The 140,922-nt window shown below is 52.7% G+C and overlaps 1 protein-coding gene across 1 annotated transcript; it reads right to left on the minus strand.

Moving 5' to 3' along the window:
- Positions 1 to 9,620: 9,620 nt before the first annotated feature.
- RAPGEF3 (Rap guanine nucleotide exchange factor 3) lies at positions 9,621 to 104,412 on the minus strand. Its single transcript, XM_074935175.1, has 28 exons — positions 104,042 to 104,412; positions 103,681 to 103,887; positions 34,709 to 34,762; positions 34,244 to 34,350; positions 33,321 to 33,442; positions 32,127 to 32,295; positions 30,852 to 30,936; positions 29,999 to 30,059; positions 29,229 to 29,305; positions 28,696 to 28,842; positions 26,271 to 26,386; positions 25,702 to 25,790; positions 24,653 to 24,731; positions 23,671 to 23,821; positions 23,075 to 23,157; positions 22,392 to 22,431; positions 22,043 to 22,124; positions 19,393 to 19,539; positions 18,664 to 18,761; positions 18,042 to 18,167; positions 17,732 to 17,913; positions 17,476 to 17,566; positions 16,600 to 16,650; positions 14,974 to 15,061; positions 14,136 to 14,200; positions 13,467 to 13,521; positions 11,678 to 11,749; positions 9,621 to 10,129 (listed from the first exon to the last, which is right to left on the minus strand). The coding sequence occupies exons 1-28, from the start codon at positions 104,045 to 104,047 to the stop codon at positions 10,011 to 10,013; spliced, it is 2,769 nt and encodes a 922-aa protein (XP_074791276.1). The 5' UTR covers positions 104,048 to 104,412; the 3' UTR covers positions 9,621 to 10,010.
- Positions 104,413 to 140,922: the final 36,510 nt, after the last annotated feature.

The raw sequence follows: 140,922 nt of genomic DNA on the forward strand, positions 1-140,922 counted from the left end.
AGACTTGAAATTAGATGAAGGGGTTTCTAACCATCAGAGGAGTGAAGTTCTGGAATAGCCTTCCAAGGGAAGCAGTGGGGGCAAAAGCCCTATCTGGCTTTAAGATTAAACTCGATAAGTTTATGGAGGAGATGGTATGATGGGATAACATGATTTTTGGTAATTAATTGATCTTTAAATATTCATGGTAAATAGGCCCAATGGCCTATGATGGGATGTTAGATGGGGTGGGCTCTGAGTTACTATAGAAAATTCTTTCCTGGGTATCTGGCTGGTGAATCTTGCCCATATGCTCAGGGTTTAGCTGATCGCCATATTCGGGGTCGGGAAGGAATTTTCCTCCAGGGCAGATTGGAAGAGGCCCTGGCGTTTTTTTACCTTCCTCTGTAGCATGGGGCATGGGTCACTTGCTGGAGGATTCTCTGCTCCTTGAAGTCTTTAAACCACGATTTGAGGACTTCAATAGCTCAGACATAGGTGAGGGGTTTATCGCAGGAGTGGGTGGGTGAGATTCTGTGGCCTGCGTTGTGCAGGAGGTCGGACTAGACGATCATAATGGTCCCTTCTGGAGGCACTGCCAGAGATGATCCCTGGGGTGCACGTGGCTGTTCTCTGGAGGAGTGGGGTCTGTAACTGGGCCCGAGTCTCCTGGAGTCTGTTGGTAGAGCTGCCTCTTTACTGGACATCTTGCCGCTGGATGGTCACTGCCCTTGAGAGAATGCTGCCCTGTTGGGGAGGGGTGGTGTCTGACTTCTTTGCACCTCAGCAGGTGCTTGGGCAGCCATTAGGAATGTAGGAATGGCCTAATGGGCTCAGAACCAAGGTCCCTCTAATTGTTTTCTGACAGACGCATGGAAGAGGAAGGAGCGAGGACCCTGAGGTAGCAGAAAGGGGAGACTCTACCCTCCCCACCACATTAGATCTCATTCTGGTCTCTAATAGTGAGGCCTGATCTACACTGAAAAGTTAGGTCGAGCCAGCTACCTCGCTCAGGGGTGTGAAAAATGCAGCCCCCTGTGTGACATAGTTAAGCCGACCTAACTCCTGGTGTAGACAGAATTCTTCTGTAAACTGAGGTACCATCTCTGTGGCAGCGCGTTACCGGCAATAGGTAGCATCTACGCTGATGCGCTGCAGCTGTGCTGCTGTAGCCTTTCAAGTGTAGACAAGCCTTTAGACTGGCTTAAGCCCTGCAGAAGGAAGGGCAATACCCTGTCTAAAACTTGTCACTAATGATGCTGTTTCTGGATAATCTTCTCCATACAACTGTCCAGTCCCTCCCTGACTTTTGCAAAGCTTTTGGCCTCAGCGATGTCTGGGGCAGGGATTTCCACAGTCCCATTATTGCACATTGCATGGAATAGCATTTCCTCTTACGGTTTTGAATTCCCCATCTTTTATTGTAATCAAAGAGCCCCTGGTTGTGCTGAGGGACAGAGAGGACAGAAACCCCAGTTCTGTGAGGCAGCAGGAACAGAAGCTCCATTTTCCCAGCTGTAGACCAGTCATGATCTTCTAGACATTTATCCTGTCCCCTCTTGCTGGTCTCCTTTCTCAGGTAACGACCTCAATTCCAGCTCGCTGCAGGGGAGAGCTGGTGTTCACAGGCCTTTTCACAGGGCATGTCGCACTCCCTCACTGCTCTCGCCACGTGCTGCCTGGGGCTCTTCATCCAGAGATCTCAGAGAGCGGCACTGAGCTTGGTGAGGATCACAACCCCCTTCCTAGTTAGATGAAAACTGAGGCATGGGGGTAGTGACAGGTCCAAGGTGACAGTGTCAGCAGCAGAGGGGCCGTTGTCCCTGGCAAGGGCTGCAGGGGGCTGGCCCCAGCACCATCCACCATGCTGGTTGGGGGCTGCAGAACAGTGCAGCTGGTCCCAGGGTTTAAGGTAGATCCTTCTCCCTAGTGGCCCAGCTGCCAGCTCTGAGGCTGCACCTGGGAGCTCTCTCACTCTGCTGTGGTCTAAAACCTCTGTCTCCCCCTTGGCAGGCTGTGCCATAAACACCACCTACCAGTCCTCTCTCCTCCCTGGGATCCTGCTGACTGGCTGTTCATAGAATCTCAGGGTTGGAAGGGACTTCAGGAGATCATCTAGTCCAACCCCCTGCTCAAATCCCTAATTTTTGCTCCAGATCCCTAAATGGCCTCCTTAAGGATTGAACTCACAACCCTGGGTTTAGCAGGCCAATGCTCAAACCACTGACCTATCCTTCTCCTCGTTCTGCTCTGCTCTGCTGCTCTGGTACTGCAGGTATGGGACAAACCTGGCCAAGAGAGCCCCTCATGCCCACAGTGCCTGGCAACCAGGAGTCCAGTATTTATAGGGCTGGAAGCTATGCCCCTAGCAGTGCTCAGTGGTGCCTGATGCTTGCTCTGAAGCCTCTGTAAGGTGACACTTGCTGCCAGGGCTGGCCTTAGGGAAAATGGTGCCTTGGGCAAACTTGTATTTTGGTGCCCCGACCCCCTTGGGCTCCCCAGGCTCCCCACCCCCGAACTCCTGCACTGTGCCCTCTTCACCCCTAACCCCTGCACTCCACTCCTGTGCCCACATGGGGAAATTGACCTGGATGCATGGAGCAGCGGTCATTGCTGCTCACTCCTCCCTCGAACACTGCTTCTCTATGCCCACCCTAGGGGCTGTGAGAGGGGGAGCAAGGATTGACATCAGGGCTCCCCACATCCAGGTCACTTTCCCCACCTGGGCTGTGTAAGGGGTGGGCAGGGCCGGAGAGCAGCAGCTGCTGATGCTCGCCTCACAGCATAGCCCAGGTGGGAAAAGTGACCTGACTGCATGGAGCACTTGGTGCTGCTCCTTGCTCCCACCCTCACAGCTACCTGGGGGGGCATGGAGGAACATGGTGGGGGGCAAGCAGTGTCTGTGCATCACCACTTCCCCCCACCCCCATGTTCTTCCACCAGGAGGAAGCAGGGAGAGACCGGGGCACCCCCCCCCCCCACAGTGCTCCCCTGCCAGCTTGGAGCAGCTTCTGACTCTACACTGGCAACGTGCTCCTCTGCACTGCCACACAGCACCCCCTTGACCATGGCGACCCTGGGCGGTTGTCCGGGTAGCCCACCCCTAAGGTCGGCCCTGCTTGCTGCTATTGTATGTGGATGGGACTGAGCCAAAGCCCTGCTCCAGGACTCCCTGAACATTGGGGATGTCTATGGGGGTAGCATGTTTCCAACTTCTGCCTGGCTCAGCAGAACATGCAGCTCCTCACTGTTACCAGGGTGTAGGTGCTAGCCTGGCCTCTCCTGCTGCTTGGCCCCAATGGGAGGGAAAAGAGGGGCCGAATGTTGAAGGAAGCGGCTGAGTTTGCTTGTACCCTGAACATGGCCGTGGGGGCGGAACTGGTGCCCAGCCTGAGCCTGTGAACTTGGCAAGACTGGCGGGGGGGGGGGGGGGCTTCTCCTGGCCTAAGAATGGGCAAAGATATTCCTGTGGTAGCCTAAGTGCAGCGTCCTATAAAGGTGCCTTTGTATTTACCCCTCAGGCTGAAAACTTTCTGTGCAGAGAGCCTGCTAGTCACTGGATGGCCTCTCTGCACTCCTTCCTGCCTATAAAGATACCGATTGGGGCTGAACATATGATGACCCCCAGTCCCTATGGGCTGCCAACAGGGTTTGCACCTGAGATCTTCCATGCCAAAGCACAGGCTGCTTCCCTTGAACTAGAGAGGGAACTCTGTTTGGTGGTAGCAGTAGTAGGCTGTTATCCTCTGTGGATCAGCCACTAGAGGGTGACATCAGACACACATTACATCTTGTGAAACTTTTAACGGTCAGGCAGGCTTGTCACTGTGAAGACGAATGAGGGAAGGGCCTGTGGTGTGGTGCAGGATGTCGCTAGCCAAGGCCCTGCCCCTCTCTAACAAGGCTCTGAGACATCTGTTCTGTAGAGGGGCCTTCCCACTCTCAAAGGGAGGGGCAGGGTTGTAGCCTTCTCTGACCCGTTCGTGAATGACTCTTGGGATGCACTAGGTCTCTGCATTGATATGTCCAGCAGCTCTGTTCTTTGGAGAAACCTGCCCTGGACTCCCAGGAGTGAGGGAGCGGCTCCCTGCCCTGAGCCTTAAGGCTGAACCAGCCAGACCCCAGCAGGGCAATGGGCCCCCAAGCCAGATCCTGGGCTGTCTGCTGGCTGCTCAGAGACAGTGCAAGGGCATCTGCCCCTGGTGTTTCGTCCCAATGGGGTGGAATCATGCGCTCTCCATGCCACATGTGACTCCTTGGGACTCCACCCTCGGTGCAAGAGCACGCAAGGCAATATGAGGCCCTAGGTGTACCTTGGCCCTGTCCCCACACAATGGCCCCAACCCCATGCAGGAGTGATGGTAATGGGCCTCCCCACTCTGCAGCACCTCCCAGTATTCACCACCAGCTGGCAGGGGTGTCTTTCAAGGGGAGGGGGAGGGGGTCCCCAAGCCTCAGTCTGACCCTTCCGGGGCTGCACTTCTGCTGGGCCCCGCATAGGCACCACAGCTCACTAGCAGGAGCTGTGGTGTGTTGTCAGCCCCCAGTGATGGCCCCTCTAGCCCCCAGCTGCCTGGAGAGCTTTGCTGAATGTCACCATAGGGACCCAGCCCTGCACTTTCAAACAGGGCTTCTGCCCCAGGGGCTTGGTGCCTCTGAAAACTGGCCAGCTTTTCTCTAGGTGCCTACGTGTGGCTTCTTGAGGCACCTGTGCTCCATGTTTGAAGAATGGCCAGGCCCAGCATTGCAGACAGAACCGCGGCCAATGGGAGCTTCGGGGGAGGTACCTGGAGGAGCAGCCAGGGCAACACACAGATCCCCTGTGCCCCCCTCCCCCCGCAGGTCCCGGCCACTTCCCAGAGCAGCGCGGAGGCAGGGCAGGCAGGCAGGCAGGCAGGGAGCCTGCCCTGCCCCCGGTGTGCACCAGGCTGGAGCCGCTCTAGGTAAATGCTGGGGGGGCAGGGGGGCCGCGTGCTGCGTGTTTGAGACCCCTGGACTAGATGACCTCCTGAGGTCCCTTCTAACCCTGATATTCTATGATTCTATGAATCCTGGATGTGCCCAGCCAGGTACCGGTGTAAGCACTAGGCGAACTAGGCAGCTGCCTAGGGCGCCAAGATTTGAGGACGCCAAAAAAGGCTCCAGCGGGATGAGCAGCGACTAGCTCGCAGGTGGGCGACGGCCTGGCGGAGTGGGGGCAGGCTTGGGGTCGCCCCCCCCCGCTGATTGCTCTTGCCCCACCTCTCCCCCTGCAGGTGCCAGCCCTGTGCCCAGCCCCGGCTCCCCTGGACCCAAGGAGGTGAGGCGGGTGGTCGGAAGGGAGCACTGGGCACCCAGGCTGTAAGGGCGGGGTGAGGGGGAAGGCTCAGGCTGCTGGGGAGGGGGCTCCATGTGCTGCCCGGGGGGCTCTTCCCTGTCGGGGGGAGGCAGGGGCCTGCTGGTGCCAGGGGCTTGGGGGGGGGACCCTGTGTGCCAGGCTCTGGGGGAGGGGTGACGTGGCATGACGTGGCTGGCCGGGCTGGGGCGGGGGGGAGAAGTGCGGGGGGGAGGCTGTATGCCACGCTCTGGAGCAGGGGGCAGGGTCCTGTGGGCTGGCCAGGCTGAGGCACGGGTGAGCTGGGCCAGAGGGGGCTGCGTGCCATGCTCTGGAGACGGGAGCAGGACTCAGCTGTGTGCCGGGCAGGGCTGTTGGGGGGGACGGGGGACCATGCTGTGTGCCGCGGGGGTGCTGTATACCGGGGGAGAAAAGGTGGAGGGGTGGTGGTGCTGTGTGCCGAGCAGGGCTGGAGAGGGGAGACAGCGGTGGGGGGTGTGCCAGGGGGGAAAGGCTGCGGGGGTGCTGTGTGCTGGGGGTAGAAGGTGGAGGGGGGACCGAGGGGGGCTGCATGTCTGGCTGGGTGCTGTGAAGAGGGGTTGTGTGCCTGGCTGTGGGAGCTCTTTGTGTGCTGGACTAGGCTTTGGGTGGGGTGGTGGCGGACCAGCAGGCCAAGCCAGCCAGGGCGGGGGCTGTGGAGCAAGACGGAGTGCGCTGGTCTGGGTTTTGGGGGAGGTTGGGGAGGGGGTGCTTTGTGCCTTGCCAGGCTCCAGGGGGTGGCAAGGTGGAATTTTTGCCTAGGGCGCAAAATATCCTTGCACCGGCCCTGCAGGTACATGGCATCCATGGCATCCCCCATGATCTACATGGTGCATATAGATCCACCTGCTTCCAGCGCGATCGCAGCAAAGCTGCTGGACGAGTTATTACAACACTGGAGGGTCTAGCTCCCATTCTCACCATGTATCTGGAGATGGTGCCTGCAGGGCTGCAGGTCTTCAGCTGCGGGCAGCTCCTGTTTCCAGTGGCTGGGTTAACAGGGTGGGTCTGGGCATTACTTCACTGCTGCTCAACTGGAGTCTCTCTCTGTACCAGACAGAAGTGCTTCAGGAGCCGCCAGGGACAGTCTCTTCAGTTTGAGGCACTAACCAGAGACCAGGCCACGTCTGTGCACAGACTCAGCCTTGTCCTCTCCAGCACAGCCAGTTCGTGACGGAACCCACCAGCCTATGGCTTCAGTCAGACACCTCGCAAGCTGTCCCACCGGTCTGCGCGGGTGAGCTGGCTCTCCCTGGAGCAGGGGCCCTGAGCCAGGGACTGAGTACAGGGACTGAGCAAATGGCGGGGCAGCGTGAGGAGGGGGCCGAGAGCTCTACGCTGCGCTATGAGGGCAGCTCTGCACTGGGCAGTGCCCTGGGGCCAGTGGAGGAGCCTGACCACGCTCAGTTCCTTCCACAGGGCAAGCTCCGCTCCTCATGGAGGAGCAGTGTGGACGTGGATGGTTGGCTGGTTCCTGCGGACTAGCCCGCTCTGGGGTCTCCCATCGTGTCAAGCCATTCAAGGGGCTCTGTGCTGGCCATGCAGCCAAGGCGCTGTACTGGGCTGGGGGTTGGGAGCATGCTGCCATCCTAGAGCTCATCCCCCATGACCAGCATCTTGGGACCACCTTCTAGGCAGCTCCCAGTGGGCACTTGCCTGTGCTGGGCACTTGCCCTGGGCTGAGTGTGGACACCAACTATCCCAGTGCCCAGTCCCCGATGCTTCTCCCTGACGCAGCCACCCTGCTCCAGCCAAGGGCTGGTTTATCTCCCTGAGAAGTGAGTCCATCTGTGGGTGATCCTGGCCTGAAGAGGAGCAGGAGACCACATGCCATGAGCCACCTAGGACAGGTTCGGGGCTTGAGGGAATCACACTGCCCCTGGGGAAGAGCCCCAAGAGCACTAGCTCCCCAAAGGTGGCTGCACTCCAGCAGCTCCCAGGAGATCCCAGAGGCTTAGATGGAGCAGGCTGAGAGTGTGCTGGGGGACAGCTGGCAACGCCAGCGCTGCCTGAGGATGGTCTGGGGAGACAGGGTGCAGCTGGGGCCGACAAGTCGGTCTCCTGTACCACGGCAGCGCTGGGGCTGAGCCTAGAGTACCGTGCAAACAGGAGGACCCTGTGGCAGAACTGGGAAGAGAGGCTGCTCATTGGGATCAGTTAAGGGAGGTTCACACCTCTGCAGGGAGACTGAGCTTGGGTGTCACTTGCTCTGGGTGGGGAAAAGGTCTTTCTCAGAGTCTGTACTGGAAGGGAGGGGAGCTGGCTTTTACCAGGCTGGAAGGTAGAAGTGCCCATGAAACGCATCATTGTCACAGCTCACCCAGCCTGGTGCCCTTCCCGCACTCTCCCCTGCAGCCCAGTACTGTCTCTGTAGCTGTTCGTGGGGTCTCTGAAGCTTGTGACAGTGGCTGGCTAGCACAGGCCACCAGGTGGTACAGCTTGGCTGGTTTTTAATAAATATTTTTAAATGGCCAGCCCCTCATGTCCCCCTCAAACTGTCACCAGCAGGCTTGGGGGCAGGTGCCAACAGCACTGCCTTTAATGTGTGCCCAGGTCAGAGTAACTCCTCAGCTGCTCCCAGCCTGCTGCTGCCCTAAGCCCAGCTCTGCTCACCCGTAAGAGCCTCACAGCAGCTGCTGCCCCATTCTCACTCTGTTGCTGAGCTCAGGTCCTGCTTGCTGCAGGATGCCTGGGCCTTAACTCCACCCTGCTCCTATCACCAGCAGAGCTGAAGAACAAACCTCCCCTCTGGCAACGTCTAAGTCCCAGCCAACTGGCCTGGACCCAGGGGTGGACTAGGTCATTCAGAGACAGGTTCTCCCTGAGCCTTCAGGCTGCTGAGCTAGGTGGCCCAGGGCCTTGCTCCCAGCTGGGAGCCTTGAGCTCACACAGCCAGTGAGGACCATGTCAGCTGTAGGCAGCCTGCTGCCTATGTGCCAGGAGCTGCAGGGCAACAAAGCTGAGGCAGGAATTATAAGCCAAGGACTGTTCCCCCTGCAGCAGGTGCACGGGACACCTCCTGGTGTCCCTTCCCCAGAGTGTGTTTGGCTGCAGAGTCCAGCTATCCAGCAGGATGCCCTGTGTCCCACATGCTGCCCCCAGTACAGGCTGTGTTGGGAGGGAGTGGTGTAAGCACGTGCCCAGTGACGCCTGGGGGAGAGGGAGGCATTCAACTTATCTCATGGAGGTGCTGGTTCCGGGGCTGGTGCCACTGGATTCCTCTTTCCCCTCCTGCTCTCTGGGGCTTCCCAGAGCCTTTGGGCTGAGCCATCTGTCAGGTACTAACTTAAGGAGGTTTCAGAGTAACAGCCGTGTTAGTCTGTATTCGCAAAAAGAAAAGGAGTACTTGTGGCACCTTAGAGACTAACCAATTTATTTGAGCATGAGCTTTCGTGAGCTACAGCTCACTTCACTCCGATGAAGTGAGCTGTAGCTCACGAAAGCTCATGCTCAAATAAATTAGTTAGTCTCTAAGGTGCCACAAGTACTCCTTTTCTTTTAACTTAAGGAGGTGACTGAACATTTGGCTGAGGCCTTGACCCCCAGGCAGCTCACATGGGTGCCCTTGGCCAGCCCCCTCAGCACTGGGCCCTCAGAACTTTGCACCCCTGTGCCCCACTGAGCCACACTGCTGGGCTGGAGCACCATGCTTGGGGCCCACCCTGGCCGGCAGTGAGCTGTGTGCCCAGAAATCCTGCCTCTTCTCTCTGCAGCAGCTAGGGAGGGGCCTTTTTATTCCCCACTCTTGGAACTCGAATGAAGTTTCAATCCATCTTGGCAGTGGAGCACCAGCCGCCACCCCATGTGGAGCAGTCAGCACAGGCTCTCCGGCTCCTGCTTCCAATGGGCCCTCTTCTGAACCCACCACTTGCTAGTTACCAGTGGGCACAGCTTTTACCCCCATGTCTACACTTGCAATTAGAGCCATTCTCCAGCATGGGCTAAGTTAGGCCTGAGAAGCCTGGGCCTGAAGATATTCTACCTCTTCCAGTTTAGCCAGGGCTGGAGTGCCTGCTGCCTTGTCTGCAGGAGGGCTCTGGTACTCTGGCTGGCACAATTTAACCCACCCCAGCCTCACCCAGACAGGTCCAGCAATGGGCACTGTAGCTAGGGCCCAGGCTCTGATGTGCCTGGGGGCTGTCCCCTTCCGCAATGGTGCTGGGGGTGCAGGAGGCTCTTGAGCAGAGAAGCCGCATTCCCTCCTCCCCCTTGCTGGAAGTTCCATGCTGGAGATGCTGCTGCAGGACCAGGAAGGAAAACATCCCTGTGTACAAAAAATACTTCTATTGACGGCGGTGGATAAAGCCAGAGTGTCCAGCCCTTCTTCCCCTGGTCCTGCCCCTCCCTGTCTCTCTTCATAGCAGAAGCAATCATTGGAGCTGGCCCATTACTGCTCCAGGCTCTAGCCAGCTGGCTCCAAGTCTGAGAGGAACGGTGCAGACCGAGTGGTCCCTGGTCCTGGCTGGGCAGGCGGTCTGGCAGATGGGCTGCAGTGGAGTCCCTCTGCAGCGGGGACAGTCGGAGTGCATGGCCAGCGCTTGCACTGCGCAGGAGGTGGAGGGCATGCACAATGGTCCAGTTGCAGACAGGCAGGGGCACCGTGCTGATGGTGGGCTGAGGAGTGTTCCCTTTGGAGGGTCTAGCCTGGCCCCTCCTGCTCCACCCCTGGTCCCAAGCATCAGGACTCGAGGTCCCGGGAAAGCCGTGATAGCTCCTTCTGGTTGTCGATCACTTTCAGGTGCTGGAGGTAGGCCTGGGTGGGGGCAGGACTCCGCCCGCTCAGGGACTGCTCAGAGCCTGCAAGGAAACAGCCCCAGATCAGAGTGACATTCTTGGCAAAAGCCCACAGCTCAGCTCAGGCAGCTGTTCCCTCACAGCCCCACAGCTTGACACTGAGCCCCAAGGCTGCAGTGTTAGCCCAGTGCTGGGTAAGGGCAGCGACAGCTGGCAGTCCAGCTCATGCCTGGCTCTGTTGGATTCTGCTCCAACAGAGCAGATTCTGCTGGGCTGTGCAAGGAGGGAATTCAAAGCCAGGTCTGCAGGTGCATTCCCACACGTGACCAGTGGGAAAGGTAGGGGCAGTGCAGCCTCTGTACCCACTAGGCTGGAATGTGCACAGGACTGGGAGCCAGGAGATCTTGTGTTTGATTCCCACCTGACAGACTGATGCCAGGACAGTCCCAAGGTCCCAGAGCGAGTTAGTGACAGAAGCAGCACCTGCTTACCTGGCCCATGCTTAACACATCCGAACCCAGCAAGGAGAGGAGTGAGTGCAGGAGGGGACTGGGAGGCTGAATGACTGCCAGGCTCCAGCAGCCGCTTCTGTCCCTCCTGGGGCTGTGTCAGGTGGGTAAGTGGGGAATTGGGCTACAGTCAAGAAGCCAGTGGAATTGCAGTCAAGCAGAACAGGGCACTACGTGCACAGGGGCTGGGCCCTCAGAACAGGAGGGGAGGCAGCCTTGGGCTATGCCCCCCGAGCTGCCCTGGTGGCATGTGGCTCATGCCCACCAGGCAGGACTGCCATCCTTTTTTACTCCAACCCTTTCACCCTGGGATCAGAGTATGGAGTGGGGCTGCTCCTGGGCAAGCAGACAGGGGTCATTTCCTGAGCAGGAGGGCAGGTGCTCTGTGAGCAGGTGCTGAAGGGCGAGCTGCCAGCTGTGATTGGGGGCACTGCTCTCCCCTTGCCCAAGGGAGCACCGAGAATAAGTGTGATGGTGCCATGACTCAGCACTGGCATGCCATGCCATGGCACTGTGGCAGACACAGCTCCTGCTGGTACAGGGAAGCCAGCCTTTGACTGATGTTGCAGGAAGATCCCTGGGTCATTAGTGCAGGGACAATGGGCGGGGGGCGGGAACGTGAATGGAGAATTTGGGCGGGGCGGTGCCTGACTGGAGGGGACAAGGGTGGGCTTGACAGAACGTAACCAGCCCAGCTCAGGGGCTGGCCATGTTCCCCAGCTATGGCTAGAGGCAGGAGCACCCTAGAATCTCCCCCCAACTGCTGTGGGTGGGCTGTGGGCAGGCCCCTGCATACACTCACTCCCCAGACCTGATGTGCTCTCGCTAGCACAGGTGTGAGGTGGGAGCCCCACGGGGGGACAGCCAGGGGGCAGGGCATGCGCACACAAGGCCTCTGGCTTGGCTGGTGCTGGCAGAGACGCCACAGTGGGTACAGCTGGACCAGGCAGTGGAGCTGTAGGACAGGCCATGAATGGGGAAGGGACAGCACTGGCCTAGCCTCTTCCCTTCCTTCCCCCCCCTTTCCCCCTCCCCCTGTGCTCCTACTCATCCCTCCAAGCAGCCTGGCCTCCTGAGGGGTAAGGAGAGTGGGGCTCCGTACAGGTGGAGATCCGCAGGGCCTGGGGGTCCTCCAGCAGCTGGGGGGGACGACTCCGCAGCGGGGAGATGGGACCTAGGAGGGGAGAACAGAACAGGACGTTAGGCACTCACAGCACGTGCTTCCTGCCCCCACGGGCCCCCTGCTTTCCTACACCCCCCTCCCTGAACCTCTGCCCTCCTGCCCCCACGGGGCCCCTACTCCCCCCTCCCCCAACCTCTGCCCTCCTGCCCCCATGGGCCCCCTGCTCCCCTACATCCCCCTCCCCCAACCTCTGCCCTCCTTCCTGCATGGGGCCCCTGATCCTCCACACACCCCCTCCCCCAACCTCTGCCCTCCTGCCCCCATGGGCCCCCTGCTTCCCCACACTCCCCTCCCCCAACCTCTGCCCTCCTATCCCATGGGCCCCCTGCTTTCCTACACCCCCTCCCCCAACCTCTGCTCTCCTGCCCACATGGGCCCCCTTCTCCCCTGCCCCCCAACCTCTGCCCTCCTGCCCCAATGCATTTCCTACACATCTGTGACCCAACTGGCAGAGGACACAGAAGGTTACAGAGCTCCCCTGTCTGATCTCTGCATAAGGTGTCATGTGAGGCCCTACTGAAAGCCTGTGTCACATTGATCATTGCAATCAGTGCAGAATGTATGTGCAGGTCCTATGCCAGGAGCTGTGTGTCTATATGGCCCAGAAGATGGTATGTTTCTGTCAGGCAGGAGACGCCTGTCTGGCTGTATGTAAAGTGACCACTGTACACTTCACAATGGACGCCTACTTACAATCCAAGCAAAATGCTAATCAAATGCTTGTAAAGTCTCCAGGGGAGATTCTAGTTCAGAAACACAAGCAGCAGGGAGGGGGTACCCTGTTTACAAGTGAAGAAAATAGATGGTTGGAACAATATCTGGGGGTGCAGCGGTCCCCCAGGGGCAAGCTGCCAGCAAGCCTGTCCTATGAATGGAGGATCCCTGTTAAACTTTGGGTGAGCTAACCTTCAGGAGGCAGGAGAATGCCATTTTAGTTATTTTATACATAACCCTTTGTTTCCATTAATTCCACTGCCTTCTCTGATCTTCGTTAAATTAACTCTGACTTGTTTGTACTACAAGCAATCTAAGTGCTGTGAGCTGAGTCGAGCAACGCCCCGGGGTGAAACGGGTAAGCTGGGGGGCAGTTCTGGGAGTGTTCTGTGGGCTCCGGGCAGGCCCAGGAACACTTGGAGGACCGGGGGGTTGGCGCGTGTCTGTCACTAAGCTGCAGGGGGACAGCGAGGCCTGTGTGGGCCGAGGGGGTCATGCTTGTGCTGCCTGTGGCTGGTGGAGCCAGGGAGCTGAGCCCGGCAGGCACAGACGTGGCTTCCTACACTAGGACAGGTGGTGGCAAGGTGCCTAACGGCTCTGGGCACTCCCCCTCCTTGTCTCCCAACACCCTCTGCCCTCCTTCTCCAATGCCCCCCAGGTCCCCTGTACAGTGCCCTCCCTGCCCCCCTACATGCCCCAGGAACCCTCTCCTCCTAAATCCCACTCTACTGGCAGTGTCTACTGGGCTATTTCTGTAGGACCCCCACCCTGGCTGCCCTGAGCCCTGTCTAAGCTGTAACCCTGAAGGGCTCACCCCCGTGCTGGGGGTGGGTGGCAAAGTGCCTGCTCCCACAGGAGCCAGAACTCGACCCACAGGAGGTGCTACCTGCCACGGCCCCCATGCCCCGACACGCTGCCTGTGTGATGCTGGCTGGAGGGTGACCTTCCCCAGGGCTGGGTGCTGGCCCTGCTCACAGGCCGGGCACGCACTCACCATACGTGTGGCTCTGGCAGTGGTGGATGATACGTACGGCCTTGGCCATCATTCGCTGCAAGCAAGGCACAGGGTTACTCACTGGCCAGGGAGCGTGGCCCGGCGCACACACCGTCTCCCTCCCAGGCCAAGGAAAGCTCTTCCCCCTCCCTCTCCTTCGGAAACCAAGTGCCTGTGAGGGGTGTGGGGCACAGCTGCCTCGTCCAGCACATACCCTCTGCCAACGGCCTGTCCCTCATCCAGGCAACCCCAGCAAAGGGCCATGGGCAACAGGGGCAAAACGTGCGGAGCAGCCACAATCCCATGGGCCCAGGGATGGGGCACCATGGCGGGGCATCCCCTCTGCTCAGCTGGGGCAGCGTTGCAGGATGGGCAGGTGGGGCCAGCCATGCCCTGCTGGGGCGCTGCCGTGGGGTGGAGGAGCCTGTGGGCTGGGAGTGGCCCCAGCCAGCCCCATCTGGCCCGGGCTCACAGGCACTCTCAGCACTGTGGTCAGCCGACCACAGGCCAGTCAGAGCATGAGGCCAGGAGCCAGAACACCTGGGTTCTCACTGCGCTGCAGCTGCCTCCCTGGAAAAATGGAGCTCATGAGCATTAGTGTCTGTGCCGCGCTTCACTTCGCCAGACCCGCCCAGCCGCCGGGGGGGCGATAGGATCGGCCTGGCTCACCATCTTCTCAAAGTTGATGAGGTTCTCTGCCAGCGTGCGGTTGCCCTCATGGATGAAGGTCATGTCTGCAAAGGGAAGCCTCGAAGTCAGTGCCGAGCCCCGCGGCTCAGCCTCCTTCCACCGGCGCCAGCTAATGCCTCAGACCATCCACATAGATGGGGGTTCTCTGCAGCAGGGAGGCTGCTGCCACTGAACCTGTGTTTGGCCCATCCCACCAATGCTCCTCCGTCCAGCAGGGCAGGGCTCCCGCAGGGACTCCCCCACCTCCCTCCACCCCACGATTGCTAATGGAGGTGTGGATTCAGAATGTCCCCAAGGAGCAGCCCGACAGTAGCCAAATCCAGTGTCCTCTGGAGGCTTGGACCCATGGCCAAAGAGATCAGAGGCTTGGGGGCTGGAGCTAACTGCATACAATTGAATTCCTCAGTCCCTCCACCCTGTGGGATGGAGCCCCGGTCCCCCTGCCCTGTGAGATGGAGCCCTGGTCCCCCAGCCCCACAGGATGGAGCCCTGGTCCTGCAGAATGTGCTCTGTGTCACTGTGAGGCAGTGCAACGCTGTCCCCTTCAGTAGCCATACTGCCCTGCGAAGTGAGGAGTCTCCTGAGCTTCTCCAGGGCATGTGCCTGGACCCAGGAGTACCCCACTGCCTGCCCTCTCTAGGGCGCTAGTGCCCAGGAGAACTGGTCTCCCTGGGAAGAAGGGGACCCGGTGCTGGGGTGGGGTCCCTGCAAACCCACTGTAGGAGGGGATCACTTCTGGAAACAGAGTTACTGCCCAGCCCTCGCAATTCCAGCTCCTTCGCCCTCCCAGGCTGAAAGTCCTGAGCTGTTCCTGTACCTTTGAGAAGGAGGGGCATGAAGGGGATGATGGGCGGGGTCAGTTTGGCGATGGCCAGTCTGTAGACTCTGTGATTCCAGGAGGGGTCCTGGAAAGAGAAGAGGATTTCAGAGCAGGAGCCATTTCCTGGCCCCAGGGCGGTGGCTTCACAAGGCCATGGCTGCAGGCAAGGCCCCCAGCAGGCCAGAGCTCAGCTCCCCCGGCCACAAGCAGCCTGTGACTCCCCAGGCCAGTGCAGCCCCGCGCAGCCTGAGGGAGCCCCCAGCTGGAAAGTCACCTTGCCACTGCTGGGGTGGAGCACAGCAGCTATTTAGCAGTAGCTCTGGGCTGGAAGGGCAGGGGATGCTGCGGGGGATTTAGAGAGGCAGAAAGTCCTCACCCAGACGACGCTGGGGCCAGCACCCCAGCTCACACCCAGAGTACCTGGGATTGCCCGTGACCAGGGGGCTTAGCACAGCTCCTCCTGCAGTGCTCTGACACCATGGAGCCAGAGCCTGAGATGGAGCCAGAACCAGAGCCTCTAGCACCGCATGGGGGCTGCATGCAGCACGGAAGGTGGGGGTGTTAGGATATAGATATTCAGGCCTGTCTGCAAAGGCCTGTACTTTAAGAATTTAGGTGTATTCTTATCACTTGGCTAGTTAGAGGTATAAAAGAAAGAATCAAAATCACTGTCTGCCAGTGTAAGGTCCTTCTCTTACTGTGACAGTCTGAGGCCCTGTTCTTAGACTAAGGCCTTTGGCTAAGCAACAGAGGCAGCCATAAGCTGGGAAGCGACTGGTCACCTCCCCACATTCCAAACTAGTCACATTGAAAGAAGGTGCTATTGGGCTCTTAGGAATACACTCCTGTCCTGAGAGTGCCTATCACCTCCAGAGAAAGGGAAGTGCCTAGAAGATGTAAAAGGAAATTTAGGTTGATCGTTTTCTTCCTGGTAAGAACTCACTTATCAATAGACACAGCTGGGAAACCCTTATGCCTTTATAGAAGTAGTTGTGAAATCCTCACTTCTGTATTGTTTTGTCATTATAGTTCCCACTTTGCTATTGTTTATTGGCATGGTCTCTGTCTGGTTCTGTGATTGTTTCTGTCTGCTGTATAATTAATTTTGCTGGCTGTAAACTAATTAAGGTGGTGGGATATAATTGGTTAGCTAATCATGTTACAATATGTTAGGATTGGTTAAGTTAAATTTCAGTAGAATGATTGGTTAAGGTATAGCTAAGAATATTACTATATAAATTAGGGGGAAACAGGAAGTAAGTTGGGATTCGAAAATAAGGAAAAAGAAACTTGGATTTAAGCTTGCTGGAAGTTCACCCCAATAAACATTGAATTGTTTGCACCTTCGGACTTCGGGTATTGTTGCTCTCTGTTCATGAGGGAAGGACCAGGGAAGTGGGAGAGTGAAGGAATAAGCTCTCTAACAGGGGGTTCCCCTTCCTGCATCACCAGCACCACTTCCTTCCCCCAAAGGACCCCTACCCCAGGTACTGCCCCAGCCCAGCATGGCTTAGCTCCCACAGCTGGGTGGGCTGGGCTATGGGAACCTGCCTGGGGGTGTCTCTGCTGTCTGCAAGAATCGTGTGGGGACGTGAAGGTGCTGACAAAGGGAGCCAAACTTACCAGCATCCGCTCCAGTGCCGAGTGCAGCTTCCTGGTTTTATGCGGCAGCCTCTGTGTGTGAGACAGAGCAGGTGAGAGCGTCCCCCGAACCCTAGGGGGATCCTCCAGCCCCCTGCACCGGGACCCTCTCCTGAACCTCACACAGGTGCCACATCTCCTCCCTGATCATCATAAATCACAACATAAATCTCAGCGCCTCTGCCACGTTGGGGCCTGCATGGAGGCTGACCCCCCACGGACCCTCCACAGCCAGGCCCTGGGCACCCAGAACTGCCTCCATTCCCGAGGGTGTTCTGGGAGTGAAGAAGGCAGTCCCCGGCCCAGAAACTAGACACAAGGATTGTTTCAGCCAGCACTGAGCTGCAGCCACCTTTGGGATGGAACACGGGGTAAAGGGAAGGAAGCAAAGGAGTCTGTATCTGAATGAGACGACATAGGAGGGAGTTGAGCGGGGTGAGCAGCAGTTGGATTTTGGCCAGGACACTCGCATTCATTGAGCCTGGGGCTCTGGTTCCATCCATGGCTCCTTATAACTGAGCCTGGGGCTCTGGTTCCAGCCCATCGCTTGGTATAACTGAGCCTGGGACTCTGGTTCCAGCCCATCGCCCAGCAGGAGGTGAACTCCACCAAGTCTGTTAGGAGCTGAGGGCCATGCTATCATTTCCCACGTCCTAGGGCTTGGATTGACATCTCAGCCCAATGGCATGGCAAGCTGAACATGCCAAATGGCCTCTTTCCTGGGACAGGCTTCTCCTCTGCCTGTCAGGGCCCAGCAGAGAGATGCTGATTTACCACTGGAGTTGGTCCCAGGGCCTGGGGGAAGTTTCCCAGGCTGGATCTGACCTGGGGCAGCAGGGCCTGTGCCTTGGTCTGTACCTCCCAGGTCTTGGAGAGGCGACTCACGGACGTGTTGCTCAGACCGAACATCACTGCGAAGAAGGAATTCAGGTTCTTCTGCTCCTTAAGGCTGAAATGGAAGATACAGTTATTCGGGGGCTAGGGGCCAGCACTGGGCCTGCATGACACAGCTAGCACAGCAGGGCCCAGCGCCAGGCTGCCTCCATGGAGAGGGCTGGGCTTGAGTGCTGCTGGGACTCCTGGAGGACGAGTTCCTTTCCCGCAAGTCACTCACTGTGCAGCCAGTTTAATGAACTTCCTGAGCAGCTGGGCCCGCTTGCCCGGCTCCGCACAGAGGCAGAGCTCGGTGGCGATCCAGTACTGCAGCTCGTTGAAGCGCCGCATGACGCGCTCCAGGTTCGCCGTAGTTGCGCTGGGAAACATCTGCTGCCCAAAGATGTAATAGATCAGCTCCACCTTCAAAACACAAGGGCCAGAGCTCAGGGCTGGGAGTGGACCCACATCTCCTGAGAGCCAGCCCAGCGCCTGGCCCACAGCCCCTCCACTCTGACCCCAGGCTTATTGCTCTAGACACTGCCCATTACCTGGTGGACGCTGCTGAAGAGGTTCCAGTCATAATCTGTCAGCTGACTGGCCAAGTCCTTGGAGCTGATGAGGTCCAGGGTCTCCGAGGAGCCAACGGTTGGTCCCAACTGCTCAGGATGAGGGGTCTGGATAGAGGGGGAGAGAGAATGTCACACGCCGCCATCTCCTTCGCTCTGCATGGCCTGCTGGTGAGCCAGGCAGCCCTGGGCCAGAGCCCTGCCCAGCTCAGCAGGGAGCTGGTAGAAGATCTCAGGTGGTAGCGAATGCCCAGGCAGACCAGCCACAGGGGCCAGACCCCGAGCCATCCACACCACAGGTCAAGGTGCGGCTCCTGCCACTGGGAGCAGATTGTGGCAGTCCCTGGGGCAGAGGCACTGCTGCCCAGGGCCTGTGTGCTGCAGTGCTGGGCCTGGGGTCTCCATGTCCTGTAACAACCAATTCCCAGCTCTGAGTTCCCTGTCTCTAGTAACGGGCAGCAGCCCCCAGGTGGCGTGTGTGCTGGACCAGTTATCCCCAGTCTCAGAGCTTGTGGGATGGGGTCTCCAGCCCTTGGCAAAGAGAGGGGCACAAGGCTCCCCTGACCCCCAGCCCAGAACCCCACTCCCCCCGCCCAGCCCTCACCAGGGTGTGCAGCTCCTGGACATTCACAACAAAGAGTCTCTCGTTCAGGCCCAGGGACGTGTACACGCTGATGGTGTCCATCTGCAGCCCCGCTTTATCTGTCAGAGAGAGAGAGCCTGTTGGAGAGCTACTCCTGCAGTGGCCACCAGGCGGCGGTGTTTGCACGCACACCAGCCAGCAGGGACGGGCACGTTCCCCGAGAGAGTGCAGGGCGAGCATGGGGAGAGGGGCCAGGTGTCGCTGCTGCAGAAAAGGGGTTGTGCAGGTGAACAAGCCTCCAGATGCTTGGGAGATGCCAGGGAGGGGATGGGGGAACAGTCAGGCAGCCACTGCCTAAAAGGAATGTATCCCACTCCCCCAGCCTCATTACTGCCCCTCTTCACTCCAGCTGCTTCAGGGACATCCTGCCCCAGTGCAGCTGGTGCGGGGAGGCAATGGGAGGCGGGAGGACACACTGCCCCAGTGCAGTGGGCGGGGGTAGGGCAAGGACGTGTTGCCCCAGTGCAGCTGGCGGGGAGGAGGTGGGAGGAGACATGCTGCCCCAGTGCAGCTGGCAGGGGAGGTCGGGGAAGCCCCAGTGCAGCTGGCGGGGGAGGTTGGGGGGGGCGTGCTGCCCAGTGCAGCTGGCAGGGGAGGTTGGGGGGGGACGTGCTGCCCCAGTGCAGCTGGTGGGGGGAGTGGGGAGAACACACTTCCCAGCTCCCCGCCCACGCCACGCCGCTCACTCACCCCCTGCTGAGTTGACTTTGACCAGCATGCGCTCACCATGCCCGCCCTCCCGATGGGCGAGGGACTGGAGCACATCGCGCACGGAGGCGTTCACTGGCAGCACCACGGTGAGGCAGGAGTGGTCCGCTCTGTAGACATCATGGGGCACTATGGAAGGCAGGGGGCACATTAGTGAGACCCCCATGGCCAGGACCCAGCCAGCTGAGGGCAGCAGTCACCCAGGTTCCTTGGGCAGGGAGCCCGGTTTGGTGGCAGGTTTGAGCTGTGAACTCCGTGGGAGGCAGTCTGGGGCCCCAGAGCACAAGCCCTGACTGCAAGTCCCTGTGGGCTCTGAGCAGGGCCCGGGCTCTGGGGTGTGGGGGCCACCATGTCGGGGAGTCTGCACCCCACACACCTCCCAGGGTGACTGTGTCTAAGGGGAGGTGTGACACTCTTTACCCCAAAGCAACACCCTGGCACCCCCATATCTACCATGGTGATATAATTATGATGTGTTTTGTAAAAAGTCTGCCTTGCGAGGTACTATTTTAAAAGTCTTGATCTGTTGAGCATTAATATCCTGATGGATTGTACGTGCAATCATTGTATGCAAAGTTATGAAGTTTTGCTATGTGTGTGTTACTGAAATATGTTGTGAGTTTGGGAACACCCACAAGCAGCCTTTCGGGTACAATAATGGAGAAGCCAGACAGTGTTGATGGCTCAGTAAGGGGAATCCACTAGGGTTGCCAGGCGTCTGGTTTTCATCCAAAACGCCCATTCAAAAAGGGACCCTGGCAGCTCCGGTCAGCACTGCCAACTGGGCTGATCGGTGGTGGGGGGGATGAGGAGGGGGCCTGCACCAGCTCTCTCTGTGGAGCTCGGGGGTTGTACAAGCCCCGGTAGGCAGGGCGTGGATCCCAGCAGAGAAGCTGGGAAAGGCATTTGGCTGCACTCTGGGGCTGGCAGGCTTAACCCCAGACATGGTGGGCCCCACAGAGGCCGGGGGTTCCCTGCGGAGCGGGCATTGTGGCCTTTAGGAAGTGCCTTCAGCCCCCTCCCTACCTGGCCCACTGCTTCCCGGCCGGCGAGAGTGGAGAGAGGAGCTGCCCCGGCTTCCCAGGGGCTTTATGCAGCTAGCAGCAGGGGAGGGGGCCAGGGCGAGCCGTCACCACCTGCCCCGGGCCCAGTAGCCTGCTCCCGTGGGGGTGCTGTGCCGGCCTCACTCGGGATCATGCGGCCAGCAGGTAAGGGGCTGTGGCTGGTCAGTCTCCTCCAGGGGATGAATGGGCTGCGTGGAAGCATGGGGCTGAAGTTGAAGTTCCTGTCCCCAGAGAACAGGAAAAACTTTTGTCCTCCCTGAGCCATGTGTCCAGGATTCATGGCAGACAGAGCAGCCTCTGGGGCCCAGGAAATGCTAGGGCAGTGCTGGTGCAGCTACTATTTAAGGGGCCGCCTGACATCAGCACCTCCCAGAGCCCCTGCAAACTGCACCAGCCAGAGTCGCCCAGAGCCCACACCCAGAACCCCTCCCATGCCCCAACCCCCTGCCCTAGCTCAGAGCCCCCTCACACACCCAAACTCCCTCCCGGAGCCTGCACCCTGCATCCCCTCCCGCACCCAAACTCCTTCCCAGAGTCTGCACCTCCCTCCTACACTCCGAACGGGTTGGCCCCAGCCCGGAGCATCCTCCTGCACCCTGAACCCCTAATCCCCAGCCCCACCCCAGAGCCCACACCCCCAGCCGGAGTGCCCTCCCACACCCCAACCCCCTGCCCCAGCCCAGTGAAAGTGAGTGGGGGTGGGGGAGAGTGAGCAATGGTGATGGGGGGGATGGAGTAAGTGGGGGTGGGGCCGCGGGGAAGAGGGCAGGGCATGGGTCTTTGGTTTTCTGAAATTAGAAAGTTGGCAACCCTAGAATCCACGTTACCATTATCTGTGTACAATGAAGCCTTCTCAAAGGGGACAGGTAAACAATGGACACTTTTTGACTCACATCATAGCAAAAGATCTTTCCAGCAAGCTGGAGGAACCTATAAACGGGTGTGGGTGTGGGTGTGTGTGAGTGTGAGTGTGAGAGAGAGGGCGGAAGCAGTCTCTGTGTGTGTATTGTGTGTGAAGGGGCAGAAGCAGTCTTGTGTGGTGTGTGTGTGAGGGGGTAGAAGAAATCTGTGTGTGTGTGTGTGTGTGTGTGCGTGCGTGAGAGAGAGAGAGAGAGAGGGGGCAGAAGCAGTCTTGTGTGTGGCATGCGTGAGGGGGCAGAAGCAGTGTGTTTCTGTGTGTGTGGGTGCGCGTGCATGTGTGTGCGTGTGAGAGAGAGAACGAGCAGAAGCACTCAGTCTGGTGTGTGTGTGTGAGTGAGTGAGAAGGGGAAGAAGCAGTCTGTGTGTGTGAGGGGTCAGAAGCAGTCTTGTGTGGTGTGCGTGGGTGTGAGGGAGCGGAAGCAATCTGTACATGTGTGTGAGAGAGGGGGCAGAAGCAATCTTCTGTGTGATGTGTGAGAAGGGGTGGAAACAGTGTGTGTGTGCGCGCACATGCGTGCGCATGTGTAAGGGGGCAGAAGCAATCTGTCTGTGTGCGTGTGTGTGGGTGAGGGGGCGGAAGCAGCCTGTCTGTCTGTCTGTGTGGGCGTGCATGTGTGTGGGTGAGAGGGCTGACGCAGAGCTGCTACCTTTGTCCTGGGCCCTGATGGCACAGCTGTTATTCAGTGTGGCATCCTCCAGGCTGGCGATCCAGTTCACTGTGCTCTGAACCTGGGATGGGGGAACGAAGAAGAGTCCGCATGGGGTGCTGAATGGCAAACACTGGCGTCTGCCATGCTCACAGCCCAAGGGGACAGCACTCACATGGAGACACACAGGGCAGCTCAGGTGAGCCAGGCCCTCAAAGCCCCACACAATCGCCCTCAGCCTGTGTCAGGGCCACTCCCTTTCGGGGAGTTTGCTTGGCTCCCTGCCCACCCATCATGCCCCTAGGAGAGGGGCAGCAGGTGCCCCGTGGCGCTGTTGGGCTGCCAGTACCTTGGGCTGTGGAGATGCGCTTCCGCCACCGTTCTCCAGTCTGCAAAGAGGAGAAACACACACGGGTGAGAGCCCTAGAGCTGGCACCTCCCAGGCGTGAATCAGCACGCTGCTCCCTGCAGTCACAGCACCTGGGGGGCACCACGTCGCCCAGAGCAGAGCCGGCAGCCGCGAGTTCACTTGGGGAGTTCAGCTTGGGGCTCCTCCACCAGAGCACTGAGCCCCCAGAGCTTCCTGTAGGTTTAAACCCCTCCTTCTCAGCTGGAAGCCCAGATACCTGGATGGGGAGAGGGTCTGAATGATACTGACTAGTTTCCTCCTCCACAGAGTGTGTCCTCCTGGCATTTCCAAGAGTCCTAAGCCTCCCAAGTCCATTCCCTCTGAGGCACAGAGGCCTGGCCCAGCCACGCAAGTTAGCAGCAGGGCTGGGGTAGAAGGCAGACCTCTTGACTCCCCACCCCCACTCTAACCTCGCACACCTGCGCATCCATCCTGAGACTAGGACCCAGTAGTCCAGCGCTCCAGTCACTGCCACACGGGTTACACCGCAGCCTCTCCAGGACTCAGGCCCGCATGAGGCACAGGCATGGCTCCGGTTACGGCTGAGTTGCCGTGAGAGATGGCCGTCTAGGCACGGACGGGGCCTCAGGGGGTTAAGGAGATGGGGCGGGGCGGTGACTCACGTTCTGTTCCTCCGACGATCCTGTGTCTGGTCCCGGAGCAGGCTGCACAGGCGAGGATCCCGGCTCACAAAGTCTGAGAGGTTCTGCAGGACAAGGGCTCTGGCTGGTCAGTGCCAAGCTGCACCGTACAGGGTAGTGATTCCAGAGCATGTGCTGGGACACCTGAGGTCACCCTACGCAGGGGCCTGGAAATCTCTCCCTGCGGGGGTGGTATTTGGGGTTGGCTCCATGGGGAGCAATGCCCCCACATGACACCCCTGGCAATGCCAGCATGATTTGTGGCAGGTTGAGTGCCTGAGGCAAAAAGGATGGAGTCCTGCTATGCAGGGTGCAGTTGCCAGGGGCAGTTTATCTTTCCTAGGGTAGCACCCCTGGTGCTGGATTACGGAATTGCGTCCTCATGGGCTGCATCCCCACTGGCAAGGCACGTGCAAGGAACGGTGGACACGGGTGGCAGGGCACAGAGCTCAGCAACTCCAGGGCCAGGACCAGCCTCATTATTCCCTTGGATGTCAGCCCCCTTCAGCCCACTGCTCACCACACTCCCCCCATGTGCTGCTTAGCTCCTCCCCTGCCCCCCCCCCCCCCAGCAGTACCTGCAGCAGGGTTATGGCACTGTGGTCAGCCTGCAACAGGTGCCCATAGAGCAGCACCCACTGGCTGACCAGCCTCAGGATCTTCTGCCGCTTGCTGAGGGAGTAGACAGCCTTCTCCTGCTCCGAGCCCTCTGATGGCTCCGCATGGAAAGTGGGGGCCAGTCAAGGAAGCCACTAGGTCAGTGTGTGCTGGGAGCAGTAATGGGATCAGGCAGCAAGTCTGCAGGGCGTGCCCAGGGGCAATTGGCCCCACCGCACAGAGCGGGGCGAGCCCTGCAGTGTGCACCCAGAGACCAGCAGAAGCAATCAGCCCCACAGCACAGGCATGTGGGGAGTGTGCCTCAGGCACAGCAAGAGGCGATCAGACCCACTGCATGGGCAGTGGTGGGGACCAGGACCCCCACATTGCTAGCTTTAGCAGCACTGCCCTTTTGCTGACAATTACCCCGTTCCACATCCCAGACCCACCCCCCCACCCCCCGGCCATGTGCAAGGAGCTCTGTCTAGGCCGTAGCTCGGCAGCTGTGATGCCTTTGCTCTCTGCATATGGCCCCTGTGCAGTGTGCAGCTCGGTGCAGACTGGCCCAGGCCACAGGTGCTCTGAGCCAGAGGGGCGCAGACTATGGCCACACGAGAGAGCTCAGAGCAATGCAGTTGCACCGGTGTATGCTCTCTTTGCAGTGCAGACATAGACTGAGAGACCAGCAAAATGAGCCAGGATCTGGGTCTCCCTGTGAAAGTGTGGAGGGGGTGGCACTGCCAGGCCAGTGGGCCCTGAGAATGGGCCTGTCTCTTCAGACAGCAGAGCCCAAGTGAAGAACACACAGGCTGCAGAGCTACAGACCCCCTAGCGGTTCTCTGGAGGGCTCCTCACAGATTCTCTCTGTTTCTCTGTCTTTCGTGGTCAGGAGAAAACCCCTGTGACCCACCCCCTCCCCGGCTGCCCCGCGAGGTGCCGGTCCCTGCAGCCCTAGAAGGATATTGGTGCAGCAGGGCTCTGCAGAGCTGGGTGGTCGGCATGAACACATTGTAGGTCAGCAGGAAATCCCCAATCAAGGTATCTGAAAAACACCAGCCCAGCATGCGTTAAAGGGTCCTCACCCCAGGCAGGACCCACTGGTTCTGGGCCCAGCAGCAATCCCAGGCAGGGGCTCTGGCCCAGCATGCTCCCACCATCCCTTCAACCATCCCAGGTCCCCGCCCCCAAACCACCTCAGCCCCCTGTACTCCCACCCCCCAACCATCCCAGCTCCCTCAAACCATCCCAGCCTCCATGTCCTATACGCCCGCAACCATCCCAGCCCCTGTGCTCCCACCATCTCCCCAGCCATCCCAGCCCCCTGCGTTGCCTTCAGAGCTGTGTGCCCAGCCAGCAGCCGCCGCTCTCCGGCCGCCCAGCTCTGACGGCAGCGCCACGGCCAGCAGCAGCGCAGAAGTGCGGGTGGCCTGGTCTGGTCTGGTGTTGCCACCCTCACTTCTGTGCTGCTGTTGATGGTGGCTCTATCTTTAGAGCTGTGCGCCCAGCCAGCAGCCGCCGCTCTCCAGCTGCCCTTTTGGGTCGGGACCCCCAGTTTGAGAAATGGAGACTTAAGGGCTTTATATGTTTGTGTTTTTAAATACATAGTCATGCTTTGTTACAACACTGAAATTTAAAATTTAAATATCTGAAACCATGAATGCAATTTTTTAAAAATACTATGACAGTGAAATTTACCAAACTGGACCATGAATTTGGTAAGGCTCTAGCTGTGGGCGTCGTGTGGAGGATGCCAGACAGTCTCTGCTCTGCACTTCCCTTTAGTGCTGCAGGAGCTTGGCACCATGTCCCAGCTCAAAGAAGCTCTGCATGTGCATGTGCCCAGGAGCGTGTATCTGTGTGCATGTGTGCCCGGGCTCACGTCCATGCACATGTGTATCTCTGCGCACAGGCATGCCTGCGCCTGTGTATCTGGGAACGCGTGTATCTGTGCGTGTCAGTGCACATGTATCCGTGGGAGCGTGTATCCAGGGGCCCAGCCAGCCCACACATACCCAGGGGGTCTGAGAACGTCGCATCCAGCCTCATGGCTTCCAGCAAATGCTCCAGGATCTTGTCAGGGGTCCCAGCCATCACCGAGTACCTGGAGGACAGAGCACGCCCACACACGTCAGACTCCCGCAGGGTCATAATCCTCATCCCCTAGACACATGGCCGAGCCACAGCCCACACAGGCTCAGCAGAGCCACCAGGTGGCCAACTACAGAAATGCCTCTACCTGCCCCACACACGCTCCGAATCTGGAAGCTGCGGCCCATAGTTGAGATGTGTTCCAGCATCCTTTGCAGCAAGCACCATGGCTCCTTTGAAACATTGCAGCTGCCTCCCACAACAGACCCTGGGAGGCCAAGGGAAGCAGAAGCAACAGCTTCCCACCCTGCTGCATCGGACCCCATCAGAGGGAGGAGATGGGGTGATGGTGGGGAGCTGCATTGGGCAGCCTGGGGTCACAGTGAGGTCTCCCTGGGAACAACCCAATCTGTCTCAGTGCCACCTGGCCCCTGGGGTGCTGCTGGTCCCAGGCCTGGCAAGGTTTTGGCCGCGGGGGTAGAAGCCGCTGTACCTACTGCTCCCCGCAGACGGTGACTGGTTGCTGCAGCCGCTGCCCTGCAGGTTCTTCTCCAGCACTAGCACCACCTTCCCGTGCTCCCTCAGGCGCATGGTATTGGCCTCGACATCCTAGAGAACCCAGCATCAGTGCCGCTGCTGAACTGTCTCCATGAGATGGGTCAGCAGGGGTGGGGCAGGGCAAGAGGTAGGGCAGAGCAAGAACTGGGGCAGGGTTGGGAGGGGACAAGGGGGGAGGGATAGCTCAGTGGTTTGAGCATTGGCCTGCTAAACCCCCCTTGAGGGGGCCATTTAGGGATCTGGGGTAAAAATTGGGGATTGGTCCCCCTTTGAGCAGGGGGTTGGACTAGATGACCTCCTGAGGTCCCTTCCAACCCTGATATTCTATGATTCTAAGGACTGGATCAGGGCAAGGGGCAGGACAATGACTGGGGCAGGAATAGGGCACTGCAAGGTTTAGGGCAGGGGCAGGGCTAGGGGCAGAGCAAGGAGTGGGGCAAGGCAAGGAGTGGGGGTGGGGGCAGAAAGTCCACTCCCTTCCTAGGCAGGAGATGCACCAGGTCCCTCCCGCTCCCACAGTGACTGTTGGTCCCTGCATTGGGATTTGCTCATGCTAGTGGCTGCCCTGTGACTCTGCTTTTGCAGACTCGTCCCGGGGCAGGTGTCTCTCAGGGCAGGGTGGGGCAGTGGGTGACAGCAGCACAGTGGGCTGGAGCATGAAGTGCCTGGGTTCCAGGCAGCCCCAGCAGGAAAGGCACCGAGTCCCGTTCCCTGGTCGTTTCTCTCAGCCGGCCGGCAGAGGGTCCTGGTGACACCGTCATCAGGCCCAGGAGCTCCATGGATTTGAGTCCGGTGAGTGCTGGGCCAGAGAGAGCCCCAGTCAGCAGAAACCGGACCATGAGGCCAAGATGCCTGACTGCACGATGTGGATAATAGAGAAGATGCAGGTGGTTTCCAGAGGGCCCATGGCTGGACACGGCTCGTCCTAGCCCAGAGGAGAATATCAGCGATGATGGACAGAGCCAAAGAGGTGGGGTTGCAGACAAGCTGGCAGGCTGCCTGGAGGGCACCATGCATCAGTCCCCATGTGTGACAGAGTGGGAATTTTTCATAATATTTTGGATGACTGTGTGTGCCTCAGTTTCCCCTACGTGTGTATGGTTAACTAGGTGGGGGGAAAGATCCAGGTGTGGCTACCTGGGGCCTGGGCTGAGAAGGCAATGACCATTCCAATTGCCCCAGACATTTGGTACCTAGCAACTAACGACCATGCACAGCAGACCCCTCCGCAGGAAGCCAGCTGGGTGAGACCAGCTGGAGTACAAAGGGGTGGGAGGAGGCCAGGTGACAATATTTGCTTGGGAACAAGGACAAAAGGCCTGAGGAGGGGCCAGGCAGTGGTGTTAAGTGTGGGTTGCTGGAGGGGGAGAAGCTCCTGGCCTGGGACTAAGAGGTGTTGGAGACGGCTCTGGCTCTGGTCTGACCCAGATGGACTTTGCTGTAACTTTCTGTTCTCTGTGTTTACTAAGGACTTTTTACGCTGTGTTCCAGACAGCTACTAAACCCTCCTGCATTCACACCGCTGGCTGAGTCACTCCAGATTAAGGAAGTTGGGGGTGCCTTGCTCCCTTTGGGTGTGTAAATCTCCCTCCATGACCAATCCAGCTGCAGGGAGCTCATGGTGTGAGGCAGGAGCGCTGAAGGCTCCAAGGTTCGGACCCAGGAGGTGGTGAAGCCAAGGGCTTAGCCCAGTAAGAGAGTGTGACCCTAATGGGGCTGATACACTGAAGGGTTCCTCTCAGGGACCATTCTAGGGTGGTACAAGAGCACCGGGCCTGAGGATCCATGTCACCATGGCACCAGGCCCAGGGCACAAGGGCACAGATGGCAAGGGCCACACAGCAGGAAACGGACACAGCCTCCTTGCAGCTGGGGCTGCACTGCGGATGTGCCTGCAGCGGGGACTCAGCAAGACAGTACAGAGCTCAGGGGATCGCCATGTGTCAGCCAGCCCCCCACCCCCCCAAAGCTCCCTCCTGCTGCACAGCGTCCCCAGCCTGGTTCAACATGGACACAGGGCCAGGTGGCTCTGGTGATGTGAGATGACCCACAGACCAAAGAGGCAGCAGTCCCGGTGCCCACAGCCTGCTTGGCAGGGGCAGCAGGAAGGGGAACACAGGAGAACTGCCCTTTAGGGGTGACTGGCACTGTTCCCTCTAAGCTGTGTGCCCGCGCACACAGATCCTAAACCCCGCGCACACGGTGAAACACTGCGCACACAAACATTTGCACAGAAGAAATTTTTTGTGCACACAGCTGGTCAAAAATTTGCACAGAAGAAATTTTTTTGCGCACATGGCCTGTCAAAAATTAGAGGGAACATTGGTGACTGGGCCCCATGGCTCAGGGGCTGGGCCCACCTTGAGGATGCGGTTGAAGTCTCGCTTGTCCACACGCAGGAAATGGCAGTTGTCCTCCCGCAGGATGATGGTGGCGGCTCGGGGGGCATCGTTCACCAGTGCCAGCTGTCCAAAGTCATCACCCTCATGCAGGGTGGTCACCAGGCCCTGGGGGTGGCAGCTGGGTGAGAAACCAGAGACTCCCACACCATCACTCCCTGGAATCTAGAGGGAGCACTGTGCTGGCCCAGGGGGCACAGGCCCTTCAACTCCCACCTCCACTGGTTGCTCTCAAGGGGCAGAGCCTGGAGGTCCAGGTTCCATCCCAGCAGTGGAGCACAGCTAAGGTGACCAGATATCCCAATATTAAGGGCTTTGTCTTACATAGGCAACTATACCCTCCCCCCATCCCGATTTTTCACCCTCACTATCTGGTCACCCGAGGCCCAGTGGGCCTGCAGGGGGAGAAGTCAGGAGGTCCTGATTCCGTCCCAGCAGTGGGGTCCAGTGGGATTGTAGGGGCAGGGCAGCGTAGAGGGCAGGGAAGCACATACCTTGCCATGAGTGACCACATTCACTGAGCCCTTCCAGATGATGTACCACGAGGTGCCTTTGTCTCCTTGGCTGAACACTGCAAAGAAGGTGTGGTTTGTCCAGGAAGCCCAAGAGACTGCACACAGGGCAGCCCTTGTCAAGGGTCTGGACCGCACATCCCAGCCTCACAGAGGCTGAGCATTCCAGGAGAGCTGCCCAGCCCTGCCCTGCCCTGGGGAGCTCGGAGATCTGGGGAGCATGGAACAAGCACTCTCAGGGCTGGTGCTTTGGCCAGCTCTGTCCCCTAAGCCGTGAGGACCTGCAGGGCAGCACAGCAGGACTGGGATGTGCCAAACTCTGAATGCCACCATTTCCAGCCATTCCCACGCTGACCGCCCAGGAACTCAGAGAGCACAAGGCTCAGGTTCTACACCCCAGCAAACAGCCCTGGGGCTCCTGCCTTCCCTTCCCGCAGGGTCTGGTGGCACAAGGGTCCCTGGGATCGGAGCCCTGCAGTGAGTGCCAGGGGAGGTCACTGCCCTCTCTGGTGCTGGTCAGTCTGCTGTGTGGTGCCAGGCAATGGCACACCATGGGGCAGTGCCTGGTGCTGCACTGGGTTGCTCCTGCATCTCCAAGGTGTAACTTCCTGGTCAGAGGACACCAGGCACCAGGCTGGGTACGGTGGTGCCCCAGGAACCAGACTAGCAGAGCACAGGACAGCCCCGTCTGGACCCAGGCTGGTAGGAGCACGCTCACAGAGTCACTGGCTGGGGCAGGCTGTGATACTCACACACGGTGCCCGCTTTGGGGTGTGACTCAAACAGTAGCACAGAGGCCAGCTCCCGCTTCACCTGCAGTGAGAGACACCCCTTAGCGCTACCCTGGCACAGGTCATGAGCCTATTGGGGCAGGGGGTCAGTGGGAGGGAGGGTGCGCTGCTGGACTGGGCTTGACTGGCAGACCAGGGCAGGAGCAACAGCGGGGGCCCAGTGGAGTCCAGTGAGATGTCTGGGGTGTTGGATAGGGGAACTCCAATGGGGCCAAGAGATCAGGAGAGCTGGGTGTCAGGACTGTCAGGATGGACAGTCTAGGATACTCAGAGGGCAAGAGGTGCTCGGCAGAGGGTGCCCCATGGCTGGAACAAGGGTGGGACTGGGTAGAAGCAGTGGGGGTAGAGGTGGAGTGGAAGGCAGCAGGGGTTGTGAGGGGGAGGGGAGTGGGAGCTGGTGGGGGAAGAGAAATGGGGGCTGGCAGGCGGAGGGAGAGGGGACCGGGAACTTGCGGGCGGGGAGCAGGGGTTGACTGGAGGGAGGGGAGTGGGGGCTGGTGGGGGAAGGGGAATGGGGGCTGGCAGGCGGAGGTCAGTGGGGCTGGTGGGGAGAAGGGCTGACGGGGGTCGTAGCAGGGGTTGACCGGGGAGGGGAGTGCGGGATGGTGGCTGGAGCGGAATGGGGGCTGGCAGGCAGAGGGAAGCAGGGCTGGTGGGGAGAGGGGAGTGGGGGATGGTGGGGGAAGGAGAATGGGGGCTGGCAGGCGGCGGGAAGCGGGACTGGTGGGGAGAGGGGGATGGTGGGGGAAGGAGAATGGGGGCTGGCAGGCGGCGGGAAGCGGGGCTGGTGGGGAGAGGGAGAGCTGGCACTCACCGAGTGGGAAAGATGGGCCACAGCTTTGATGTGCAGCAGCTCCTCAAAGATGAGCTCCAGCTCGTCCTCTGTGCGCTGGGCAGGGCTGGGGAGAGAGCGGTGTTACCCTGGCACTGGCCCTGCCTGGGGCATAGATCCCCATGCCAGGCATGGCCCCACACAGAGGGCAGCCCCCTGAGCTGGGTAAACCCCCACATGAGGGCAGCCCCCCCAACTCACAGCTGGCCCCTGGCCCAGGCATGACCCCACATGAGAGCAGCCCTCTGAGCTGGGCAAAACCCCCATGAGGGCAGCCCCCCCCAACTCAGGCCTGGCCTCACACGGGGCAGCTCCCCCCGGCCCTGGCATGACCCCACATGAAAGCAACCCCCTGAGCTGGGCATGGTCCCATGCAGAGGGCAGCCTCTGGCCAGGCAGCAGGGTGGGTCTCACAGCCCCCTTCCTGAGGTGCTGTCTGGGGGGGGTCTGTTTGTCTAGGATCTGGAGCTGAGGGCACTGACCACCCACATGTACCCCAGTCTGGCAGGACAATTCCAGGATCCAGGCAGACCACAGAGCCCTTGTGGTAATGTGGGGAGATGGCCCACTCAGCGCTCTCTACACCCTCCCCAGGGTCTCAGGCCCACTGAGCACAGCTGCTCTTGGTGGGCAGCCCAGCCGTGGGGAGGGCGGGTCTCTTGGTGGGCAGCCCAGGCGTGGGGGAGGGCATGGCACAGGGGTAGGGCTCTTGGTGGGCAGACCAGGCGTGGGAGAGGGCGGGTCTCTTGGTGGGCAGCCCAGGCGTGGGGGAAGGGCATGGCACAAGGGCGGGTCTCTTGGTGGGCAGCCCAGGCGTGCGGGTCTCTTGGTGGGCAGCCCAGGCGTGGGGGAGGGCCGGTCTCTTGGTGGGCAGCAGAGGCGTGGGGGGGCATGGCACAGGGGCGGGTCTCTTGGTGGGCAGCCCAGGCATGGGGGGGGCATGGCACAGGGGCGGGTCTCTTGGTGGGCAGCAGGCATGGGGGAAGGGCATGCCACAGGAGTGGGTCTCTTGGTGGGCAGCCCAGGCATGGGGGGGGGCATTGCACAGGGGCAAGGCTCTTGGTGGGCAGCAGGCATGGGGGGGGCATGGCACAGGGGCAAGGCTCTTGGTGGGCAGCAGGCATGGGGGAAGGGCATGGCACAGGAGCGGGTCTCTTGGTGGGCAGCCCAGGCATGGGGGGGCATGGCACAGGGGCAAGGCTCTTGGTGGGCAGCCCAGCCCTTCCCCAGCCATGGTGGCACATGTGGCATACTCACGGCTTGCGCAGGGCCATGGTGAGAAGTGCATCAGGGCCCAGCTGGGCCAGAAAGGCCAATGCCTCCAGTAGCTCCTCAGTGTCCCAGGTGCCAGGCTCCAGACTCAGCTCCCCCTCGGCAAAGCGGTAAAATTGGGCATCCTTGTCCTGGAAATGCCACTCCTGCTTCACTGGGGAAAGAGCCACATGGCAGCATCAGCCTGTGTGCGACACCGTGCGTGGCACGAGCCTGGCTGGCAAAGACCAGGTCACGAGGTGCTGTGAGCCCGTGAGAGAGCCGGGCCAGCATGAGATGGGGTAGGAATAGACACCAGGGTCACAGTGGGCACTATCAGCGTGTGCCATGGGGGGGAGGGTGAGCACAGGCAATCCCCCCTCGCTCTCCTTGTCATGGGCAGACCCCACCTCAGCAGGTCCTGGCCCAGCACATGCTAACAAACTCCATGTGCTTTCCAGCCCACCCTACCAGACCCCACGTGACCTCAGCCTGCCCCACCAGGCTCCTGGCAGTCCTTGGCACATCTCACTCTTCATACCTGGCCCAGCCCCCAGCCCACCCTTCCAGGCCCTACGGAGCCCTCAGCCTGCCCAGCCAGACCTCATGTGGCCCCCCAGCCTGCCCCTGGCCCTGGCAGACCTTGGACTACCCTTCACCTCCACGATCTGTGCATTCCCTAGCAGCTCCTGACGTACCCCACCCCATCCAACTGGGTCCTTTCTGGCCCACTGCACCTGGCACAACCACCAGCCCCTCCTCTCTGGCAGACACCATGTGGCCCAGTCCCACCCCACCCCACCCCACCCCACCAGAACTCTGGCAGACCCTGGTACACCCCTCCCTATTGCATCCTGGCCCACCACACCCAGACAAACTCCACATGGTTCCCAACCTCACCCTGTGACTTCAGGCCCCATGCATCCCCCAGCCTACCTCACCACATGGCCCCCAGCATGCCCCACCAGGCCCCACACAAACCCTGGCCTATCCCGCCCTGCTGGGTCCTGGCCCACCACAACCTGACAAACGCCACATGGTTCCCAGCCCCACCCTGTGCCCACACAGGCCCTGACATGCCCCGCCCCCAGCCCAGTCCACCCTGCCACACTCCATAGGTTCTCCAGCCTGCTCCTCCCAGCTTGGCACTGCAGAGGTGGCCGGAGTCCTGGAAGCACCCAGACCCTTTGTGATTCTCACCATGAGTCAGGACTCCTCCATCCACCAGCACTTGGCAAACCCCAATGGCCTGGCCCCGCGTTTGGATGGACAGCCCTGCGCTGAGCAGCCAGTCCACCAGCTCCTTCCCGGAGCAACAATGCCTGCAGGGAGAGAAAGGGCAATGGATGGGTGAGACAAGACTAGTGACCTGGGGAATCTAGGGCTGACACAGCGGGGCAGGAGAAAAGGTGCAAGGAGGGTTTGTGTGGAATATCAGGGCTGTGGGTGGGGGTTGAGGGGACTAGCAGAGCTGGGGCAGGGAGAGTGCTGGAGTGGAATAGCAGGGGGTCTGTGGGTGGGGATTGAGGGGCACCAGCAGGGCTGCAGACAGGGGGACCCAGGGCAGGGATCAGGATTGAGGGGCACCAGCAGAGCTGCAGAAGAGGGAAAACCCAGGACTGGGGTAACAGGTGCTGAGGGTCAGGACTGAAGGGCACCAGAAGAGCTGGGGCCTGAGGGGGGAGCCCAAGACTGGAATAGCAGAGGGCTGTGGGTGGGGATTGAGGGGCACCAGCAGAGTAGCAGGGGGACTCAGGGCAGGGATAGTAGGGGCTGAGGGTCAGACTGAGGGGCTCTGGCAAAGCTGTGAAGGGGGAGACCCAGAGTAGGTACTGCAGTGGCTGTGGGTCAGAGGGCACGGCTGTGTGGAGGAGGACACTTGCCCTGCTTTGTGGCTGACATTTAGCGACATTAAATTCTCTCGGGTAGGAAGCACCAGGCCTGTGGGGGTCCATGCTTGTCTCTCCCTTTCTGGCTTTGGGGATGGGGATGGGGCTGTGACTTCCCACCTCTCTGTCCAGGCTTGGCCCCCAGGAGGGTCCATACCCAGGCACACAGGAGCTGCTCTGTGAGGCTCCCTCATTGGTATGTACTGCCATGGCCACAAAGCGGGGCCGTCCCACCTGTGGTGCCTGAGGTGGTACTTGTGATCACGGATGAGGCCAGGACGGGAGCTCACGAGGTGGCTGTACAGGAGTCTCCCTGCTCTCCAAATCTTCTCTGTAGGTGCCTGGGGGACGAACAAGCATCAGCAGTCAGGAAGCTGGGCACTTCCTCCCTAGCCCTGTATCAGCCTTTGGCATGGCTCGCTCCATATTGGCTGTCCCATGCTAAGTGGGGTCACTCCTGCTCACAATTTGGACGGGAAACGGGCAAGATAAAACTACCCCCCAGCTCGTTCTCCCCTTCCTGCCCCCTGAGCTACCCAGCCAGCGTCCAGAGATGCCATGGGATGCCCTGCGCATTGGAGGGGCACTCCCAGACCAACAGGCAGCAACGGCCTTTTAAGTTGCTTTCTTTGCTCAGGGGAGCAAATTGCCCTCCAGTGATGGGGGGTGGCTTCCCGAGGCAGGGACTACCCCACTCACCTGCGTAAGGCTCTGCCCGCAGTCTGGGGCTGATTCGCTGTCAGGGAGCGGTGTCTGGAAAGCAACAGGACAGAGGCATTCCTCAGTTAGTGGCAAACAGGGGCCCCTCCACACCCACGCCCTCTGTTTGAGGCATGCAGTGGCAGGGGGAGCCCTTTTGCTAAAGAGGCCAGCGGGGTTTCAGCACAGCCTGCAGCCACTCACTGTGAAGGGCAGGGATCATGTGGCGACAGCAGAGCTCTCCCAGTCCTACCCTGCGGGAGAGAGGGGCCTTTCCGGGATGACTCCTGGATTACATGGGGAGAGGCAGGCCTGCAAGCCCCCAGCCTGCAGAAGTCCAACTCAGATGCGAAGCAAGGATGCCCCCTAGCAGTTGTTCACTGTTAAACAGCTGCCATTTCCCACCTCAACAGCAGCTGCATGTGTGGTGGGTGCATTGGGCAGTTTTTTTCAGTGTAAAATTCTGACTGGAGAGGAATGGACTGGAACGAGAGCAAAGCATGGGCAGCTGGATATGAGGCCCTTTCGAACCAGCCCATTGTTACTAGTATCAGATTAGTCAGCCAACCATCATTGCCCCTTTGCTTAATGTGCTGCTACTGGTAACAGTTTTGTAAACAGCCCTTGTGGGGGTTTTCCCCACTTAAATACAAGTAATTGGTGGTAACAAGCCCATCCTCATCACACTGCCCAGCCAGCACCTGCTTCCTGGGCTACACACCCCATGGGCTGGAGCACTGGTGCACAGGATAGTTAGGTGATTTACCTGAGGAAAATCAGGACTAGAACTCATGACCTCCTGACCCCAAACACAGTCCACCTAGACCACCCAGCGTAGGAGCTGGCCCTCCGCATGATCACAGCTGTCACAGAGCCTCGCTCATTAGCCAGCGGTGGATTCTGTCTGTAGTCCCAGCCAGGTCCCGGCTCTGCTCTCAGCTCAGGGAGCTGCCTGGGGACCTGTGAGCAGGGCTTAGCCAGACCCTGTACGTGAGGCCTGGCCGCAGGAGTGCTGGAACAATTTGTATAGTGGGGGGTGCTGTGAGTCAGTGAACCAAACTGTAAACCCTGTATCTAATGGACACTATTTCAAGCCAGTGGGTGCAGCAGCACCTCCAGCACCCCGCACTACAAGAAGGATGTGGAAAAATTGGAAAGAGTCCAGCGAAGGGCAACAAAAATGATTAGGGGACTGGAACACATGACTTATGAGAAGAGGCTGAGGGAACTGGGATTGTTTAGTCTGCGGAAGGGAAGAAGGAGGGGGGGATTTGATAGCTGCTTTCAACTACCTGAAAGGGGGTTCCAAAGAGGATGGATCTAGACTGTTCTCAGTGGTAGCTGATGACAGAACAAGGAGTAATGGTCTCAAGTTGCAGTGGGGGAGGTTTAGGTTGGATATTAGGAAAAACTTTTTCACTAGGAGGGTGGTGAAACACTGGAATGCGTTACCTAGGGAGGTGGTGGAATCTCCTTCCTTAGAGGTTTTTAAGGTCAGGCTTGACAAAGCCTTGGCTGGGATGATTTAGTTGGGGATTGGTCCTGCTTTGAGCAGGGGGTTGGACTAGATGACCTTCTGAGGTCCCTTCCAACCCTGATATTCTATGATTCTAATTCCCACATCTACGGGTCTGGCAATAGGAAGAAAGTTCCTCCGGCCATGGTTAGAGTTGGGTGGGTTTATTGCTGCTGCTGGCCAGTGTAGGGGCCCAAGGGACCTCTGGGTCCAAGCCTAGCTTCCAGCTGGCTCACAAATGTCCCAGCTGTGCAGGGAGGGATCTGGCCAGGCTTATCGGCCTCCCATACATCTCTAGGAAGAAAAAGAAACAGCAGGAAGATCTGTGATAGGTCCCAGTGCTCAGAGCTCAGAACAATAGCTGGGGCAGTACACTGCCCCCTTGCAGCCAGGGTGCTGCAAACTGGCACCAAGTCAAGGCTTTGATCAGGCAGGGCAGAACCAATCTCTCTTGTGGTCCAGCTGCTCCGTCCCCCTAGTGTTGGCAGCCTCCAAACCTGCCAGAAAGGTAAACCGGGTTGCAATACACAGTACTGTTGGGGCCAAGGAATCTCAGCTGAGCCTGGCCTACCAGTTGCAAGCATTGCGGATCAGAGAGCTTCCTCCCATGGCTAAGAATGGAAAGGGCAGGCAATTCTCTGGAGATGAGGCCTCGAGGGAATACTCAGCATCTCTGTTTTCCAGCCCCCTGGCCCTGCCCCAGCTCGTTCTGCTCTGGAAGGATCCCAGCCGCACAAGCAGCAATTGAAGCAGAGCCTGGCACCAGCCCTCTTATCCTGAACAAGAGGCATGTGTACCTCGATCAAAGCCCTGCTGTTCCTCTCCCTAACCCTTTCTCCTCAAGTCCCCCACCTCCCACATATATTTATTTTTGCTGGGGTTCAGACTTGAGTGGTGCCTCCCCAACATTTGTGGTCTTTCACACATGCTTTCCATGAGCATTTGAGCGTGCAGGCTTCTCTCACACTACTACATGCTGGATGCTGATGTCTCATAGACAGAAGGGACCATCATGATCGTCTAATCTGACCTCCTGCACATCGCAGGGCTCAAAACCTCACCCACTCACTCCTGGAAGAGACCCCTAACCTCTGGCTGAGTTACTGAAATCCTCAAATCACAATTTAAAGACTTACAGTTAGAGAATCCACCATTTACTCTTGTTTAAACGTGCAAGTGACCCATACCCCATACTGCAGAGGAAGGCAAAAAACAAAAAACCCCACAGGGTCTCTGCCAATCTCATTCACAGAAAGTACAGGGAAATTGCACATTTGATTTTAAAATTTGCAATTTGTAGAAGGTCAGTAAATTACATGAGACAGCCAATCAGAAAGCAGAAACAACATGTGACTTGTGTCCCTAGCCAATGGAGAGCCCATTTTCAACTGTCTATTTGGTTATGGTATTCCCATTACCTCCCTATGTCACATGGTATTGTTTCTGTTCCCTGACTGGCTGATTATGTAACCACAGTAACCAACACATTGGGTGTTGCAGACTGTGTATTTGTGCAATGTTTGTCTGCAGACCTGGAAATCGCTGAATAATCCTGAAGGATGAAATGCCCATGTGCACCATGGCACCTCTGCCTTGCCTACAACACCTGGCCTTGGGTTCAGCTGCTCAGCTTTCCCATAGCAGATGCTTTCCTCACAAATTCTTGTTCAGTGAAAAAACCAATTTTTCATTGAAAAACGTTTCAACAGCAAATGTCCAAGCAGCCCTGCCTCAAGTCGCATTTGGTTGGGGTGGGGCTCATGGAATTTAGCAGCTGGAAACCAGGAGAGGAGCCAGAACCCCATGGTCAACCAGCTCCCTGCCGACTCCCAAGGCTCGACTCACCTCCACTAGCCACGGCATGAGACTCATCATCCGGCCCCCATCTCCTGTGCAGGGCTGCAGAGCAGACTCATCACCGTGCAGGAGCTCCTGAGCACCATCAGAACCACAGAGGGAGGGAAACCTTCAGCTATGCAGTAACTTTCCCACAGAGGGAATTCTCCTAATCCCAGGCAGTCATCTGGCTCTGCACCCGCCCCAGCTCCCTGCCCTGCAGCGTCCCTGCCTGCTGGTCTCAGCGAATTCCCTGGCTCTTTAAATTGTCTTGGCCCAAGATTCAGGAAACATTTGCTGAGTTATCGTCTATTTGTCACTGGAATGGACTAGAAAGTGTTGTTCCCCGTTGGTCAAAGCCAGCCAGAGACATAGCAGGACAAGATTGTAGGGAACAACCCTGCACAAGCAGGGGAATTCTTATCTGGTATATTGGTCTTATGGTGGTGCCTAGAGGGCCCAATGAAATCCATGCACTGCTATGCTGGGTGCTGTACAGACCCTGGGAGACATTGCCCCATCCTCATCCTGTGGTTCTGAGCACTGGTTTCGCTGGAAAGTGTCAGCATTTGAAGGGTTAATGCTTCACTGAAGTGCTTTGGAAGTGCAGCCTCCCTCCAGGCCTGTGTTTGCACTGCTCACAAGGGTTTGCTGAGGGACTTAGGACATCAATCAGATAAACAGTATCTGGGGAGCTGGAACCTTCAGGAACCAACAGGGCAAGGGCCTTTGGGGGTAGTAGGATGACCCAGAGGGGCAGTGCCCAGCCACACCCAGGATGGCCCAGAGGGGCTGTGCCCAGCCAGACCCAGGCATAGAAGCCCCATGCTGCTGAAGGATAGTGTTCCCCATCTGTTTCCATGTGAATATATGGAGAGGAGGATCCCTTTGCTGGACAGTTTGTCCCCACTCGAGGGAATGGGTAGGAAGGAATTGGCTCAGCATTCTTCTGCTGAGAGGAGGTCTCACAAATCCTCCCAGCCTTGCATAAGGTCACTCGCAAGGGCACCCGTTTCCTCCAGCCACCAATGTGTTTACACAGCAAACATCACAAGTGCACTGGCTGCCAGGGCAGCAAGGAGTGCTGAGGGCCTGGTGTGCTCAGCTCATGGCAATGGAGACCCAGTGCAGGGTGTTGCAGTCTGAGCTGGCCTCCCAGTGCCTACAGGGAGACAGGCTGGACAGGTACTGGGAATGAAGTGGGACCCAGATCTGCAGAGCCAACCCTGCAGTGCTTGTTATCAAAGAGCAAAACTAGCTGCACTGACGTGGTGTTGGGTGGGTGCCAGTGCCCCGGGGAAGAAAGCCAAGCTGCCACAGAGTCTTGGATGCTCCTCGGCACCCTAGAGCAAGCACATCACACCCTGTGTGGACTTGGAGAGGGTCCATGGCAGCCTCTCCCTCCAGAATACCAGGACTGCAGAAGGGACAGCAGCACCAGGACCCCAGCCCTGCAAGATACACACTATCGCAGTAGTCTCTCCCCAGGCCTCCCCTCAGCCTGGTCCTGTCCAGCCATCCTGGGCAGCACGGGTGAAGGTCCCCAGTTCATGGAGTAAAGTCCAGAGTTTCACCCTAAAACAGACTGCAGACAAGGCCCGATCCCAGCATGCTGCTCTGACGTGGTTCCAGAGCGGTCTCAGGGCCACGAGGGCATCTCTAGACCCTGGCCTAGCAGGGAGGAACAAACACATCCCTCTGCAGAGCTGCATCTGTCAGTGCCAGCTGGGGATGGCAAGGCTCGAATCTATGGGACCAGCTCACTCTTTAGTGGCAGGAAACTCTCTGGGACAAATTCTGTTTGTGCCAATTTACACCAGCAAAGACTTTGTCCCTTGTATTTGGAGCCCTAGAGTGATTGCTGCTCCTCCCTGGCAGAGCCGGGAGAGCCTGTATTAACAGCACACAGTGCCGGCAGCAACTGGGCAAAGCAAAGGCAGCTGGATTAGCCAACCCCACTGCAGCGTGAGTCTGTGGGAATATTCCTGGCCCCTGCACTGGGATTCCAGAGCCCAGGTGACAATGGTCAGGGCCTGACTCTTGCCTGTTGGAGACAACATAGTGTCTTCTCCAGCTGGGCAGAGCAGGTGTGTCACGGAGTGCCCGGGCGATGCTCTGGAACTGCTCCCCATGAAGCCAGTCAGGACTCTGGGGCAGTCGCCTTCCGGTGAGCAGCCTGTCCGCAGGGCAAACAGCTCACACGGCTTCCACCTTCCTGGGTCTGACCTCGGAGCATTCAGCATCCTCTGCCCCTCCGTGTGCTTCCCACAGCGAGACCGCTCAGGCGGGGCTCCTGGGGAAGCCAGAGGGTCCTGCACCCCAACTTCGCAGTCAGACGGGACTCTCAGCCAGCCAGTAAAACAGAGGTTTATTAGACGACAGGAACATGGTCTAAAACAGAGCTTGCAGGTGCAGAGAACAGGACCCCTCAGCTGGGTCCATTTTGGAGGGCAGTGAGCCAGACAACCACGTCTGCACTTCACTCCATGTCCTAGCCAGCCCCAAACTGAAACTCCCTCCAGCCCCCCCTCCTCTGGGCTTTGTTCCTTTCCCAGGCCAGGAGGTCACCTGATTCCTTTGTTCTCCAACCCTTTAGCTCTCACCTTGCAGGGGGGAAGGGTCCAGGCCATCAGTTGCCAGGAAACAGGGTGTCGGCCATTCTCTGTGTCCAGACCCCTGCACACACCTGCCCTCTAGGGCTCTGCAGTGATCATACACCCTTACCCCACCACCTAGATACTTAAGAACTGCATAAGGGAAATTGAGGCACCCCCACAATATTCGGAGGAACCATTAAGAACAGTCCCACTTCGTCACATCTCTCCCCCCTTCGAGATCGAACTGAGCGGGGTCACTTTAGGCGGTGACCTGGGGAAGTTCGAAGCCACCAACGTTCCCATGGATGCCCCAGCGTCTCTGCCATTCCTTGGTAGGAGTTACACCAGGCCCTTCCAGTTTCACGCCCTCCCTTAGGTCGGGGGTGGTCGATAGCACTCGCAGGCCGCATGTGGGAAGGTTTCTGCGGCCCGCCCTTTGGCCACCCCAAAACCCCAGGGGGTCAAACTTGGATTGGGTCTTCTCCCCAACAAGCTGGCCAAACACAGCCACTTGGTTATAGGACTGTTTAAGTTTCTTAACAGCTTTCACTCCATCTGAGACCTTCTCAAAGCTATCCACACTGGGTCTTTCAACAGGACAGTCAGTGGATCCATTCACAACAGAAAATTTCTGGCTGTTAGGAACTGAAACTTTCTTGATTAAATCACTTTCACACCCTTCAGTTGCAGTAAACTGCTTGCAAAGACTCCATGAGGATTCCTTTCCCTAGGGCTTTTCTATGCAACAATTCACCCCTCCCAGAAATTCTGCTCTTACCCTCTTTACCTAGGGCTTGCTCTAGAGGAACACGTTCCTGAGCAACAACAGACTCTTTCTGGGTCTCCCTTACATCCAGAATTACCTATGGCCCGTCCAGTGGATTCCTACACAATCCCCTTTCAGGCAAACTGACAGACTTCCTAGATAAATGGTCAGAAGCCTTCTCCTTCCCTTTGCCACACACAAGTTCAGGAATCTTTTCCTTCTTGCTACAGGTTTCCACACCCTCCATAGGTAACACAATCACATCACCTTCACGCTCTCCTTGTGCCCTGGCTAGGATCTCACCCTGATTAGACAGAGTTGCGACACCCTTTCCCAACCACACACGAGCAACAGGCAAAATACAAGCACCAGAATTGTCTGGTCTCTGGGATTTTACATAGACACTAACTGGATGCGACCTAGTTACAGGGCCATTCTCCTGAGCAGACACAAACTTAGGACCATTCCCTTCCTGGGCTTTAGCTGAATCCAGAACCAGCTCTGAGACAACTGCACAACGCTCAACCATCACAGGCTGCAAGGCCCCTTCTGTCTGCTCCACAGACCAAGAAGAGCCGGACACACTTTCTCCTTTACCAGACACACAGCTTGGGATCTCATTCCCCTTGTCCCAGCACACAAGGCTGGTCACAGACACCTGCTTGGAGATCAGGGTAGCTCCCTCCACAGGCAAGTCAATACCTCTGACAGGCACAGGCACGTTTCCTTCACTGTCCCAATTCTCCACCCAGCTAACAGGTAAGGTCCAGGGACACTCATCTTCCACTCTCCTCGCCTTCCCACCCTGCTGACTGGACAAAGCCATCAGATCACAAGGCTGCCTAGGCTCATCCAAACTTTCCTTACCAAGCACCTTGCCACTCCCCACAGATCCCCTCCCCTGCCTGTGTCTCCCCCCACTCAGCTGGGGTCTCAGCTCCCCCTGTGCTCAGCGCTGCCCTTGCTGTGCCAGTGGGGGTAGGCAGCGAGCTCGCTGCTTTCCTCACTGCATCAGAGCCAGCGTGAGCCCCCTCTCCGGTGTGCAGGGGCGCAGGGAGCATCTCTCTGTCCCACCCAGCCCCAGGGGTCTGCTTACAGGCAGGCAGGTAGCCTGAGCCTAGCGGCTCCTCCCTGCTGCCAGCCAGGTCATCTGCATTTTCACTGACCGTTTCCCTCTCCACCGATTGGTTCCCTGGATTCAAATTCAAACCCTTGGCCGTTACAGGAGCAGGGCCTGGATCCTGTCCCAAAGAGACACAGTTGCCCCACAACAGGGTCTCGCAGCTGGTGTCCTGGAGCACCCCAAAGACCAGCCAGCCCCACCCCTCCTGGGTCCGCACAGGGATCTGGGCCATAGGCAGGGCGAGGGGCTTCGTCCCTGGGACCCTCACCCAGCTCACACAGCCCCTCAACCTCTGAGGCTGCACCACCCAGGGCCTGACAACAGTTCTCTCTGTCCCAGGATCTCGCCACCCCAGGAATGTCTCCCCATTGACCATCACCTTCCGCTCCCACTGGGGGTCCGAGGGGCCTGGCCCCAGGAAACTCCACACAGACATATAGGTTGGGGTCAGGAGTGGGAGCCTGTCCACCTCCCCACCCATCTGGCCGACAGAGTCTATGGCCTTGGGACCCAGCAAGGGAGCTAGACACCGGGGCTTTTCCGCAGGGTCCCCCTGGTTCAAATCTCCAGCCTGCTCAAAGGCAGTGAGGTGGGCATCCACATCCCCCCCCTCCTTAACCAGGGGCAGCAATTTAGTCTCGAGGTTCCCTGCGGAACTGGCCCCCCGGGGTCTATCCCCACTCACCCCGGGGAGGTTCCCTAGGCCTCTCCGCTCCCCCACCGCCAGTTCATGCTGCTGCTGCTTCTGCAGCTCTTTCTCGGGCTCTCGCTGTCTCTCACAGTCCTCTTGCTCTCTCGGACTCAGCTCCAATCCCGTCCATCTCCGATCCCCGGATGGGGAACCCGATCGTGAAGACCCTCGTCTGGTCGGGGACAGGAGTCTTGGCGATGCCTGGCTACTACTCCAGCTGCTCCCAGATCCTGCTATAGCCCCATTTGGGGTCAGGAATCTGTCCCTTAGAGCGGTCATCCTCCTCCAGCTGCACGATTAACTGTGCTTTGGTGAACTTTCCAATGCTCAACCCTCTCTTTTTGCACAGGGTTACAATGTCCTTCTTAAGAAGACGGTGACAGACCATCACTCCACTCTTCCCAAGTTGTTGTGGACTCACAGGCCTGTGTGCTCGCAGCTCCCCACGGTTTCCAGGGAGAACCCCTAGTGTGCCAGCCCTTCTCGAGGTCACCACCTCTTTGCCAGGGTCGAGCTGCAGACTCCTCCGCCCCTGGGACCGCTCGCTGCAGTCCCCCGGGGGACCCTGTTACTGCAAAAGTCCTTTTCTCTGGTCACACAATCCTAGGGGTTAACCGCCCCCTGAAACCGTCTCTCTCTGAATCTTCAGCACGCCTAGTCCCCATCAATCCCCCTTTGTTTTACTGCTCCCCAGTCACTTACTGCAGGAAGCGCCATCCACGGGGTGCAGTAGATCCCACCGCTGCCACCAGTTGTCACGGAGTGCCCGGGCGATGCTCTGGAACTGCTCCCCATGAAGCCAGTCAGGACTCTGGGGCAGTCGCCTTCCGGTGAGCAGCCTGTCCGCAGGGCAAACAGCTCACACGGCTTCCACCTTCCTGGGTCTGACCTCAGAGCATTCAGCATCCTCTGCCCCTCCGTGTGCTTCCCACAGCGAGACCGCTCAGGCGGGGCTCCTGGGGAAGCCAGAGGGTCCTGCACCCCAACTTCGCAGTCAGACGGGACTCTCAGCCAGCCAGTAAAACAGAGGTTTATTAGACGACAGGAACATGGTCTAAAACAGAGCTTGCAGGTGCAGAGAACAGGACCCCTCAGCTGGGTCCATTTTGGAGGGCAGTGAGCCAGACAACCACGTCTGCACTTCACTCCATGTCCTAGCCAGCCCCAAACTGAAACTCCCTCCAGCCCCCCCTCTCCTCTGGGCTTTGTTCCTTTCCCAGGCCAGGAGGTCACCTGATTCCTTTGTTCTCCAACCCTTTAGCTCTCACCTTGCAGGGGGGAAGGGTCCAGGCCATCAGTTGCCAGGAAACAGGGTGTCGGCCATTCTCTGTGTCCAGACCCCTGCACACACCTGCCCTCTAGGGCTCTGCAGTGATCATACACCCTTACCCCACACCTAGATACTTAAGAACTGCATAAGGGAAATTGAGGCACCCCCACAATATTCGGAGGAACCATTAAGAACAGTCCCACTTCGTCACAAGGTGCAAACCACGGTAGGGCCTGAGCTGACACCTCCCTGCACAGGAATAAGAGGCACAAGTGCTGCAGGGCAGAGGAATGGACACAGTTCTTTGCAGCCACAGATCTCTGCAAACATTAACTCAGCATCCTCCTGTTAATGCCACGGGGTTAGTGCCTGGGGCTGCCTGTACAGATCCCTACCTGGTTAGTACACATTTACTATAAGGTTCAACCCAAACCTGGGGCTTGCAGCAGATCCATCCTTACAGCACAGCAAGTTCTGGGAGCCACCCCCCCAAGCTAGTCCACTCTGAGCTGTCTGGTGCAGCTGTGACCCCACTGCCCAGTGCTACGGCTGTACAGAGTCTGCACAGGAACAGGCAAGCTCTATGGCTTCCCTCACTCTCATGAGCATCAGCTATGGTGTACATGCCAGCTCCTTCTCTTCTGCTTATCACAGGACCTGTCTGTCCAGCCCCCACTGTTGTGGCATCTGAGCACCTTGCAATCTTTAATGCATTTGGAGGCCAAGTTTAGGATGCAAAATAAGAGATCAAAATCCAGGACCTTCATGATACTATTCTCTAAAATGCTTTCAGTTGCACGCGCAGGGCCAGGAAGACAGGTAGAACTGCAGGGTCACAATGCATGGATGGGATGATGGCATTCAGAGGAGGGATTTTGGTTTATTAGGAACCTCTTGGGAATGGAGGAGCCTATATAGAACCAGGTTGCTGGCATGGAAAATTAAAAAAGTCTTAGAGGAGTTTTTAAACTAAGGGCTGGGGGAAAGCTGACAGGTGTGCAGGGGTGGACATTAAAGGGGATACTCTATATCCTAGTAAAGAGGAGAGGATACATATAGTACAGGCAGAAACTGAAGAGAAACAGTCAAACGAAAAAGAGTCCCATCCAATTACATCACATGAGGGCAGACAATTAAATATTGATATATTTTATATGTACTTGTATACAAATGCTGGAAGTCTAAATATAGTAGAACCTCAGAGTTACGAACGCCTCGGGAACGGAGGTTGTCCATAACTCTGAAATGTTCGTAACTCTGAACAAAACATTATGGTTGTTCTTTCCAAAGTTTACAAATGAACATTGACTTAATACAGCTTTGAAACTTTACTATGCAGAAGAAAAATGCTGCTTTTAACCATCTTAATTTAAATGAAACAAGCACAGAAACGGTTTCCTTACCCTGTCAAATCTTTTTTTAAAGCCTTCCCATTGTTTTTAGTAGTTTATGTTTAACACAGTACTGTATTTCAATTTTAAGTTATTTCTCTTGCTTCTTTTTAGTGTTTGTTATCCATGAAAAGAAAACACAAAAGCCCATGGATTTAAATGTCCATTCAAATAGAACTGAAAAAACAAATGCTGCAGCAAAATGTACCAGCCCTAGTCTTTATAATGACAACAAAAAAAACCTATCCAAACTTAACTTTCCTGCGTAAGTACTACAGGATAAACAATGTAGACTTGAAAAAATCTTTAATGGTACTCTGCTTGAGATTGCTAACACGCTTTTTTGCTGCCAAGGTATGTAGCTCTTGAAGTATCATTAGGTTCATTGCTGTGGCATCAGGCTGTTGTTCAAGCCATTGCAGACAGGTAGCGAAACACTCTTCTGTTTGCATGTATGGGATCTTCTTGGCGTTCTCCCCCTCCTTCTTGTCACTGTCTGGTTGTGCTGTTTCTCGTACCAATTCAATTATCTCATGGTCGCTGAGAATACGGGGTTCATTCTCACGTTAATCTGCATTTAGCCATTCCTCCTGTTCTTCCATGGTGATATCCAAAAGCTGTCACTCTTCAGAAAAAAATAATTAATTGATTTATTTCCATCTGATTTCTGTTTTCCAAATTATCTCTCAGTGTTGTCAATACCCTGCCAAAGTGTATTCCATGAGCATCTCAAAGACTCCGAGCCAGTCTCACTCCAGGACTCAGCTCACATGTAGACAGCATGTTTTGTCAGCTGTTTACAAAAATCTGTAAGATTCAAATTGCATTGATCCCAGTCACACTTGCCATAAAAGGTTTTGCTTGTATCAACATTTCATGTTTTCCAGAAATGCCTCAGTTCATTGGCTGAATGAGGCATGTGACAGTTGGTGGCAAAAACAAATATCAAATGCTTCCATCTTCCATCAATAGATTTTAAATGGCAGGGTGAAATGGAGCATTACCCATCAGTAGTAGAGCTTGGACAGGTACAGATTTTGACATAAGGTAGTCTTTCACAAGTGGAACAAAGTGTTTAAAAAACCAGTCAGAGAAAAGACCTTTATCCATCCAAGCAGTGCACTGGCTGTAGTAACGGACAGGCAGAGCTGACCTAGTGATGTTTGCAAAGAAGCGAGGTAGAAGATTAGGGTTGGAAGAGACCTCAGGAGGTCATCTAGTCTAATCCCCTGCTCAAAGCAGGACCAATCCCCAACTAAATCATCCCAGCCAAGGCTTTGTCAAGCCAGGCCTTAAAAACCTCTAAGGATGGAGATTCCACCACCTTCCTAGGGAACCCATTCCAGTGCTTCACCACCCTCCTAGTGAAATAGCGGTTCCTAATATCCAACCTAGACCTCCCCCACTGCAACTTGAGACCACTGCTTCTTGTTCTGTCATCTGCCTCCACTGAGAACAGCCTAGTTCCATCCTCTTTGGAACCACCTTCAGGCAATTGAAGGCTGCTATCCAATCCCCCCTCACTCTTCTGCAGACTAAATAACCCCAGTTCCCTCAGCCTCTCCTCGTAAGTCATGTGCCCCAGCCCCCTAAGCATTTTCGTTGCCCCTCCACTGGACTCCCTCCAATTTGTCCACATCCCTTCTGTAGTGAGGGGTCCAAAACTGGACGCAATAATCCAGGTGTGGCCTCACCAGTGCCAAATAGAGGGGAACAATCACTTCCCTCAATCTGCTGGCAATGCTCCTACTAATACAGCCCAATATGCCATTGGCCTTCTGGGCAACGAGGGCACACTGCTGACTCATATCCAGCTTCTCGTGCACTGTAATCCCCAGGTCCTTTTCTGCAGAACTGCTGCTTAGCTTAGCCAGCCAGGTTTCACACTGTTGTGAATGAATGTCAATGGGAGATGGAAATCCCCGCTTGCGTTAGCAGTAGCCATCAGCCTGACCACATCTTTACTGGATTTGAAATTCTTCGCCTGTTTTTCTGAACTGTCTGCCAGAGTCTTATTTGGAAGCAGGGGTCAGTACAGGCCTGTCTCGTTGCAGTTAAACACTTGGTCCTGGGTAAGTTCGTGCTGTTCAATAAATGATTTGAAAGTGGTTTTAAATTCACAAGTGGCATTCAAGTCAGCTGTCAGGGATCTTCTTGCATCCTGTATTCCGTGCCAATTTTTGAACGAACAGAGTCACCCCGTGCTAGCTTTAAAATGGTCCTCACCTTTGTCTGGATACATTTTTCGGTAGACTAACCCTGCCTTTTCTGTAACCATCACACTGTTTATAGAAGTGCATTCTGATCTCCCTTGTGCAAGCCACAGATGCACTGCCTTATCAAAATCAGCAGCAGTAGCTTCGTGTACAATACACCTGCTTCTTACTGCTCTGTCGTCTTTGGCTTCTTTTGCAAATTGCTGTATTTTTTCTGGCTTTTCCAAATATCAGTGACAGTTGATTCCCCAATATCATATTCTCCCACTATGTTGCTGAGGCTAACACCACTGTCAAGTTTTTTTAATATTTCTAGCTTTGTGTCAATTGAAAGTGTGACACGTTTGCACTTCCTACTGCTTGCCAGGATGGGTCTCTGTCCTCTGCCCTTTTTTGGGCTGAGGAAATATGGCGAGTAGAATCCCCTCCCATGGTATTGCAGCGGGATGCCCTTTACCCCACCCTTGAGGAGCAGGGAGTTGGCTTCCTGCTGAAGAATGAACTGGTGAGAGGGATCCTCCAAAGGGGGTCGGGTAGGAGGATGATGAGGCGGGAAGGAAAGAAATTCTATGGAGTACCTGTAATGGATGATCTCTAGTACCCAACTGCCTATGGTGATCTTGGCCCAATTGTGGACAAAGAGGGCAAGGCGGCTTCTGAAGATGACAGCTGGCAAGGTAGCTGGCACTGAAGGTGGCCCGTGGGTCTCGACCCCCGTGTCAAAAGTGACCCTGAGCCTGTGGCTGGAAGAGGGTTGAGGAGGTGGCTGGTACTGGAAAGCAGGGCCTCTGGGACCTCTGTCATTTCCAGGGGAGTTTCAGTGGCCATTGGTAGTAGGGCTGGTAGGCAGTAGGCTGCCTCTGGTGCTTCCTCCTGGGTGCTGGGTATAGATTCCTGGGGATCACAGAGTGGAGTCCTTCAGGGAGTGCAGGGGCTCATCCACTGTGCAATCGAAAAGATTGCCTTCATCGAAAGGGACGTGGTGCTTTGAATCTCCCTCAGAAAACTGGAAGACTGAACCCATGAGTCCTGCGCATCACAAGCCTGGTGGCTATGGAATGAGATGCAGTATCAGCCGCGTCCACCATGGCCTGAAGGGCCACCTTCACCACCAATTTCCTCTCATCCACTGAGGCCTGGAACTGGGCATGGTCGCCTGCAGGGAGCTTGCCTGTAAACTCTGCCAGCCTACTGTACACGTTGAAGTCACACTTAGCTAACAGAGCATGACAGGTAGCTATGTGGAACTGTAGTTCTGTTGAGGAGCAACTGGAGTGGCATCAACCTGCACTGCCCCTTATACCTTCAGTCAGGAGCATGAGGAGATATATCGCGCATGGGTGGGTCAATGGACACTGCTTGGAAAAACTTTTAGACTCAGGTGGATGGCATGCATGTACGCCCCTGTATGGAATACACATAGGTACCATCACTCAAAGAAGAAGGGATAGATAATAAAACAGAAAATGTCATAATACCACGATATAAATACATGATACACTCACACCTTGAATATAGCATGTAGTTCTGGTCTTCCCATCTCAAAAGAGACATATTAGAATTGGAAAAGTTACAGAGAAGAGCAACAAAAATTATTATGGCTATGGAAGAGCTTCCATATGAAGAGTCATTAAAAAGACCAGGACTGTTCAACTTGGAAAAGAGATGACCAAGGGGGGATATGATAGAGGTCTATAAAATCATGAATGGTGTGGAGAAAGTGAATAAGGAAGTGTTATTTACCCCTTCACATAACACGAGAACCAGGGGTCACCCTATGAAATTAACAGCCAGCAAGTTTAAAACTAACATAAGGAATTACTTCTTCACGTAACACCCAGTCATAGAATCATAGAATATCAGGGTTGGAAGAGACGTCAGGAGGTCATCTAGTCCAAGCCCCTGCTCAAAGCAGGACCGATCCCCAATTAAATCATCCCAGCCAGGGCTTTGTCAAGCCTGACCTTAAAAACCCCTAAGGAAGGAGGTTCCACCACCTCCCTAGGTAACGCATTCCAGTGTTTCACCACCCTCCTAGTGAAAAAGTTTTTCCTAATATCCAACCTAAACCTCCCCCACTGCAACTAGAGACTATTACTCCTTGTTCTGTCATCTGCTACCACTGAGAACAGTCCAGATCTATCCTCTTTGGAACCCCCTTTCAGGTAGTTGAAAGCAGCTATCAAATCCCCCCTCATTCTTCTCTTCCGTAGACTAAACATCCCCAGTTCCCTCAGCCTCTCCTCATAAGTCATGTGTTCCAGTCCCCTAATCATTTTTGTTGCCCTTCGCTGGACTCTTTCCAATTTTCCCACATCCTTCTTGTAGTGTGGGGCCCAAAACTGGACACAGTACTCCAGATGAGGCCTCACCAGTGTCGAATAGAGGGGGACGATCACGTCCCTCGATCTGCTGGCAATGCCCCTACTTATACATCCCAAAATGCCATTGGCCTTCTTGGAAACAAGGGCACACTGATGACTCATATCCAGCTTCTCGTCCACTGTAACCCCTAGGTCCTTTTCTGCAGAACTGCTGCCGAGCCATTCGGTCCCTAGTCTGTAGCGGTGCATTGGATTCTTCCATCCTAAGTGCAGGACTCTGCACTTGTCCTTGTTGAACCTCATCAGATTACTTTTGGCCCAACCTTCCAATTTGTCTAGGTCCCTCTGTATCCTACCCCTACCCTCCAGCGCATCTACCTCTCCTCCCAGTTTAGTGTCATCTGCAAACTTGTTGAGGGTGCAATCCACACCATCCTCCAGATCATTTATGAAGATATTGAACAAAACCAGCCCCAGGACCGACCCTTGGGGCACTCCGCTAGATACCGGCTGCCAACTAGACATGGAGCCATTGATCACTACCCGTTGAGCCCGACAATCTAGCCAGCTTTCTATCCACCTTATAGTCCATTCATCCAGCCCATACTTCTTTAACTTGCTGGCAAGAATACTGTGGGAGACCGTGTCAAAAGCTTTGCTAAAGTCAAGCAACAACACGTCCACTGCTTTCCCTTCATCCACAGAACCAGTTATCTCATCATAGAAGGCAATTAGATTAGTCAGGCATGACTTGCCCTTGGTGAATCCATGCTGACTGTTCCTGATCACTTTCCTCTCGTTTAAGTGCTTCAGAATTGATTCCTTGAGGACATGCTCCATGATTTTTCCGGGGACTGAGGTGAGGCTGACTGGCCTGTAGTTCCCAGGATCCTCCGTCTTCCCTTTTTTAAAGATGGACACTACATTAGCCTTTTTCCAGTCGTCCGGGACTTCCCCCGATCGCCATGAGTTTTCAAAGATAATGGCCAATGGCTCTGCAATCACATTCGCCAATTCCTTTAGCACTCTCGGATGCAACACATCTGGCCCCATGGACTTGTGCACGTCCAGCTTTTCTAAATAGTCCCGAACCACTTCTTTCTCCACAGAGGGCTGGTCACCTCCTCCCCATGCTGTGCTGCCCAGTGCAGTAGTCTGGGAGCTGACCTTGTTCGTGAAGACAGAGGCAAAAAAAGCATTGAGTACATTAGCTTTTTCCACATCCTCTGTCACTAGGTTGCCTCCCTCATTCAGTAAGGGGGCCACACTTTCCTTGACTTTCTTCTTGTTGCTAACATACCTGAAGAAACCCTTCTTGTTACTCTTAACATCTCTTGCTAGCTGCAACTCCAGGTGTGATTTGGCCTTCCTGATTTCCCTCCTGCATGCCCGAGCAATATTTTTATACTCATCCCTGGTCATTTGTTCAATCTTCCACTTCTTGTAAGCTTCTTTTTTGTGTTCAAGATCAGCAAGGATTTCACTGTGAAGCCAAGCTGGTCGCCTGCCATATTTACTATTCTTTCTACACATCGGAATGGTTTGTCCCTGTAACCACAATAAGGATTCTTTAAAATACAGCCAGCTCTCCTGGACTCCTTTCCCCCTCATGTTATTCTTCCAGGGGATCTTGCCCATCAGTTCCCTGAGGGAGTCAAAGTCTGCTTTTCTGAAGTCCAGGGTCCGTATTCTGCTGCTTTCCTTTCTTCCTTGTGTCAGGATCCTGAACTCGACCATCTCATGGTCACTGCCTCCCAGGTTCCCATCCGCTTTTGCTTCCCCTACTAATTCTTCCCCGTTTGTGAGCAGCAGGTCAAGAAGAGCTCCACCCCTAGTTGGTTCCTCCAGCACTTGCCCCAGGAAATTGTCCCCTACATTTTCCAAAAACTTCCAAACTGTGGAACTCATTGCCAAGGGATGTTTTCATAGAATATTTCAAAGAATATCAGGGTTGGATGGGACCTCAGGAGGTCATCTAGTCCAACCCCATGCTCACTGCAGGTCCAATCCCCAACTAAATCATCCCAGCCCGGGCTTTGTCAAGCCTGACCTTAAAAACTTCAAAGGAAGGAGATTGCACCACCTCCCTAGGTAACCCATTCCAGTGCTTCACCATCCTCCTAATGAAAAAGTTTTTCCTAATATGCAACCTAAATCTCCCCCACTGCAACTTGAGACCATTACTCCTTGTTCTGTCATCTTCTACCACTGAGAACAGTCTAGATCCATCCACCTGTTTTATACATTGCTCTAGTAGCTTCCCAGATATCGAGGTCAGGCTGACTGGTCTAAAGTTCCCTGCCTCTCCCTTTCCCCCCTTTTAAAGATAGGCACACCATTAACCCTTCCAGTCTTCCGGGACCTTTCCTGTCCTCCATGAGTTTCCAAATATTATTGGCAGTAGCTCTGAGATTTCTTCAGCTAATTCCTTCAGTACCCTCGGCTGAATAGCATCTGGCCCCGCAGATTTGAATTCATTCAAATTAGTCAGAAGATCTCCGTTTTCTTTACTTATCCTGATCCGCATCCCTTCCTCTTTATCGTCTATGGTACCTTTGCTAGTCATCAGGTCACATGGTATTTTTTGTGAGAAGACTGAAGCAAAATAGGCAATGAGCAGCTCGGCCTTCGTATCATCTTGTTACCAGCTCTCCTTCTCCAGTGAGTAACGGACCCACAACAGCCTTTATCTTTCTTTTTTGCCTGACACATTTGTAGAACCCCATCTTGTTGTCTCTACCATTCCTTCCAGCTGTAACTCATTTTTTGCCTTGGCTTTCCTGATTTTGTCCCTACACCTTGCGCTATTCCCGTGGATACTTCCCTTGGTGACATACCCCTCCTTCCATTTCCTATATGTATCCCTTTTGGGTTTTAGATTGCTAAAACGACCCTTGTGCAGCCACACTGGCCTCCTGTGGCTCTTCTTCTCTTTCCTCTGTGTCAGAACAGCTTGATGCTAAGCCTCTATTTTACATCTTGTAGGAACTGCCAGCCCCTTTCGACTCCTTTTCTTAATTGGTCTTTCCATGGGACCTTGCCTACTATTTCTCAGGGTTGGCTGAAAGCTGCCTTTCTGAAGTCGTGTCCTTGTTTTGCTTTTTTCATGTCTCCTTTCCTTAGGATCTTGAATTCTATCAGGTCACAATCACTTCCTCTCAAGCTCCTGTCCACCTTCAGGTTCTCAACTAATTCATCCCTAGTGGTCAACACCAGATCCAAAATGGATGACCCCCTAGTTGTTGCCTCAACATTCTGAATCAGAAAGTTGTCCTGTACACATGCTAAGAACTTGCATGACATATTACACTTTGCTGTAATAGTCTTCCAACAGATATCAGGGAAGTTAAAATACCCCATTAATACTAACTCATCCCTGACACCCCAACTGTCCTCCGCTGTCTGTACAGAGCACTCACCTCTCTCCCCCTCCCATCTCTGACACCCTGACTGTCCCCAGTCCCCTCTTATCGCTGACACCCAAGACCTCCACCTGCTGTGTCTGTCTCACCTGGCTCCTCATGCAGAGCAGCCACCCCTGCATTCCCACTCTGGCCCACTGCCCACGTAGGGCGTGCCAAAGGGTTTTAGTGGAGTTTGTCCCCTCTACTACCTTAAAGTTGCCCATCCCTGTGCTAAGTGAAGGCCAAAAATATAACTGGGTTCAAAAAAGAATGAGATAGGTTCATGGAGGATAGGGCCATCAATGGCTATTAGCCAAGATGGGCAGGGACACAACCCTATGCTCTGAGTGTCCCTAAACCTCTGACTGGACAACAGGGAATGGATCCCTCAATAATTGCCCTGTTCTGTTCACTTCCGCTGAAGCATCCAGCACCAGCCACTGTCAGAGGCAGGCGACTGGGTTAGGAAGACCATAGACCTGATCCAGTGTGCCCGTTCTTATCCTGGCATTCTGTGTATGGCAGGGCAATTGTCCCAGCTTTACAGATGGAAACTGAGGGCCAGATAGAGTAAGGGGCTTACCCAAGGTTAGTACCCTGACCACTGGACCATCCTTCCATGCAGAGGCCCGTGTGAGTAGATGAAGTCTCCTCCCAGTCCAGCCTGAGAAAGGCCCAGGCAGGATGTGCAGAGAGCAAGTATTTTATTTCCAGTGGCACAGACTGGCTGGGCTCCTCCATGGTGCAGCGATTGTGGACACAGGTTGTGTTCTCGTCCATCCTCCCAGTTAAGGGAAAGAGCCCAGGCAGGGACACATTGCAGCTTGGAGATGAATGCAAGGCTGAGCAGATGGTGTTGATGGGAGGGCTTCATCTTCCTCCACCATAGAATCATAGAATATCAGGGTTGGAAGGGAACTCAGAAGGTCATCTAGTCTAACCCCCTGCTCAAAGCAGGACCAATCCCCAACTAAATCATCCCAGCCAGGGCTTTGTCAAGCCTGACCTTAAAAACCTCTAAGGAAGGAGATTTCACCACCTCCCTAGGTAACGCATTTGAGTGCTTCACCACCCTCCTAGTGAAAAAGTTTTTCCTAATATCCAACCTAAACCTTCCCCATGGCAACTTGAGACCATTACTCCTCATTCTGTCATTTGCTACCACTGAGAACAGTCTAGATCCATCCTCTTTGGAACCCCCTTTCAGGTACTTGAAAGCAGCTATCAAATCCCCCCTCATTCTTCTCTTCTGCAGACTAAATAATCCCAGTTCCCTCAGCCTCTCCTCATAAATCATGTGCTCCAGCCCCCTAATCATTTTTGTTGCCCTCCACTGGACGCTTTCCAATTTTTCCACATCCTTCTTGTGGGGCCCAAAAATGGACACAGTACTCCAGATCAGACCTCACCAATGCCGAATAGAGGGGAATGATCATGTCCCTCAATATGCTGGCCCAAAATGCTGTTAGCCATCTTGGCAACAAGGGCACACTGTTGACTCATATCCAGCTTCTCGTCCACTGTAACCGCTAGGTCCTTTTCTGCGGCACTGCTGCCTAGCCACTTGGTCCCTAGTCTGTAGCAGTGCATGGGGCTCTGCACTTGTCCTTCTTGAATCTCATCAGATTTCTTTTGGCACAAACCTCCAATTTGTCTAGGTCCCTCTGTATCCTACCCCTACCCTCCAGCGCATCTACCTCTCCTCCCAGTTTAGTGTCATCTGCAAACTTGCTGAGGGTGCAATCCACGCCATCCTCCATATCATTAATGAAGATATTGAACAAAACCGGTCCCAGGACCGATCCTTGGGGCACTCCACTTGATACCGGCTGCCAACTAGACATTGAGCCATTGATCACTACCCGTTGAACCCGACGATCTAGCAAGCTTTCTATACACCTCATAGTCCATTCATCCAGCCCATACTTCTTTAACCTGCTGGCAAGAATACTGTGAGATACCCTATCCAAAGCTTTGCTAAAGTCAAGGAATAACACGTCCACTGCTTTCCCCTCATCCACAGAGCCAGTTATCTCATCGTGGAAGGCAATTAGGTTAGTCAGGCATGACTTGCCCTTGGTGAATCCATGCTGACTGTTCCTGATCACCTTCCCCTCCTCCAAGTGCTTCAGAATTGGTTCTTTGAGGACGTGCTCCATGATTTTTCCAGGGATTGAGGTGAGGCTGACTGGCCTGTAGTTCCCCAGATCCTCCTTCTTCCCCTTTTTAAAGATGGGCACTACATTAGCCTTTTTCCAGTCATCCGGGATCTCCATGGGGTGCTGTCTGGGATGGAGGTCTGCTGGGAAGAGATGTGGTTCACCTGACCAAGAAGGGGAAGAGCATCTTCACGCACTGACTCACCAACCCAATGAGGAAGGCTTTGTACTAGGTTCAAAGGGGACAAGTGACAAAAGCCCACAGGTAATCATTAAAAAAGGCAACCTTAACAAAGGGCTATATGATGGGGCTCTATGCATTTCTGTCAGGTCAGAACTGAAAACCTGCTACCGCTATGACCATAAGCGGTACAACCTGTACTGGTCAATGCCAAATGCTGGGCAGCAGTTAATTAACCCAGAAACCTCAGGAAGCGCGAACAGCTTTGGGCCGATGAGCACCTGACAAGGGTAGTGGAACCCTTGATGGAGGAAATGCCATCAAAAGGTGGATGAGCAAATTCACTCAGTGTTTTTGCCAACAACATCCACACATGACAGACTGGGCCCTTCAGCTGCGGCTGATAACCAATCTAGGAGTGGAGCCCCGAAAGGCAGGCAGATGGGAGATCGCCTCTGCACTGGCAACTCCTGCAATGTAACTGGTTCCAAATGTATCGACTCCCGTCCTTCCTTTGGTCCAAATCAGTGAAGTCGAAAGGGAGGTGCTGACACATGGGCAAAGCAGCGCCTCCATATCAACTGCCCGAGCTATTACAGCCACATCACACAGAGAGGACACTCCATCCTTGCTGGCAACATGGACACACCACGGAAGGTGGCAGTTACGGGTTATACGCTCTCACTTGATTAGCATACAGGATGGCGCCATGGGTCACCTTCAACAGTGGGAGAAATCACTGCATTCCATTGGTCAGCCACCACCCACCACAAAGCCGGGCAGCCCCTGGACAGTTAGGTGCTGACCCACCATGGTCTGTCTGCCTCATGGGGTGCGTGGGGCTAGACCAAAAGTTGAAAGGGAGATGGAAACATTGCACCTGGCAAAAATAAGAAACCAAGAACTTTCTGGCTTGGAAGCTGGAATGTCAGGACCATATGTCTGGGACTGACAGACGATGACAACCTACAATACACTAGCAGCATGTGGAAGTCAGCTTTGCTAGACCGTGAGCTGTACAAATTCAATGTTGACATTGCAGCACTCCAGGAAACAAGACTTGCAGATGCTGGTTCTGTTCAAGAGGCCAATTACACCTTATTTTGGCAAGGTAAAAGCAGCACGGTGTCAGTTTTGCTGTGAGAAACAAATGGGTAAAGCTCCTAGAAACACCCATTGGGAAGTCAAAGGGTATCATCTCACTTAAACTTCAGACAACTATCAGCTCTATGAACATCATTAGTGCTTATGCACCAACACTCAAATCTAGCCCCAAGGAGAAGGTTACATTTTACATTTGGATCAAGTCATCAAAAGAATACCATCAACTGAGCAACTTTTCCTCACTCAGTGACTTCAATGCAAGAGTCGGCGCAGACAACAACTCATGGCCAGATTGCCTAGGGCATTTTGGCATCGGCAAGATGAATGAGAATGACCAACAACTTCTTGAATTCAGTCCCCAAAACCAAATGTACATTACCAATTCATATTTTACAGGAAAAGATCGCCACAAAGTGTCATGGCGACATCCACGATTAGGCCACTGGCACCAATTAGACATTGTTATCAACAGGAGGAAAGGCCTAACCTTAATGCAGAACAGTTCCATAGTGCCAATTGTGACACTAACCACTCCTTGATTATTAGCAAAGTAAAGATTACAGCCAAGAAGCTACATAGAGCAAAACCTAGGAGCAAGCCCAAAATCATCTTAACACCAAACACCAGAGGAAATGCCAGGAGTTTGTGAAGGCTTTTGAACTTGGTATGGGAAGTCACTACCAGAGAAGGCAGAGGAATTTGGGGTAGATTTTAAAAAGAACTAGTCTGAAGAAAATGAAGCAGAACTATTACCTCTCATCAACATTAAGAACACAGCCTATCTGGAACACAACAAGAAGCCAACAGAGAGCACCAAACTGAGACTTTGACATGCAAAAATCAAGGTACAGCGAGCAAGCAGACGCTGTGCAAATCATTACTGGACCAAGCTCTATGAAGAGATACAGACAGCCGCAGACACAGAAAACCTCAAAGTCATATATGATGGCGTGAAGAAAGCTCTAGGCCACACTGTCAACAAAGTTGCCCCTCTCAAATCGCGAAGCAGTGAAATCATTACAGGTAAAAGCAAGCAGTTGTCTCATTGGGTTGAATACTATTCAGAGTTAGATGCAGAAGAAACAAACATCACCAATGAATCGCTGGGCAAATGCCAACCCTACAGATTATGCCAGAGCTAGATGCGGAGCCCACTGTAGAAGAGCGAAGCAAGGCCATTGATTTGCTATCAAATGACAAGGCTCCTGGAAAAGATGACATCCCAACAGAAATCCTCAAGTACAGGAAAGACAGCCTATTACCCTCTCTTCATCAGATGCTACTTAAATGCTGGAAAGAGGGTGAGGTACCACAAGAGATGCGTGGCTCAAACATCATCACTCTGTATAAAAATAAAGGCGAAAAGGGTGACTGCAACAACTACAGGGGTATCTCGCTACTAAGTGTAACAGGAAAAGTTTTCACAAAAGTCATCTTAGTGTGCCCACAACAGCTGGCAAATCATGTCTACCCTGAATCATAGTACGCATTCAGGGCAGGAAGATCAACTATAGATATGATATTTTCTCTGCGTCAACTCCAAGAAAAGTGCAGAGAGCAAAACCAGCCATTGTACATCGCCTTTGTGAACCTAACCAAAGCATTTGACACAGTCAGCAGAACGGGTCTATTTGCAATACTAGAAAAGATAGGATGCCGACCAACCCTGTTGAGTGTTATATGTTCATTCCATCACAACATGAGAGCAACTGTCCAGTTTGAGAGGTCCACTTTGGACAGCTTTGAGATGAAAAACAGAGCAAAGCAAGGATGTGTTCTTGCCCCTACACGCTTTGGAATCTTCTTCTCAGTACTCCTTAACTGTGCATTTAAGGACATGAAAGAAGGAGTGTATCTCCACATAAGATCAGATGGGAAACTCTTCAACCTGTCACGACTTAAGTCAAAGACCAAAAGTCAAAAAGGTGCTAATCAGGGAACTTCTATTCACTGATGATGATGCCCTCATAGCCCATGATGAAGATCTACTACAAGAATTCATGGACCGCCTTTCAATTGCCTGTTAGGCATTTGCTCTCACCATGAGCAGGAAGTTTTTGGAAACTGTAGGGGACAATTTCCTGGTGCAAGTGCTAGAGGAACCAACTAGGGGTGGAGCTCTTCTTGACCTGCTGCTCACAAACGGGGAAGAATTAGTAGGGGAAGCAAAAGTGGATGGGAACCTGGGAGGCAGTGACCATGAGACGGTCGAGTTCAGGATCCTGACACAAGGAAGAAAGGAAAGCAGCAGAATACGGACCCTGGACTTCAGAAAGCAGACTTTGACTCCCTCAGGGAACTGATGGACAGGATCCCCTGGGAGAATAACATGAGGGGGAAAGGAGTCCAGGAGAGCTGGCTGTATTTTAAAGAATCCTTATTGAGGTTACAGGGATAAACCATCCCGATGTGTAGAAGGAATAGTAAATATGGCAGGCGACCAGCTTGGCTTCACAGTGAAATCCTTGCTGATCTTAAACACAAAAAAGAAGCTTACAAGAAGTGGAAGATTGGACAAATGACCAGGGATGAGTATAAAAATATTGCTCGGGCATGCAGGAGGGAAATCAGGAAGGCCAAATCACACCTGGAGTTGCAGCTAGCAAGAGATGTTAAGAGTAACAAGAAGGGTTTCTTCAGGTATGTTAGCAACAAGAAGAAAGTCAAGGAAAGTGTGGGCCCCTTACTGAATGAGGGAGGCAACCTAGTGACAGAGGATGTGGAAAAAGCTAATGTACTCAATGCTTTTTTTGCCTCTGTCTTCACGAACAAGGTCAGCTCCCAGACTACTGCACTGGGCAGCACAGCATGGGGAGGAGGTGACCAGCCCTCTGTAGAGAAAGAAGTGGTTCGGGACTATTTAGAAAAGCTGGACGTGCACAAGTCCATGGGGCCTGATGCGTTGTATCTGAGAGTGCTAAAGGAATTGGCGGATGTGATTGCAGAGCCATTGGCCATTATCTTTGAAAACTCATGGCGATCAGGGGAAGTCCCGGACGACGGGAAAAAGGCTAATGTAGTGCCCATCTTTAAAAAAGGGAAGACGGAGGATCCTGGGAACTACAGGCCAGTCAGCCTCGCCTCAGTCCCCAGAAAAATCATGGAGCATGTCCTCAAGGAATCAATTCTGAAGCACTTACACGAGAGGAAAGTGATCAGGAACAGTCAGCATGGATTCACCAAGGGCAAGTCATGCCTGACTAATCTAATTGCCTTCTATGATGAGATAACTGGTTCTGTGGATGAAGGGAAAGCAGTGGACATGCTATTCCTTGACTTTAGCAAAGCTTTTGACACGGTCTCCCACAGTATTCTTGTCAGCAAGTTAAAGAAGTATGGGCTGGATGAATGGACTATAAGGTGGATAGAAAGTTGGCTAGATTGTCGGGCTCAACAGGTAGTGATCAATGGCTCCATGTCTAGTTGGCAGCCGGTATCTAGCGGAGTGCCCCAAGGGTCGGTCCTGGGGCCAGTTTTGTTTAATATCTTCATTAATGATCTGGAGGATGGTACGGATTGCACCTTCAGCAAGTTTGCGGATGACATTAAACTGGGAGAAGTGGTAGATATGCTGGAGGGTAGGGATAGGATACAGAGGGACCTAGACAAATTGGAAGGTTGGGCCAAAAGAAATCTGATGAGGTTCAACAAGGACAAGGACAAGTGCAGAGTCCTGCACTTAGGACGGAAGAATCCAATGCACCGCTACAGACTAGGGACCGAATGGCTAGGCAGCAGTTCTGCAGAGAAGGACCTAGGGGTGACAGTGGACAAGAAGCTGGATGAGAGTCAACAGTGTGCCCTTGTTTCCAAGAAGGCCAATGGCATTTTGGGGTGTGTAAGTAGGGGCATTGCCAGCAGATCGAGGGATGTGATCGTTCCCTTCTATTCGACATTGGTGAGGCCTCATAGAATCATAGAATATCAGGGTTGGAAGGGACCCCAGAAGGTCATCTAGTCCAACCCCCTGCTCAAAGCAGGACCAATTCCCAGTTAAATCATCCCAGCCAGGGCTTTGTCAAGCCTGACCTTAAAAACCTCTAAGGAAGGAGATTCTACCACCTCCCTAGGTAACGCATTCCAGTGTTTCACCACCCTCTTAGTGAAAAAGTTTTTCCTAATATCCAATCTAAACCTCCCCCATTGCAACTTGAGACCATTACTCCTCGTTCTGTCATCTGCTACCATTGAGAACAGTCTAGAGCCATCCTCTTTGGAACCCCCTTTCAGGTAGTTGAAAGCAGCCATCAAATCCCCCCTCATTCTTCTCTTCTGCAGACTAAACAATCCCAGCTCCCTCAGCCTCTCTTCATAAGTCATGTGCTCTAGACCCCTAATCATTTTTGTTGCCCTTTGCTGGACTCTCTCCAATTTATCCACATCCTTCTTGTAGTGGGGGGCCCAAAACTGGACACAGTACTCCAGATGAGGCCTCACCAGTGTCGAATAGAGGGGAACGATCACATCCCTCGATCTGCTCGCTATGCCCCTACTTATACATCCCAAAATGCCATTGGCCTTCTTGGAGTACTGGAGTACTGTGTCCAGTTTTGGGCCCCACACTACAAGAAGGATGTGGATAAATTGGAGAGAGTCCAGCGAAGGGCAACAAAAATGATTAGGGGTCTGGAACACATGACTTATGAGGAGAGGCTGAGGGAACTGGGATTGTTTAGTCTACGGAAGAGAAGAATGAGGGGGGATTTGATAGCTGCTTTTAGCTACCTGAAAGGTGGATCCAAAGAGGATGGATCTAGACTATTCTCAGTGATAGCAGATGACAGGACAAGGAGTAATGGTCTCAAGTTGCAGTGGGGGAGATTTAGGTTGGATATTAAGAAAAACTTTTTCACTAGGAGGGTGGTGAAACACTGGAATGCGTTACCTAGGGAGGTGGTAGAATCCCCTTCCTTAGAAGTTTTTAAGGTCAGGCTTGACAAAGCCCTGGCTGGGATGATTATTTGGGGATTGGTCCTGCTCTGGGCAGGGGGTTGGACTAGATGACCTCCAGAGGTCCCTTCCAACCCTGATATTCTATGATTCTATGATCCTGTGAGCATTAAGAAAACAGTTGTATTAGGACAGAGGATTCCACAAGATCCTCCAATCACCTTAAATGCAAACCAGCTAGAAGTAGTCCAAAAGTTCAGTTATTTAGGTTGTACAGTGACTAGCAACCTCTCCCTGGATGAAGAATTAAATGTTCGCATTGGAAAGGCTGCCAGCACCTTTAGCAGACTAACTAAAATAGCATGGAACAACTCAAAGCTTACCATCAAGGCCAAGATGCTAGTGTACCAAGCTTGCATCCTCAGCACTCTCATGTATGGTGGGGAAACGTGGCCAACTTATGCTCATCAGAAGAAAAGGTTAAACAGTTTCAACCTACACTGTTTACGACGCGTACTCAACATCAAATGGCAAGATAAAGTCATCAGCGCAGAGGTTCTTCTAGGAGCGAATTTACCAAGTGTGACAGCCCTACTCAAGCAAAGACAACTGTGCTAGCTGGGCCATCTGAGTAGGTTGGAAGACAGATGTATACCCAAGGACATGCGATATGGGGAATCTATCAGAGGGAACAAGAACAACAGGATGTCCCAAGCTTCACTATAATGACACATGCAAGCGAGATATGAAGGAATTTGGAATTGATCCTGACCACTGGGAATCTTGGCAAGTGATCATAACAAGTGGTGCCTTTGTCTCCATCAAGGTATCAAAGCCCATGACAGAAGCTGGCTCCTACAGCTTGAAGAGAAAAGAGCCCTTAGGAAGCAAGCAGCTCCCAACCAAGATACATACATTTGCAATAACTGCCATAGATAATGCAAATCTCAGATTGGACTATTCAGTCACATAAGACATTGGAAACCATCTACATCATAGGCTGCAATTCCCACCATCTCTCATAGATGAAAGGATGCCAACAAAATATGTTGGGGAGGACATGGAAAATTACTGTAGGGTCATAAGTATCAGGGGGGTAGCCATGTTAGTCTGTATCCACAAAAACAACGAGGAGTTTGGTGGCACCTTAAAGACTAACAAATAGTCTTTAAAGTGCCACCAGACTCCTCGTTGTCTTTATAGGGTCATAGGACCAACAGGAGGGAAATGGGCTGGAAAGCCAAAGCACAGTTGGAGTTGCAGCTAGCAAGGAATGTGAAGGGTAAGAAGAAGGGTTTCTACCGGTATGTTAGCAACAAGACAAAGGTCAGGGAAAGTGTGGAACCCTTACTGAATGGGAGAGGCAACCAAATGACAGGTGATGTGGAAAAAGCTGAAATACTCAATGCTTTGTTTGCCTCTGTCTTCACAGACAAGGTCAGCTCCCAGACTGCTGCACTGGGCAACACAGTATGGGGAGGAGGTGAGCAGCCCTCAGTGGTGAAAGAACAGGTTAAGGACTATTTAGAAAAGCTGGACATGCACAAGTCTATGGGGCCGGATCTAATGCATCCAAGGGTGCTGAGGGAGATGGCTGATGGAACTGCAGACCCATCGGCCATTATCTCTGAAAACTCGTGGCAATCAGGGGAGGTCCTGGATGATTGGAAAAAGGCAAATATAGTGCCCATCTTTCAAAAGGGAAGAAGGAAAATCCAGGGAACTACAGACTAGTTACCCTCACCTCAGTCCCTGGAAAAATCACGGAGAAGGTCCTCAAGGAATCCATTTTGAAGCACTTGGAAGAGAGGAAGGTGATCAGGAATAGTCAACATGGATTCACCAAGGGCAAATCATGCCTGACCAACCTGATTGCCTTCTATGATGAGATAACTGGCTCTGTGGATATGGGGAAAGCGGTGGATGTGATATATCTTGACTTTAGCAAAGCTTTTGATATGGTCTCCCACAGTATTCTTGCCAGTAAGTTAAAGAAGTATGGATTAGATGAATGGACTATACAGAAAGCTGACTAGATTATTGGGCTCAACAGGTAGTGATCAATGGCTCAATGTCTAGTTGGCAACCAGTATCAAGCAGAGTGCCGCAAGGGTCAGTCCTGAGACTGGTTTTGTTCAACATCTTCATTAATGATCTGGATGATGGGATGGATTGTATCCTCAGCAAGTTCGTGGATGACATTAAGCTGTTGGGAGAGGTAGATATTCTGGAGGGTAGGGATAGGGTCTTTCTACTATGGACCACTGTCACGGTTCCTTCCCCACTCTGAACTCTAGGGTACAGATGTGGGGACCTGCATGAAAACCTCCTAAGCTTACTTTTACCAGCTTAGGTTAAAACTTCCCCAAGGTACAAATTAATTTTACCCTTTGCCCTTGGAATTTCCACTGCCACCACCAAACTTTAACTGGGTTTACTGGGAAACGTAGTTTGGACACATCTTTCCCCCCAAAATCCTCCCAACCCTTGAACCCCACTTCCTGGGGAAGATTTGGTAAAAATCCTCACCAATTTGCATAGGTGACCACAGACCCAAACCCTTGGATCTTAGAACAATGAAAAAGCATTCAGTTTTCTTACAAGAAGACTTTTAATAGAAGTAAAGGAATCACCTCTGTAAAATCAGGATGGTAGATACCTTACAGGGTAATTAGATTCAAAACATAGAGAATCCCTCTAGGCAAACCCTTAAGTTACAAGAAAGACACACAGACAAGAATAGTCATTCTATTCAGCACAACTCTTCTCTCAGCCATTTAAAGAAATCATAATCTAACACATACCTAGCTAGATTACTTACTAAAAATTCTAAGACTCCATTCCTGTTCTATCCCCGGCAAAAGCAGCATACAGACAGACACAGACCCTTTGTTTCTCTCCCTCCTCCCAGCTTTTGAAAGTATCTTGTCTCCTCATCGGTCATTTTGGTCAGGTGCCAGCAAGGTTACCTTTAGCTTCTTAACCCTTTACAGGTGAGAGGATTTTTCCTCTGGCCAGGAGAGATTTTAAAGGGGTTTACCCTTCCCTTTATATTTATGACAACCACCAATCAGGAAAAGGAAGTGGGCGAGACATTTCTAGGACAAATAACAGAAATATCCAAAACACAAGATCTGATAGTAATGGGTAACTTTAACTATGCAGACATCTGGGGAAAATAATTTGGCAAAACACAAAATTTCCAATAAGCTCTTGGAATGTATTGGGGACAACTTTTTGTTTCAGAAAATGGAGGAAGTAATTCTCACCAACAGGGAGGAATTTGTTGTGAATGTGAAGGTGGAAGCCTATCTGATAGATTTCATGATTGTAAGGAAAGGAAGGAGTGAGAGCAGCAGAATAAGGACAATGGACTTCAAGAAAGCAGATTGTAACAAACTTAGAGAACTGGTAGGTAAGGTCCCATGGGAAGACAATCTAAGGGATAAAGGAGTTGAGGAGATCTGGCAGTTTCTCAAGGAGACAATATTAAACACACAACTGCTAACTATGCCAATGCAAAGGAAAGATTGGAAAAATAGTAAGAAGCCAATATGGCTCCATCCAAGAGTGCCAAAAGCCTGCCTCCTGCTCCACTCCTCCCCCTGCTCTGCCCTGCCCTCACTCCACCCTTCCCCCTGAGGACCCCACCGTACTCCACCTCTTTCCCCCGAGACCGTGCCCCCATGCTGCCTCTTTCCCCCGAGGCTCTGTCCCCCATTCCCTCCTCTCTGCTCCCTCCCCCACATCGATCACCCTTAAGGCAGGTAAAAAGTGATGGGCCATTGCCCCTAACCCCCCCTTTTCTAGCACCCCTGGCTGCATCATGAGCTCTTTAATTACCTGAAAATCAAAAAGGAATTCTACAAAAAGTGTAAACATGGTTGAATTGCTAAGGAGGAGTACAAAAGAATAGCACAGGGACAAAATCAGAAAGCCTAAGGCACAAAATGCGTTACATCTAGCAAGGGACATAAAAGGCAATAAGAAGAGGTTATTTAAATACATTAGGAGCAAGAGAAAAATGAAGGAAAGCTCTCTGCTTAATGGGGAAGGAAAGCTAATAACAGATGACATCAAGAAGGCTCAGGGTTTAATGTCTATTGTGCTTCACTAAAAGGATTAATGATGACCAGATACTAACAACACACTATTAACAATAAGGGGGAAGGAGCACAAACCAAAACAGGGAAAGAACAGGTTAAAGAATATTTAGATACATTAGATAAGGAAATTCATCCTAGGGTACTTAAGGAGCTACCTGAAACAATCAGAACAGTCAGCAATTATCTTTGAGAACTCATGGAGGATGGGTGAGATCCCAGAGGACTGGGGAAGGGCAAACATAGCACCTGTCTTTAAAAGGGGGAACAAGGAGGATGTAGGGAATTACAGACCAATCAACCTAATATGGATACCTGGAAAGATATTGGAACAAAATATTAAACAATCAGTTTATAAGCCTCTAGAGCACAATAGGGTTATAAAGGAATAGCCAGAATGGATTAGTCAAAAACAAATCATGCCAAACCAACCTAATTTCCTTCTTTGATAGGATTACTGACCTAGTGGATAGAGGGGAAGCAGTACATATGATATATCTTGATTTTACTAAGGCTTTTAACACAGTCCCACATAAGCAAACTAGGGAAATGTGGTCTAGATGAAATTACCATAAGGCAGGTACACAACTGTTTGGTTGTACTCCAAGAATAGCTCTCAATGGTTTGCTGTCAAACTGGGAGGGCATATCTAGTGGGGTCCTGCAGGGGTTAGTCCTGGGTTGAGTAGTATTCAATATTTTCATTAATGACTTGGATCATGGTGTGGAGAGTATGCCTATACAATTTGCAGATGACACCAAACTGGGAGAGGTTGCAAGCACTTTGGAGGACAAGATTAAAATTCAAAATGACCTTGACAAATTGAAGAATTGGACTGAAATAAAAAAGAGGAAATTCAATACAGTCAAGTGCAAAATACTACACTGAGGAAGGAAAAATCAAATGCACAACTACAAAATGGGGCATAACTGGCTTGGTGGTAGTACTGCTGAAACGGATCTGGGGGTTATAGTGGACCATAAATTGAATGACTCAACGACGTGATGCACTTGTGAAAAAGGCTAATATCACTCTGGGGTGTATTAACAGGAGTGCTACATGTAAGACACAGAATGTAATTGTCCTGCTTTAATCGACACTGGTGAGGCCTCAGCTGGAGAACTGTGTCCAGTTCTGGGTGCCTGTCACAGATCCACAGGACCAGTGCTATAGCCCCAGCTTTGCAACAACCTCTAGGAGGAACCCGTCAGTGTGCCAGACTGCCTAGGGGTCTCACTCTTCTTTCAGGGTAAGCCATGTGGTTTCACTGCCTCCTTAGGCTGGACGTCTGTGCCCTCAGCACCCCTGCTTCACACCTTGAGCTCTGTTCAGCAAGTTCACCTGAGACAGACCCCTGGGGGAGACGTGTACAATCATAGGGAGCAGTGCATCTCCTCCATCAGCATTTGCAGTGACCCTCAGCCAGCGTTGTAAAGCAGAAGAGTTTATTAGTCAACTGGAGCACAGCATAGGAATCCTTGGTTAGCAGGGAGAAAAGATACACGATAGTCCATCCTGGTCAGCACAGAGCCCAAAGCCCTGTCCCTTTGACCTCTTTTTGTCCCAGAGGAGGTGTGCCCAGACACGCTCAGCAGCCAACCCTTAACCACTCCCTTAGCTCTCCAGCTGGGCAAACACTGCTTGGCTTGCTGCAGGGAGGTGGGCCGCCATGGTGATTGGTTGCTAGGTATCAAAGTCCCAGTGACTGGATTTGCCATTGTTTTCTCCAAAGCTCTACTGATATGGAGCTAAGGCCCAGACAGCTGGAAGCCATTCACATCAGAGTCTCTGACCCACTACAGAGAGCAAACAACCCTTTCTACCCCCTAGAATAATCCTGCAGCAGGGGAAACTGAGGCACTTATAGGATTCATAAAAATATTAGAGTACTCATTCTCAGTTCATGACAGTGCCACACTGTAGAAAAGAGATGGAAAAATACCCGGGTCTGTTTAGTCTTGAGAAAAGAAGACTGAGAGGGGACCTGATAACAGTCATCAAATCTGTTAAGGGCTGTTATAAATGTAACCCTTCTGCCAGGCCGAGTTGATAGCAGCAAGGGTCAGGTTCACTACACAGGGGTTCCCTCTCATCAAAGCAAATGCAAAACTGGCTCGAGCCCCCACCCAGTGACCTGGGAAAATCTTACACACACCCCTGTGTGCCTCAAAGAGGCAATACTTCCCCTCTCGCAAGCACAGCATCTCGGTGTAGCAGAGCATCTTTAATAACATGAGGTAAACGACATCAGCATTAAATTGGGAAAACACCACAACTAGGGTTCATCAACCAAACCATGAGCAAAGACCCACCCCAGCAAATTGGGCCACATCCTTTCCCTCGGGTTCCTGAGTCCCACAACCCAAAAGTCTCGAGTCCAGCAATCCAAAAATCACCCAAAGTCCAAAAAGTCCAACAACCCCAAAAGTCCAGCCCCAGAATTCAAAAGTTCATCTGCAGAGTGTTACTCCCCAGTCTGGGTAAAAATGTGCATGTGGGGGGGAGGGGGGAAAGAAGAGAGGTAAGGGGGACCTTATGTGACCTGAAGCTGACTGCCCCACAGGGCTTCACTCTGATCCACTCCACAAGCTCTGCTCTGCTCCCTCAGCCATCCCATAAACTGCTCCACTCCACTCAAGCAACTCCTGCCATCCCATGAACTGCTCCCCACTACTTGACACAGTGCTCAGTGATTTCAGCTTGTAGTAGTGGGAGCCTTAGTGCTAGTGCACCCTAAAGCCAAAGTGAATTCAGCTCAGTACCTGTAGCTAGACTCTTAATAGACCCAAAATTAGCTCTGACACCCACAGCAGGAAAGGGCACCAAGTACTAATACCTATCTCCAACCTCTCTCAATTCACAGAGTTTTGGAACCCATGTCCCTTGCCTAGCGAGTGCTACTTAGTTGATGGCGAGTCCCTCCATCATAACAAAAGGCCAAGTACAGTTCCACTGTCCTTGATTCCCATAATCAGGGTAATAACAATTTATTCTTCCTGCCCCAATAACAGAGACACTGGGGATCCCACAGCAGCCAAAGTGACCACTTGGGCAGCTATGGCCTCATTCTAGGCGGGCTGGGTGTGCCTATGCAAATGAGATCAGCCCCTGAAGTTCTTTTCCACAACTTGCCACACCTCACCACCAGATGTCAGGGTGGAGCTCATTCTGACTCTGCTTACATAAAGAGGATGATGATCAATTGTTCTCCATGTGCACTGACAAGAAGGAACAAGCTCAGATTGCAGGAAGCGAGATTTAGGTTAGATGTTAGGAAAAGCTTCCTGACTGTAAGGGGAGTTAAGCTCTGAACTAAGCTCCCAAGGGAGGTTGTGGAATCCCCATCATTGGAGGTTTTTAAGGACAGTTGGACAAACACCTGTTCAGGATGGTCTAGGTTTACTTGGCCCTGCCTCAGCACAGGGGCTGGACTTGACGACCTCTCAAGATCCTTTTCAGCCCCACATTTCTAGGATTTTATGATTTTGTGGGTACTGGATCCTGGGGAGGGGCTGCAGTGTGCAGGGGCGCTGATTTGTGAGGTACTCAGTATAAGGTGCTGCATGGGCATTGTTCCTAGTGACAGGTATGGAGGGCTAATCACACTGCAGCAGGGAGCACGGGGCCACAGGAAAACTGCTGGGAGTCAGGCACTCCCCTGGCAGGGGAGCAGTCAGAGCACTCCAGTGCAGACAGGCGAGGCCCCACTAGCTTTGGGGAGGGTCAGAAAATGGCAGCAAGGGAGTTCAGCACTGACGCTGACTGGGCAAAGGGCACTGCAAGCAACAGCAAGAGCTAGATGCCTGCATCCCAGAGTAAGGGCCGTCCCTACCTGTGATTGTCCGGGGGGCGGGACCCAACCTGGGGCTGGGGGGAATCAGACTGTAGTGAGGGGGAGGGAGGCCCTTTTGACCATTTGTTGTCAGCTCTGCAGGTGACCAGCTCACAGCTGTGCCAGAGCCCAGTCTGGCAGTGGCTCAGACGCAGCTGCGTGGCCTGGGAGTGACCACAGAACAGCCACCTGCACAGAGCCGCCAGCCTGCTGCAACCCACAGAGCACCCTCTGCTGAGGAATTAGCCTCACAAAGCCTGTCACCCACTGGCGGCACCACAACAGGACACTAGTGGCAGTGACAACACACACTGGCCTAGGGGCTGAGACTGAGGGCAGGCTGGCCAGCTGGGATGAATGGATGTAGACATCTGTCTAGGGTGGATGGAGCATGGCTGGGCTCTGCACCTGCTCCCCTGACTACGGACATTTCCCCCAACGTCCCAGTGAGCTGCACCTGAGCTCAGGCTCACAGCCAGGATCTGATGAAACCTGAGACCCGATCAACATTCAGACACTCCAGGAAAGTGGATTCATTTGTTGATCCACAGATTCAGGACTGGCCCAAGGTGTCTCGCCATTTTTGACACCCAAGGCGGAGAAGAGTTTTTGGCGCCCTCCACACCCAGACCAACAGCCAGCCAGGTGCAGAGCAATGTGGCACCCCAGAAGGTGACGCTGAGGGCACTGCCCTGCAGAGAGTGTAAGGTGAGAAGGGACCATTAGATCATCTAGACCAGGGGTCTCAAATACGCAGCCCGCGGACCGCATGCAGCCTGCGGGGTTATTTTCTGCAGCCCGCCAGCTCCCCCTGCCCTCACAGCATTTACCTAGAGCGGCTCCAGCCCAGCACACACCAGGAGCAAGGGCAGGCTCCCTCCCTGCCTGCCCGCCCTGCCCCCGTGCCGGTCTGGGAAGCAGCTGGGACCTGGGGGAGGGAAAGGGAGGGGAGGGGAGGTGGGGGTCCAGGGGTCCCTGTGCCCTCCCTCCCCCAGGTCCCGGCCACTTCCCGGAGTGGCACGGGGGCAGGGCCTGCCCCCGGTGCGCGCTGGGCCGGACCCAACCCCCGAGCCCCTCCTGCAGCCAAACCCCCTGCCCTGAGCCCCCTGCCACACCCCACACCTCTCCTGCACCCTGACCCCCTGCCCTGAGCCCCCGCCACACTCTGACCCCTGCCCTGAGCCCCCTGCTGCACCCCGCACCTCGACCCCCTGCCCTGAGCCCCCTGAAGCACCCCGCACCCCTCCTGCACCCCCTGGGGGCAGGGAGGGGGCAGAGTTGGGGTGGCGATTTCAGGGAACGGGTTGGAATGGGGGCAGGGAAGGGGTGGGAAGAGGCGGGGCAGGGGTGGGGCCTCATGGAAGGGGTGGAGTGGGGGCAGGGCCGGGGCAGCGGGGAGGGGGTGGTCAGTGGTGTGGCCCTCGGGCCAATGTACTAGTCCTCATGTGGCCCTCATGGTCATTTGAGTTTGAGACCCCTGGTCTAGGCCTGTGGCACATATGCCAGAGAAGGTCACCCAGTCCCCCTGCACTGAGCCCAATGATTTGTGTTTGCTCAAAGCCCCTTCCAGAAAGGTCTCTCGTCTGGATGGGATAACAGTGAGCGATGGAGACTCCAGCCCTGCCTAGGGTGACCAGACAGCAAATGTGAAATATCGGGACAGGGGCTGGGGGGTAATAGGAGCCTATATAAGAAAAAGACCCAAACATCGGGACTATTCCTATAAAATCGGGACATCTGGTCACCCTCGCCCTGCCCTGGGGAGTTTGTTCCTATGGCTATTCACCCTCCCCTGTTAAACAGTTGTGCCTTCTTTCTCATCTGAATTTGTCTGGCTTCAACTTCCAGCCACTGGTTCTTGTTCTGCCGTTATCTGCTAAATTCAAGTACCCACTATTTCTCCCCCAGAAGGTACATAGATGGCACTCAAGTCACCTCTCCATCTTCTTTGTGATAAGCTCAACAAATTGAGCTTGACCATTGTCAAACATGGTCTCCAGGCCTTGAATTGTTTTCATGGCTCTTCTCTGCATCCTCACCAATTTTTCAACATCCATTTTAAAATGTGGAGTCTGGCTGCAAGCCCAGCATAGGCTCTCACCCTGAACTCTTTGCTGCAGGTCAGTGTAGGGCCAGATTCCCCTCTGGGCCTAGGGACACTGTCCCTGCCCCAGCTCCCGCTAAGGCCTCCCAGGAGTACAGCCCCTGCCTGGCTCTTATCTCAGAGGTGGTGTCTGCCGCGGAGTGAGGGCCTGTGACCCAGAGCGGGCAAACTCACACGATCAGCTTGGATCCTGCAGGCCCAGGAACCAGAATCCCCCCTGCTCTGTTATCTCAGGGATAAAGTCTGGCTCCTCCGGCCAGGAGCCATATGCAATGTCCTGGTTTGCACTAGGTAGCGCAAGGAGCACAAGTGTAAGCAGAGTCAGGATGAGCTCTATCCTGACATCTGGTGGCGAGTTGTGGCGGGTTGTGGAAAAGAACTGCAGGGGCTGATCTCATTTGCATAGGCACACCCACCCCACCTAGATGGTCACTTTGGCTGCTGTAGGAGCCCCAGTTTCTCTGTTATTGGGGCAGGAATAAACTGTTATTATCCTAATTATGTGACTCAAGGACAGTGGAACTGTACTTGGCCTTTTGTTATGATGGAGGGACCCACCATCAACTAAGGAGCACTCGCTAGGCAAGGGTCATGGGTTTCAAAACCCAGTGACTAGAGAGAAGGGCTAAGGATAGGTACTAATACCTGGTGGTGAGGGCCCTATATGCTAATTGCACTTTATTCTCTTTCTACTGTGGAATATCAGAGCCAATTTTGATTTTTACTAAGAGTCTAGAATCATAGAAGAACAGAGTTAGAAAGGACCTCTGGAGACCATCTAATCCAACCCCCTGCCCAGAGCAGGACCAATCCCAGCTAAACCATACCAGCCAGGGCCTTGTCAAGCCTGACCTTAAAAACTTCTCAGGAAGGAGATTCCACCACCTCCCTAGGTAACGCATTCCAGTGTTTCACCACCCTCCTAGTGAAAAAGTTTTTCTTAATATCCAACCTAAACATCCCCCACTGCAACTTGAGACCATTACTCCTTGTTCTTTCATCTGCTACCACTGAGAATAGTCTGGATCCATCTTTCAGGTAATTAAAAGCAGCTATCAAATCCCCCCTCATTCTTCTCTTCCGTAGACTAAACAATCCCAGTTCCCCCAGCCTCTCCTCATAACTCTGTGTTCCAGTCCCCCAATCATTTTTGTTGCCCTTCGCTGGACTCTCTCCAATTTTTCCACATCCTTCTTGCAGTGTGGGGCCCAAAACTGGACACAGTACTCCAGATGAGGCCTCACCAATGTCGAATAGAGGGGAACGATCACATCCCTCGATATGCTGGCAATGCCCCTACTTATACATCCCAAAATGCCATTGGCTTTCTTGGCAACAAGGGCACACTGTCGACTCATATCCAGCTTCTCGTCCACCGTCACCCCTAGGTCCTCCTCTGCAGAACTGCTGCCTAGCCATTCGGTCCCTAGTCTGTAGCGGTGCATTGGATTCTTCCATCCTAAGTGCAGGACTCTGCACTTGTCCTTGTTGAACCTCATCAGATTTCTTTTGGCACAATCCTCCAATTTGTCTCAGTCCCTATGTACCCTATCCCTACCCTCCAGCGTATCTACCACTCCTCCCAGTTTAATGTCATCCGCAAACTTGCTGAGGGTGCAATCCACACCATCCTCCAGATCATTAATGAAGATATTGAACAAAACCAGCCCCAGGACCGACCCTTGGGGCACTCCACTTGATACCGGCTGCCAACTAGACATGGAGCCATTGATCACTTCCCGTTGAGCCCGACAATCTAGCCAACTTTCTACCCACCTTGTAGTGCATCCATCCAGCCCATAATTCTTTAACTTGCTGACAAGAATACTGTGGGAGACCGTGTCAAAAGCTTTGCTAAAGTTGAGGAATAACATGTCCATTGCTTTCCCTTCATCCACAGAACCAGTGATCTCATCATAGAAGGCAATTAGATTAGTCAGGCATGACTTGCCCTTGGTGAATCCATGCTGACTGTTCCTGATCACTTTCCTCTCCTCTAAGTGCTTCAGAATTGATTTCTTGAGGACATGCTCCATGATTTTTCCAGGGACTGAGGTGAGGCTGACCGGCCTGTAGTTCCCAGGATCCTCCTTCTTCCCTTTTTTAAAGATTGGCACTACATTAGCCTTTTTCCAGTCATCTGGGACTTCCCCCGATCGCCATGAGTTTTCAAAGATAATGGCCAATGGCTCTGCAATCACATCCGCCAATTCCTTTAGCACTCTCGGATGCAACGCATCCGGCCCCATGAACTTGTGTACATCCAGTTTTTCTAAATAGTCCCGAAACACTTCTTCCTTCACAGAGGGCTGGCCACCTCCTCCCCATGCTGTGCTGCCCAGTGCAGTAGTCTGGGAGCTGACCTTGTTCGTGAAGACAAAGGCAAAAAAAGCATTGAGTACATTAGCTTTTTCCACATCCTCTGTCACTAGGTTGCCTCCCTCATTTAGTAAGGGGGCCACACTTTCCTTGGCTTTCTTCTTGTTGCCAACATACCTGAAGAAACCCTTCTTGTTACTCTTAACATCCCTCGCTAGCTGCAACTCCACGTGTGATTTAGCCTTCCTGATTCCATTCCTATATGCCCGAGCAATATTTATATACTCATCCCTGGTCATTTGTTCAATCTTCCACTTCTTGTAAGCCTCTTTTTTGTGTTTAAGATCAGCAAGGATTTCACTGTTAAGCCAAGCTGGTCGCCTGCCATATTTACTATTCTTTCTACACATCAGGATGGTTTGTCCCTGTAACCTCAATAAGGATTCTTTAAAATACAGCCAGCTCTCCTGGACTCCTGTCCCCCTCATGCTATTCTCCCAGGGGATCTTGCCCATCAGTTCCCTGAGGGAGTCAAAGTCTGCTTTTCTGAAGTCCAGGGTCCGTATTCTGTTGCTTTCCTTTCTTCCTTGTGTGAGGATCCTGAACTCGACCATCTCATGGTCACTGCCTCCCAGGTTCCCATCCACTTTTGCTTCCCCTACTAATTCTTCCCGGTTTGTGAGCAGCAGGTCCAGAAGAGCTCTGCCCCTAGTTGGTTCCTCCAGCACTTGCCCCAGGAAATTGTCCCTTACATTTTCCAAAAACTTCCTGGATTGTCTGTGCACCGCTGTATTGCTCTCCCAGCAGATATCAGGGTGATTGAAGTCTCCCATGAGAACCAGGGCGTGCGATCTAGTAGCTTCTGCGACTTGCCAGAAGAAAGCCTCGTCCACCTCATCCCCCTGGACCCGGGGGTCTATAGCAGACTCCCACCACGACATCACCCTTGTTGCTCAGGCTTCTAAACTTAATCCAGAGACTCTCAGGTTTTTCTGCAGTTTCATACTTGAGCTCTGAGCAGTCATAGTGCTCCCTTATATACAGTGCAACTCCCCCACCTTTTCTGGCCTCCCTGTCCTTCCTGAACAGTTTATACCCATCCATGACAGTATTCCAGTCATGCGAGTTATCCCACCAAGTCTCCGTTATTCCAATCACATCATAATTCCCTGACTTTGCCAGGACCTCCAGTTCTCCCTGCTTGTTTCCCAGGCTTTGTGCATTTGTATATAGGCATTGAGATAACCCGCTGATCGCCCCTTGTTCTCAGTATGAGGCAGGAGCCCTCCCCTCTCACACGCTCCTGCTCGTGCTTCCTCCCGGTATCCCGCTTCCTCACTTACCTCAAGGCTTTGGTCTCCTTCCCCCAGTGAACCTAGTTTAAAGCCCTCCTCACTAGGTTAGCCAGCCTGCTCACGAAGATGCTCTTCCCTCTCTTCGTTAAGTGGAGCCCGTCTCTGCCTAGCACTCCTCGTTCTTGGAACACCATCCCATGGTCAAAGAATCCAAAGCCTTCTCTCCAACACCACCTGCGTAGCCATTCGTTGACTTCCACGATTCAACGATCCCTACCCCGGCCTTTTCCTTCCACGGGGAGGATGGACGAGAACACCACTTGCGCTTCATACTCCTTTATCCTCCTTCCCAGAGCCACGTAGTCTGCAGTGATCCGCTCAAGGTCATTCTTGGCAGTATCATTGGTGCCCACGTGGAAAAGCAGGAAGGGGTAGCGATCTGAGGGCTTAATGAGTCTCGGCAGACTCTCCGTCACATCGCGAATCTTAGCCCCTAGTCTAGTTACAGGTTGCTGAGCTGAATTCACTTTGGGCCTATGGTGCACCAGCACTGAGGCTCCCCTACTACAAGCTGAAATTACAAAGAGCTGAAATTACAAAGAGCTGAAATCACTGAGTGTTGTGTTAAGTAGTGGGGGGACGTGAAAATATATTGCAGAGCAGTTCACAGGATGGCTAAAGCGGCTCATGGCTGGTGGAGCAGAGCAGTTTGTGAGACGGCTGGAGCAGCTCACGGGACGGCTGGTGGAGTGGAGCGGCTGGCAGAGCAGAGCAATTCATGGGACAGCTGGTAGAGCGGAGCAGAGCAGAGCCCCACGGAGAGGTGGGGCAATCGGCTTCGGACCATGTAAGGTGCCCCTTAACTCCCCCCCTCATTTCCACCGAGGCTGGGAGGTAAAACTCTGCAGATAAACTTTCGAACTCTGGGGCTGCACTGACCAGGGACAGAGACTTTTGGGTTCGGGGACTTTTGGGTTGCTGGACTCAAGAACCAAAGGGAAAGGACACGGCCCAATTTGCTTGGGGTGGGTTTTGCCTCATGGGTTGTGTTATGAATCCTGTTGGTGGTGTTTCCCCAACATAATGCCACATTGTTTCTCTCTGTTATTAAAAGGCTTTTGCTACACTCAAACTCTGTGCTTGCGAGAGGGGAAGTATTGCCTCGTGGAGGCACCCAGCGGGGGTGGTATATATTTGTCCCAGGTCACTGGGTGGGGGCTCGAGCCGGTTTTGCATTTTGTTATTGGAATGGAACCCCTAGATACTGAACCCGGCCCTTGTTGCTGCCAACTCTGATGGGCAGAAGGGTTACACAAGCAAACACTCTTGCTGAGGCCATGCTGCTCCTAGGCTGAGGCAGCACCGCCCTAGCATGGGCAATGCTAGGCCAGGTCAGCAAAGCCCTGGCCTGTTCCACTGTGGGGCAGTGGAGCTCCTCTGCTCGGCTCCCCCTCACACACAGGTTCCTTCCTGCCAGAGTAAGACTAGCCCATGGGTACTATCGGCCAGGGTCTGGGTCACAAAGCTGGTTTCATGAGCCAGCTCAGAGACGCATGGATGGTCACTCTAACTTCCCTTTCTGCCAGGAGATTCACAAGCCCTGTTACCCTGCCTTGTGTGCAGATGTCTGGCTAAGCGAGGTACACAGCAGTTCCAGCCTCACGGCCTGGCTGACAGCAACACCCGTCTGGCACCCAAACATCCACATCTCCCAGTCAATAGGGCAATGTGCATTCACAGAGCGCTCCTCTGCTACTCACCCCATTGTCACTGGGGCACCAGCATGACCAGGACAGAATCTGACAAGCAGGGGACACTGATGGGATCCTTAGTGGTTTCTTTCTGTAAGCAGAGCCTGAAAAGCTCTCCCCTGACAGCAACTGAGACACTGGGGGAAAAGACTTCAGGAACAGACCCTGTTTGCACAGACACACCTACTCTGTCGAGGTGTTCAGCAGGACAAGGTGGGTGAGGTAATATCTTTTATTGGACCAACTTCTGTTGGTGAGAGAGATCAGCTTTCGGGCTTACATAGAGCTCTTCAGACCTGCTTGGCAAAGTGATCAATGTTGTCTGGCGCTGGGTTACAATTCACAGTAGTGTGTTGAATGCAGAAGAATGAAATATTATCTTGACTGTATGAGTGAAAGGCAACAGGACTCTACTTAGCCTGTCCAGGAGGGGTTCCCCCTAAACTGAATCTCAGTTGCTAAGCAGAGGGTAGGGATGCCAGAGGCCAATAAAGATAACAGCAGGAGGGGGCCTGCACCTGATGGATGCTGCTGAAAGAATCGTAGATACTATTTGAGCATCAACGGGTAGTGATCAATGGCTCCATGTCTAGTTGGCAGCCGGTGTCAAGTGGAGTGCCCCAAGGGTCGGTCCTCGGGCCAGTTTTGTTCAATATCTTCATAAATGATCTGGAGGATGGTGTGGATTGCACCCTCAGCAAGTTTGCAGATGACATTAAACTGGGAGGAGAGGTAGATATGCTGGAGGATAGGGATAGGATACAGAGGGACCTAGACAAATTAGAGGATTGGACCAAAAGAAATCTGATGAGGTTCAACAAGGACAAGTGCAGAGTCCTGCACTTTGGACAGAAGAATCCCAGGCACTTCTACAGACTAGGGACCGAAAGGCTCGGCAGCAGTTCTGCAGAAAAGGACCTAGGGGTTACAGTGGACGAGAAGCTGGATATGAGTCAACAGTGTGCCCTTGTTGCCAAGAAGGCCAATGGCATTTTGGGATGTATAAGTAGGGGCATTGCCAGCAGATCGAAGGACGTGATCGTTCCCCTCTATTCGACATTGGTGAGGCCTTATCTGGAGTACTGTGTCCAGTTTTGGGCCCCACACTACAAGAAGGATGTGGAAAAATTGGAAAACTCCAGCGGAGGGCAACAAAAATGATTAGGGGTCTGGAACACATGACTTATGAGGAGAGGCTGAGGGAACTGGGATTGTTTAGTCTGCAGAAGAGAAGAATGAGGGGGGATTTGATAGCTGCTTTCAACTACCTGAAAGGGGGTTCCAAAGAGGATGGATCTAGACTATTCTCAGTGGTAGCTGATGACAGAACAAGGAATAATGGTCTCAAGTTGCAGTGGGGGAGGTTTAGGTTGGATATTAGGAAAAACTTTTTCACTAGGAGGATGGTGAAACACTGGAATGCGTTACCTAGGGAAGTGGTGGAATCTCCTTCCTGAGAAGTTTTTAAGGTCAGGCTTGACAAAGCCCTGGCTGGGATGATTTAGTTGGGGATTGGTCCTGCTTTGAGCAGGGATTTGGACTAGATGACCTCCTGAGGTCCCTTCCAACCCTGATATTCTATGATTCATCCCTCTCTAGTGTTTGAAGATAGAACTGCTCGGACTCAATGGAGAGCCCTTGTTTCTGTTCAGTGTTTACCAGTACTGTCATCGCTGATAAGCAGGACTAAGCCTTAGACCTGGGATGGGGACAGTGCTGCAGTGAAAAACAATGAAGAGGCAGCAGCACAGGGCTGGTTCCCCATTATCCAGTGAAATCACTAAGAGCTGGCCTAAATGGGGAACCTCAAAATGCAGCATTGCAGAAGTGTTAGTGAGCGTCAAGCAGTGGCAGAGACAAGAGTGGCAGAGGTAGCAGTGAGTTGCCAGTGGGAGAGTTGCAGAGTCAGCAGCAGCAGTGGAGGCAAAGGACAACCAGTTGTGAGTGGGGAGCAGCTGAGGGAAGGGGGAGTGGCATGTTAAAGGGCCATTTGTTTGGACTCTCACACCACAAGGTGGGAAATTGAGGCAAAGAACACCCCCCAAAATACTCCGCAATGAGTGTTTGCTTATGGTTATGTGATTTTGAATGCGGCTGTGGTGTTTTGCCAAATTAATGCTGGGTTCCCTTTCATAGAATCATAGGGTTGGCAGGGACCTCAGGAGGTCATCTAATCCAACCCCCTGCTCAAAGCAGGACCAACACCAACTAAATCATCCCAGCCAGGGCTTTGTCAAGCCAGGCCTTAAAAACCTCTAAGGATGGAGATTGCACCACCTCCCCTGGTAACCCATTCCAGTGCTTCACCACCCTCCTGTTGAAATAATGTTTCCTAATATCCAACCTAGACCTCCCCCACTGCAACTTGAGACCATTGCTTCTTGTTCTGTCATCTGCCACCACTGAGAACAGCCGAACTGCATCCTCTTTGGAATCCCCCTTCAGGTAGTTGAAAGCAGCTACCCAATCCCTCCTCACTCTTCTCTTCTGCAGACTAAATAACCCCAGTTCCCTCTCCTCGTAAGTCATGTGCCCCAGCCCCCTAAGCATTTTCATTGCCCCCTGCTGGACTCTCCCCAATTTATCCATATCCCTTCTGTAGTGGGGGGACCAAACTGGACACAATACTCCAGGTGTGGCCTCACAAGTGCCGAATAGAGGGGAATAATCACTTCCCTTGATCTGCTGGCAATGCTCCTACTAATACAGACCAATATGCTGTTGACCTTCTTGGCAAGAAGGGCATACTGCTGACTCATATCCAGCTTCTCGTCCACTGTAATCCCCAGGTCCTTTTCTGCAGAACTGCTGCTTAGCCAGTCAGTCCCCAGCCTGTAGCGGTGTATGGAATTCTTCCCTCCTTTGTCCTTGTTGAACCTCATCAGATTTCTTTTGGCACAATCCTCCAATTTGTCTAGGTCACTCTAGACCCTATCCCTACCCTCCAGCGTATCTATCTCTCCCCACAGCTTAGTGTCATCCGCGAACTTGCTGAGGGTGAAATCCATCCCATCATCCAGATCATTAATGAAGATGTTGAACAAAACCAGCCTCAGGACCAACCCTTGGGGCACTCTGCTTGATACCGGCTGCCAACTAGACATTGAGCCATTGATCACTACCTGTTGAGCCCGACAACCTAGCCAGCTTTCTATACACCTCATAGTCCATTCATCCAGCCCATACTTCCTTAACCTGCTGGCAAGAATACTGTGGGAAACCATATCAAAAGCTTTGCTAAAGTCAAGATATATCACATCCACCGCTTTCCCCATATCCACAGAGCCAGTTATCTCATCATAGAAGGCAAACAGGTTGGTCAGGCATGACTTGCCCTTGGTGAATCCATGTTGACTGTTTCTGATCACCTTCCTCTCTTCCAAGTACTGTCATGGATGGATATAAGCTGTTCAGGAAGGACAGGGAGGCCAGAAAAGGTGGGGGAGTTGCACTGTATGTAAGAGAGCAGTATGACTGCTCAGAGCTCAAGTATGAAACTGCAGAAAAACCTGAGAGTCTCTGGATTAAGTTTAGAAGCCTGAGCAACAAGGGTGATGTCGTGGTGGGAGTCTGCTATAGACCCCCGGGTCCAGGGGGATGAGGTGGACGAGGCTTTCTTCTGGCAAGTCGCAGAAGCTACTAGATCACACGCCCTGGTTCTCATGGGAGACTTCAATCACCCTGATATCTGCTGGGAGAGCAATACAGCGGTGCACAGACAATCCAGGAAGTTTTTGGAAAATGTAGGGGACAATTTCCTGGTGCAAGTGCTGGAAGAACCAACTAGGGGCGGAGCTCTTCTTGACCTGCTGCTCACAAACGGGGAAGAATTAGTAGGGGAAGCAAAAGTGCATGGGAACCTGGGAGGCAGTGACCATGAAATGGTCGAGTTCAGGATCCTGACACAAGGAAGAAAGGAAAGCAACAGAATACGGACCCTGGACTTCAGAAAAGCAGACTTTGACTCCTTCCGGGAACTGATGGGCCAGATCCCCTGGGAGAATAACATGAGGGGGAAAGGAGCCCAGGAAAGCTGGCTGTATTTTAAAGAATCCTTATTGAGGTTACAGGGACAAACCATCCTGATGTGTAGAAAGAATAGTAAATATGGCAGGCGTCCAGCTTGGCTTCATAGTGAAATCCTTGCTGATCTTAAATACAAAAAAGAGGCTTACAAGAAGTGGAAGATTGAACAAATGACCAGGGATGAGTATAAAAATATTGCTCGGGCATGCAGGAGGGAAATCAGGAAGGCCAAATCACACCTGGAGTTGCAGCTAGCAAGAGATGTTAAGAGTAACAAGAAGGGTTTCTTCAGGTATGTTAGCAACAAGAAGAAAGTCAAGGAAAGTGTGGCCCCCTTACTGAATGAGGGAGGCAACCTAGTGACAGAGGATGTGGAAAAAGCTAATGTACTCAATGCTTTTTTTGCCTCTGTCTTCACGAACAAGGTCAGCTCCCAGACTACTGCACTGGGCAGCACAGCATGGGGAGGAGGTGACCAGCCCCCTGTGGAGAAAGAAGTGGTTCGGGACTATTTAGAAAAGCTGGACGTGCACAAGTCCATGGGGCCTGATGCGTTGCATCCAAGAGTGCTAAAAGAGTTGGCGGATGTGATTGCAGAGCCATTGGCCATTATCTTTGAAAGCTCATGGTGATCGGGGGAAGTCCCGGACGACTGGAAAAAGGCTAATGTAGTGCCCATCTTTAAAAAAGGGAAGAAGGAGGATCCTGGGAACTACAGGGCAGTTAGCCTCACCTCAGTCCCTGGAAAAATCATGGAGCAGGTCCTCAAGGAACCAATTCTGAAGCACTTAGACGAGAGGAAAGTGATCAGGAACAGTCAGCATGGATTCACCAAGGGCAAGTCATGCCTGACTAATCTAATTGCCTTCTATGACGAGATAACTGGTTCCGTGGATGAAGGGAAAGCAGTAGATGTGTTGTTGCTTGACTTTAGCAAAGCTTTAGACACTGTCTCCCACAGTATTCTTGCCAGCAAGTTAAAGAAGTATGGGCTGGATGAATGGACTATAAGGTGGATAGAAAGCTGGCTAGATTGTCGGGCTCAACGGGTAGTGATCAATGACTCTGTGTCTACTTGGCAGCCAGTATCAAGTGGAGTGCCCCAAGGGTCGGTCCTGGGGCTGGTTTTGTTCAATATCTTCATAAATGATCTGGAGGATGGTGTGGAATGCACCCTCAGCAAGTTTCCAGATGACACTAAACTGGGAGGAGAGGTAGATACGCTGGAGGGTAGGGATAGGATACAGAGGGACCTAGGCAAATTAGAGGATTGGGCCAAAAGTAATCTGATGAGGTTCAACAAGGACAAGTGCAGAGTCCTGCACTTAGAACGGAAGAATCCAATGCACCACTACAGACTAGGGACCGAATGGCTCGGCAGCAGTTCTGCAGAAAAGGACCTAGGGGTTACAATGGATGAGAAGCTGGATATGAGTCAACAGTGTGCCCTTGTTGCCAAGAAGGCCAGTGGCATTTTGGGATGTATAAGTAGGGGCATTGCCAGCAGATCGAGGGAAGTGATCGTTCCCCTCTATTCGACACTGGTGAAGCCTCATCTGGAGTACTGTGTCCAGTTTTGGGCCCCACACTTCAAGAAGGATGTGGAAAAATTGGAAAGAGTCCAGCGGAGGGCAACAAAAATGATTAGGGGACTGGAACACATGACTTATGAGGAGAGGCTGAGGGAACTGGGGATGTTTACTCTACGGAAGAGAAGAATGAGGGAGGATTTGATAGCTGCTTTCAACTGCCTGAAAGGGGGTTCCAAAGAGGATGGATCTAGACTGTTCTCAGTGGTAGCAGATGACAGAACAAGGAGTAATGGTCTCAAGTTGCAGTGGGGGAGATTTAGGTTGGATATTAGGGAAAACTTTTTCATTAGGAGGGTGGTGAAACACTGGAATGCGTTACCTAGGGAGGTGGTAGAATCTCCTTCCTTAGAAGTTTTTAAGGTCAGGCTTGACAAAGCCCTGGCTGGGATGATTTAATTGGGGATCGGTCCTGCTTTGAGCAGGGGGTTGAACTAGATGACCTCCCGAGGTCCCTTCCAACCCTGATATTCTATGATTCTATGATTCTAAGTGCTTCAAAATGGATTCCTTGAGGACCTTCTCCATGATTTTGCCGGGGACTGAAGTGAGGCTGACTCGTCTGTAGTTTCCTGGGTTCTCTTTCTTCCCTTTTTTAAAATATGGGCACTATATTTGCCTTTTTCCAATCGTCCGTGACCTCCCCCAATTGCCACAAATTTTCAAAGATAATGGCCAATGGCTCTGCAATCATAGAATCGTACAATCATAGTATATCAGGGTTGGAAGGGACCTCAGGAGGTCATCTAGTCCAACCCCCTGCTCAAAGCAGGACCAATCCCCAATTAAATCATCCCAGCCAGGGCTTTGTCAAGCCTGACCTTAAAAACTTCTAAGGAAGGAGATTCTACCACCTCCCTAGGTAACGCATTCCAGTGTCTCACCACCCTCCTAGTGAAAAAGTTTTTCCTAATATCCAACCTAAACCTCCCCCATTGCAACTTGAGACCAAGTTACTCCTTGTCCTGTCCTCTTCTACCACTGAGAATAGTCTAGAACCATCCTCTCTGGAACCACCTCTCAGGTAGTTGAAAGCAGCTATCAAATCCCCCCTCATTCTTCTCTTCTGCAGACTAAACAATCCCAGTTCCCTCAGCCTCTCCTCATAAGTCATGTGTTCCAGACCCCTAATCATTTTTGTTGCCCTTCGCTGGACTCTCTCCAATTTATCCACATCCTTCTTGTAGTGTGGGGCCCAAAACTGGACACAGTACTCCAGATGAGGCCTCACCAATGTCAAATAGAGGGGAACGATCACATCCTTCGATCTGCTCGCTGTGCCCCTACTTATACATCCCAAAATGCCATTGGCCTTCTTGGCAACAAGGGCACACTGCTGACTCATATCCAGCTTCTCGTCCACTGTCACCCCTAGGTCCTTTTCCGCAGAACTGCTGCCGAGCCATTCGGTCCCTAGTCTGTAGCTGTGCATTGGGTTCTTCCGTCCTAAGCGCAGGACCCTGCACTTATCCTTATTGAACCTCATCAGATTTCTTTTCTTTTCAATCACATCAGTCAACTCCCTCAGCGCCCTCCGATGCATTAGATCTGGACCCATGGACTTGTGCATGTCCAGTTTTTTTAAATAGTCCTTAACCTGTTCTTTCTCCACAGAGGGCTGCTCACCTCCTCCCTATACTGTGCTGCCCAGTACAGGAGTCTGGGAGCTGACCTTGTCTGTGAAGACCAAGGCAAAAAAAGCATTGAGTATTTCAGCTTTTTCCACATCATCTGTCACTATGTTTCCCTTTTTAATAGAAGATTTCTTTTGTTTTTCACAGACTTGCGAGTGGGGAAGTATTGCCCCTTAGGCCTTGTCTACACTACACAGTTTTGTCGGCAAAAGGCAACTTTTGCCAACAAAGCAGGGGAGGTGAGTGCACTACAAAGCTACTTTTGGTGGCAAAACTCTGCTGTTTTGCCAGCAAAATAAAACCACCTCGACAAGAGGCATAGAGCTTATTGCAGCAAAGTTAGAGTGACAACATGTCAGTGTAGATGCTGCCGTTCATTATGTCTACATAACTGGCCTCCCCCAGTATCCCATAATGCCTGCTGTGACCGTTCTGCTCACTGCTGGAAGCTTTGACATTCCTCAGCAAGGAGAGCTCACAGAGCTACTGAAGATGCCGCTCCTGGCAGCTGAGGAGGCTATGGGAGAACTCGGAGGGAATCAAAGAAACAATAATGTGGAATCCTGCTCTTCCCAGCACTAGGAACACAGCAGCAGGCAGGTAGAATGGGTTGCTGCTGCGGGGAAGGTGGCGGGAGAGTGCTGTGCTGTGCAGAGCTGGGGGCTGATGTAGGGGGGAGGTCTCCCTCCACCCCCGGATTGGTTGCTCAGGCTGCTGTCTGAATTTAGAGACAGCATGCTGACACACTCTCCCTCAACACAGACACTTCCCCAACACACACCCTGTTTCTGGTCTGTCTCTCTCTCTCTCTCTCTCACACACACACTCACTCACACACACACTCTCCCCCCCAACATATGTTTCAGTTGAAAAGCGGCTGGCACCAATCTAGTAGGATGCCCATGGAACAATGGGATTGAGAAACCTACATAAGAACAGCCATACAAGGTCAGACCAAAGGTCCATCTAGCCCAGTATCCTGTGTTCAGACAGTGGCCAATGCCAGGTGCCCCAGAGGGAATGAACAGAACCGGTAATCACCACGTGATTCATCCCCTCTCACCCATTCACAGCTTCTAGCAAACAGAGGCTAGGGACACCATCCCTGCCCATCCTGGCTAATAGCCATTAATGGACCTGTCCTCTATGAACTTATGTAGTTCTTTTTTTAATCCTGTTTATAGTCTTGGCCTTCACAACATCCTCTGATAAGGAGTTCCACAGGTTTACTGTGTGTTGTGTGAAAAAAATACTTCCTTTTGTTATTTTAAACCTGCTGCCTATTAATTTCATTTGGTGACCCCCTAGTTCTTGTGTTATGAGATGGAGTAAATAACACTTCCTTATTTCCTTTCTCCACACCAGTCATGATTTTATAGACCTCTATCATATCCCTGCTTAGTCGTCTCTTTTCCAAGCTGAAAAGTCCCAGTCTTATTAATTGCTCCTCATATGGAAGCTGTTCCATACCCCTAATCATTTTTGTTGTCCTTTTTGGAACCTTTTCCAATTCCAATATATCTTTTTTGAGATGAGGAAACCACATCTTCAAGCAGTATTCAAGATGTAGGCATATCATAGGTTTACACAGAAGCAATATGATATTTTCTATCCCTTTCTTAATGATTCCCAACATTGTTAGCTTTTTTGATTGCCGCTGCACATTGAGTGGATGTTTTCAGAGATTTATCCAGAATGACTCCAAGATCTCTTTCTTAAGTGGTAACTGCTAATGTAGACCCTATCATTTTATATGTATAGTTGGGATGTTTTCATCTGACATTTTGTTGCCCAGTCACCCAGTTTTGTAGCGCTTTGCAGTCTGCTTGGGATTTCACTATCTTGAGTAGTTTTGTATCATCTGCAAATTTTGCCACCTCACTGTTTACCCCTTTTTCCAGATCATTTATGAATATGTTGAATAGGACTGGTCCCAGTACAGACCTCTAGTGGACACCACTATTTACTTCTCTCCATTCTGAAAATTGACCATTTATTCCTACCCTTTGTTTCCTACCTTTTAACCAGTTACCAATCCATGAGAGGACCTTCCCTCTTATCTCATGACAGCTTACTTTGCTTAAGAGCCTTTGGTGAGGGACCTTGACAAAGACTTTCTGAAAAATCTAAGTACACTATATCCACTGGTTCCCCCCTGTCCACATGCTTGTTGACCCCCTCAAAGAATTCAAGTAGATTGGTGAGGCATGATTTCCCTTTACAAAAAGCATGTTGACACTTCCCCCAACAAATTATGTTCATCTATGTGTCTGACAATTTTGTTCTTTACTATAGTTTCAACCAGTTTGCCCGGTACTGAAGTCAGGCTTACCGACCTGTAATTGCCAAGATCACCTCTGGAGCCCTTTTTTAAAATTGGCATCACATTATCTATCCTCCAGTCCTTTGGTACAGAAGCTGATTTAAATGATAGGTTACAAACTTCAATTAGTAGTTGTGCAATTTTACATTTGAGTTCCTTCAGAACTTTTCGGTGAATACCATCTGGTCCTGGTGACTTATTCCTGTTTAGTTTATCAATTTGTTCCAAAACCTCCTCTAATGACACATCAATCTGTGACAGTTCCTCAAATTTGTCACCTAAAAAGAATGGGTCAGGTTTGGTAATTTCCCTCACATCCTCAGCTGTGAAGACCAATGCAAAGAATTCATTTAATTTCTCCGCAGCGGCCTTATCATTCTTGAGTGCTCCTTTATGATCTCAATCATCCAGTGGCCCCATTGGTTGTTTAGCAGGCTTCCTGCTTCTCATGTACTTAAAAAAAATTTTGCTATTACTTTTTGAGTCTTTGGCTAGCTGTTCTTCAAATTCTTTTTTGGCCTTCCTAATTATATTTTTACATTTCACTCCTTTCTATTTTCCTCCCCAAGATTTAACTTCCACTTTTTAAAAGGATGCATTTTTGTCTCTCACTGCATCATGTGAGGCATTGTAATGCCCCATGAGGCATTGTAAACCTTTCCCAAAGCACCCTGCAGCCCGTTGCACAGTGAGATAGCTACCCAGAGTGCACTGCTCTCTGTATTGATGCAAGAGCTGCTAGTGTGGATGCACTCTGCTGACACAAGGAGATACAACAGCGGTTTAATTAAAGCAGCATAACTTTGGTCAACAAAACTCTTTAGTGTAGACCTGGCCTTAGAGACACCCACAGGTGGGGTTTAATTTTCCCAGATTTCTGGGTGGAGGCTCAAACAAGTTCTGTTCTGTATTGTTAGGACGAACCCCTAGTTATTGAACCCGGCCCTTGTAGTTGCTGACTCCACCTGACAGAAGGTTACATTCCAAGCTGACAAATAATCAAAGACTTTCCACAATGTGCACAGTGCAAAGTAACGCAAAGCTGCAGTACTGAAGTAACTGCATTTCTGCACAGATGTGCAAAGTCTGAGGTTGAAAAGGACTGTAGTGACCAGCCCCAATGAACTGTCTTCCCTCTCCCTCCCCCAGCCCAGAGAATCTAACACGGGGTCCCTGCTCCCAGCCCAGCACTTCTGGCTGAAGTAACATGGACTGAGCTGATGACATGTTCTAGCCTGGCGAGCTTGGTATAGCTCAATGCTAGGAGCCCCCCATGTATGTCTACATTGCACATGGGCATGAGCTTCCCAGCCTGGGTAGACAGCCACACGCTAGTTCTGCTTGAGCTAGGGCACTAGAAACAGCAGTGTGGACATTGCGGTACAGGTTAGCCATCTGAGCCAAGCCTACCTGACTCCCTGGCTCCGTATTGGGGTGACTAACGCGAGCCAGCACCTATGCCACAACATCCACACTGCTGTTTTCAGTATCAGGCAGAGCTAGCATGTGTCTGTTACCCAGGCTCATGGCTCACACGCAGCTGCAGTGGAGACAGACCCTCCGCGTTTGAACAAACCAGGCATAACACAGCAGCCTAGCCCTGGCTACACAGTGCATCCAAACGACCCTCCGGTTATAACGGGCCCAAAGGACAGCAAAGCACACACCCTGGCACAGCACACCCTGCCTCCCACATAACCGGCATGAGGAGCAAACTGGAAAGAGCAGAGAAAGGAGAGTCAATCCCAAGTTCCCATGGCAACCCCGCAACAACTTCAGACACTGACTTCAATCTTTGCACAATCGGCTCTTGGTCTCTGCTGGGTCACATCATCCAGCGACAAGGATTTATCTGCTTTTAGCTCACTGGGGTGGGGGGGCAGGGGGAGATTCCTGCACTATAACCAGCCTGAGCAGTTGCTTCAGTTTGCCTGATTCTCATCTCATAAAGACAAACAGCAGGCACGATCCCCAGCTGGTGTAAAGCCCTCTAGCTCCCCTGTCCTCACTAGACTTTACTTATTTACCTCAGCTGAGGAGGGTCTGGCCCAGCGGTGGGCAAACTACGGCCCCGGGGCCATATCTGACCCTCCAGGCATTTTAATCCAGCCCTCGAGTTCCCGCTGGGGAGCAGTGTCTAGGGCTTGCCCTGCTCCAGCACTCCAGCTGGGGAGCAGGGTTGGGAGCTCGCCCCACTCCATGCAGCTCCTGGAAGCAGCAGCATGTCCATTCTCTGGCTCCTATGTGTAGGGGCAGCCAGAACGCTCCACATGCTGCCCCCACAGCTCCCATTGGCCTGGGACTGCAGCCAATGGGAGCTGCAGGGGTACTGCCTGCGGACAGGGCAGCGCACAGAGCTGCCTGGGCTCACCTCCATGTAGGAGCCGGAGAGGAGACATGCTGCTGTTTCTGGGAGCTGCTTGAGGTAAGCGCCACCCAGAGCCTGGCCCCCTCCCATGCCCCAACCCCCTGCCCCAGTCCTGATCCCCATCCCGCCCTCCGAACCCCTTGGTCCCAGCCCAGAGCACCCTCCTGCACCCCCAACCCCTTATCCCCAGCCCCACCCCAGAGCCCGCACCCTCAGCTGGGGCTCTCCCACCCCCCAACCCTCAATTTTGGGAGCATTCATGGCCCGCCATACAATTTCCATACCCAGATGTGGCCCTCAGGCCAAAAAGTTTGCCCACCCCTGGTCTGGCCCAATGGAAAACCAGCATAAGAAAGAAGTGACTTAGTCAGTTCATGGACTCAGCAGCCTAGACCTGGCACATCACCAGGGCCGTCCAGAATCTGTACTGCCACTGCACCACAGTGCAGGATCTGGCCCATTGGTCCTGCAGTCTGTAGAGTGGTGTTGGGACGAATGACTCTGCTCCAAGGAACTCAGCTCTGTCTCTGGCATCTTTCCATCTGGCTGCAAACAATGCTATAGGACATTTACTCTCATCATCGTGAAGTTCTCAAATACCCCACAAAAGGGTGCATTTCAGAAGCGGTAGAGAAAGTGATAACGTGATCTCCTAGTTCTCTGATTTACCACATCTCGGCAAGCCCCTTGGCAGTGATGCCATGATGCAGATGTTTTCACTGCCCCATCCCTAAGCAGGGCTTGCAGCCAGACTCCACACAGCATCGGAGTTTCCGAGAGCTCCTGGGAGGAGGAGGAAATGATGTGAGTGCAAAGCCAGTTATCCTGTGGGGCCCTGAGTTGCTCCCAAGTTGCATGGACGATTTGAAAGATACATTCTTCCTCAAAGAGGAAATGAAAAGAGGACTCGTGGCCAAGAGATCTCCTCATGTGACAACACCATGTCCCTCTTCAGCTCCCACTGGTACAAATACTCTCTCTCTCGTCCTCCTGGTTTCCAAGAGTGCTGACCATGGCAGTGAGGGTCAGAAGATATCTCAGCTAGCGAAGGAAGCACTGAGTGAGTTCAATTGCTGGAAAGCATTTTCCCACCCTTTGGTTCATGTCCAGAGATGTCCCTTTTCAGTGAGGTAGCCCAAAGCGCTGGCACTGTACAGAATGGGCAGTAGTGGGGACAAGATGCCGCAGATCCATGGAGCCCCTGTGCTTGCTAGTGAAAGTGTTCCCCATTTAGCTCTATCTGTGCATCCTTTATGCCTGGTGATGGCACAGCCCACTTCTTTCAGGAAAAGTTCACGTTTCCTGGAGGTCTGGTTTGAGACTCACTGCTGGATGTACGTCGGTTACTGAAAGTGGGAGAGCCAGCACCAGCTGGTCACTGAGCAAGAGACACCATCTAGAACGGCACCCATTCCTCTCGCAGGAAGCTGCAGGGACCCTGCAGTTTCCCCAAGACACTAAAACATCCAGAGTCCTTGCCTGGTAGTAAGCACTGCCTGTGCTCGGTAAGCCAGCTCCAGGGACACCACTTTGTTTGGCATCAGTGTTTTATTTGGGTTTTAAATAACTATTTTATAATGTTTTCCTGGCAATTACAGATGAAGTGCAGCAGATTCATAGGTGATCCAGTCCATGGGTCCAGATCTAATGCATCTGAGGGTGCGGAGGGAGTTGGCTGATGTGATTGCAGAGCCATTGGCCATTATCTTTGAAAACTCGTGGCAATCGGGGGAGGTCCTGGATGATTGGAAAAAGGCTAATGTAGTGCCCATCTTTAAAAAAGGGAAGAAGGAGAATACGGGGAACTACAGACTGGTCAGCCTCACCTCAGTCCCCGGAAATATCATGGAGAAGGTCCTCAAGGAATCCATTTGAAGCACTTGGAGGAGAGGAAGGTGATCAGGAACAGCCAACATGGATTCACCAAGGACAAGTCATGCCTGACCAACCTGACTGCCTTCTATGATGAGATGGCTCTGTGGATATGGGGAAAGCGATGGATGTAATATATCTTGACTTTAGCAAAGCTTTTGATATGGTCTCCCATGGTATTCTTGCAGGCAAATTTTAAAAGTATGGATTGGATGAATGGATTGTAAGGTGGATAGAAAGCTGGCTAGATCGTCAGGCTCAAAGGGTAGTGATCAATGGCTCAATGTCTAGTTGGCAGCTGGTATCAAGCGGAGTGCCCCAGAGGTCGGTCCTGGGGCTGGTTTTGTTCAACATCTTCATTAGTGATCTGGATGATGGGATGGATTTCACCCTCAGCAAGTTCATGGATGACACTAAGCTGTGGGGAGAGGTAGATATTCTGGAGGGTAGGGATAGGGTCCAGAGTGACCTAGACAAATTGGAGGATTGTGCCAAAAGAAATCTGATGAGGTTCAACAAGGACAAGTGCAGAGTCCTGCACTTAGGAAGGGAGAATCCCATGCACTGCTACAGGCTGGGGACCAACTGGCTAAGCGGCAGTTCTGCAGAAAAGGACCTGGGGATTATAGTGGACGAGAAGCTGGATATGAGTCAACAGTGTGCACTTCTTGCCAAGAAGGCTAACGGCATATTGGGTTGCATTAGTAGGAGCATTGCCAGCAGATTGAGGGAAATTATTATTCCCCTCTATTTGGCACTGGTGAGGCCATATCTGGAGTATTGCATCCAGTTTTGGGCCCCCCACTACAGAAAGGATGTGGACAAATTGGAGAGAGTCCAGCGGAGGGCAATGAAAATGATTAGGGGGCTGGGGCACATGACTTATGAGGAGAGGCTGAGGGAACTGGGCTTATTTAGTCTGCAGAAGAGAAGTGTGAGAGGGGATTTGATAGCAGCCTTCAACTACCTGAAGAGGGGTTCCAAAGAGGATGCAGCTCAGCTGTTCTCAGTGGTGGCAGATGACAGAACAAGGAGTAATGGTCTTAAGTTGCAGCAGGGGAGGTCTAGGTTGGATATTAGGAACCACTATTTCACTAGGAGGGTGGTGAAGCACTGGAACGGGTTCCCTAGGAAGGTGGTGGAATCTCCATCCTTAGAGGTTTTTAAGGCCCAGCTTGACAAAGCCCTGGCTGGGATGATTCAGTTGGGGTTGGTCCCACTTTGAGCAGGGGGTTGGACTAGATGACCTCCTGAGGTCTCTTCCAACCCTAATCTTCTATGATTCTATGATCTTCCAGTACCAAAAGAAAGGGGAAGGGTCAATGGGAAGCCAGGACCCTGAGACTGACAGTCCCCAGGGGCAATGGGGAGAGATCAATGCTCTAGGTCAGCCTGATTGTCAGGGTGGGCAGGCTAATGAGGCAGTCAGGAGAGGCCGTCCTCTGTATGAACTGGAATTGCCTGGAACAGAGCAGAGCTGAGCTAAGGAGAGAGTAGCAGCCTGAGCTGAGCTGGAGAAGCAGAGCTGCACCGGCCAGGGCCAGAGGAGCAGCCCAGGGAGCTGAGCTGGAGGCAGAGTAGAGCTGGGGCTGGAGCAGTCTGGAACCGGGTGCAGTGAGCAGCTGGGGAGAGCAAAGGGGGGGACCCTGGGCAGTGGGCCCAGTGCAGGGAGACGCCCCTAGCCAAAGGGCCTTGCAGGCCAGACTGGGGGTGGGTCGTAACCCCAACGGGGGGGGGCATGCTGGGAAGAAGGTCCTGCCACCTAGAACCTGAAGGCGTGTGGCCACGGCCAGAGTGAGTGAGGAACCTGCAGCATCCCTGCAGTGCAGCCAGGGCCTGGGCAGGAGGCCTGGGACATGTGAGGGACAGACTGTGAACTTCTCTTACATTCCAGAGATGGCTGGTTGTGATGTCCCTGTGTAGGGTTGCCAACCCTCCCGGCTTCACCGGGAGTCTCCTGGAATCAGGCCCTATCTCCTACTGAAGCCAAACTGGGAGATTTTACAAAAAGAAAAGGAGGACTTGTGGCACCTTAGAGACTAACAAATTTATTTGAGCATAAGCTTTCATAAGCTACAGCTCACTTCATCGGATGCATTCAGTGGAAAATACAGACTAACACGGCTGCTACTCTGAAACCTGGGAGATTTTAGGGGCTAAAAGTCCGGCGGCGCAGTAGGGCTAAGGCAGGCTCCCTGCCTGCCCTGGCCCTGCACCACTCCTGAAAGCAGCTGGCACGTCCCTGTGGCCCCTCATCAAACTTATTGTTTTTACATAATCTCATGATTTTAAAGCCAATCTCATGATTTTGGTGAGCCTGACTCATGATTTTGAACATTTGGGTTGACAATACTTTGAAAATGACTTTAAAGTGTCAGTTTCACTCCTGTTTAAAGTGAATTTCTAGTGTATTATTTGTATTGGGCAGCACCCCTAGAGCCCCAGGCAGGTGCAATCTAAACTCACGGGGCCTTGCCCTAGTAGGATGTTTCCAAAAGTTAAATGATCTATTCCAAGCTTTGTGAACTGCAAAAAAGTGATAGAAAGTCTTCTAGATTTTTCTATAATTATTTCAACTATTGTATTCAAGAGGTAGTAACAAAGTAAGAATATACATTACAATTTTAAACCTAACTAGTGACCCTTAAGTAACTTGACACAAGCTGTCAGACCATGTTAGTATTAGAACTGAGTGGGTCTAATATTTATTTTTCTTTCCTTATATAGGAATTAGATACAATGCTCCTGTCAGCTTATTTCTGTTATTATCTGAAAAAACAACTGGAGTTTTCAGGTGCCTACGTAGCCCCTGGAATCACGGTTAAAGTTGCCCCTCTCCTCCAAATCTTAAATGGTGCCTCTCCGGCTGCACTGAAATAACATGTAGAACAAGCCAAGTTGGGGTGGGCTTCCACTCCAGGAGCAGGCTCTGCACACACAGCTCCACCGAGCTCACTCTGACCATCCCCACTAACTGCAAATCCCTGCAACCAGCATCAGGCGCAGCTTCATCCCTCACTCCTTGCTGAAGCACCAAGGCTCCCAGCTGCAGCTGCACTTCCTGATCCCGCCGCCCCATGCGTGGCATGACAGCATCGGTTCTGCTGATTCTGCCCAAGCAGCATCATGTGCCAGTCCTTTATGAGCAGAGCGGGCGTGGCCCAGGAACATCCTGATGACTCAGAAATCGTTATCTGTGATCACCTGACGTGCCTCCCATCTGCCACAGGCACTGCAGGTCGTGGCTGCAATACAGGCATAGCTTCTATGCAGTTTGCGCCATGCTGGAGTCCCCCAGCCATGCCCAGGCTCCAGATCCTTGTGGGAACATATGGTGGGGGGACTACTGAGGGGAACTCAGGCTCGCTCCATCCCCCGTGTGCGAGGCCATCTTCACACTTGTGACCTTCTCCCACAGCCATAGGCTCAGACTCCAACTCAGAAAAAAAAAGGGGGGAGTGCTAGGCACCCCCCAGCCACAGCTGTTCGGCAGGACCACCCATCAGCTGTTCGGTGAGAGGCATTCGTGGAAGGGCGGAGAGCAGCAATCAGCGGGCAGGCGGCCTCGGTGGAAGGAGCAGAACAGGTGTGGGAAGAGGTGGTGCGAGGGCAGGGCCTTACGGGAGGAGGCGGAGTAGGGATGGGGCTTCAGGGCAGAGTGGGGGTGGAGCCCCCACTGGGAAAAATAAAAGTCGGTGCCTGTGCCCACAGCAGCCCTCCCCTGCCAGAGCTGTCACAGAATATCCGGGTTGGAAGGGACCTCAGGAGATCATCTAGTCCAACCCCCTGGTCAAAGCAGGGCCGATCCCCAATTTTTGCCCCAGATCCCTAAATGGCCCCCATCAGGAATTGAAGTCACAACCCTGGGTTTAGCAGGCCAATGCTCAAACCACTGAGCTATCCCTCGTCCCTGTCCAGGCCTGCAGGGGCAGTAAACTGTGCCCTGGAAAGGGTGAAGTGACCTGCTCCTGCCCCAGAGCAGAGCAGGTGACCATACATCTCGTTTGGGCCGGGACGGTCCCTTTTTTAGGCCCCGTCACAGCCGTCCCAACTTTTTTGACAAAATGGGACATTTGTCCCATTTGTTCTTGCCACCTGATCATCCCTAGTGGGACATGGAGGAACATACTGGGGCGAGGAGGGGGAGCACGCTGGAGGCTAGGGAGAGCGGCTTGGGTTGGCCAGCCCACCCCGTGTACAGAGGGGGGGCCTCAGACGGCCCTGCACATAGGCAAGCAGCAGGCCGGGGGGGGTGGGGGGGGGTTGGCTCGGACTGGCCCTACACGTGGGTGGGCAGCAGGGAGGCTCGGACCACCAGTCCCATGAGGCTGGCCTCACGCCCGCCAGGGGGAAGGGAGGCCTCGGGCCAGCCCAGGATTGTCTCATTTTCCCTTTGGGAAAATATGGTCACCCTAAGCAAATGGGAGCTGGGAGCGCTTGGAACTGTGCTGGCCTACACAGGGCTGAGCTGTGGGGCACAGTCTGGCCCCAAGGGGGAGCAGTTATTCACACCATGAGACCCAGCGAAGAAGGCAGTGCTCATCCATGTGCACAGGGAGCTCACAATACAGCCCCAAGTATTTTTGGTTTCAGGTTCACTTCAAGAACTCCTCTGAACCCGGCTCAGAGGCGAGGCCATTGTGTAGCTCCTCAGGGGCCCTGGTGCACTCATTCACCAATGTCTCCAGTCTCTAATGCAGAGGCCCCCAAACTATGAGCACCACCCAACTCCGCCCTGCCCCCAGCTGCGGCTCCCAGCCCCATGCCTGACCCCGTTCCAAGCCTCGGCACGATTCAGGCCCCCACCACAGCCCGGCTGTGACTCTGCTCTTGCCCCCAGCCTTGGTCCCTGGACATGACTCCAGTCCTAGACCCAGACCCATCCCCAGCTGTGGCCCCAGCCTAGGCCCCCTTATACCATCCTGTCCATGCCTCCCCTCCCCCAGAGCCACAGCCCCGTTCCTGGTCCTGGCTGCAGGGGGCCGCAGACTGGGGGAAGGGGATGCACGACCCTAAAAAGTTCGGGGACCACTGCACTAACTTATCCCTGCTGAACATCAGTGTGTCCTGTAAAAATACCACCTTTCATCTACCGCCAGCTGGGGCCAACACGCGCTGAGTAAACCAGTGCCTGAAGCAGAGCTGAAGGGACCTGTCAGACCTGTTTTCTATGTGTTGTATTAGACAAGACTGGAGTGAGCTTCTAACATTAACCCAGAGAGTGCAAGAGGGATCCCCAGCCCAGGATGGGGGTCTCACACTGGCTATGCACTGGCCTCCTCATTAACTCCTTGGTGCTCATCCACCTTGTCTCTCATGCTAATGACAGAGGCAGTTCCGGCAGCACACAGCACAGGCACTGGGCTAGGCAGAATCTGGAGCGCCCTTCAAAATTGTATTGCAAGTTCAAACTTCACTTAGAAACATCATTTAGGGCAGTGATTCTCAACCTATTTACCACTGTGGGCTGCATATGTGGCCCACAATGTGTTATGTGGGCCGCATCCAATACTATCTCTATGGATCTGAGGATGTCACATGGGCCGCAGCTCTGTGCTGATTGGGCCGCAAGCAGCCTCTCGGCTGCAGGTTGAGAATCACTGATTTAGAGGAAGGAGAAAACAGCTTCCTGGCCCCTTCCCATCTCCAGTGTCTGCGATGAACTCCAGGCTGGGTGAGCAGCTCCTGGCCCATCTAGTCCTTTGACAGGACAGTGCTGGAGAGGCTAAAAGGCCCCGGCCCCTATCTGGTCCCCTTTCACCCATGGCCACTCCACCACATCCCCCCCAGTTCCATTGTCGGAGGGAAGCATTGTTCTGATCTTCTCCAGACCCAGCCTCCATGGAGAGCAACACACACCAACCCTCACTCCACCTGTTAGACCCGGGTTCTTCAACCCCGGGGTGGAGACTTGAAATTGGGTCGCCAGAATGTTTCAAGGAGTGGCATGACAGCTCCGGTGGCTCCTGTCCCATGGGGCTGGCTGGGCTCGCCTCCCTGTTCCAGACACTGCAACCTCCAGGGTCCCGGCACCACTCAGGTTTGGCCCAGCTGTCATGATGACAGAAGTCCGGGTAGACCAAATGTGAGTAAGTGGCACGGCAACCCCATGAGCCAGGTCCCAACTCCACTCACACACATTGGGTCCAGTCAGGGGGATGGGGCCAAAGCAGAGCGGTGTTCCAGCCCCGGAGATTGCAGTGCCTGGAGCTGAGAGCCAAGCCCAGCCCCACAGCACAGGAGCTGCAGGAGCCGCCACTGTGGGATGAGTGCCAGGCAGGACCCAACCCCCCAGGGGGGACAGGATCTCACTGAAACCATCCCAGGGCCTCCACCCACAGACTATTTAAGGGGTCGCAACAGATCATCAACACTGACAAATGGGTCCTGACCCCAGAAGGTTAAGAACCACTGTGTTAGACTGTCATGGGGGTGCCTAAAGGACAGGGGAGAGGGAGAGACAGAGAGAGTAAGCAGCAGACAGATGGGGGAGAGGGGTTACAGGACCCTCCAATTAATGATGTCAAGAGGCAAGTATAATTACCCAAAGAACCTTTCCTTTCTTCTTGTCCTCCCCCGCCTGACCCATGGCTGGGGTCCACAAATGCTGTGTCAATGAATGCAGCAAAAACTGAGCCCACCGCTCCAGTGAGCCATGGGGAATGCTCAGATAGGAGCCAAATGGCCCTTGCTGTTTCTGCTCAGTGGGGGAGGAGGAAAGGGTTCATGGAGAGTGAAAAACTGAGATTTTAAAAAAAATGTTTTACAAGGTCTGGGGGACCCTAACTCTACCCCTCACCTCCCCTCCCACCTGGCCTGGGCAAGGCACTTGGGAACAGGGCCCCAAACACCCCCATGCTCAGCAGCTCCCCAAACCCTCCAGCTCTCCCAAGCCTCTGAGTCGCCCACTGGGTACCAAGATTGTCACTCCCTGTACAAACATTCCTGAGCTCGTGACTGGTTTATGGAGCAGGAAACGCACCTGTAATTAATTATGAAGCAAATGTTTACAAATAAGAGGCAGGCTTGCGGCGGGGCAGGAGTTACCCCCTGGGGCAGCTGGAGGGATAAGGAGCGGCAGCTAAGCTCCTGGGGTCAACTCTCCACAAACACAGAACAATGCCCTGCCTTGTGCTAGTGCTGTTCATTAGAAGGCCACTAGTGCTTCAGAAATAGCACCTCCTGTGAGGCTGGAAAGCATTATCCTCATGTTAGAGATGGGGAAACCAAGGCACAGAGAGTACAAGTGTCTTCCCCAAAGGCACGTAGCCATGGAACCCAGGAGTCCTGGCTGCCAGTCCCTGATCGAATCGCTTCCTCCTTTCCAAACCAGCTGAAACCATTTTAAAAAGAAGAACAACTAACACACTTTCCAGCATGGGTTTTCACATAACTCAGCACTGCACTAAAACCAGAGAAACTTTTCAAGATTCACAAATGTGTTCACCAGACCAGTGCCCGGCAGCCACCTCGAATCCAGTGAGGAACAAGGAAAAGAAGTGGGCGCTTTAATTCACAGAAGACCCAGGATTTTCTCATTATTCAACCAGCTCTAGAACTGTCCCCCGTTCACTCTAGTGACATTCCCAGTGAGTGGTTTCCCTGGATGCCCAAAGGGACCTTTGTGTCCAAAGCAGGTTTGTGCCACTCTCCTTTTGCTGCCATAGCACTTCCCAAACACCCCTACTCAGTGCCTGGGTGCTCCAATTCCACCCGCCCAGCTGGCTCTCCGCACCACTGCCCTTCCAGCCCTGCCACCGCCCGCCCAGCCTAGCCACCGCCCGCCCAACTGGCCTGCCCCGCCACTGCCTGCCCCGCCCCCAGCCGCCCGGCCACCGCCCGCTCAGCCCTGCCACTGCCACCGCCCCAGCTTTCTCTGCAAGGACTCCTGCTCTGCTCACCTCACTCCCTCCCTGACTTGCTGAGCATCCCCACCTGGCCCCTGCCCAATTTGTCCCAGCATTTCAGCTGCTGTCTCCAGGCAGCTTCCTAAGGAGTCACCCTTTTCCATCTTCCTGCTGCCTGGCTGCAAGGGCCTCGAGATCCTGTCTGTCTCCAGAAATCCGGCAGCTCTGGGCACCTGGCCAGGCCCTGGGACCGCGGCTCTGCTCTCGCGCTGGCCTTTGTTTGGGATCCCAGGGACAATAACAAAGCTATTTCAGTCCTTAAGGTTCTTGTGAAGGCCCTCGCCCTTCCGCAGCCTCAAACAGGATGGCAAGAAATCAGCGTAAGGCCCACCCATGCGGGGTGCCTTCCTCTGCAGCCCTGGGCCATGGGACCCTCCCCAGAATCTTCAACCAGGGCTCCGCGCCCCTCCTGGAGCTGTATACGATCCCAGAGTTCAGGGATTCCAGGCCATGGCAAAATACATGTGGGGGCAAGGAATATCAGACCCCCAGAGCCTGATGGGATGCTCTGAAATGACTTCCCCTCCCCACCCCCCACAATGACAGGCAGAGAAAAGCACATAGGTTGATGTTCAGCTGCAAATGCTCAAAGCTGAAAAGCTGGCTGAGAGAGAGGGTAAGACTTTGGTGTTTACCCAGAGCCACGAGGGCAGCTCCAAAGGGATGGGTCTCCCAGAGCAACAGAGAACACAGGGGAAGCTGCTGCTCCCATGCCAGGCCCAGCCAGCTCCTTAGGCAGCATGGCTGCCTTCTCCCCCTGCCTTCTCCCCCTGCCACCTCCACATTTGCAGGAACACAGGACGGGGTCATCAAATCCAGTCCCCTACTATCACAGGCAACCCCGCCATATCAGCCCCTTCATAAACTTATAAAGCACCATCTTTTCCCCTCCTTTTGCCATTCTCCTCCCACCTAGGCATTTTCAGGGGTGCATGGCGAATGATTTTAAGAACATAAAAACGACCATACTGAGTCAGACCCATGGTCCATCTAGCCCAGTATCGTGTGTTCCCACAGTGGCCAGCGCCAGATGCTTCAGAAGGAATGAACAAACAGGGCAATTATCAAGGGATCAATCCCCTGTCGTCCACTCCCAGTTTCTAGCAGTCAGAGATTTAGGGGCACCCAGAGCATGGGGTTGTGTCCCTGACTATCTGGGCTAATAGCCATTGATGGACCTGTCCCCCATGAACTTCTCTCACTCTTTTTTAAACCCACTTATACTTCCTTCACAACCTCCCTTGGCAATGAGTTCCCCAGGTTGAGTGTGTGTTGTGCAAAGAAGGACTTCCTATTGTTTGTTTTAAACCTGTTGCCTATCAATTTCATTGGGTGACCCCTAGTTCTCATGTTATGTGAAGGGATAAATAACACTTCCTTATTGACTTTCTCCACACCCATCATTATCTCACAGACCTCTCGCGTATCCCCCCTTAGTCGTCTCTTTTCCAAAGTGAACAGTCCCAGTCTTTTTACGGTCTCTTTAGATGGACGCTGTTCCATACCCCTAATCATATTTGTTGTGCTTCTCTGTACCTTTTCCATGTTAATATACCGTTTTTGAGATGGGATGACCAGAACTACACACAGTATTCAAGGTGTGGGCATACCATGAATTTATACAGAGGCAATATGATATTTTCTGTCTTATTATCTATCCCTTTCCTAATGGTTCCTAACATTGTTAGCATTTTTGACTGCCACTGCACATTGAGCAGATGTTTTCAGAGAACTATCCACAATGACTCAACGATCTCTTTCTTGAGTGTTAACAGCTAATTTAGACCCATCATTTTGTATGTATTTTCTAAAAGACCTGGGGGGTGGGGGAAGGAAACAAGAAACAAAAATATTTTAAATGACTTTTTTTAAAATCACAAAAATGGACAATTTGGAAAAAAAAATAGCCATTTTTTTTAATGAAAAACTTGTTTGAAAAATGTCACCAGCTCTTACTTTCCTCTTACCACGGGGGGAGGAAACTGAAGCAAAGAAATTCAGACATGGATACACTTGAGAGACGGGCCAGTTAACAGACCATGTGTTCTGAGCATCCCTGATATCTACAGCCTTCCAGGCCACCATGAATCTGTGCTCAGGATAGCACCTGACAGCCCTGGCTGAGTCAGTGTTCAAGCTGTGGGATCCAGTTCTCATGTACACCATGAATGCCACCTGCACAGGAGTTCTCCCTGCCAGAGTACAGCCCTGGTCCCAGCCGCTGGCATGGAGGGACCAGCCAGGAGTGAGGAGGGTGGGGAAGGGGTGAACTGCACTATGGCTATTCTCTGCTTCCCAGGGCACAAAGAGGATAATAAGAGGCACAGCATAAATTAGAGCAGTTTTAAAATTAAGGGGGAAGAAGCAGAAACTCAAGGGAAATCCTGCCCATGAAATGTCTTGTGTGGCAGAGACAGTGTGGGTTATTTGCTGGTGCCGAGATTGGTGTAGAGGTGTTTCCTGTTCACATACTCTAAGACATGGTCAAGTAGATTGCTTAAACACTCACTACAGCCGCTGTGCACTGAAGCACAATAGCACAGGTCTGATTTCATGCCTCAGTGAGAGCTGAACCTGGAGAACAAGCTGGGGCAATCGCTTGGGAAATGCTTTCACTAACAGCTAAGGCCATGTCTGCCGAGGTGTTCCTTGCCCTGCCCCAAATCACCCAACATAAAAGAAGCACCAGGGAGTGAGTACCATGCTGCTCTCCCAGCCCAGCCCAGGGCCTAGGCCATTTGGAGACTCGCACATGGAGATCAGACTGTCTTTGGAAATGTCAGTGCAGTTCTGTGCTGAAAAGGGACACCTTAGGACTCCTTGCTTAGGTGTACAAGGGAAGGCTGTTTTCTCTGACTGCTGACCCTGCAGCCCCCCATCCGGAGACCAGAGAGTCACACCAGGGATCTTCCCTTGGTTGTGCCGTCACCAGGAATTAAGGTTCCGCAGGCCAAGTTTTGCCCTCAGAGACCCCCATGCATCCCCCCCACCCCTATACTGCTGGCTTGGCACATCACAGACCTGGTAATGGTGCTGGACAGACCCCTCCACCCCACCTCCACCCCTCCTCCTCCCCTGGAGTCAGGACTCCGCAGGGCTTCCAGGAATAGCAAGCACAAGAGTCCCCCTGAATCTGACAGACACGAGGAACAGCTTGGGCGGGAACACTCTGCTGAGACGGGGCTGTTAACATGGGAAAGCATTGAACCTGGCTGAGGGATCCCATGCATGGCTGACCTTTCACACATGAACATCACTCTGCAGGCTCCCTCCCTGAGGTTTTATTCCCTTTGCGCCCAGCACACGTTGCCTCTTGATTGCTTCCCATCAGCCTCGTGCCACCCCCAGCCCATGCTCTCTGCCCTCAGGCACCAGTCCTGAGACCCCCAACACACTATGAAGGATGTAGCAGAAGTGCAGTGGAAACTGCCACAAATTACTGTTGACTCCAGATTTGAAGGCCCCTCTGTTCACTAACAGCCGTGTTAGTCTGTACTCGCAAAAAGAAAAGGAGTACTTGTGGCACCTTAGAGACTTAGTCTCTAAGGTGCCACAAGTACTCCTTTTCTTTCTGTTCACTAAGTTTGCTGGGTCTCAATTGGGTGTCACTAATAACAACTGTCTCAGCAGAGGGGCCAAGCCCTGACTGGGCCACGGAGACTAACTCCCTTCTCCCCTCTGGACTGGGGCCAGTTCCCCATTGCCTGGCCCTGGTGCAGTCAGGTGCAGCCATGCAAAGCGAGTGCCATGTGGATGTAAAATACCACCAAATTAGAACGTACGCTGACAGTATAAATGGCTCCCCAAACTGCAGGAAAACACAGAATCACAGCCCAGGGAAGGATTCATGCATGGAGACAGTCTACCCAACTGCAGCCCTTGTGTCTGTTCTGGAGAGGAGTGGGGGAAGGATTGGTGCAGAGGTGGCATTCCTGCACCTTTCCCATTTAACTCTGCCCTGTTACCTGCTGGACTGAATTAGGCTAGACTCGGAATCCTAGGGGAATATCACAGTCAAACACGTTTCAGAGAATCCTGGCTGCTTAAACCCCAGAAACCACAATTGTCCATAGAGTCCTTGGAAACTGCTTTCCACTGTCTGGCACCAAGCACTTGCCAATGTCCAGGTCAATTTGCTCTGTTAGTCAGTTACTGAGTGAGTTATTGCTACACGATTGGCTCAAGGGATGAAACAAAGCCTTGCTCCAACCTGACTAACCTTCATTACTCCGTGCCAGCTTCCTGCACCCAGAGTCTGTCACAAGAAACCATCCCCTCCCCGCCCTTCCCCACTAGCAGAGCCCTGCTAGCACCTTGGCACTGACACCTGCAGCTCTCACAAACACCAGGCAAGGCAACGCGAAGCAGCTTCAGTAGTTACCCATCGGATGCCCTGTATCCTGGGCAGGCTGCCCGCCTCACCCTCCAGCTGGATCTGGTAGCTGTAGCTCCGGAACAAGTGCATCTTCTTCAAGAGCAGGTAGAGCAGATGCCCTTCAGCAGTGGGGTCTCCAAGCCCACCTGGAGGTGTTGGCAAGTCCTCGAGGAGAGGTCCGACATGCCATCTGCCCTGCCTGTCCCAGGCCACCTGTGTGCAGAGAGAAACCCTTGGAGTTCAGCCGGGGCACGCTCTGGCCAACCCCCCAGGCTTTCCGCTTTCTCCGCCCTCCACCACCCCAGCATGAATCGCAGCCAGCAGCGAACTCGCTCTGTATCCCGTCCCCTCTCGGTGCCTCACCCACCTGCATGGCCTGCAGCTGAGCCTGGCATAGGGTCCGGCTCCGGCAGGTGTCCCGCCGGCTGCCCCAGCCAGTAGGGGGGTGCCAGGAACAGCTGGACTGGCGCGCGGAGAGCCCCACCACTCCCGCCTTGTGGGTCAGGGTGCTTAGGACCCCGGGGATGCCCTGGGCAAAGCCATGGCTCTCGGGCACAAGTGGGGGCCGGGATCCTGCTCCCTGAGCCCTGTCTCAGGCTGGAGACACGCTCCGTTCCGGGCTGCTGCGCCTCCCCTCTGCGGAGAACTGGGAGCGAGCGCAGGAGACGCTCCAGCGCTTGGCACAGGACCCGAAACTCCTCAGCTGAAAAAGCCTCCAGCCCGGCCTGCGAGCGCCACGCCTCCGGGGCGGCGCGCACCCAGCCCGTGTAAACCCTCCCTGCGCAGCGCGCCGAGGGACCGGGCGCTGGGGCAGGCTGAGCGGGCCGGGGGAGGGGACTTCGGCCATGGCCCCATCTACGGGCCGGGGATTCCCTTTCCCCACCAGGGGTCAGGAGTGGGTGGGGCTGCCCCCCGCTCGCCCAGTGGGATGGGGAGGACGCCGTGCCCCTCTGCGAGCGGCTGGGGCCCAGAGCAGAAGCCAACGAGCTCCCTCCGTCGGGCTCCGGGCTCCAGGGGTGGGAGCCTCACTCTAAAGTTTGTGCAGGTGAAATTCCGGCCCAAACTTAAAAGCAGCTGGAGCTGCACGTGCCTGGCAGGATACAAAATGACCCCAGAGCTAGGGGTCACTCCCATTGTTCCCTCTACCTTTTTTTGACCAGGAAAATTTTTAAAAAGCCCTTTCAGCCAAAGTGAACCTTCATCCGGGTCACAATGTTCCTGTGTTTTGGTGAATCAACAAAAACCTGAAATGTATAAAAACACTTTTCAAAACCCAGAAACTTTGTTTCCATTAAGTTTATTCTGGAAATTTAAAAACAAAATATCCAGCGTCCCATGAAACAAAACTGGCTGCTGGGCTAGAGACTGAGTGCTCCCCGGGCTGAGCGAAAGCAGCACCCCCCGGGGACAGTTCACTGGTTAAAGCTATTGTACTCCATCCAGTGCTGTGAATTGAATGCCTGGACTCACCAGAGTGCTCCAAGGCTCTCATCGCTCGCTGGCTGGCTGCCCTTTACACAGGTGGGACTGTACCAATGACAACAAACGGGAGCGTGGAGCTAACCGTTCACATGATAAAATAGCCAAGTGATATTAAGACCCAGATTCTCAGCTGTGGGAGCAAAGTCTCCGTTTGTGTCTCTCTAATCCTGGAGGGAGCCAGTTCTGTGAGAGAGATTCTTAGATCATGTCCCCTTGCTCCTGGTAACAACCCCAGTGTGCCCTTTAAGCCCAAGGCTAGGAGCATAGCAGCCAGCAGCCCTGCCTCCTTGCCATGCAGGAACCCCATCCATGGTGCTGACCTGGCCCCCATCACTGCAGTATCTAGAACCCAGCGCTGAGATGCTACTCTCTGGTTCCTGGTCTCCCAAGAACCAGACACAGATGCTGACCGGCACAGATGCTGGCTTTGGCCTCCTGCCAAATGAGTGCAATGCACATGCCAAGGACCTACTTCTGATCTCATTCACACCCGTTTTACATCAGAATCACTCAGTGACATCAGCGCTGCTATTCCCGTTGGACACCAGTGGGAGTGGGAGGAGGCTGGGCCCCAAGAGTGCAGCAGAACAAATCACTGAGCCAGCATGTAGGGCAATGGGAAGGGCCAGCATGTGGGGCAATGGGCTGGCACTGAAGCCTTGTCGATCTCTGGATGTGTGATGAGGCTGGACTTTGGGACTGTCTCTGCTCCTCCCCTGGGCAGACACTAGCTCATACAGCCCCAAGTACATGGTCTGGATGAGAGCTGCCAAATTTCACTCCTTCCTGTTGTTCCTGCTGTGCCCTTCTGTTTTCCTGCCATGTGATTTATGGTCATTTTGCACATTCAAAGTCCATCTCCGGCACATTACTCTGCTTTGCTGCTTACAGTCCTCTCCACCCCAGTTTACACCAGATGTTGGGCTCAGGAGAGTTGGGTTCAATTCCCAGCTCTGCCACAAGACTCCCTGTGTGCCCTGGACCAGTCCCTGCATGGCTTTGTGAAATGGGGGCTCTGACCTTCCTGCTTCCACCCTCGGTCTTGTCTAGTGAGAGTGTGCTCTTTGGGACAAGGACTGCCTCTCGCTATCTGTGCTGCACCTGATGCCAGGGGGTCCCCATCCTGTTTGAAGATTCAAAGTACTACTACGATACGAAGTAACAACCACTACCATCAATGTTGTCAATTATGCTTCTGTCAGGGTTCCTTCCCCACTCTGAACACTAGGGTACAGATGTGGGGACCTGCATGAAAATCTCCTAAGCTTATTTTTACCAGCTTAGGTTAAAACTTTCCCAGGGTACAAACTATTTTACCCTTTGCCCTTGGACTTCCACTGCCACCACCAAACGTCTAACCGGTATTATTATTATTAGGAAAGAGCCCGTTTGGAAACGTCTTTCCCCCCAAAATCCTCCCTTACCTTTACACCCCCTTTCCTGGGGAAGGCTTGATAAAAATCCTCACCAATTTGCGTAGGTGACCACAGACCCAAACCCTTGGATCTTTAGAGCATTCAGGTTCTTAAAAGAAGAATTTTAATAGAAGAAAAAGTAAAAGAATCACCTCTGTAAAATCAGGATGATAAATACCTTACAGGGTAATTAGATTCAAAACATAGAGAATCCCTCTAGGCAAAACCTTAAGTTACAAAGAGACACAAAAACAGGAATATCCATTCCATTCAGCACAGCTTATTTTCTTAACCATTTAAATAAATCATAATCTAATGCATATCTCTCTAGATTACTTACTAAGTTCTAAGACTCCATTCCTATTCTGTCCCTGGCAAAAGCATCACACAGGCAGACCCAGACCCTTTGTTTCTCTCCCGCTCCAGCATTGAAAGTATCTTGTCTCCCCATTGGTCATTTTGGTCAGGTGCCAGTGAGGTTATCCTAGCTTCTTAACCCTTTACAGGTGAAAGGGTTTTTCCTCTGGCCAGGAGGGATTTTAAAGGTGTTTACCCTTCCCTTTATATTTATAACAGCCTCTGCATAACCTTGCCCAAAGACACCTTCTTACACCAGGCCTGGAGTCTGCCCTTGTGGCTGTCAGTGTGCTTGGAACATCTGAGTCAAAAGCCCAAGCCTGCCATGTAATTGTCTTCACTGTGCATCCCTTTAAGGAGCAGATCCATGCAGATTCCTGGCACCCTTCAGTAGTCCTGAAGGCTTCTTGGATCTCAGAGCACTTCATAGGCTACATCTATCACTCACCCACCACTCCCCTGCAGCAACGTCTGGGCAGAATGTGGCCGCTGCTCTGGGTGGGCCATGACAGAGCCCAGGGGTGGGAGAGACTGCCATGGAGCTGGAATCTGCACAATGACACGGGTGCCTGCTGGAGGCAGCTGGCAATTTGTCTCACAGTTAATTGTGAACGTTGTTGGCATTTAGGCTCTGAGGTGAAAGCAGAGCAGATCACACAGCTCTCAATGTGTCCCTGGCTGAAGTCCCATGAGGAACACAGGAGGTGTGGGTTAAACTGAAGCCCCTACAGCAAAAGGGTGAGAGTGGAGGACAGTATAGGAATTGGCACAAAAGTCCCAATTTCTTGGTGCTACACTTGTATCTTCGCTTGTGGACCCTTGGGATGCGCGCGCGCACACACACACATGCTCTGGGTACCCCCCCCACCCCACCCCCAGAGATCCAGTTGATCTCCCAGCAGTGTGCATGGGTGGTGGCAGTCCCCCTCCCACCCATGGACTGTAACTCATGTTTTCCTCCAATCTTATAAATGGAGCATTAAACAACATTATTAACCACACAAAATGTTCCTCTTTCCCTGAACTCTCTGGCCCCGGAAACTCGCCAACTCTGAAAACCTCCTCCCCACAAACTCTCTGCCCCCACCCCAGGCCAAGAGCAGCCGAGCAGCCTGAGCACTGGTTTAGCCCTGATCAGGAGAAGCCAGCGATAGTGAAGGTGGGAAATTCCCTGAATATGGACTCTCATCTTAGCACAGAGGTGGGCGAACTATGGCCCACAGGCTGGCCCTTGAGCTCCCTGCCAGGGAGGCTAGCCCCCAGCCCCTCCCCCACTGTCCCCTCTCCCCCGCAGCCATGCCGCCCTGCAGGCAGTGCTCTGGGCAGTGGGGCTGCGTGATCCTGCAGGGCAGCGCGGCAGTGTGTTTGGCTCCGGCCGGGCGGCGCGGCTGCCAGACATGCCGCTCTGAGCAGCATGGAAAGGGGGCCAGTGGTCCCGGAGGGCAGTCCAGGGACAGGGAGCAGGGGGTGGTTGGATAGGTGTGGGAGTCCCAGGGGGCCTGTCAGGGGGCAGTTGGATGGGGCGGTGGTTCTGGGCGGGCGGTCAGGGGATGGGGAACAGGGGGGGTTGGAGAGGCGTGGGAGTCCCGGGGGGCCTGTCAGGGGGTGGCGGTGTGGATGGGGGTCGGGGCAGTCAGGGGACAGGGAGCAGGGGAGGTTGGATAGGGGCTGGGGTCCCGGGAGGGGGTGGTCAGGGCACAAGGAGCAGGGGGGTTGGATGCGTGGGAGGTTCTGATCGGGGCAGTCAGGGGTAGGAAGTGGGAGGGGGTGGATAGGGGGCGGGGGCCAGGCTGTTTGGGGAGGCACAGCCTTCTCTACCCAGCCCTCTATACAGTTTTGCAATCCCAATGTGGCCCTCACGCCAAAAAGTTTGCCCACCCCTGTCTTAGCAACAAGGGTAAAGGCAGGATTTGGGGAGGGCCTTGGGCTGAGACAGGAATGGGGGAGCGGAGTCCAAGGTGGCAAGCCTGGATGATGGGAAGGATATTCTGGTGGAAAGGTGCTGGGCTGGGCAAGTCACTGCATCTCTCTGAGCCTCGGTGTCCAGCTGCATCATGGGCATGATACTTCCCTGCTTCACAGGGTCTAGTAAATACAAATCCCTTAGTGCCCGGCTGAATTCTGCTGGGATGTGGCCAGAGAGCCACCTTGACAGGGAGTTGCTGCAGGGTTAGTCCCTGCACTCAAAGGGCCTGATTCACCTTTGACCTACTCTGGTGTAAATCAGGAGTGATTCTGTTGACATCAAGGGTCTTAATTCTCCTGGTGTAAATTGAGAATAACTTCATTCAAACTACTGTTACCCCTGTAAAACTGGAAAGGAGAATCAGACCCTGTAACACTCACAGTAAACAGAAAATGACGCTGCTACAGTCCTGACAGCACAGAAACCAATGGCACAACGAGCAAGGTTTCCCTAGGGCCTCCATAAAACCAGTGCTGGAACTGCTGTGCGCGCCCCTGCGGGCTCAGAAGCTGCACCGAGTGTTATTCTCAGCATTGCATGCTCCAGCCGTCTCTGCGGGTTCACTGTTTTTGTGACACCTGTCACAAAGGCTGGGCACAAATAGGTGTTTTTCTCTCTCTTCCCTGGGCACAGAGAGGGAATTCTTTGTAGGGGGGCAGGGTGTTTTGCAGGTTTCAAGAACATCAACACTGGGGGCATCTGGTTTGTGACCCTGCCACTTGAGCGCCCCCCAAAAGGAAGCAAACAATAACGCTGCATCCAGATCTATGGGGAGGCAGGCATGGAGGGGGGACTGTTTGCCAAGTGGGGAAACCAAACCAGGGGAAGAAATGTCACTTCCAGCTTTCACAAGAGTCTGACAAACAGGCAAAGGAGATAAAGTCACCCAAACCAGCTCCAAAGTGCAGCCCAGGGCTCCGCTGGGCCATTCCACCAGCAGGGGAGTTGAGGCCCTGCCAGCATGGGGGTCGGACTTCGGGTGAGCAGGACACACTGACACTGACACTAGAGAGCTGCAGCATTCAGAGCCCAGCCCCACAGTCCTGCTGTGAAGAGAGCCGACATCCCTGACCTAGCTGGGGTGAGCATACGCCCTCCACTTGCAAGCGGACAGCTCAGTCACCTCAAACCGCAGCAGCCTCGGAGAAGGACTGCTGCTGGGACTGAGCCCCGTGGGGCAGGGCTGCACTGGAAGGAGACCTTCTAGGGACTGAAGCGGAGGTGGCTGCCGCACCAGCAGGCCTGGGATGCAGCAGGTCACCATGCTTTACCCCTGCATGTCATCAGCTTCGGCAGGCGGCTCTGGAAGCACGTGCTGTCTGCCCCAGTGACTCAGCACAGTATGGGATGGCCCCTGGCATTGCCACCCTTGAGAGCCCTTTAGATGCCAGGTGCAGAGAGCAAGATTCTAAATCCAGCCTGTATAATATAGGCCTCCCTGCCCCAGCCCCGGCAATTTGGCAAACCTTTGCCCTGTCTGCTTCGGCCCAATCCCTGTAACGATGGGCCTGAGTCCCCCTACCTGGCACCTGCTATGTTATTGACACCAGTGGAGTGCAAGCCATAGGTGAATCCAGTGTGCACATGGACAGGTGTGAGGGAAGAGTTCTGATTGAGTTGTATTTTACACCCACTGTAAACTGGTGTAAATTACACATGAGGTGCAGGGCTGGGAAGGGCCAGCATTGCCTCACAGCTCCTTTGTGCCACAAAGGTTGGTGAATCGGGTGTGTAGGCCAGGTCTCAGGGAATACCTCCAGCCTTCCAAGCTGGGGCCTCTATGCCAAGCAAAGAACTGGCTCTGCCAGCTCTGCCCACTCCACAGCTGCCCCAAGTGCAGGGTATGTTCTGTGGGAGGGCATGGACCAGGGGCATAGCAAGGATATTCTTGCAGGCTGGTGACTCTGTGCCCTGAAATGGTCCATAGGTCCTGCACCAGGAGTCACGTTGGTCCCTAGGAGCCCATGAGTAAGGGAGGCACAAACCTCCTTCCATTCTCCCAGTGCGGGAACTGGCATCCTTCCCGGATGGATCCAACTGAGTGTAAATCACTGTCGTGCCAGTGGTGCTGTGAGTGCCGCCTGCAGGTGTCCTCTCCACTAGGCATCAAGCAAACACATTTCCTAGCAGAGTCTTGTTCACCTCTCACCTTCTCTCTATTTAAATCTCTGCAGAATCCTTCCCCACCCCAGCACCGCCAGCATAACCCTGTAGCAGCTGGGAGGGATTTGTAAAGCCTGACTCAGACATTAGTACAGAAATACACTAAAGCATTCATTACCTGATTATTGTTTATTCAGTTCCTATTATCTGTGGTGTCAGGTGTGCAACAGCCCCAAACATTGCACTGAACTAGCTGCACCGTCCAGCTCCAGGCAGACCCTCCTGCAGCCCTCACCCATTGTACAGGAAACCTTTAATGCTGTTCTTCTCCTGGCTCTGCTTCAGCCTCAAAGGCACAGGCATGCTGAGGGAAGGCTCTGCAGCAACCAACAGCACCCGTATTTGTTGCAACATGAAAGACATGGCGAGGGGGGCTCCTCCCCTGGTGTGTTTGCCATGTCAGAAAGCCCTGCCTCCAGCCTGCACCATGGGCGGGCCTTAGAAAATAGCCATGCAGCACTGTCTCCAGAGGAACCCCCTCACCGAGAGAGCGCCCCCAGGGGAGCAGGGGGAACTCTGCCCATGTAGGTCTGGTGCCTCACAGTTTAATAGGAGCTGCCACTTGCACAACGTGAATGACTCATGTTTGCAGGGCCTATCATTAGCTTGCTCTGAAGGACGATGCTGCACAGATATTGCTGGGGATGACCCCTCTGGAAAACTCCCCGTCCCTGAAAGTAAATACTCTTGGCTGTATAATGCATGTGGATGTGCCAAGTTCACACATAAAGGGCTCTCCCGCCTTAGCCAGGCACCTGGCTACTGTTGATATGTGCCCAAGAGCACTGAAATGCACAGATACACACCCATGCATTTGACAGCAATTACAAACACATACTAAAGGAGGAAAAGGCAGAAAGAAGCTAATCTATTGTGAGGTAACTCAAAAAAGCATTTGCCCTTGGGGGATCTATCCTGAAGGCTGAGGTCAAATGCAACATGCTAACAAAGCCCTGATACAGGGGCTTGGCTGCACTGGGGATTGGAGGCATCCCCATCCCCTTGGGGATTGGAGGCATCCCCATCCCCAGCTCTCTCTCCCCAAGCTAGCAACCATGAGAGCAGGACTTGCCACTGATGCTTTTACCTTGACATCATCCAGATCTGCTCTGAGCAGGGATACAAAATACCTGAATCCTTTGCCATTGCCTGCACCAGTGGGGAATCACGGCTCCTGAATTCCCTAATTTCGACACAATCAAAGAGAAGAACCTAATTTACCAACCCCACTCCGCCCCACCTCATGCATTCCTGGGCGTTTCTCTGAGAACAGAGCAGGCCTGAGCGGTACTTAGCTTGTAAACATTTCCAAGGTCACGGCCTGGGCTGGTGCAGCTGTGCTGGTGAAGAGGGAGCCCCTGAAACACGCACAAAACAGCATGGCCATGTCCTCTTGGCAGTTGGTCTATTCCAAACGTCTGGGCAGCCAGGACAGAATTCTCCTCAGACCCCCAGTCACGGCCAGATTTGGCAGAGCTCAGAGTGCTGAGACCAAGCGCATAAGGTGCTGGGCTCTTTGGAAAACTTGCCCATAAACAGCACAGCCAGAGCTGCTGGGGGTGCATACTTCTGAGCTCCATGGACCTGAACTGGTTTGAAAATCCAGCCCTTGGCCTCCCGAGCAGTTCAGTGCCAGGTGTGAGGTGGCACAAGATGCAGCATTCCCATGATGGTAACATCTGCAAGCCTACCTTAGGTGCTGGGTGGGGCAGGCTGTGATGGTGTCAGGGCACAGACACTGCACTGAGGCCACTGCAGCTCACCTTATGCTCAGGTTGTCACCAAATTCAGGTTTCATACACTCAGTTATAAACAGGCTTAGAGCACGAACAGCTGCAAAAGCTGGTTACTTCTAGGTACCCCATTACGCAGAGCTCCTGCCCTGCCATAAAACACATGTATAATGGCTCTGCTTTATCTAAATCTTTATCACCATATTTAACTTGCTCATTTTATCTGCACCTGACTAATAATTAATCTCCTGAAACAGCCGGGCCTGGCCCCAGACTAATCTGCCTTTTGTCTGAAGTACATATTGGAATTTCTCTCCCTCTTCTGGGACCTGCTGCTTGGGAACTCTCCATCCTGCTGGGCTGTGAACTGCGGGAAATGAGTTGGTGCTGCACCCCCACACACACACACACACACCCCACCCAGAAAATGAAAAAGCTTTACTGCTCTGTGGAATTGTTCCAATGCCTCTGGATTGCCAAAGTGTAGCGGTCTGTCAGTGGCTCTGGAACAAAATGGTTTTCATTGAAAAATGGCCACGTTTTTAAAAAAAACTTTTCCATGAGGGATTGTTGATATTTTACGTGAAAAATGTCATGCTTCTGAGATTCCCCCCACAATATTATTGCAATTATTATCCAAATGCTTTCCAAACTCTACAGAACTCAAAAAGTGCTTGAAAAATGTTGACTGAACAGAAAATGGATCTGATTTGAACCTTTGGTAACAACTTCCAAATTTTCAATTTTTTATCTTTTTTTTTGTGAAAACAGGTTCCCATTTTCTGACCCGTTCTGGACTGAGCTACTTGAGGAGGAGGGATAGCTCAGTGGTTTGAGCATTGGCCTGCTAAACCCACGGTTGTGACCTCAATCCTTGAGGGGGCCATTTAGGGATCTGGGGCAAAAACTGGGGCTTGCCCCTGCTTTGAGCAGGGGGTTGGACTAGATGACTTAGAATCATAGAATATCAGGGTTGGAAGGGACCTCAGGAGGTCATCTAGTCCAAACCCCTGCTCAAAGCAGGACCAATCCCCAATTTTTGGCCCAGATCCCTAATGGCCCCCTCAAGGATTGAACTCACAACCCTGGATTTAGCAGGCCAATGCTCAAACCACTGAGCTACCCCTCCTGAGGTCCCTTCCAACCCTGATATTCTATGCTTCTATGATACTTCTCTGTCCCTTCTTCACCCCATACCAGCCCATGCCATCTCACCCCCCCCACCAGCTTTGCCTTTGCTCCCAGTAATTTGTGCAGCACACTGAGGGTCTGCCACGGCAGAGTCATTCTCAGCATATCGGAGGGGCACAAGTGAGTAGTTTCAGGGCTCCTCCAAATTGTGCCCAGCTGTGTCAGTCCCCAAGAGCCATTCTGGCAACAGGGGATTTCCAGACAGCACTGGCACTCCTGCCACACCCCTCTCCCTGGCTACACTCCCAACTCCTCTGCTGGGCTGGGGGCTAGGAGCCGAGCTCTGCAGTACCAGGGCTTGTGCTGCCCGAGCAGTGCAAAGGGCAGCCGCAGGGCTGAGGTGAGAAGAGTGTATTACCAGAAGACCTGAGAAGCCTTACACAGGCCTGTTTCCAGGGGCTATAACCTTGCTGGTCTTTATTTCTTGCAAGCATTAGAGGGGAAACATTGCAGGCTGGATTCTCAGCTGGTGTGAATCCACACCACTGCATTCATTCAGCATAAATGAGAGAGGGCTGGGGGCAGCTCACATTGGGCTGGGGGGCTCATCAATTTAGGAACTCACTGCTCCCAGCTTCACTTGCACCCTGATTTATTACCTTCCAGGCATGCCTGCAAGCTCATCTTTCCTTTGGGTGAGGCTGCTGAAGAGCGTGTGGGCAGCGGGGGTACCTGTGGTCAGTCCTTACAGTGTGATCTGACAGTGATAGAACTGGTGCCCACACACTGGATGGCACCTAGAGGGGTGTTTGGAAAATGCAAATAACTACTGCAGCAAAGCAGTCAATACTGAAACCAGCCAAGCTAATGCAGGGGAGCCATGACTGTCTGGGCACGCGGTGGGTCACGGCTACCCCAGCTGCTAATCTCTGAAGCAGCCCTGGGATCAGCACCGAAGGGAAGGTAACCAGGCCAGGGCTGCATGGCTGAAAGTCTCTCACTCCCATCTCTCATCCCAAGCAACAGGCACTCAGATCTGAGGCTCTCATCTAAACATACCTTGTGGTTCATGTGCTGTATGTGGATCGGGAGGTTACGCTGCTGGGCAGGCACCTGTCTTGCCAGCCTCTCCACAGCCCCTGTTGGCAGCAGGGTGGGGGGATGGAACAGCAGTGGGCTGGGGGCTCGCTGGGCAGTAACAGAGAGATGGCCAAAGCGGAGGCTGAGTACATGTGTTCAAGTAAGCAACTCTCAAGGTGGGGGTGGGGAATGCATGACTTGCCTGCCCTTCCTGTATGCCTGAGACACTAGCAGGACTAGCAGTTCCTCCCTGTGTCTAGACTCCCCTGACCCCCTTGCACGACTGCCCAGGAGGTCACACTAAATCCATTCACAGTAAGCTCCAGTTACAAAGCAGCAGCCAGCAATGAGTGGGATCACACCATGGGGAACACCAGTTGTTACACTCCAGCATGAGGATTTCATGGGCGCTGGTTCCTGGCAGCAATTTGGGTTGTAGCTGAGCCTGAGCCCCTAGCAGAGATCAGGCCCCAGCAGGCTCTGCGCTGCACTGATACGCAGCTCACAATCTAGGGTCCTGGCAGCTGATGAACATAGCAAACCTGAGCAGGGGGGATCTGAGCCTCCTGCCGACCAGCCTCCTCACCTTGTACATGGGCAGGGCACCCAAGGAATCTGTTGTGGGCATGGCTGAGCATACATGGACCAGTGACCCTCCTTACCCTAACGACAAGGCTGGAAGTTGCTGGCCTGGCTCCTGAGCCCCAGAAGGACTACCCCAGACCCAGAGTCTGCTCAGGCCCTGCCTGCAAGGCAGTTTTATTCTTCAAATACAAACTCACCAAGTAGCACAAAGTGCAGGCCCAGGGGCCTCTACCCTCACACCCCTCCTGCTGCTCCAGGGCAGGCCACTTCCTGCAGCTCATCCCCGGTTTTTAGCATCTCAGCTGGAAATAGCTGATCAGACACAGGTGAGGCAGGTCTAAGATCCCTCAAAGGGCAGCCACCTAGTGACAAAGGCACTTAGCTAGGTGCTCTCTGCTCTCTAGGGCTTTGCTAACCCTGCAGCAGCATCTCAGTAATAGAGGCTGTGGGTTCCCTGCTCTCCCTATCCCGCCGCCTTGTGCACAACTCTGTGCTGGGCAGAATCCTCCTTCGGGGCCGATGGCTGGTCATTTCGCTCCTATTAGCAGCACAGAGTGGGGATAAGAAAATGTTCTTCAGAGACAAGGGGCTTCCTGCTCCTTGTGGGATCCTGCTCCAGCCAGTGAGTCACGCCAGCCCCCTTGGACTGTCGCATCTGGCTGATCATGGCATTCACAGCCATAAACCAGCAAACGTCCTGACTGCGTGGAAGCAGCACCTCCATCTCACTGCAGCACAGCCAAGTCTTCTGGGCACTTCCAGGCCAGGGCGGGTGGGTCCTGGTCTGTCTGGCTTTAACCAGCCCTCCCTGTAGCAGATGAGCAGTCCTTGGAAGAGGGAGAAATTCCTCCTCAGCTTTGAAACGATTATGGGGCAATAGCCCCAGCACCCACTGACATGTCAAGGCAAACTCATCATCAGCACCAACCCCAGAGGCCTCTGGGAAGGGACTTTGATCCACAGGGGCAGCTGATCTCTAGGAGAGGAGACAATCACAGGGGAGCACGTGGGGTGGCTGGGTCAGTGAACAGGCAGAGATGCCCTCTACCCGCCAGCCAGCACATAGCTGTAACCTGTGCTCTTCCCTGCCACCCCCTCACCCCAGCTGGAGGTGTCTTCTGTGTCAGACTGCCCTCGCCTCGGAGCCTGCCAGGGCATGGTGATGGTGCACTGACCCGCAGGTGGTAACACAGATTTGCAATGGAGGAGCAGGGACCCGCTCCAGAGGACCAGAGCTCCTGGAAAACATAGGGGATTGTGGATATCAGTGTCACAGAGTCCCCGGGCGATGCTCTGGAACTGCTCCCTACGAAGCCAGGCAGGACTCTGGGAAAGACTCCTTTCTGTGAGCAGCCTGTCTTCAGGACACACAGCTCACACCTTCCTGGGTCTGACCTCGGAGCATTCAGCATCCTCTGCCCCTCCGTGCGCTTCCCACAGCGAGTCCGCCCAGGCGGGGTCCTGGGGAAGCCAGAGGGTCCTGCCCCCCAACTCCGCAGTCAGACGGGACTCTCAGCCAGCCAGTAAATCAGAAGGTTTATTAGACAACAGGAACATGGTCTATCACAGAGCTTGTAGGTGCAGCGAACGGGACCCCTCAGCTGGGTCCATTTTGGGGGCAGTGAGCCAGACAACCATGTCTGCCCTTCACTCCATGTCCCAGCCAGCCCCAAACTGAAACTCCCTCCAGTCCCTCCTCCTCTGGGCTTTGTCCCTTTCCCAGGACCAGATTCCTTTGTTCTCCAACCCTTTAGCTCTCACCTTGCAGGGGGGAAGGGCCAGGCCATCAGTTGCCAGGAAACAGGGTGTCGGCCATTCTCTGTGTCCAGACTCCTGCACACACCTGCCCTCTAGGGCTCTGCAGTGATCATACACCCTTATCCCACCCCCTAGATACTTAAGAACTGCATAGGGGAAACTGAGGCACCCCCACACTATTCAGAGGAAACATTAAGAACAGTCCCACTTTGTCACAATCAGCCTTGCTGGCTGGGAGCTGCTGACCCAAGTCCAGACACAGTTGCAGCCCCTGCCCGAGTTGAGATTTGAAGATAAGAGATCAGTTTTCTCCCAGAGAAAAGTTTGAAATTCCTGCCCCCAACCTGAGAATCTTACCCAGAATGAGGCTCCTTGTGTGGCTCCAGTCTGGCCCTAAAGCTGCTTGCCTCTTCCTCCCATGGGAGCGGGAGGAGGAAGCCTGTGTCCAGCAGGGGCTTTTGTTGGACCACACAACAAGCTCCCCATATGGCCAGGTAGACACAATGCCCTGGCACCCGCCGTGGAACACAGGCGTTGCTGTACCAAATCAGAGCAGCGTCCATCTAATCCAGCTCCTGTCTGGGACACAAGCCAGGGCTGGCTGCTTGAGAGGAAGCTGAAGGAAACCCTCTAGTGGGCAATTCTGGAATAACCTGTCCATGGCTCCTTAACCCCCTCCATTAGTGACCTATGGGGCAGTAGGGTTTATAGCCCTTGTACCCTTTCTACTCTCTCCAATGAAACGGGGATACAACATCCGTTCTTCTTTTAACCCTATTGAGCTTGTTTCCGCAATGACATCTGGTAGCAGAGAGTCCCACAGGCTAATTGTGTGACGTGAAAAGTATTTCCTTTGACCAATTTTAAAGGTGTTCCCCTCTGATGTCACTAGGTGATGCAAAGGCAAATGTGGCGGAGGGTGGCAGGGTGCGAAGGGCTGTTGCGGGAAAGCTGGTGTGAGGGTTTGATGACACTGAGGACACAGCCCTGAGCAGGGAGTGTTGCAGGGAAAGCTGGCACTAGGGTAATCCCCAGCCTGCCAGCATTGTCCTGGTTTTGTCCCGGGAACCCTGTGAAAGGGCCCGTCTTATTCTGAGTCTTGCATGCCCCATTAATGAGATAGGTCAGCTGCAGGGGTGCCCCAGCCTGTGCCCTTTCCCCATCTGACTGCCACTCCGCTTCCATTGCTGATATTGCTCCTAGGGCTGGCCCAGTCTTGGGCAGAGCCCTCCCGTCTGCCACCAGTGCAGTACCACAGGGGGTAGGGTTTTCACAGGGGTGACCCCTTTTGTCCCCGTCAGGTGCTAAGGTGAGTGGGAGCCATGCTTGGACTGAGCCCTGCCTGGATCACCCTCCTGGTGACAAACCAGCCTCAGCCTCCTCTGGCCCAGCCATGCCCAGGAGCTTTCTGCACCAGAGGAGCGAGATAGGAGATAGCTAGTCTCTAACACAGGGCAGGCCATTCAGCACCCAACGTGGGGGTGCCGTCTGCCCTGGGGGTCAGATAAGGAGGCCATTCCTTCCCTGTAGAGGATGAGGAAGGTGATCTGCTACCTGGTGACTGCACCTGGGGCCTGTGCCTTATCCCATGTGCCCTGGACTGCCTGGACCTTGGGAAGGGGAGCTGCTTGCTCCACAGGGGTGGGATGCTGAACACTGCACATGAGTTACTTTATCACAAGGGCACAAACCAAGCTTGGAAAGTCTCTTGTCTGTGACTTACAGAATGTGTCCATGTGGCTCAAAGCCTGGCCCTCATGGTCACCGCTGCAGTGCCCCTTGCTCAGCACATACCCTCCCCCAGCAACCCTCACTACTCCAGCACACGTACCCCCTCACTGCCCCTCCCCAGCACATGCCCTCCCACACTGCCTTTCCCCAGAACCGCCCCCCACCGCTTGCCCAGCACATACGCCCTCCACGCTGCCTGTCCCGCAGCACACACACCCCGCATTGCCCCTCCCCCAGGATGCCATACAGACGGGGGCAGAGGGAGGGTGGGGGGCATAAGCCCCAGGGCACGTTCTCAGGCCAGTGCAAGGCCATGTAAGTCTCAACAGCAGCCTGAGGCAGCGAGGCCTGAACCACCAGGGCCCTGTCTCCCCCGCCAGGTTCTCTGCCTCCGAGCCAAAGCGATGGCTGCCAACCCACTTCACTGTAGCTGCACCAGAATGGTGGGACCAGGAGTGGCCTTTCTTACAGGGTATGTCTACACTGGAATTAGACACCCACAGCTGGCCCATGCCACCTGACACAGGTTAAGAGGCTGTTTAATTGCAATGTAGACGTTCAGGCTTGGGCTGGTGCCCAGGCTCTAGGACCGTACGAAGTGGGAGGTCCCACAGTTTGGGTTAAATATGTATCAATATTAAGATATCATAAGATAAAAGGATATTACCTCACCTACCTGTCTCTCTAAGGGCATGTCTACACTACAAAGTTAAGTTGATTTCAGTTAATCATAGAATCTTAGAATATCAGGGTTGGAAGGGACCTCAGGGGGTCATCTAGTCCAACCCCCTGCTCAAAGCAGGACCAATCCCCCACTAAATCATCCCAGCCAGGGCTTTGTCAAGCCTGACCTTAAAAAACCTTATAAAAAAAAAAGTTAATTGGATGTACAACCCCCGCAGTAATTAAAGCGCTGTATCACATCCACACTACATCCCCTCCCTTGGTGATGCACATCATTACCAGGAGCTTCCACTGACTTAACTGTGTGGGGCACTGACAGCTGGAGCTCTGCCACCAGGAGCTGACAGGCTGAGCAGTGAGCTTGGGCTGTCAGCCCCAGAGCAAGGGCGGGGGGGGGGCTCCAGCTGTGAGCCCTGAACAAGGGCAACAGCCAACAGGCGATGTAAGTAGTGCAGTGCCTACACGGACACTGCACCCTAACTACATCCACCTAAGCACTACGCCTCTCACGGAGGTGGAGTTATTAGGTCTGTGCAGTGGGTTACTTTCGTCAGTGGGAGCTACATTTTAGTGTTGACCCTTACAAGAATTTGGTTGATGTACTAATGCTGTAGTGTAGACCAGACCTAATATCCTGGGACTGACACACTACAACACCATTATCTCGTACTCTATTTGTATTCAGGAGGAAACGTGCATTTCCAGGAGAGGAGTCTAACTCAGGACTCCACGATGCCATGTGGGGCCCGTTCTCATATCTGGCAGTGCCAGTTGAGCGCTCCCCAAAAGAAAGCAAACAATAATGTAGCATCCAGATCTATGGGGAGGCAGGCATGGAGGGGGGACTGTTTGCCAAGTGGGGAAACCAAACCAGGGGAAGAAATGTCACTTCCAGCTTTCACAAGAGTCTGACAAATAGGCAAAGGGGATAAAGTCACCCAAACCAGCTCCCAAGTGCAGCCCAGCGCTCAGCTGGGCCATTCCACCAATAGGGAAGCTGAGGCCCTGCCAGCATGGGGGTTGGAAGAGGGTCCAGGTGAGCAGGACACACTGACACTGACACTAGAGAGCTGCAGTATTCAGAACCCAGCCCACAGTCCTGCTGTGAACAGAGCCTACATCCCTGACCTAGCTGCGGTGAGGATACGCCCTCCTCCTGCAAGCCAGAAACCCTCCCTGTTCTTCGCACGAGAAACTCCAACACACAGAACGGCCGTGCTGAACAGCATGCGTCACCTCCGTGTTCCCCTCCAGGGAAACAAGGAGCTCTGCAGGGATGGGACACCAGCAGCTTCCAACAGGATTGGAGTAGCTGACCAGAGAGGAGTTCCCAGGACAGCTAAGTACTTTTCAAACCCCCACAGAGAAAAACTCTGGGTATATCTACACTGCAATTAGACACCCGCAACTGGCCTATGCCAGCTGACTTGGGGTCAGGGGTGGCGGTGGCGCTTGGGCTGCAGCAGGGGTGTTTAATTTCAGTGTTGAGGTTTGGGCTCGGACTGCAGCCGAAGCTCTGGGACCCTTCCTCCTCACAGGATCCTACAGTGTGGTCTCCAGCATGAGCCTGAACATCTAAGCTGGATGCACAACTGTCTGGAAAACCATTCCCAGAGAGTAGTTATCAGTGGTTCACAATCAAGCTGGAAGAGCATATTGAGTGGGGTCCCACAGGGATCAGTTCTGGGTCTGCTTCTGTTCAATATCTTCATCAATGATTTGGATAATGGCATAGAGAGTACACTTATAAAGTTTACAGACAATATGAAGCCAGGAGGGATTGCAAGTGCTTTGGAGGATAGGATTAAAATTCAAAATGATCTGGACAAACTGGAGAAATGGTCTGAAGTAAATAGTATGAAATTCAATAAGGGCAAACACAAAGTACTCCACTTAGGAAGGAACAATCAGTTGCACACATACAAACTGGGAAATAACTGCCTAGGAAGGAGTACGGCGGAAAGGGATCTGGGGGTCAGAATGGACCATAAGCTAAATATCAGTCAATAGGGTAACACTGTTGCCAAAAAAACACCAAACATCATTCTGGCCTGTATTAACAAAATGTTGTAAACAAGACATGAGAAGTAATTCTTCCGCTCCACTTTGCACTGATTATTATAATAACCGGAGTATTGGGTCCAATTCTGGAAGCCACATTTCAGGAAAGATGTGGACAAATTGGAGAAAGTCCAGAGAAGAGCAACAAAAATGATTAAAGGTGTACAAAACATGACCTATGAGGGAAGATTGAAAAATTGGGTTTGTTTAGTCTGGAAAAGAGAAGACAGGGGACATGATAACAGTTTTCAAGCACATAAAAGATTGTTACAAGGAAGAGGGAGAAAAATTGTTCTTCTTAACCTCTGAGGATAGGACAAGAAGCTTAAGTTACAGCAAGGGCAGTTTAGGTTGGACATTAGGAAAAAAACTTCCTAACTGTCAGGGTGGTTAAGCACTGGAATAAATTGCCTAGGCAGGTTGTGGAATCTCCATCTTTGGAGATTTTTAAGAGAAGGTTAGACAAGCACCTGTCAAGTATGATCTAGATAATATAGTCCATGAGTGCAGGGGACTGGATTAGATGACTTCTCAAGGTCCCCTCCAGTCCTATGATCTACATCACAATTAAACAGCCCCTTTAATTGCAGTGTAGGAATACTCACTGAGCCTGAATCCAATCTCACTTGAACCAATCTTACACCAGGGTGACTCCACAGGTGGCAGGGGAGCTACTTCTGATTGATGCTGGGGTGGGAGAGAGAAGAACCTCTCACCCTTTCTGAGATTCCAGACTAGTTGCTGTCAGCAGGACTCTTCTGCCTAGCCCATTCACACGGCAGTCCCAAACTCTCTTGCCTTTGCAGGGGAGTGCACACAAGCTGAACCCTGACTTCACACAGGTTTTGGGTACTGCCCTTTGCCACCACCAGAGACCTAAATAAACTCTGGGTTTGTTTCACGCTGGGACTCCTGGGAGCACTGAAGAGGCAATTTGGCAGGAAGTGAGTGCTCCTCTGAGCTCCACAAGAGATAAGCCAGACCATCCTTTCTGGAGAGTTTGCCCAGCCCCCCCCTGTGTTTCACCCTCTGAACGGTGAGATCTCTTCATCCAGTTTTAAAGCCTTCTAGCTTTCTCTTGGGCCCTTTCATAAATCAAGTCCAAGATAAAATAACCTCCCAGGAACACAGCAGGCTGGTCCCAGCTTTCTGTGGGAAAAGCAGCAAACACGCATTGTCAACACTGAATAAAGCCTGACATGTCAGAATGAATTCTTTTTATAGCTCCAGACCTGGCCTTTCCCACAACCAGGAGCTGGTACTAGCCCTAGCTAGCAGCTCCCAGGGGACCCATTCCACTTGCAAATGGATCCATGCCATCAGGGCTATGTCTTGTGCCATAATAGTGTTCTGTGCACTGTGGAGAGAGCTGCCCGTTGTGTGGCTGTCTAGGTTTGCCCTGACTAGCTGGTAGGAAGGGTTAGTACCGCACTCAAACTGCCCTGTTCTGAAGGTCTAGTGGAGACAAGGCAGCAGAAACTTTAACGTGGGTTACCTGAGTGAGCTGGAGCTGAGAAGTGGGAGTCTAGCCTTCAACTTGTCCAGCTAGTCAAAGCCTCTGTCTCGCCCTCCGTTGTTTAAGGACCTGTTAGAAAGCATTAGCTACTACTTCATTCTGACACACAACCCCTGCACACCCTAGGCCGGACAAATCTCTGATGTGTGGCCCAGACATTTCTTATGAATCTGTCTTTCTTTGGAGGGACAATTACAGAGCTGGTGGGAGGAGACATTTAATGGCAGGACAGAGTCCCGCAGCAGAAAGAATGGGGCCATGCGCAAACTGAGCCAGCCACGCTGGCCGTGCAGAGATGAGCCCCCATTTCAATCTGGTCTGTTCAAGAAACTGCTAGTCCCCCACTCCTTGAGCATTCAGACCAGGGCACTTTGGCTCCTGGGTCACACAGGCCATCTAAAATGGAAACACCATGTGACAAGTGACCAATCATGAGCTCCCCAGTGACAATTAAAAGTAATGAGCAAGTAAAACAAAAACAGTTTGTGAAACAACCACTAGGCTGGAATTTTCATATAAAGTTTTCAGCAAAAAGATAGCAAAATACCAAAAAATATCGTAAATGCCACCAGAAGCAGTAATATAAGCCTATGCTGTCCTGAAGCGCTGGGGGCCCCTAAAGCTCTGTCTATGCAGGTACTTCGTATTCCACCACTGCCAAGGCCGCTGAGGCCATCTTCCTTTTCTAGACAAACCCAAGTTATTGCTTTCACTGCAAGAGTCACTATGCGATCTAGATCAAAATAGATGATCTGATGGTCCCTTTTGGCCTTAAACTCTAAGTCCCTCCCAGACATTGGTGACTGGATCCTCACAACTCTCTTATTAGACTGAAGACATGATCCCCATTTTACAAATGGGGAAACTGAGGCACAGAGGGTTTTTTTCCCCTCCCCCTTAAGGGCCAGATTTTCAGACATACCCAGAATTCCACCAGGAGTCTAAGGCAGAACCAGAAATTTAACCTAGATTTCCAGGGTCCCATTCCAGAGCCCAAGATCATCCTCCTTGTTTTATTATTCCCCCTTGTCCTTCCTCCATACATCACTCTTGCCTGTTTATGGTCCTTGCTAGTTGTGTCAGGTCAGACAGAGATTAGCAACTCTTCAGCACAAGAACTGAGTCTTCAACTTGTTTTTGTGACGCACCTAGTACATTTTTGGATGTTTGAAAGATCAATAAACCATTAATCTAAGGCACTTATCAGGCCCCCATCACTACAGTGGCTGGGCACTTCCCAATATTTAATGCATTTGTCCTCCCACGTCCTGTGCAGCAGGGCAGGGCAGGGCATTCCATTGCACAGATGGGGAGCAGAGGCCCAGGTCACAGAGTGAGTCTGTGCTGGAGCCAGGAACAGAACCCTGCTCTCCCAAGTCAGCCCATTCTTCCTCTCAAATCATCCATAATTGCTGAATAATGAAAAGCGTATCCACAAAGCCTGTTGAAAATCACTGAGGCTTTGTGGCTGCTTGTTGAGTGCAGTGGCAGACAGTGGGACCAGGCAGACAGGGAGATCCTCCCCACTTTGAGTTTGTTCAGGGAAATTCTACTATTGATCTCAATAGCCTGCCTTGCTTTTCACATCCCCTGTTTTTCTCAGAAACTGCTCCAAAGGCAGGAATGTATGCCCCAGAGCTCTTTGACCAGGATGAGGGCAGCGAACCTGCATGCCAAATAGTTAGTATTCCCTGGCACAGACCACCTCCCACTAGCTGCAGAGCCATTGGGGCAGAGGGATGTCTCCCAGGTGTCGTGTTTGCCCCTGTGCAGTGTGTGCGCCTAGTACTGAGGGGAGCCACTGGTGCACCTGTCTTGACCCCAGAGTCAAGCTGCAGTTTCCATTCACAGTTTGCAACCCCCCAAGCAAACCCAACGTACCTGCTGGTTGTTTCTGAGAGCTACGGGGGCCCTGCGAGCCTGGCCAGGACCCCTGAAAATGCGGGTAGCCTCCCCTTCTCTGCTCTGTCTCTCTCACTGCAGGCTCTTGCTGCAGGCTCTCTGAAGCAGGAAGACCTGCAACTCTTGCTTTGATGTGGCCCCTCTCGGAGGCAGAGCATTCACCCGCTGTCCCCGCTTTGAGGGTGAGAGAGAGACATGGGGGGAGGGGGCAGGAGAGCGGCTTTGTATTTCTCATCACATCTCCGTTAGCTAAGAAAAGCAACAGCCTCCACGTTGCCCACAGAATGGCTGTGCACTGTTCAGGTTGGGTCCTTGCCTCTCGCCCCGGACGGCCCCTCTGCCTGGGCGGCCCTCATGGACCAGAGGAAACAGGATCCCCCTGGGGTTCTTTATGGCAGCCCCTGGAAACAGTCCAGCCCCTGGGCCCTCCCTGGCACTCCTCCGGAACAGACAGAGGCCTAGAAGCCACCTTGCTGGAGCGATGGGAGGAGGGAGAGGGGGACCTAAAACCTTCTTTGGATTCTTCAGACATGGTCCCTCATGCCCAAAACAAAGAGACTAACCTGCCGGAAGTAGCTCCAGAAGGGCACCCAGGCCAACTGCCTGGCCACAGCCGCTCGCTTTAAGTTCTGTTGCTGCAGTGAATGAAAGGGCCTGTGTCAGGAAACCCCGAAGTCTCTCTGGCCCTGTACTAATCAAAGTCAATCTCTTTCAACCGGGTTGTTGGGGGAAGCCAAGTGCTGGTGGGATTGGGCCAAAACGAGCTTCTTAACAGCCTTTTCAAGGAGGGGAGTTAGAGGTAGTGGTTACGTTATTCAGGGAGCAGTTGCTTCCCAGCATTTTGCAGAGAGCGACAGCCTCCAGTGGCTGCCAGCCCCTCTTCACAGGAAAACAGCAGTAATAATAATAGCACTCTTGTATCCCCTGGTCACCGTTCCTGTGCATCTCCACGAGCACTGTTGTTTGCTAGCAGCAAGCCCGGGAAAGGCAATTGTCACAGTGGACATTCGCAGCAAGGTACTAGTCCTAAAGAAATCCAGGGAAGGGCTATGAAGATGATACTAGTGTAAGAACTGCCTTTCCCAAAGTTTTGGAAGCTGACACCCCCTCAACAGAAAAATGAAACAATGCAGCCCCCATCTGGCCTGCCATGAATTGTTAAAGGGCTGAATAAATGAGGGCTCCTTCAGAGTGGAGTGTGCAAATCTCACCCTCCCTCTTCTTTTTCACATGCTTTGAAGAGTCATGAAATAATTAACAATGTTGAAATTTAAATATCATTCAGGCTCTGCAAACTCAGGCAGCCATCACTGCATCCTTTAGACTTGGATCATGTTCTCAAGGTCTCTCTGCGACCAGAACAGCTAGAGTGATTTTTAAAATGAAAACGAACCTTCTGGAGATTAACTGAGGGGCCTGTCCAAGGCCCAGCTAGTCCTTTGCACCCCCTAAGGACAGCACCCTGTGATGATTTGGGGAATCTCTGTACAACATATGAATGCTGGTATGGCTTGTAAGCACGTACCCACTGGACTAGGGACAATGCAGAGACGTTAACTCTAACCACACAATGGGTGTGCTAAGGAGGTTGGCTGAAACCAGGAGAAATAAGTTTACCCAACCCCTCAGTAGGGGCTGGCATTTGAGGAGTGGAAAATTACCAACAGCAGGACAGAGAAAGCAAGGTGTTGATGCTAGCCTTCAAATACCACAGAAGTGGGATGAGTCAGATAAAGACTCAGAGCCACACAAGAAGTTTTAGGCAGGAGAGGGGAAGAGACAGAGGTGGATTAAGCTTTTGTGGGGCTCTGGGCCAGAGCAGAAGGGGGCCACCTCTGCACCTCCCTGCACTCCTGCCAGGGAAATGGGGTTGTGGTGTGAGGGCTTGCCCTGCCCCTCACCAGGCGCTCCTGCTAGGGAGCAGGGTCAGGGCACCGGGGCTTTCCCCACTTCCTGACAAGTACCAGGCAGAGCAGGGCAAGCTGCTGCACCCCAACCCCACTCCACAGCAGGAGCATCTAGCAGGCAGGCAGAGTGGGTCAGGGTGTTGGGGCACCCATTTTTCCAGGGCCCCCCACTTGATAGGAGGGTCTGGTCACAGGCCCCATTGTCCCACTGACAGGCAAGTTCTTTTTTAAGAGGGGGTCTAGTTTAGCTGCGAGACCAACCAAGGTCAAAGCCAGGTGACCTGGAGAGAGAGAGAAGAGGCTCCATGGTTGGGAAGATAAGTCATGAGCTGCAGCAGAAGGGCCTTGGCTGCCCCAGAGGACCCTGGCTCTAGCCCAAAGAATGCTCTGGAATGGTGAGGAAACTTAACCAGGGGAACATATGTAGAGTTTGTTATTTTTGCCTAGGTCTGTATATTTCTTGTGCAATTAAGTAAAGAGCAATGTTGTTAGTCCTGTGCAAAGCATCCATGCATTTTATGTACTACACCTACCTGTAACAGAGCCCTTCACTGCTCATGCCACAAATCAGTCAGAGACTGCTTAGCATGCCAGCACCAGTGCCCTTTTATTCACAGTGTCAGTTCCCACCACCATTACATACAGTCCATTCCACACAGCTCCCTAGGGAACAGCTAGCTTCTTCAGCCAGCAGGGCACTACAGCCACAGACTCCTCCCTTTCCAATTCCCCTCTTAGCTTCCTTTCTGCCAGCTTTATATAGCGCCCTATCTGAGCAGGCCAGCAGGCGTTTCTGCTGAAGCCCTTAGGCGAGCTATACCCAGCCAGCACCAATTAATACTCCTTAATTGGGGCTGGGCTAACAGGGGCCTGGCTCAGAAGCTCCTGGCCAGCACCCTTTTACACTACCACACACCGTTGAAGAGTTGCCTTGTGAATGCAGAACACCCTCACGTCTGGAGTTCTGGGAGGGCATGTGTTTAAGCTATAGGGAATCTGAAAGGTCAGCATTAGTCCCGAGTACTAGGAAGTTGGATCTCAGGGTCTAAGTTCTCAAGAGGGTGGTAGGTAGAGGGTCTATACCACAAGAGTGTGCCTAGGGACTCCAAGATGGGGCAGTGCCTTGATTCTCTTCAGATTCTGGATGCTTAAAGCACATGGGATCTAGAGGTTGGTTCCCACACAAGTCTGGTGGGTACCCAAGAGAGGGCATTGGATTAGATCTGTGAGCACTCCACATCTTGGAAATGCTGGATTAAAAGGTCAGGCATGTGGGCAGAGACCAAGAGAAAGCTCCAGAGGGTGAGAAAGTGCAGGGGACTGGACTAGATGACCTTGCAAGGTCCCTTCCAGTCCTATGATTCTACAAGTCTAAGTCTATTAGAAACTTCAACAGCATTGGCTCTGCTCTAGGGGCAGCAAAACACTCAGGGCCTGGTCCCGCTCTCACTTACACTGGGGTGAAGCAGGAGTAAGTTCACTGATGTGACAGGAGCTAGACAGAGCGAGTGGGACCAGAATCAGAGAGAGGGCATGTCTATATGTCGCACAACAGCAATCTATTGCTCGGAAAAACCGTGGGTGGGACTGAGTGTGACAAGGAGCTAACTGTGAATACTTGCTGACAGGCCCCATTTCCTAACACCTCTGGGCTTTTCTTTGAAGCCTCCACACTCTCCATGACAAGAGGGAGACATCTCATCTCTTAGCAGTGTGGTGAGGACCTGCATTTACCTCTGTTGTGGCTGGGTGTGCACAGGAGGTGTTACTGTGATCGCAGCTCACAAGCCAATGTGGAGTATCTGAGTGTAAGCAATGTCAGGATGAGCTCCACCCTGACATCTGGTGGTGAGGTGTGGCAAGTTGTGGAAAAGAACTTCAGGGGCCGATCTCATTTGCATAGGCACACCCACCCCACCTAGAATGAGGCCATAGCTGCCCAAATGGTCACTTTGGCTGCTGTGGGATCCCCAGTGTCTCTGTTATTGAGGCAGGAAGAATAAATTGTTATTACCCTGATTATGGGAACTGTGCTTGGAACTGTACTTGGCCTTTTGTTATGATGGAGGGATTCACCATCAACTAAGTAGCACTCGCTAGGCAAGGGTCATGGGTTCCAAAACTGTGAATTGAGAGAGGCTGGGAATAAGTATTAATGCTGGGTGGCATGGGCTTCAGGGTTTAACAAGAATGTCTGAGGGGGTGGGGGGTTAGGAAAAAACAAGGGGAAATAGGTTACCTTGCATAATGACTTAGCCACTCCCAGTCTCTATTCAAGCCTAAGGGAGTGGCTAAGTCATTATGCAAGGCAACCTATTTCCCCTTGTTTTTTCCTAACCACCCCCCCCCCCCCGATGTTCTTGTTAAACCCTGGATTTGTGCTGGAAATGGCCCACCTTGATTATCATACACATTGTAAGGAGAGTGGTCACTTTAGATAAGCTATTACCAGCAGGAGAGTGGGTTTGGGGGGGGGGGGAGGTGAGAAAACCTGGATTTGTGCTGGAAATGGCCCAACTTGATTATCATACACATTGTAAGGAGAGTGATCACTTTAGATAAGCTATTACCAGCAGGAGAGTGGGGTGGGAGGAGGTATTTTTTCATGTTTTGTGTGTATATAAAAAGATCTTCTACAGTTTCCACAGTATGCATCCGATGAAGTGAGCTGTAGCTCACAAAAGCTTATGCTCAAATAAATTGGTTAGTCTCTAAGGTGCCACAAGTACTCCTTTTCTTTTTGCGAATACAGACTAATACGGCTGTTACTCTGAAACCTGTCATTAGGAGTCTAGTTACAGGCTGCTGAGCTCACTTTGGGCTAATGGTGTATCAGCACTGAGGCTCCCCTACTACAAGCTGAATTCACCAAAGAGCTGAACTGACTAAGAGCTGAAATCACTGAGCGTTGTGTTAAGTAGTGGGGGAGCCTGAAGATATATTGTGGAGCAGTTTGCGGGACGGCTGGAGTGCCTTGTGGACAGGCTGGTGGAGCAGTTCGTGGGACGGCGGGAGCTGCTTGTGGGACGTGGAGCGGAGCAGTTCGTGGACCAGCTGGTGGAGCAGTTTCTGGGACGGCGGGAGCTGCTTGTGGGCAGCGGAGCCGAGCGGAGCAGTTCGTGGGGCGGCTGGCGGAGCGGAGCGAAGGCCTATGGAGCTGTGGGGTGGTCAGCTTCAGATCACATAAGGTGCCCCTTACCTCTCTTCCCCCGCCCCCATCTCCACCCAGGTTGGGAGGTAAAGCTTTGCAGATAAACTTTCGAACTCTGGGGCTCCCCTTACCAGGGAAAGAGACTTTTGGGTCATTGGACTTTTGGGACTTTGTGTGATTTGGGGTTGCTGGACTCAAGAACCAAAGGGAAAGGACATGCCCCAATTTGCTTGGGGCGGGTTTTTGCTCATGGGTTGTGTTACGAATCCTGTTGGTGGTGTTTCCCCAACATAATGCCACGTTGTTTCTCTCTGTTATTAAAAGGCTTTCACTACACTCAGACTATGTGCTTGCGAGAGGGGAAGTATTGCCTCTTGGAGGTGCCCAGCGGGGGTGGTATATATTTGTCCCAGGTCACTGGGTGGGGGCTCGAGCCGGTTTGCATTGTGTTATTGGAATGAATCCCCTAGATATAGAACCCAGCCCTTGTTGCTGCCAACTCTGATGGGCAGAAGGGTTACATGAGTAACAGGCATTGTGTGTAACCAAAGAACCACAGGAGTGAGACTTGATCAAGTTCCCCTGCTCTGCTCAGACCTCCTTCTGTAGTAGCTTGTCTCCACAATCATGCATTCTGGAACAACAGTGCAGTGTCAGTTCAGCCCATGTAGGAGCAGACTACTTTTACAGGTACAGCTGCTGGACATTTTTCAAATGTACATTTTTTTCACTGAGAAATGGCCTTTTTCCAAATACATTTTCATAAAACTTTTATTTTTTTTTGACCAAATCGGACACCATGCAGCCATTTCTTGATTTTTGACTGCTCCTTTTTTTCTGTTTCCTTTTGGCTTTTTCCTCTCCAAAGTAGCTGAAACCCTATTTTCCTTTCCTGTCCTTTCTGAAAATTGAAAACTTTTGAAAACCAGAAAAACATTAAAAAAAATTCACATAAATTGATAAAGCCAAATATTGATCCATTTCCAGCATTGTGAAACAAAACCGAGGAAGTGCGTTTTTTGTTTGTTTTGTTTTTAACCATTTTTAGTTATAATATGGCTTTGCCAGCTAGGGCAGAGTTGTATGGGGCAGAGTTAAAAAAGTATGCTCTAACCCACAGGCTACAGAGGCCCTTGCCCAGCTAATGCTGTCATGTCATATTTTTTAGCTTTTGAACCATGAGTTGTTGGGTTGGATGCAGAAATCCCTGGCTGGATTCTCTGGCCTAGTTATGCAGGAGGCTGGGCTGGATGGTCAGATTTTAATGCCCTTCTGGCCTTAAAATGTATGAATATTGGATGTCAAGCATCATTATTGGATCCACAATGAAAATCCTGGGACAGAAATCAACAACCCTCAAATTCCTCCACCTTGCAGTATGGAAAAGCCTATAGGTCTCCATCTCTAGGGAGATGGTTCCTGAAAATCTGGAACACGGGGTCCAGAGAAAGACTTTAGGAACCTGATGAACATTCCCACATTCAGACTGAGTCAAATTCCACATTTTTACTACTTCCTAATGGAACAAAAACGTCAAGTCCCCTTGAGCTTAATGAATCAAGTCCTCCTCTAGCTGCTGTCTTCCAGGTCCAACATCTCTGAGCCCACAGCCCATTCAGCAAGTCTGCAAGGTGTTAAACACTCTCAACTTCCATGGGCATAATGGCGGAGGGCCCTTGACGCTCCTCAGGAAGTGCTCCATGCCTTGCAGAAGTGGGCCCAAGAAGTGTAACCGGTAAAGGACTTGTGTCACATGTAGGAAGCCCAAAGTTTGGGGAAATTAAACCTTCTTGGTTTCGCCCATCAAAAAAGTGGATGAATACTGTCTAGTCCTGCTAACATTTTACTGTTTAATTTATCAATTTGTTTCAAAACCTCTTCTATTGACACCTCAGTCTGGGACAGTTCCTCAGATTTGTCACCTACAAAGAATGAATGGCTCAGGTGTGCAAATCTCCCTCATATCTTTTGTAGTTTCGTTCTGAAACTAACTCCAGAAGCTACCAAGGCCTGTGAAACAACATCTCATTATGATGGAATTGTGACATAGTGAAATGCAGACTAATGAGTAGCTGTGTCACCCCTGCCTTCCAACCTGGGGTGCCCTTTACAATGCTTTGATGCTGTAGCTTCCAGCATGGATTACTCACAAACAGCCACCAGCATGCAAGTCACTCCCAGCTATGTCCCTGTTTGTGTGCTGCAGGCAGCCAGCCACACCTTGGCTCTTACCAGCCTGAATTATACTGCAGGGTGACCCCAACACACTCCCAGTCCCAGATTCCCCCCTCACACACACACCCTGAAAAGTATGCCTTGTACTGCTCAGCCCTCTTCTGGACAATACAAACTTATCTAGGTCTGTTATTTCATCAATAGAAATAATAGGCACATATTTTGTTATCCCACATGGAGTTTCCCAAACACTTCATTTTAAACACACTGGATTAGATAAACCAGTAAAACAAGTTTATTAACTACAAAGAGAGATTTTAAGTGAATACAACTAATGAGGCAGTCACGGGACAAGTATGCCCCGTCCCCCTTTTGGGCGGGGCAAGGGAGTTGCAAAGCTGCAGCTAAGTCCACTCGAACACCCTTAACCTCAGGGCAGTCTGGCCTAGTGGCCATTGTTGATACAGATGTCCTGTCCCTTAGGGCTGTGTGGCCCAATAGTCAGAGTCAATATAGCTACCAGCTGCCTCGAGGCAGCAGGCCTAATGGTCAGAGGCAGTATGGGTGCCCTCTCCCTCAGGGCCATGTGGCCCAATGGCCAGAGTAACTATAGATACCTTCCCTCGCAGGGCTATATGGCCTAGCAGCCAGAGTCAATATAGATGCCCTCTTCCTCAGGACTGTGTGGCCTAATGGCCAGATTCACTATAGGTGCGGTTTAATGGTTGTAGAAGGGATGTACCACCACCCGAGATGGGTGGGTGGAGGGGTAGGGGGATCCGGACCCTCCATACCCCACTGGGTCCCAACCCAGGGCCCTGTCAGAGGTTAGTGTACTTATCACTGGGTCAGCAGGGATCCTACAACCATTTCTAAAACCAGACCAATGTAAAGTCCCCCTACTTTCTACCCTGTCTCCCAACATGGTGGTCTGGGTGTCTCCAGGTGCCTCGGCCAATGAAGCTTTCTGCGGCTCCTCTCTCTCTCAGGTAGCCAGGTATCAGCCTGGATCTCGGCGGGTCTGGCTTCCACAATCTGGGGCTTCAGCAGCTCACAGACTGGAGCTGGAAACTTGCATTCACCCTCCTTGGCAGGCAGCCCCAACTGAGCTGACCTGCTCCCTTTTCTACTGGTGTTCCAGTTGGAGCATGCCCAGCAGGGGTGAGGGGGCATGGCTTCCTCAGACCACAGTGTGGGGTTAACCCTTCCCTGTCCAGTGTAGGGGGAATATACCCCATTGCACAGGCATAAAAGTCAGAAATGGCTACAAGAAAAATAAAGATAAAATGCAATTAATGCCTAAGGGTATGTCTACACTACGGAATTAGGTCGAATTTATAGAAGTCGGTTTTTTAGAAATCGGTTTTATATATTCGCGTGTGTGTGTCCCCACAGAAAATGCTCTAAGTGCATTAAGTGCATTAACTCGGCGGAGTGCTTCCACAGTACTGAGGCAAGTGTCGACTTCCGGAGTGTTACACTGTGGGTAGCTATCCCACAGTTCCCGCAGTCTCCGCTGCCCATTGGAATTCTGGGTTGAGATGCCTGATGGGGCTAAAACATTGTCGCGGGTGGTTCTGGGTACATATTGTCAGGCCCCCGTTCCCTCCCTCCCTCCGTGAAAGCAAGGGCAGACAATCGTTTCGCGCCTTTTTTCCTGAGTTACCTGTGCAGACGCCATACCACGGCAAGCATGGAGCCCGCTCAGGTAACCGTCACCGTATGTCTCCTGGGTGCTGGCAGACATGGTACTGCATTGCTACACAGCAGCATCAATCCCTTGCGTTGTGGCAGCAGACGGTTCAATACAACTGGTAGCCGTCATCATCATGTCTGAGGTGCTCCTGACCACGTCAGCCAGGAGCGCCTGGGCAGACGGGCGCAGGGACTAAATTTGGAGTGACTTGACCAGGTCATTCTCTTTAGTCCTGCAGTCAGTCCTATTGAACCGTCTTATGGTGAGCAGACAGGCGATATGGATTGCTAGCAGTCCTATTGCATCATCTTCTGCCGGGCAGCCATGAGATGTGGATGACATGCAGTCCTTCTGCACCGTCTGCTGCCAGCCAAAGATGTAAAAGATAGATGGAGTGGATCAAAACAAGAAATAAACCAGATTTGTTTTGTACTCATTTGCTCCGCCCCCCCCCCCGTCTAGGGGACTCATTCCTCTAGTCACACTGCAGTCACTCACAGAGAAGGTGCAGCGAGGTAAATCTAGCCATGTATCAATCAGAGGCCAGACTAACCTCCTTGTTCCAATAAGAACAATAACTTAGGTGCACCATTTCTTATTGGAACCCTCCGTGAAGTCCTGCCTGAAATACTCCTTGATGTAAAGCCACCCCCTTTGTTGATTTTAGCTCCCTGAAGCCAACCCTGTAAGCCGTGTCGTCAGTCGCCCCTCCCTCCGTCAGAGCAACGGCAGACAATCGTTCCGCGCCTTTTTTCTGTGCGGACGCCATACCAAGGCAAGCATGGAGGCCGCTCAGCTCACTTTGGCAATTAGGAGCACATTAAACACCACACGCATTATCCAGCAGTATATGCAGCACCAGAACCTGGCAGAGCGATACCGGGCGAGGAGGCGACGTCAGCGTGGTCACGTGAGTGATCAGGACATGGACACAGATTTCTCTGAAAGCATGGGCCCTGCCAATGCATGCATCATGGTGCTAATGGGGCAGGTTCATGCTGTGGAACACCGATTCTGGGCTCGGGAAACAAGCACAGACTGGTGGGACCGCATAGTGTTGCAGGTCTGGGACGATTCCCAGTGGCTGCGAAACTTTCGCATGCGTAAGGGCACTTTCATGGAACTTTGTGACTTGCTTTCCCCTGCCCTGAAGCGCATGAATACCAAGATGAGAGCAGCCCTCACAGTTGAGAAGCGAGTGGCGATAGCCCTGTGGAAGCTTGCAACGCCAGACAGCTACCGGTCAGTTGGGAATCAATTTGGAGTGGGCAAATCTACTGTTGGGGCTGCTGTGATGCAAGTAGCCCACGCAATCAAAGATCTGCTGATATCAAGGGTAGTGACCCTGGGAAATGTGCAGGTCATAGTGGATGGCTTTGCTGCAATGGGATTCCCTAACTGTGGTGGGGCCATAGACGGAACCCATATCCCTATCTTGGCACCGGAGCACCAAGCCGGCGAGTACATAAACCGCAAGGGGTACTTTTCAATAGTGCTGCAAGCTCTGGCGGATCACAAGGAACGTTTCACCAACATCAACGTGGGATGGCCGGGAAAGGTACATGATGCTCGCATCTTCAGGAACTCTGGTCTGTTTCAAAAGCTGCAGGAAGGGACTTTATTCCCAGATCAGAAAATAACTGTTGGGGACGTTGAAATGCGTATATGTATCCTTGGGGACCCAGCCTACCCCTTAATGCCATGGCTCATGAAGCCGTACACAGGCAGCCTGGACAGTAGTCAGGAGCTGTTCAACTACAGGCTGAGCAAGTGCCGAATGGTGGTAGAATGTGCATTTGGACATTTAAAGGCGCGCTGGCGCAGTTTACTGACTCGCTTAGACCTCAGCGAAACCAATATTCCCACTGTTATTACTGCTTGCTGTGTGCTCCACAATATCTGTGAGAGTAAGGGGGAGACGTTTATGGCGGGGTGGGAGGTTGAGGCAAATTGCCTGGCTGCTGGTTACGCGCAGCCAGACACCAGGGTGGTTAGAAGAGCACAGGAGGGCGCGGTATGCATCAGAGAAGCTTTGAAAACCAGTTTCATGACTGGCCAGGCTACGGTGTGAAAGTTCTCTTTGTTTCTCCTTGATGAAACCCCCCGCCCCTTGGTTCACTCTACTTCCCTGCAAGCTAACCACCCTCCTCTCCTCCCTTTAATCATTGCTTGCAGGGGCAATAAAGTCATTGTTGCTTCACATTCATGCATTCTTTATTCATTCATCACACAAATAGGGGGACGACTACCAAGGTAGCCCAGGAGGGGTGGTGGAGGAGGGAAGGAAAATGCCACACAGCACTTTAAAAGTTTACAACTTTAAAGTTTATTGAATGCCAGCCTTCTTTTTTTTGGGCAATCCTCTGTGGCGGAGTGGCTGGTTGGCGGGAGGCCCCCCCACCGCGTTCTTGGGCGTCTGGGTGTGGAGGCTATGGAACTTGGGGAGCAGGGCAGTTGGTTACACAGGGGCTGTAGTGGCAGTCTGTGCTCCAGCTGCCTTTGCTGCAGCTCAACCATACACTGGAGCATACTGATTTGGTCCTCCAGCAGCCTCAGCATTGAATCCTGCCTCCTCTCATCACGCTGCCGCCACATTTGAGCTTCAGCCCTGTCTTCAGCCCGCCACTTACTCTCTTCGTCCCGCCACCTCTCCTCCCGGTCATTTTGTGCTTTCCTGCACTCTGACATTATTTGCCTCCACGCATTCGTCTGTGCTCTGTCAGTGTGGGAGGACAGCATGAGCTCAGAGAACATTTCATCACGAGTGCGTTTTTTTTTCTTTCTAATCTTCACTAGCCTCTGGGAAGGAGAAGATCCTGTGATCATTGAAACACATGCAGCTGGTGGAGAAAAAAAAAGGGACAGCGGTATTTAAAAAGACACATTTTATAAAACAGTGGCTACACTCTTCCAGGGTAAACCTTGCAGTTAACATTACATACATAGCACATGTGCTTTCGTTACAAGGTCGCATTTTGCCTCCCCCCACCGCGTGGCTACCCCCTCAACCCTCCCCCCTCCCCGTGGCTAACAGCGGGGAACATTTCTGTTCAGCCACAGGCAAACAGCTCAGCAGGACCGGGCTCCTCTGAATGTCCCCTGAAGAAAAGCACCCTATTTCAACCAGGAGACCATGAATGATATCTCACTCTCCTGAGGATAACACAGAGAGATAAAGAACGGATGTTGTCTGAACGCCAGCAAACATACACTGCAATGCTTTGTTGTACAATGATTCCCGAGTACGTGCTACTGGCCTGGAGTGGTAAAGTGTCCTACCATGAAGGACGCAATAAGGCTGCCCTCCCCAGAAAACTTTTGTAAAGGCTTTGGGAGTACATCCAGGAGAGCCGCGAATGCCAGGGCAAATTAATCCTTTCACATGCTTGCTTTTAAACCATGTATAGTATTTTAAAAGGTACACTCACCAGAGGTCCCTTCTCCGCCTGCCGGGTCCAGGAGGCAGCCTTGGGTGGGTTCGGGGGGCACTGGCTCCAGGTCCAGGGTGAGAAACAGTTCCTGCCTGTCGGGAAAACCGGTTTCTCCGCTTGCTTGCTGTGAGCTATCTACAACCTCATCATCATCATCATCATCTTCTTCATCCCCAAAACCTGCTTCCGTGTTGCCTCCATCTCCATTGAAGGAGTCAAACAACATGGCTGGGGTAGTGGTGGCTGAACCCCCTAAAATGGCATGCAGCTCATCATAGAAGCGGCATGTTTGGGGCTCTGACCCGGACCGGCCGTTCGCCCCTCTGGTTTTCTGGTAGGCTTGCCTCAGCTCCTTAAGTTTCATGCGGCACTGCTTCGGATCCCTGTTATGGCCTCTGTCCTTCATGCCCTGGGAGATTTTGACAAAGGTTTTGGCATTTCGAAAACTGGAACGGAGTTCTGATAGCACGGATTCCTCTCCCCATACAGCGATCAGATCCCGTACCTCCCATTCAGTCCATGCTGGAGCTCTTTTGCGATTCTGGGACTCCATCATGGTCACCTCTGCTGATGAGCTCTGCATGGTCACCTGCAGCTTGCCACGCTGGCAAACAGGAAATGAGATTCAAAAGTTCGCGGTTCTTTTCCTGTCTACCTGGCCAGTGCATCTGAGTTGAGAGTGCTGTCCAGAGCGGTCACAATGGAGCACTCTGGGACAGCTCCCAGAGGCCAATACCATCGAATTGTGTCCACAGTACCCCAAATTTGACCCGGCAAGGCCGATTTAAGCGTTAATCCATTTGTCAGGGGTGGAGTAAGGAAATCGATTTTAAGAGCCCTTTAAGTCGAAATAAAGGGCTTCATCGTGTGGACGGGTGCAGGTTTACATCGATTTAACGCTGCTAAATTTGACCTAAAGTCCTAGTGTAGACCAGGGCTAAGTTAACAAACTATGTCAAATTCAAAGTAGGGCTGTCAATTAATCACAGCTGATTAACTCAAAACAAATTACACTAACTCTTCACTTAAAGTTGTCCCGGTTAACGTTGTTTCATTGTTACGTTACTGATCAATTAGGGAACATGCTCATTTAAAGTTGCGCAATGCTACCTTACAACGTTGTTTGGCAGCTGCCTGCTTTGTCCCTGCTTTCAGAAAGAGCAGCCCGTTGGAGCTAGCTGGTGTGGGCTTGGAATGAGGGTAGGCTGGCAGCCCCCCATCAGGTCCCCTAAATTCCCTGTGCAGCAGCCTCCCAGCAGGCTGTCAGTTGCCAGACAGTTCAGCAGTCCCTCCCCCCACTGCCGTGTGCCGCTCCTGCCCTCTGCCTTGCAGCTGCTCCCGGAGCCTCCTGCTTGCTGTGCAAGGGTAGGGGGGAAAGAGGGGTTCTAATATCAGGGTGTCCCCCGCCCCCCTGCTCCTTTACCCCATCGGGCCATCTCCACAGAGCAGGGGGAGCAGGGGAGAGATGGGACATGACAGGGTTCAGGACAGAGGGAGCTTGCTGGTAGCAGCTGCTGTCTCAACTTGCTGATCTACTTAAAAAGGCAGTGTACTTAGAGTGGGGTCAGCGTACTTAAAGGGGCAATGCACGTCTCTCTCTCACACACACACACGGTGTGTATCTCTGTCTCTCTCTGCCATGCTGTCTCCCTTCCCTCCACTCGTGCTGCCTTGTAGAGTGTGAGGCTACATTAACAACAATCCTTGAGGGCTCAGCCGACTGCTAGTTCATCATTTAACAGTAAGGCATTCCCTGGGAAACATCCCACCCTCTTCCACCCTCTGACTTCACCACCTCAACCAAGCTTCACAATCATCATTGCTGTGTACAGTATTAAGTTGTTTAAAACTTATACTGTGTATATGTGTGTGTATATATATATCTCAAATATAGTCTTCTGACTGGCGAAAAAAATTCCCTGGAACCTAACTCCCCTTATTTACATTAATTCTTAAGGGGAAATTGGATTCGCTTAACATCGTTTCACTTAAAGTAGCATTTTTCAGGAACATAACTACAACATTAAGCGAGGAGTTACTGTAACTTGATTAAAAAAATAATTACGCTTAATTGCAGTTTTAATCGCACGGTTAAACAATAACAGAATACCAATTGAAATTTATTATAAACATTTTTTGATGTTTTTCCACATTTTCAGATATGTTTATTTCAGTAACAACAGGAAATACAAAGTATTGTTTATGACAAATATTTGCACTGTAAAAAATAAAAAAAGAAATAGTATTTTTCAAAAAAAGAAAAGGAGTACTTGTGGCACCTTAAAGACTAACAAATTTATTTGAGCATAAGCTTTCGTGAGCTACAGCTCACTTCATCGGATGCATTCAGTGGAAAATACAGTGGGGAGATTTATATACACAGAGGACATGAAACAATGGGTGTTATCATACACACTGTAAGGAGAGTGATGACTTAAGATGAGCTAATACCAGCCGGGGGGGAAGAAAACCTTTTGTAGTGATAATCAACGTGGGCCATTTCCAGCAGTTGATAAGAACGTCTGAGGAACAGTGGGGGGTGGGGGTGGGGAAATAAACATGGGGAAATAGTTTTACTTTGTGTAATGACCCATCCACTCCCAGTCTCTATTCAAGCCTAAGTTAATTGTATCCAGTTTGCAAATTAATTCCAATTCAGCAGTCTCTCATTGGAGTCTGTTTTTGAAGTCTTTTTGTTGTAATATTGAGACTTTTAAGTCTGTAATCGAGTGACCAGAGAGATTAAAGTGTTCTCCGACTGGTTTATGAATGTTATAATTCTTGACATCTGATTTGCGTCCATTTATTGTTTTACGTAGAGAGTGCCCAGTTTGACCAATGTACATGGCAGAGGGGCATTGCTGGCACATGATGGCATATATCACATTGGTAGATGTGCAGGTGAACGAGCCTCTGATAGTGTGGCTGATGTGATTAGGCCTTATGATGGTGTCCCCTGAATAGATATGTGGGCACAGTTGGCAACGGGCTTTGTTGCAAGGATAGGTTCCTGGGTTAGTGGTTCTGTTGCGTGGTATGTGGTTGCTGGTGAGTATTTGCTTCAGGTTGGGGGGCTGTCTGTAAGCAAGGACTGGCCTGTCTCCCAAGATCTGTGAGAGTGATGGGTCGTCCTTCAGGATAGGTTGTAGATCCTTGATGATGCGTTGGAGAGGTTTTAGTTGGGGGCTGAAGGTGATGGCTAGTGGCGTTCTGTTATTTTCTTTGTTGGGCCTATCCTGTAGTAGGTGACTTCTGGGTACTCTTCTGGCTCTGTCAATCTGTTTCTTCACTTCAGCAGGCGGGTATTGTAGTTGTAAGAATGCT

This window comes from Natator depressus, chromosome 20, assembly GCF_965152275.1.
Source record: "Natator depressus isolate rNatDep1 chromosome 20, rNatDep2.hap1, whole genome shotgun sequence".
Classification (NCBI taxonomy): domain Eukaryota; kingdom Metazoa; phylum Chordata; order Testudines; family Cheloniidae; genus Natator; species Natator depressus.

Excerpts from the sequence above, each read along its gene's own strand:
- RAPGEF3 (XM_074935175.1), bottom strand. Across the intron at positions 29,306-29,998 it reads CCCCAAAGCGGGCACCGTGT|TGTTCAGCCAAGGAGACAAA; the intron begins GTGAGTATCACA and ends CCTTCTTTGCAG. Across the intron at positions 25,791-26,270 it reads CCGTCTGCGGGGAGCAGTAG|GTACTCGGTGATGGCTGGGA; the intron begins GTACAGCGGCTT and ends TCTGTCCTCCAG.